This window comes from Bos mutus, chromosome 17, assembly GCF_027580195.1.
Source record: "Bos mutus isolate GX-2022 chromosome 17, NWIPB_WYAK_1.1, whole genome shotgun sequence".
NCBI lineage: Eukaryota > Metazoa > Chordata > Mammalia > Artiodactyla > Bovidae > Bos > Bos mutus.
In genome coordinates this window covers 65624384-65768562 of record NC_091633.1, presented here as the reverse complement: position 1 = coordinate 65768562, position 144179 = coordinate 65624384, and the positions used below count along the sequence as shown (strand labels likewise).

The following is a 144179-nucleotide window of genomic DNA, read 5'->3' as shown; positions in this document are numbered from 1 at the left end:
TTCACATATTGCTGAAGCCTGGCTTGGAGAATTTTGAGCATTACTTTACTAGCGTGTGAGATGAGTGCAATTTTGATCAGTTACAGATGCTTAAAATACGTGTTTGTTTTTGCAATGAAAAATAGCAAACTATCATCCCTTGTGGCGGTTTTTCCTTCATACCATAAAGAATGGAGAAATGCAAACTCATGTTTCTAACCTTTTTTCTTTCCCTGCTGCCTACTAAACCCACTGATTTTTCATATGCTTTTATTGATAGTAGTAAGGTTTTATTTTTTACAAAAGAATATTGCCCTGGTTAATTGAGATCAGTTTGGTTTCATTTGAAAGCCACCACATGCTGAGATTGATGCATCTTCTCAGATAGTCATATGCCAACACACATCCCTTTGGCACACATCTTGTTGCTGGCCCAGAACAGATATCAGCTGCTTCTGAAACCTTTGAGTTCGGGTGCTGATTTTGATTGCTGCATCATCAGGAAACACTAAGCATCCATGCTATGCCATTATCTTTTCTAGGTTTCAATCCTGAATCAAAGTGAGTCAGGAATGTCAAGGTGAAAGCCAAAAATATGGTCTATACTAACTGTACCCCCACTGAAAATGAATCGCCTCACTTTTACTGAGATAGATTTATCAGGTTGTGGATAGAGTCTAAACCCCTTTTCCTCCTCCCATCCTTCCTGCCTTGTCTTCCTATATCCTTTATATGACCTAAAATTCAAATAATCTATTAATCAGATACTCTCACTTACTTATCTACATATATATTCCTTTGAATAGAGTCAATCTCAGGTTATTTTTCAAATGGTAGATTTGTTCATGCCCTAAGGAAGGAGAAAGGTAACTAAAAGCTATAACCAGAAATATTATAAAAGAGCTTGTTTCCGTACTGACACGTCATATAATGTTACCAGGTACGCCTCTGAGTTTACAGAGACAGTGGAGGGGGTGGCATCATTCTACACCATTCTCTCTCTGCATCCCACCCTCTTCCATCTTTTTACGTAATGGGACCAAGAGAAAAGAAAAATAGATTATATGGCCTGATGAGAACCATCATGAAAAAGACAAACTTATACCAAAACGCAGCTTTTTCTAGGTAGGTGATAAATTAATCAGTCACGAGAAACCTTCCTCCTCCTCTTTTCTCCCTGTATGGTTTTTCATCCCTGAGCAGCAGGCTGTCACTTTGTCTTTGCTTCTTACTAAGTAGGCCTTAGGACTCTGTATGTGGTCGGTGATGTAGGAGACATCTGCCTTTAATTTTCCCTTCTGTAATGTGGCCAGGTGACTCTGGATTTCCACCACACTTCCCGTGTCCTAATTTCTCTTGCCAGGTGGAGACCCCTGCCAGTTTTGTGTCTGACCTAGGAGTTTATCCCAGGTTTTCCCTGAACATCCATTAAAGAAGTATCCAAAAGGAAATGGCAACCTTTTCTAGTAGAAGCTCTGCTGCATAGAATTTTTTAAACCAGGATGATAGATTTTAAGGAAGAGTGTGGATTTTCTTTTTCTGTTTTTTCTTTTTTACAAAGAACTTTTCTTTAAATTCTTTAAAAGTCATTGTTAAATAGGGCAGAATTGCATGAGTCACACAGGCAGGCAAGGAAAAAAGAGAATTGAAGGATGAATTCAGAAAGCTAAACATCGACTAGTTTTCCAAGAAGACAAACAGTAGAGGAAACTTGTCAAAGAGAAAACACAGCACACTTTCCCAGGGGTGAGGGCACATCTCCAGGCTGGCTGGGTCCCGGGGACCCTGGGTGCGGCAAGGGGATGGGGGATGCAGAGAGGCTGCAAAGACACAGGGAGCCCGGGGCCTCCAAGGGAAAAGAGCAGAGGTCACAGGGGCTTCTCTTTGGTGCCAGTGGAGCTAGAAGACACTGGGATTCTGGAGAAAATTCTGGAGGGGGCATGGGCAGGGGACTGTCATTTTGTATTATAATAAGTTTCTAAGACTATCTGGTTTCTAAAGTGACATTATGTGTTACTTCAAGAAAATAAAAATGAGCTTGAAGAACAACAACAAGAACTATATTAGTCACTAGTCTTTAGGAGACTTGTTCTTTACTTATGATCTGAAATATTTTATGGCATGGAATCTGAACATTCCAAAAGTACTTTAAAAGTTGTCTTAATTTTTTTTAATTGTCCGTAATTTTTTTAAATTTAAGGTTTATATGTAACATCTTTCCAATATGTACATTGCCTGGGAAGGAATTTATAGACTAGTAGAGGAAATAATGCAACAGAATACCTCTAATAAAGGTACCCAGTCTATGAAAGACTATTCTAAGAAAAGCGGAAGTACATGCAGTGCGCTTCAGTCCACAGGCTTTTGACTAAACCATGAGCATCTTACAACCAGGGACCGTGTCCAGTCATAGATCTTATTTTTTTGATATCTAGCATAACATCTGGGGTAAAATAAGCATTAAAGTTCTCGATTGAAAATTAAAATTGTTCTCTTTGTAACTGGGTACATACCTGTCTTTAGGTCAGAAATACAGACATCATCAGCTAATAGGACAAAAGTTGGCAAAATCAGTCTCTGGATGTTTGCGGTGCTTCAAGCTGAAACTGCCACATGTTCAGCGTTTTATTATCCCTACTGCGTCCTGGCATATCAGGACACTTTTTTAGAATGTTGTGATCTTTTCCTGCTTTTGTTGTTGTTCAGTTGCTACATCGTGGCAGACACTTTGAGACCCCATGGACTGTAGCACATCAGGCTCCTCTGTCTTCCACTGACTCCTGGAGTTTGCGCAAATTCATGTCCATTGAGTCAGTGATACTGTCTAACCGCCTCATCCTCTGCTGCCCTATTCTTTTGCCTTCGCTCTTTCCCAGCATCAGGGTCTTTTCCAAAGAGTTGGCTCTTCGCATCAGGTAGCCAAAGTATTGGAGTTTCAGTTTCAGCATCAGGTCTTCCATTGCGTATTCAGGGTTGATTTCCTTTAGGATTGACTGGTTTGATATACGTCTAAGAGACTCTCAAGAGTCTTCTCCACCAACACAGTTCAAAAGCATCAATTCTTTGGCACTCAGCCTTCTTTATGGTCCAACTCTCACATCCATACATGACTACTGGAAAAACCATAGCTTTGACTACACAGACTTTTTTCAGCAAAGTGATATCTCTGCTTTTTAATACACTAAGTTTGTCATAGCTTTTCTTCAGAGAGCAAGCATCTTTTAATTTCATGGTTGCAGTCACTGAACGCAGTGATTTTGGAAACCAAGAAAATAAAATCTGTCACTGCTTCCACTTTTCCCCCTTTTATTTGCCATGAAATGATGGGACTGAATGCCATGATCTTAATTTTTTAAATGTTGAGTTTTAAGCCAGCTTTTCCACTCTCCTATGTCACCCTCATCAAGAGGCTCTTTATTTCCTCTTCACTTTCTGCCATAGAGTGGTATCATCTACATATGTGAGGTTGTTGATATTTTCCCCAGCAATCTTGAGTCCAGTTTGTGATCCATCCAGCCTGGCATTTCACATGATGTACTCTGCATAGAGGTTAAATAAGCAGGTTGACAATATGCAGCCTTGTTGCACTCCTTTCTCAATTTTGAACTGTCAGTTGTTCCATGTCTGGTTCTAGCTGTTGCTTCTTGACCCACATAGTTTCTCAAGAGACTGGTATGGCGGTCTGGTACTCTCATCTCTTTCAGAATTTTCCACAGTTTGTTGTGATCCACACAGTCAAAGGCTTTAGCATAGTCAATGAAGCAGAAGTAGAGGTCTCTCTGGAATTTCATACTTTTACCAACAAATAACTTCTAATCATAAAAATTAATCCTCTGTATTGCTGGATATTGTATATCCAGCAAATGGAGGAGTAAATTTTAGCCCTTTTTGTCTTTCTAGGTTTTCTACATGAAAGTCACTCAGTTGCATCCGACTCTTTGCAACCCCATGGACTATATAGAATGGGATCATGACATTTCATACATTCTATCCATGGACAGGCCAGAATACTGGAGTGGGTAGCCTTTCTCTTCTCCAGGGGATCTTCCCAACTCAGGGATCAAATCCAGGTCTCCCGCATTGCAAGTGGATTCTTTAACACCTGAGCCACCAGGGAAGCCCAAGAATACTGGAGTGGGTAGCCTATCCCTTCTCCAGAGGATCTTCCCAACCAGGAATTGAACCAGGGTCTCCTGCATTGCAGGCAGATTCTTTACCCACTGAGCTACCAGGGAAGCCCATGTTTTCTATGTAAACTTGTTCTGTAGATCACTTTTGGTTGACTATAGAAGAAAGATATAAACCAGAAAAGATTTGTTCTGGTTACTGTTTCCTTGGTTCATTCAATAGATGTTTATTGAACACAGTTATACATCAAACCCATTTTCAACCTTTTTGTGTTAACATCTTAAGATTGTGCGGAAGATCCTATTCTTACATGCTGCAGTAAATGCCACCTTTCTTAGGTGCTGACTTGACATTGTGCCTGTGCCTCTTCTCGGGGCAAGTTGTACATGCTCTGCATCAAGTAACATAACTCGCGGTTGCATCTGATTAACATCACTGTGTACTACTGTGTAGGGGTCATGGTTTGAAGTTTAGCAGCACACCAGTGATGTGCTGCTTATTGGTTGGGAATTACCAGAGGCTTAACTTATAGAGAGACAGATTCTAAAGATAGCATATGGTGAAAACCTGCGAATAGGCAGAATTACCGCTAAAATTCCATTAATTGACACTTAAAGTTGCCAAATTAGGTGCCACGATGGATACCATCTCTTAATAAGAGAGTTTTCCATCTACTGTTAGGAGAGAGTTCTGTTCTTCACGGAACACCAGATGCTTATCAAGGTGACATTTTGTATGAAAAAAACCTATTTTTAAGCATCAGACCCAGACACTTTTGGCAAGATGTGCATACAACAAGATGTAACAAACAAGCAGAACAAAGCCAGCAGTGACATTATTTCTGGGGATTTGCTTATCAGGTAGATTGTAGGTGGGGTCACCTGTGCTATTCATGCTATTGTGTCTCTCCCTGTGAGTACGGTTGAGTTCTCAGTAGTTCATTGAGCCGAGACTCCCACCAAGCTGCACTGAAAAAACAAGTGGAAGGTCATCGTGTCTCTCCTTGGGAAGTTTACAGTGTAATCAGGAAATTAAGACATGCATGTGTGGGAAAAAAAGAAAAAACAAAGCGTTGGAAAGGATGGGGCAACACATTCTAATCTTAAATGTACTTTAGTTATTAACGGTAGAGTTAAAAGCCTCTTCCGGGATCTTTGAACACTTTTGAGAGATTTCTTTTTTAATAGAGCTAAAGAAACATGAAACTGCAGAGCCACTGATCACCGTGCCCGTTTGGTGAAAAACATCACGGGAAGGATGACCTAAAGGAGCAGGGATCTGCGTTCTCAGTGGGGAAAATACAGTGCTCAAGAAAGCCTGTAGATCTGCTTTGTTCTCTCGGCTTTATTATTGCTTCAGCTTCAAAAGAGATTAGGTACACGAGAAGCGTGTATTGTGAAGCTCAGAATGGTTGTAAGTTGTGAATAATAATTGCAACTGAAATGTGAATAGTCAATTATTTGAATTTATAAGGCAAGGTTGTGATAACTACTGGGCAGCTCAACTGGTGTTGGCAGGATATCGCCAAAAAATTTTAGCTTGGTATAATTATGGACTCCAGAAACTTGTGTACAGGAAATAGGGTAGAAGAATAGAGCCTACTTTTTTGCTTTTTGGCTGCGTGGGCTCTTCACTGCAGCGCTCGGACTTCTGTAATTGTAACATGTGTGCTTGGTTGCCCTGCAGCGTGTGGGATCCTAGTTCCCACACCAGGGACCACGTACCCCATGCTGGAAGGTGGACTCTTAACCACCGAACCATTAGGGAAGTCCCAGATGTGCCAAGCTCTGTGCTGTGTATTTTATGTAGTTTTTTTTTTTTTTTTTTGGTCATTCAGTTTTAGTAACAAGCCAAAAGATGGGCATTGGTATCCATATATTACACATAAGAAATAATTCCAGTAAGTGAGTACATAGGCTGAGCTCTACCCACTCCAGTATTCTTGCCTGGAAAATTCCATGGACAGAGGAGCCTGGCGGGCTACAGTCCATGGGGTTGCAAAGAGTCAGACACAACTGAGCAACTGAGCATGCACACAAATAGGAAAGCAGGCCTCTACTGCTGCTGCTGCTGCTAAGTCGCTTCAGTCATGTCCGACTCTGTGCGACCCCAGAGACGGCAGCCCACCAGGCTCCACCGTCCCTGGGATTCTCCAGGCAAGAACACGGGAGTGGGTTGCCATTTCCTTCTCCAATGCATGAAAGTGAAAAGTGAAAGTGAAGTCGCTCAGTCGTGTCCGACTCTTCGCGACCCCATGGACTGCAGCCCACCAGGCTCTTCTATCCATTGGATTCTCCAAACAAGAGTACTGGAGTGGGGTGCCATTTCCTTCTCGGAAGCAGGCCTCTGGCTGGCTCCAAATTCTTTCCTTTTCCCACTACAGTCATGATCCCTGGCAGGTGTATCATGCATCCTGTTTGCTTTCTCTACCTGTGTGTTGTTTGTGCTCACAGCTATGCTGTCAATAGAACTCATTTTACAGATTTTATAATAGGTAAAGTATATTAATGAAACTCATTCAAATATGTATTAACTTTTTTTGTCATGAAACCAAGAATATAAATAAAGGTTATACAAATGATTTTCTTTTCTTTAAAAAGATTCAATAGAAAAAGAACAATGTTATGTTATAGATCTCAGTGATTATAGTTGAGCTGTCAATGTGATGAAAAAGTTAATGAACTCAGGACTCATAACTTTTTGTAAGGCTTTCACAGTATTATTAATAATAGAAGTATTTTGTAGTTTTGTTATAGCTTTTAACTTTAGTAAAAACCATTCTAATTAGATCTCAATAATTTTTCTTTACTAATCTTTATTTTCTAAGTCTGAAGAAGGAACTCATTCTCCTTGCCATACCCAAACTTTATGGAAGCTAATTAGAGTTTTAGAGCTAAAACATAATTTGTTTTCATTAGTTTCAGGTAACTACACTTATTTTTTCCATTCCCCACAGTTTATCAGATTTGGCCTGACATATTGTGATCAGAATATTAACTTAGGCACTTTTAAAATGGCATCATAGCTTTATATTTGTCTTAGTGGTAAATGCTATTTACTAACTCATACTTTATTTCCCCATTACATGATATTGTTTTAATCTAGCAGGTAATGTAGGGTGATAAAAAATTTGAATGATGCACACAAAAGATGAAAGCAGAGGTATTTTTGTTATTCTATAACACTATTACTCTCTGTTTTAAGAGACAAATACGGGTTGGCCCAATGCTCTGCTTATAAAAGTATATATAATGATTTTTTTCCTGCAATACAGCAAGTGAAGGTTTACTGTAGTCCTGAAATGAATATCGTAAAAAAAAAAAAAAGGGAAAAAGCAGTACACATAAACACCTGACTTGGTTTATAAACACCTGACTTAAAAAGGTTATGTTCATAGAATGGCTGACTTCTTCTGTTCCTTCTTAGTAAGACTAATTTTTCACCTGACATGGTGATAGCACCACTTTTCAAAGGCTGTTCTTGGTGCTAGAAATTTCTCTTCTTTCTTCCTTCTAATCGCTGCCTTTGTCCTGTTCCCTCAGATCGAGCCTCCACTCCCATTCCATTTGATCCCACTGCTGCCACCATCCACTTGGCAACTGGAAATGGCAAAGCCAACTTCTTTCCCATCCATATAAATACCGTTACTCTATTTTGTTGTCATTGGCTTACTGGTTCAGCTGAGGGTAATTTTTCTATTTTTAAAATCATAGCATAATATTTAGTATGAATTTAGGATATCAACAGGTGTGAAGAGCATGCATTTGAACCATTGCAGTGAACACTTTGTCTTGGGTGGCCCTACACCCAATGCTTATACATGGCTCATAGCTTCATTGAGTTATGCAAGCCCCTCTGCCACGGCAAGGCAGTTAACTGTGAAGGGGAGGCCTGGCATGCTGCAGTCCATGGAGTCACAAAGAGTCAGACACGACTGGGTGGCTGAACAACAACAGAGACGTTTGGGGTTGTCACAAGTGTTGGGGGTAGGGGACCATATGTTTTTAGCTTCTAGCAAGTATAGGTCAAGAATGCTGCTAATCCTTCTGTTACACACAGGATAACCCCCACCCCCGCCCCTTTAACAAATGTCAATAGTACCAAAGTTGAGAAAACTTGCATTAGTTCTATTCAAGCATCAGCGCTGTGTCTTCCTCATAGCTCCCAGGGCTAAATTTAGACACCCCTCTTCTGAGCTCCCATAATACTTGCATAACATTTTTTTGGTCACATTCTGTTCCTATCTTTCATTTGTTGATCTTGCCAAAAAGACTGCATATTTCTTGAGGGAAGAGATTATGTATTATCAACATTAGTATCCCCAGTTTGTGGCAGAATGCCAGGTACATAGCTAGAGCTTCATAAATGAATAAACATATTTTTGAATAAGGCATCCTCGACTACTCCAGTGTCTTTCTGGCCCTTTCAGAAATCTAGTCTTGCTCGTTTTTATCTTCTTTTTCCTAAATCTACTCAGTACTTATCTTTTAAAATATTAACATGTCAGTCTTATCATCCATAAAAATGTAGATCTTTCCACAATTCAAGACATATAATACCAGCATTCCAGGATTTATTCATGAACTCTTAAAAAGTCAGGCATGCCATAACATCATGGCTGGTGCATACGGAGTAGCTATAGTCAACAATGTTTATTCTAGGGAGATGTCCCAAACAAATTCCTACTTGATTTTTGAAACAATTTGCTGTCATATCCCTGACCATGTATTCTTAGTGTTTAACCTGACTGGTCATGCTGGCGTCAGCAATCCCCTCTAGCATGTTCCCACATCCTTCAGCGTGGCATCTGCATCCACATCCTTCTCTCTTAGCATGGCCTCTTCATCTGCTGCACTTAGCTCATGCGCAGCCGTCTCTTCACTCCTGCTTCCCTTCTCACGTTCTTCAGGCTCAGTCAAGATACATCATGTGTTAGACGCCACGACTGAGTGATGTACACCTTCTCTGCACTCATAGCCCTTTGTGCCCGCCCCTGTATACTATGAATAGCAGAGCACCTCTGATATTTGTCTTTCTCACCAAGGTCAGAGTCTTTCAAGGCATGTCTGGTGCCTGATACATGTTATACATGTAATAAATATTGAATGTACAAGCAAATGGATGGGACAGAATACCTCTTTCAACCTGCAAAAATCGCACCAATCTGGTTAAACCTTTCTACTGGGAGGTGGAGATGAATCCATCCAAATGTTGAGAGCCTTCAGAGAAGATGTTACCGTGAGATAAAGTTTATATTCAGTGGCAGCTTTATCAAGTTGACTAGAGGGCTGTACCTCTGGATCACATTAACTCAACTCCTTGTTAAACTGATGTCTTTATTGACTGGTACTTTAATAATAAGCCCCTGACATGTATTGAGGATTTTTATAAAGAATGCATTTTTAGAGATATTTTCAGTTCCCTCTGAAGACAGAGGAGCTCCAAAAACCCGTGTGGTGACGATGATGGCACTGGCGGGCATCATTCTCATTTCTTTACCAAACAGACCAAATCCAGCAGCTCCTGTATTTGTGGAAACGGTTTTTTCCTTAGCAAAGCGAGGGGGAGGGAGAGGGATGGATTTAAACCTAGGAACAAACGGTTACTTTGAAGGTTGTGTAAATATTTTTTAAAATCTGTTTTACTGTTATATTAATAAATAAAATGTGACCCCAAATAAGGAGAGGTTGGGTTTTCTTAGATGAGATTAAGAATGACCATTGTTTGTTGTTGCTGACAACATTACAACGTCATACTTAGCAATTTTATTTTGTTCTTTCCTGTATCTACAGAATCTGTATGAAATCTTGGGGGCAGGCTTTATACCTAGAAGTAATTTGCCTACGTATTGAACTTTGTGGAGTATTCAGAAACTTTTACCCATCAACCCAAGCCTGAATTAGAGACGTTTGGACTATAATCAGACTGCAGTGAATTCACATCTGCCTCTGTCACTTTCCCTCATATTGGGGCTTCTCTGACAGCTCAGTTGGTAAAGAATCCTCCTGCAATGCAGGAGACCCCAGTTCAATTCTTGGGTCGGGAAGATCCACTGGAGAAGGGAAAGGCTACCCACTCCAGTATTCTGGCCTGGAGAATTCCATGGACTGGATGGGGTTGCAGAGTTGGACACAACTGAGCGACTTTCACTTTCTGTTACTTTCCAGCTGTGTGACTGAAGCCCTAACCTTTAAGCCTGTTCCCCACTCATTTTCAAAATTATGTTTGGCACACACGATAATAAGCTATTCTCATCATTATATTCATCACTGGAATCTCATTTCTTTATGCTGAGAAACTCGTTTTTAAAATGCAGTTTTCTTTTTTTTTTAGTTTTCTTTCTTAAAAGCACCTTCTTAACCACTAAGCAAGGTTCTGTGCAAAAGCAGCGGGAGATAGTGATCCTACAGCACAGGCCAAGAGGGGCTTTTGGGGGAAAGCAGGAAGAAAAGATGGAAGGGGACCCCCAGAGTCCTGCAGGAAGAGAAATCCAAAGCAGCAGTCAGGCCTGAGACAGTTCTCTCTTGACCCAAACTTTTGGTTCTCCTCCTCAGGATCCAAAAGCCATTTCCTCAACCCTTCATTTTCCTCTAGAAGATCCATGATTCTCATACTCTGGACTGGGCTATCCGCTGCACTGAGAGCAAGGACTCCTGGTAATAGGGCAGCAGTGCTTGAAAAGCAGAAGGCAAAAGATCTGGGTCAGCTCTGCCAGGGGCCAGGACACAGGCTTGTAAAATTAAAATGGAGTGAAGATGCACTTCTGCAGTCCTGTGTTTTGTCATGGAGGAGTTGGTCTGGTCTCAGGTTCCGTCTGAACAGCAGAAATCAGAAGAGAGCAAAGTAAGCCTCGAGGAAAACAATCTCTTAAAAACATATAGTGTTAGGCCTACTCTCTACAGGCTATCAGACCCCAGAGTGAAAACTTGTCAAGGTTTATATGTGTTGTCAGATATTTTGTGATGCCGCCAAAGATTATGAACAAACGAATCACCCTCACAGCGACTTGTATTTAATGAACACACGCTTCATTCCAGGCGTTGTATCACATGCTTCCATACAGCAGTCCCCAAGCTTCCTGGCACCAGTAATCAGTTTTGTGGAAGACAGTTTTTGCACGGACCCGGGCAGGTGAGGGTGGTGTGGGGTAGTTTGGGGGTTATTCTAGCATATTACGTTTATTGCACACCTTATTTCTATTATTATTACATCAGCTCCACCTCAGATCATCAGACACTAGATCCTGGAGGTTGGAGTCTACTGCTTTAATGGTTTCTCCCTCTTAATCTTCACAGCAACCTCGTGAGGAAGTTGAGTTATCTGTGCTTTTATATGTGAGGAAATAAGGTTCTTGGAGAAGCTAAAGAATTTAATCTGCACAAAGTTGCACCAGCTGCCATGCGGAGTCGAGGCGCTGGAAGTGAAAAGGGCAGTTGGATCCACAACAGGCTGTGCTGCCCCCTTCTTTAATCAGAAATCAGGTGACCATACTTGCCGCTCCAGGGTGGCTCTCCTACCTGAGTGTTCCCGCTGGGACAGGAGCCTGAACTGTGCTGAGCAGGATTCCCGTAAGGTCTTCTTTTAAGGCTATGGAGTGGTACCTTCACCTGTAGCCTGGGCTCTGCAGAAAGGTGGAGATAAGGGGGCATCTGTAAAACCACAGGTTTTTCAACCACAGCTACATTAGAAGTACAGAAATTGTATTGTATGCACCACACAGCCTGGAGGCTACTCCAGCATCTCCCAAAACTGATTCCCATAGACCTGCATTTGACCACAGGCCTTCTTTTTTATTCTCTGTTCCACAGAACCTGTCAACCACTACAGCAGAACTTTAAACCAGAAATAAGATGTTAGTTCGTTTCTAGATGTAACCTAAACATGATGCTGCAAGTCTTGAGACTTGTAGAACCTGAGCTCATCTCAGTCAGAATTCGATTTTGTAACAAGGTTTCCAGCACCCCCACCCTCCACCCCTGCAGCAGCTTGTGGGATCCTAGTTCACCAACCAGGGATTGAACTCTCACCCTTGCTAGTAAAAACGCAGTCTGAAGGACTGGACCACCAGGGAGTTCCTGACACACATTTTAATTTAAATGTTAACATACAGAAAAATACACGAAGTATACAGCTCCATGAATTACCACTCCCACTCAGCACTCTAGAGGCTGCCCTAACAAACTGGGTGAGTTAAGACAGAAGTGTGTTGTCTCACAGTTCCGGAGTCTAGAAGACTGAAGTCCAGCCTGTCAAGAGGGGTCGTTCTTCCCCTGAGAGCCACAGGGGAGTCCTCCCTTGCCTCTTCCTAGCTTCTGGCGGTCTGCGGCGTCTTCCGCATTCCTCGGCTGGCAGCGGCTTCCCATCTCCCTGCCTCCTGTCACAGCACTTGCCCTGTGGGCCTCTGTCTTCACCTGGGCTGCCTGTAAGGACACCAGTGACGTTGGAATCAGGGGCCCAGCCCGCTCCAGGACGACCTCATCTTGACTATAGTAATGACATCTGTACTGACCTTATTCCCAAATAAGGTCTTCTCTCTGAGGTACTAGGGATTAGGAATTCAACATATTTTTTGGTTGGGGGGGGAGGAGCAGTTTAACCCTAACATCCCCTACCATGTTCCACCCATCAATATGCCTTTCTCCTTCACATAGATAACAAAGTGTCATCAGTTCAGTTCAGTCGCTCAGTCGTTTCCGACTCTTTGCGACCCCATGAATCCCAGCACGCCAGGCCTCCCTGTCCATCACCATCTCCCGGAGTTCACTCAGACTCACGTCCATTGAGTCGATGATGCCATCCAGCCATCTCATCCTCTGTCGTCCCCTTTTCTTCCTGTCCCCAATCCCTCCCAGCATCAGAGTCTTTTCCAGTGAGTCAACTCTTGGCATGAGGTGGCCAAAGTACTGGAGTTTCAGCTTTAGCATCTAACATCCTATAAAATCAGTGGTATTAAATAAGGAGATTACTACATGTAGACATTGATTATATCCATTATACCCTGCCTGGACACATACATGAAACTTTGACTTTTTTGGCCCTGCTTCTAAGTACTGATTCTGATCCTTTTAACTGCTAATATCTAAGTCAACATGATGTTAACATGCAGTCTCTCCAGTTTTGCACCAAGAAGTTTCTTCTCAAAACTTCAGTCAACCTACTTGTATTTTAGTGCTGTTATTAATATCACTTCTACATCACCATATATCAACCTTTTTTCAAGTAGTTTTTTACAGAAAGCCTTCAAGAACCTTTTTTTAAAAAAATAAATATTGCTGAAAATACTATATTTTTAATTATGGTCCTACCATCATGATATTGGAGACCTCCTGGAGTGTTTTTTTTTTCCTTCCTTCTCTGGTATAATAGTATATGCTTAAAAGTATTCCTCCCATAAACTGAAATGATATATCATTGTATCTTCTTGGAGTTTTATCTTATCTATCTAGCAAGGGGATTTATATAGATTACTACAGGCATAAACTTTTAAAAGAGCACAAACTGGAAAATAAATATAAATTTTTTAAAAAGCTTTAAAAAAAACGAGGAATTTTTAAACAAGTATTTTTTCCTGAATCGTATCATTAAAATTTCATGGTTGTATATTTTTTCTAAATGATTCCAAAGACAATCCAGCTGGTTTGAATAAAGACAAGAAAGAAATGAACAAGCAACCTTACAAACTAGTGTTAATAGTATTACCCTTTGCAGCCAGATGGTTTCGGCCAGTAAGATGAGGCTCACAGGGTTTCTGTGACTCAGCCAAGATCATATAATCAGGGGCAGCTACTGAACAAAACCCAGAGCAAGCAGAAGACTGTTCTTTTTAGGTAGTGATGTTTGTAATTCTAATCTTAGGAAGAATGTTGTTGGTCTTTAGGTCAATAAAAAAGTAAAGGTGAAAGTATCAGTCGCTCAGTTGTGTCTGAACGTGACCCAGTGGACGGCAACCCTCCAGGCTCCTCTGTCCATGGAATTCTCCAGGCAAGAATATTGGAGTGGGTAGCCATTTACTTCTCCAGGAGATCTCGACCCTGGGATCAAACCCAGGTCTTCTACATTGTAGGCAGATTCTTTACCATCTGAGCCAAGGCACATTGACTATAAGAACGATCTATTTTGATGTGATGTAGAAGACAGGAATTCTAATGTCAAAACACAAAAGAGATACAGCAGGTCAAAATTCTTTTGGGCACCATGTAATTACTACCTGACTTTAAACTATGTCCAGAATTTTACTGGAAGATTCTCTATGCAGAAGGATGAAAACCACTTTAAGGGCTTCCATGGTAGCACAGTGGAGAAGAATCCACCTGCCAGTGCAGGAACACAGGTTTGATCCCTGGGCCAGGAAGATTCCACATCCCGCAGATCAACTTAACCCACGTGCCACAAGTACCGAGCCTGTGTGCTGCAACTACTGAAGCACACCTAGAGCCTGTGCCCCGCAGAGGCCGGAGGAACCCGTGCACCACAACGAAGGGTGGCCTGCGTCGTGCCGCAACTAGAAAAAGCCTGCACGAAGCACCAAAGACCCGACGAAACCGAAAGTGAAAACAAATACCATTATTTTAAAGAATTAAAAAGAAAACAGTTTTAAGGCCAAATTTTACTTCTACCAGCCTCCTCAGTTCTCATAACGCATCTTAAATAGCAAAGGCAATTTTTATTTTTTTTGGTCGCATTGCAAGGCACGCAGGATCTTAGTTACCTGACCAGGGATCGAAACGTGCCCCCTGCAGTAGGAGTGCGGATTCTTAACCACTGCACTGCCAAGGAAGTCCCGCAAAGGCAATTTTTAAAGTTTTTTAATTTGTGTTTTGTAAATATGATAGTCCAGTAACTAATATATCAAACTGGCTGCTTGTAGCTATTTGCATCCCAGAAATGATCTGGCATTATAAATGATTCTGCTTTAAAAAGATTAATGAATGAATGTGTAATAACTAATTTTTTCTTTCTTTTTCTAGCCAAGGACCCTTGTCATCAATTAGAGCAGTAATCAAGAGATGTAAGTTTATTTTTCCTGCTCTGTACTTTCCACTGAAATAATTTTAAATGATGATTTAGATTTCCAGCAAATGATTGTATTTGATGAATCTCACAAAGAATCTGACAAGAGTAGCTTCTCCTAAGGAGTAATAAACCATTTCAGACAAGCAGCTAGGTTTTCAAGATTATTTTCAACTTTCATTTATTTATAAACCAGTTCCTGAGAACAGTATTTTTCTTTTAGAGAACGCACCTGTTTTTAACAAATGTATTATCTAGTCAATTTTAATGATCTAATATAAATTGTAACTATTTTCCATAGGTAGAGACATCTGATGGGTTTCAAAAATATCAGATCCTGTACTTCTGTACTGATTTGCTCCTATGCTATCTTTATGTAACTCTATAAATGCTTATGGAGTTCAGCTTCCTCTTCCACATACATGATAGAAGTACTGTAACAGAACTCTTTCTAAAATGGTGCATTCATACTTCCTGACTTTACTTCTTGGTTAAAGCTTTAAAATTTGCTGTTGGTACAAGAGTTCAACATTCTTTTTAATAAAAGGCTTTGCAAACATCCCTTTTCCAAATAGAACATGGATGGTGTGTGCTCAGTCGCTCTGCTGCTGCTGCTGCTAAGTCGCTTCAGTCGTGTCCAACTCTGTGCGACTCCATAGACGGCAGCCCATTAGGCTCCTCTGTCCCTGGGATTCTCCAGGCAAGAATACTGGAGTGGGTTGCCATTTCCTTCGCCAATGAATTAAAGTAAAAAGTGAAAGTGAAGTCGCTCCGTCGTGTCCGACTCTTAGCGACCCCATGGACTGCAGCCTACCAGGCTCCTCCATCCATGGATTTTCTAGGCAAGAGTACTGGAGTGGGGTGCCATTGCCTCCTCCAGCTGAGTCGCTCAGTCTTGTCCAACTCTTTGAGATCCCATGGACTGTAGCCCGCCAGGCTTCTCTGTCCATGGGATTTCCCAGGCAAGAATACTGAAGTGGGTTGCCATTTCCTTCTCCAGGGGATCTTCCTGACCCAGGGATTGAACCCGCATCTTTTGCATCTCCTCCATTGGCAGGTGGATTCTTTACCACTGCACCACCTGAAATAACTTATTTTTTAAAAATAAAGATAAGAAAGGGATATTAAATGTTCTTTGCATTATTTGAGCTGAGGTCACCACCCTGAGGAGAAGTATCCTGTTTTTAAAAACATAACTTATAATATTTCGTATGAATTTAGGATACCCACAGGTGTGAAGAACATGCATTTGAACCATTGCAGTGAACACTTTGTCAGGTGACAACACAGAGAAGTATTCCACATTTCCCATATTTATTTTTTTGATGATGGTCATAAATTATAAAGGTGTGGGAATGCCACAGTGGATGTTGGTGGGAATTCATATGTGAAATGAAAAGTTTATAATAGCTGTACATGCCTTAGAGCCCTTGGGGAAAGTGAGGGAGATGGGGCAGGAAAGGAATCTAGAAAGAAAAGTAGGATTTTGAAATTAGGTAAGAGTTTCTTGCTAAAGATATAACTTGGGGTAGTTAAGGTTATATGTGTGTAAGCAAAACCCTGGAAGTAGCTCAATATTTAAGAAGGTAGTGTTGACAATCAATAGAAAAGGTGGGAGAAAAAAATGAAACAAAAAACCAAGAAATAGAGAAGGTGAAAAAGAAAGAATCTTGTGAAACATCGGTATTTGAGATCAAGCCGTGCCTTTAAGGTTCTGTAGAGCCAGAGAGATGTGACCTCCTCTCACAGGAGTCTCGTCTGCCCACTCCTGCCTTTGTTCTCTGACTTCTTACTTTGCCTCCCTGTTGGATTTCAAGACCTCTTTTGGGGGGGATTTGTAATCCATACCTGATTTCCTATAGATCCTCCAGGATGGATCTTGCTTACCCTGAGGCCTCTGTACCATGCAAGGCTTAGGAGAGATTAGCTAAGGAGGAGGGGGCCAAAAAAAGCTGAAAAAGAAGGATGCCTGTAATAGACAAACTCGGAGACAGCTGGATGTTAGTGGCCAAGGAAGGAGAGGTTTTCAAAAAGAGTGAGTGAAAACCGCAGACAGCTCTTACTGCTGTAGCAGGTGAGGTGACAGGCGGTGAGACTAGGGTGTGTGTGGTGGTCAAGAGGCCAGCAGTGAACTTTGAGTAGATAGGTTTGGGAGAATATTGAAGCTGGAAGCTGCGCTTCATTTCAACAGTGAATGGAGCATGTGAAGTGGGGGCAGCTGGATAGGCTCCTGTTTCATGAACTGGGTAGAAAGAGAAGGAGAAGGATGGCGGGTCAAGCAGAGAAATATGTGCACACGTATAGACTATTTAGAAAGAAGAAGCTTGGAGATGTTTGTAGGCCCCGGGGAAAGAGCCGGTGGGGAGACCACACTGTAGAGGAGAAGGGTGGAGAGGAAGAGATGAAGCAGGGCCCCAGAGGAGAGGGAAGGAGGGAGAAGATAAAGCACAGGGAAATGCCTGCTTAAAATGTCTTTTTTAAAAAATAATAACCCAGTTGTCCTTTGATGTAGCACTCACTTTGTACACACTGAAGAACTATGTGTTGGTTATATTTATTTTTGATGTTCAGGCGAGAAGGGCAAGCAGATCCTTGGGTGCTGCCGTATAAAATAGAATGCAAAATAACTGTGTCAATCCCTCTCCATTTCCATTTTTGTCCATTATATAAGAAAAAGGCGTAAGCAAAATTTGTCTTTGTTGTTGTTGTTCAGTCACTAAGTCATGTCTGACTCTTTGTAACCCCTGTGGATGGCAGCACGCCAAGATCCTCTGTCCTCCACTAACTCCCTGAGCTTGCTAATTCATGTCCATTGATTCGGTGATGCTATCTAACCATCTCATCCTCTGTTGCCCTCTTCTCCTTTTACCTTCAATCTTTCTCAGCATCAGGGTCTTTTCCAATGAGTCGACTCTTCACACCAGGTAGCCAAAGTATTGGAGCTTCAGCTTCAGCATCGGTCCTTCCAAAGAATATTCAGGGTTTATTTCCTTTAGGATTGACTGGTTTGATCTCCTTGCAGTTGAAGGGACTCTTCAGAGTCTTCTCCAGCAACATTTCAAAAGCAGTTCTTCAGCAATCAGCCTTCTTTATGGTTCAACTCTCTCATATCCATACATGACTACTGGAAAAACCATAGCTTTATCATACGAACCCTTGTCGGCAAAGTGATGTCTCTGCTTTTTAATATGCTGTCTAGGTTTGTCTTAGCTTTTCTTCCAAGGAACAAGTGTCTTTTATTTCATGGCTGGAATCACCGTCTGTAGCCCAAGAAAATAAAATCTGCCACTGCTTCCACTTTTTCCTCTTCTATTTGCCATGAAGTGATGAGATGGAATGCCATGATCTTAATTTTTTACATGCTAAATTTTAAGCCAGCTTTTTCACTCTCCTCATTCACCCTCATCAAGAGGCTCTTTAGTTCTTCTTCACTTTCTGCCATTAGGGTGGTATTATCTGCATATCTGAAGTTGTTGATATTTCTCCCAGAACTCATGATTCCAGCTTGTGATTGATTCATCCCGGCATTTCACATGATATACTCTGCATATAAGTTAAATAAGCATAGTGATAATATACGGCCTTGACGAACTCCTTTCTCCATTTTGAACCAGTCGTTCCATATTCAGTTCTATCTGTTGCTTCTTGACCTGCGTACAGCTTTCTCAGAAGGCAGGTAAAGTGGTCTGACCCTCCCATCACTTTAAGAACTTTCCACAGTTCGTTGTGATCCACACAGTCAAAGGCTTTAGCATAGTCAATGAAACAGAAGTAGGTGTTTTCTGGAACTCTCTTGCTTTCTCCATGATCCGATGACTGTTGACAGTTTGTTCTCTGGTTCCTCTGCCTCTTTGAAACACAGCTTGTACATCTGGAAGTTCTCAGTTCACATAATATTGAAGGCTAGCTTGAAGGATTTGGAGTATAACCTTGCTTGCATGTGAAATGAGCACAGTTGCACAGTAGTTTGAACATTCTTTGGCATTGCCTTTCTTTGGAGTTGGAATAAAACTGACCTTTTCCCACTCTTGTGGCCTCTGCTGAGTTTTCCAAATTTGCTGACATATTGAGTGCAGCACTTTAACAGCATCATCTTTTTGGATTTTAAGTAGCTCAGCTGGAATTCCATCACCTCCACTAGCTTTGTTCATAGTAATGCTTCCTAAGGCCCACTTGACTTGACACTTCAAGATATCCAGCCTAAGTGAGTGACCACACCATTGTGCCCACCCTGATTGTTAAGATCTGTCTTGTACAGTTCTGTGTATTCTTGCCACCTCTTCTTCATCTTTTCTGCTTCTCTTACTGTCTCTGTCCTTTATCATTCCCATCCTTGCATGAAGTGTTCCCTTGATATCTCCAATTTTCTTGAAGAGATCTCTAGTCTTTCCCATTCTGTTGTTTTCCTCTGTTTCTTTGCATTGTTCATTTAACACAGCTTTCTTATCTCTCCATGTTATTCTCTGGAACTCCACATTCAATTGGGTATATCTTTCCATTTATCTCTTTTTCAGTCCTGTGACCACTGCTGAATTTCCAAATTTGCTGGCATATTGAGTGTATCACTTTCACAACATCATCTTTTATGATGTTAAATAGCTCAGGGGAATTCCATCACCTCCACTAACTTTGTTCTTAGTGATGTTTCTGAAGGGCCTCTTGACTTCTTTGCACTCCAGGATGTCTGGCTCTAGGTGAGTGATCACACCATCATGGTTATCTGGGTCATTAGGATCTTTTTTGTATAGATCTTCTATGTATTCTTACCACCTCTTCTTAATATCTTCTGCTTCTTTTAGGTCCATACTGTTTCTTTCCTTTATTGTGCCCACCTTTGTATGAAATGTTCCCTTGGTATCTCTAATTTTCTTGAAGAGATCTCTAGTCTTTCCCATTCTATTGTTTTCCTCTATTTCTTTGCATTGATCACTGAGGAAGGCTTTCTTACCTCTCCTTGTGATTCTTTGGAACTTTGCATTCAGATGGGTATATCTTTCCTTTTCTCCTTTTCTTTTCACTTCTCTTCTTTTCTCAGCTATTTGTAAGGCCTCCTCAGACAACTGTTTTGACTTTTTGCATTTCTGTTTCCTGGGGATGGTCTTAATCACTGCCTCCTGTACAATGTCACGAACCTACATCCATAATTCTTCAGGCACTCTATCAGATCTAATCCCTTGACTATTTGTCACTTTTACTGTATAATCATAAAGAATTTGATTTAGGTCATACCTGAATGGTCCAGTGGTTTTCCCTACTTTCTTCAATTTAACTCTGAATTTGGCAATAAAGAGTTCGTGATCTGAGCCACAGTCAGCTCCCAGTCTTGTTTTGGCTGACTATATAGAGCTTCTCCATCTTCAACGGCAAACAATATAATCAGTCTGATTTCAACATTGACCATATGGTGATGTCCATGTGTAGAGCTGTCTCTTGTGTTGTTGGAAGAGGGTGTTTGCTATGACGACTGCAAAACTCTTTGCCAAAAGAGTTAGCCTTTGCCCTGCTTCATTTTGTACTCCAAGGCCAAACTTGCCTGTTAGTCCCAGTATCTCTTGACTTCCTACTTTTGCATTCCAGTCCCCTATGACAAAAAGGACATCTTTTTTGGTGTTAGTTCTAGGTCTTGTATAGGTCTTCATAGAACTGTTCAACTTCAGCTTCTTTGGCATTAATGGTTCTGGCATAGACTTGGATTGAATGGTTTGCCTTGGAAACTAACAGGGATCATTCTGTCATTTTTGCGATTGCACCCAAGTACTGCATTTCAGACCTTTTTGTTGACTGTAAGAGATACTCCATTTCTTTGAAGGGATTCTTGCCCACAATCAGTCAGTCAGTTCAGTCTCTAAGTCATGTCTGACTCTTTGTGACCCACATGGACTGCAGCACACCAGGCTTCCCTGTCCATCACCAACCCCTGGAGCTTGCTCATACTCATGTCCATCGAGTCGGTGATGCCATCCAACCATCTCATCCTCTGTCATTCCCTTTTCCTCCTGCCTTCATCTTTCTCAGCATCAAAGTCTTTTCCAATGAGTCAGTTCTTCGCATCAGGTGGCCAAAGTATTGAGCTTAAGCTTCAGCATCAGTCCTTCCAATAAATATTCAGGACTGATTTCCTTTAGGATGGACTGGTTTCATCTCCTTGCAGTCCAAGGGACCTTCAAAAGTCTTCTCCAACACCAACGTTCAAAAGCATCAATTCTTCAGTGCTCAGCTTTCTTTATGGTCCAATTCTCACATCCATACATGACTACTGGAAAAACTATAGCTTTGACTAGATGGACCTTTGTCAGCTAAATAAGGTCTCTGCTTTTTAATATGCTGTCTAGGTTGCTCATAGCTTTTCTTCCAAGAAGCAAGCATCTTTTAATTTCATGGCTGCAGTTACCATCTGCAGTGATTTTGGAGCCCAAAAAAGTAAAGTCTCTAACTGTTTCCATTGTTTCCCCATCTATTTGACATGAAGTGATGGGACCGGATGCCATGATCTTTGTTTTTTGAATGTTGAGTTTTTAGCCAGCTTTTTCACTCTCCTCGTTCACTTTCAGAAGAGGCTCTTCACTTCCTCTTCACTTTCTTCCATAAGGGTGGTGTCATCTGCATATCTAAGGTTATTGAAAGTTCTCCTGGCAATCTTGATTCCAGCTTGTGCTTCATCCAGCCTGGCATTTTGCATGATGTACTCTGCATATAAGTTAAATAAGCAGAGTGATGATATACAGCCTTGATGTACTCCTTTCCCAATTTAGAACCAGTCTGTTCAATGTCTGGTTCTAACTCTTGCTTTGACCTGCATATGGGTTTCTCAGGAGGCAGGTAAGGTAGTCTGGTATTCCCATCTCTTTAAGAATTTTCCACAGTTTGTTGTGATCCGTACAGTCAAAGGCTTTAGTGCAGTCAATGAATCAGAAGTAGATGCTTTTCTGGAACTTTCTTGTTTTTTCTATGATCCAACGGATGTTGAAAATTTGATCTCTGGTTCCTCTGCCTCTTTGAAACCCAGCTAGTACATCTGGAAGTTCTCAGTTTACATAATGCAGAAGCCTAGCTTGAAGGATTTTGAGTATAACCTTGCTTGCATGTGAAATGAGTGCAATTATACAGTAGTTTGAACATTCTTTGGCATTACCCTTGTTTGGGATTGAAATGAAAACTGATCTTTTCCAGTCATGTGGCTGAAAGATGAACTCCCCAGGCCGGTAGATGTCCAGTATGCTACTGGAGAAGAGTGGAGAAATAGCTCCAGAAAGAATGAAGAGGCTGAGTCAAAGTGAAAACAGCACCCAGTTTTGGATGTGACTGATGATGGAAGTAAAGTCTCATGTTGTAAAGAACAATATTGCATAGGGTCCTGGAATTTAGGTCCATCAATCAAGGGAAATTGGAAGTGGTCAAACAGGAGATGGCAAAGTGAGCATCGACCTTTTAGAAATCAGTGAACTAAAATGAATCGGAATGGGAAAATTTAATTCAGGTGACCATTGCATCTACTACTGTGGGCAACATCCGCTGTATCACAGAAAAAGCAAGAGAGTTCCAGAAAAACGTCTTCTGCTTTATTGACTGTGCCAAAGCCTTTAACTGTGTGGATCACAGCAAACTGTGGAAAATTCTTTAAGAGCTGGGAATACAAGACCCCACCCTACCTGCCTCCTGAGAAATCTGTATGCAGGTCAAGAAGCAACAGTTAGAACCAGACATGAAACAATGGTTGGATGGCATCACCAGTTGGATGGCATCACCGACTCGACGGACATGAATTTGAGCAAGCTCCGGGAGTTGGTGATGGACAGGGAAGCCTGCGTGCTGCAGTCCATGGGGTCACAGAGTCAGATATGACTGAGCAACTGAACTGAACTGGAACAACGGACTGGTTCTAAATTGGGAAAGGAGTACGTCAAGGCTATATATTGTCACCCTGCTTATTTAACTTATGTGCAGAGTACATATGAGCGACTGAACGGAACTTGTCCCTTGCCTTTCGTGTCTCTTATTTTCTCAACTATTTTTGAGGCCTCTTCAAACAATCACTTTGCCTTCTTGCATTTCTGTTCTTTGGGATGGTTTTGGTCACTGCTTCCTGAACAATGTTAGGAACCTCATCCATAGTTCTTGAGGCACTCTGGCTACCAGATTTAATCCCTTGATTAGATTCATCACCTCCACTGTGATCTAAGTTCATACCTGAATAGCCTAGTGGTTTTTCCTACTTTCTTAAATTTAAGCCTGAATTTTGCAATGAGGAGCTCATGATCTGAGCCACGGTCACTTCCAAGTCTTATTTTTGCTGACTGTATAGTGTTTCTCCATCTTTGGCTGCAAAGAACATAGTCAGTCTGATTTTAGTATTGTGTCATTGGGGAAAGGTTTTGCTATGACCAGTGTGTTCTCTTGACAAAACTCTGTGAGCCTTTGCCCTGCTTCATTTTGTACTTCAAGCCCAATCTTACCTGTTATTCTGGGGATCTCTTGACTCCCTACATTTGCATTCCAATCCCCTATGATGAAAGGATGGTTTTTTTTTTGGTGTTATTTCTAGAAGGTGTCATAGGTCTTCATAGAACTAGTCAACTTCAGCTTCTTCAATATCAGTGGTTGAGGTATAGACTTGGATTACTGTGATATAGAATAGTTTGCCTTGGAAACAAACTGAGATCATTCTACCGTTTTTGAGATTGCACACACGTACTGCATTTTGCATCTTGTTGACTATGAGGGCTACTCTATTTCTTCCAAGGGATTCTTGCCCACAGTAGTGTATGTAATGGTCATCTGAATGAAATTCACCCATTCCCATCCATTTTAGTTCACAGATTCCTAAGATGTCATCTCCTGCTTGACCACATCCAATTTACCTTGATTCGTGGACCTAACATTCCAGATTCCTATGCAATATTGTTCTTAACAGCATCAGACTTTACTTTTACCACCAGCCACAACTGAGTGTCATTTCTGCTCTGGCCCAGCTGCTTCATTCTTACTGGAGCTATTAGTAATTGCCCTCTGCTCTTCCCTAGTAGCGTATTGGAGGCCTTCTGACCTCTGGAGCTCATCCCGGTGTCGTATCTTTTTGCCTTTTCATACTGTCTGTGGGATTCTCCAAGCAAGAATACTGGGGTGGTTTGCCATTCCCTCCTCTACTGGGTCATGTTTTGTCGGAACTCTCCACTAGACCGATCTGCACGGCATGGCTCATAGCTGCATTGAGTTACGTACGCCCCTTCGCAATGATAAGGGAGTGATCTGTGTAGGGTATCCTTAAAACAACCCTAATAAAGTAGGTATTATTTTCTTCATTTTATACGCTGAGCAAATCAAAGTCATCCGGATCATGCGTGCTTTCTTTCCTACAGTAGCTTGCCGTTCCCTCCTCCGGTGGACCGCATTTTGTCAGAACTCTTCGCTGTGACTCGTCCGTGTTGGTAGGCCCTGCATGGTAGCATGGCTCCTAGCTTCACTGTGTTATACAAGCCCCTTAGCTATGTCAAGGCTGTGATCCATGAAGTGGAAATTTTGTCTTACCCAACCCAATAAAATGTTTGCTTTCCTATCCCAGACATAGTCATCTATTCTTGACAAGGAAAAGACCTTATCATATTTTGAAAGCAATATTCCTTAACTGATTGTATTTTAAATTCTTTCATAATGATTCTGGATCCAGTCAAGTCTTGAGATTCTTCTTTTTGTGTTCATTCTTGTGAACACTAAATATTTTGGGCAGAGTTCTTGAACATGTTCTATGTGGATACATGTGGAAATTCATGCTTTTCCTTTCATTAACTTTTTAAGAGGAAGTTATTCTTTGAAATTCACAGATATAGCTAATATTCATTGCTTACTATGAGTCAGCAACTGTATATTTACATTATAAAATAACGGCCAGCATGGTAGGTGTTAACCCCATTTTACAGATGGGGATACTGAGTCTAGGAGATTAAATGAGATGGGTCAGAGATGTGAACCTAGACTTCCTGACTTCAAGGCCCTTTTGAGCTTTCTACTCCAAGGGCATTCCTGTTACCATGTCAAATGCCTCTAGTTTATACTCTGTCTGAGGCAAATGTAGTTAGTATTTTTATTGTGATTTTTATTGGTAAGGTAGTACTATAGCAAAGATGCTTGTAATATATAATCCTATGTGTTTATTTCTCCTGCCTATCATTTAGTTGATAATTTTGAATTATTTAGAATGAGGGCTAGCATCCAGCTCTCCTGGCTCCACAAGGAGTTTAACTGGTCATTCTCCTCATCTGTGAGGTTGGAGAAGGATGGTCATTAAGGATCCATCCAGATTTATGACCCTGTTGGAATTTAGGAGAGTTCTTTATTAGCACTAATATTGCAAATCCAGATCTCTGTCTTTTATAAACAACTGGATATGAATTTTCCTTTGTACTGAGAATTCAGCCATATGAACTGAAAACTTTGTGAATAATTCTATGAAACAATAGACATTTCACTAAGAAAATCTTGCCTTTGTTCTGTGGTCTTAATCCAAAATGCACGGAAGACTGGCAGTTTGTGGCAGAGGTTGAAAGGAGCATGTTGTTCTGTGTGGGCCATGGTGGCAAATTTGATTCTCCTGGCAACAACCAGATCAAATCTGTTTAATCTGGTGAAATGAGAATGAGATTAAGCAGACAGCTGAGATTAGCAGGAAGATTGTGAGGCACTACGTGAAGTATTTCTAGCTGTTAAACTTGTTCACTGACAAAAAGTGCCAGTCATCCTATAAGGGTCAGGAGAGAAGAGAGATTTCAAAGATGAGGGAGTGTGAGGGGAAAAGTTCAGAGCAGGAGAGGGGAAAGGAGTGATTCTGTAAGACTGTGGGGGAGGCCTGTAAGTACGATTAGGGGGCCTTCAGTCCTGCCATCCTGCTCCATCAGTGTGGGAGTTCCAGTCTGCTTGCCAGGGGTGGGGGCCCGTTCCTAACAACCGCTGGTGTGAAGGGGCAGAGTCAAGTGAAAAGCCACCAATTTGAAAGATGTAAATTGACTACTGAATTACCTTTTACATATTATTCATACTTGAAAATTGATCCCTGTTGAAGTAGCAAATTGATTTTGTAAAATGATTCTTTTTTTTTTTTTGCTAAAAACTGTAGGAAGATTCCCTACCCCCACCCCCCACCCCCGTGGTTATGTGTGTGGATATCCTGCCTGCAACATAATTCTTTAGTCTCTGAAACTATGGTTCATCAACTTTTCCTTTTTCTCGAAATGCAGAGGGGGAGAAACATTGGCATGGCAAGACAGTTTTGCTGCTGAATTCCTTTTAGAGCTTAGGCAACTGGGTTCACTCTTTTTTCTCCCTTTCTTCTTCTGTAACCCCTTCTTTTTTTCCTTTAGCATTCATGAATAGTACACAGCAAAAATGCCCGTGGAAGAGGTATGTTTGTGATGATAAATAACATGATGTCTTTTAAAAGTGCTGTGTCTGCTGATTCTGGCTTTAGTGATCGTGGTGATGTGATTGTAGCTTACTTGGTGAGCCTCTGACTTAATGAAACCATTCTTACAAATCAGACCTGCTGCTCAGAGCTTCAGCCTCTCTGTACTCTTTTTCCAGTAGAGAAAATATACCTCAGCTTGGTTTAACTCTTGATAGACGTGTACCAGTCAGTCACACCGGTTGATGATAGGAGGTCAGAACATCCTCCAACCTGAGATCCAAGGGTTTTGGTTTCAGGTGTTAGTTTTGCTTTGCTAACCCCATGCAGGATCTGCTGTCACAGCGCTAGCCCCAGCCTAAATTTCATTCCCTCTCCCATCTCTACCCCTGCCTTCCCAGCTTGGGCAGCCTCCTGGATCAGAGAGAACCAGAACTTAACAGGAGGAAGAAAGATTCATACCTTCAACCTGTTCAAATCGAAAGAACTAAAAAAGTAGAATATCAGAAAGACATGGGAAGTAGAAATAGTTGATATCTGAAACAAATCCCCCTTTGTCCACAAATTTTTTACCATATACTATTTGATTTTTTTGAAGGTATCTTTTAAATGTGCTTCTTAAAATAGGAATACTGTTCTCTGTTACACATGCGTGTGTAATAGTGACCCCATGTGTGACACATTTTCCAAGTCATTTGGTTAATACAGAATTTAATTTTAAAATAAAATTTGGAAAAATGTAATCCATCTAGTTTTTGGAGTTTGAGGTTTAAGGGAAAAGTTAGTGCTGCATGTACAATAATAGTCTCTAAACATGTTTATAAAAGTGATTTGAACACTTTTTGCATGTATTATCTCTTAAGTAACAAAACAACTTAACCTCATAAAACTCAAGAAAAATTAGAAAATAGTTGGAAATTTGACCACTTCCACTTCTTTACAATAGACTTATAAACAAATATCACAAAAGCATAATCATATGGATTAGAATAGATATTTAAAATTTTTTTCTGCCCATCGTTATTTCCTGTCATCATAATGTTCTTACCAGGCAGTTTCTACTTAATAGCTGTCTGCTTTGTTCATTCTTCAAATTATTTTCAGAACCACAGAACGTGCTTTGGAATGTTTTTGAAATCTGTATTTTCTTATGCAACTCAAATATATAACTATGATTAACTTTATGCCATATGAGAAGGTTGTTTTGATTTGCTTTTCTACTTATGGGTGATAAAATTCATAATTCTATCTAATGTCAAGTATTAGCTAACTTTTTCCAAAATTGTATCCTGTAAAAGTTTAAACATTTATTCAATGTATGAATTTTGTACTATATCAGAGTATTGTTTCTTTTGTAGCTTCTCGGACTTCTATTCAGAGTGAGCTTCATCGAGATAGGAGGTATGGTTATATTTATAATAGAGGACATATATTCTGCTAATTATGAAGTAAAAGTATCATCAGTTAACAAATTGCATATTTTTCTCATAAACAGTATATTACAGTGTTCTACCTCATCAATACATTTTCTAAATTAATCTACAAGTTTGAATGATGGTTTCTGTTGAGAAAAGAAGCAGTACAAGCCTGAAAATGTTCTCTTGACAGTAATCATTTACTGAAGTCAGTTTCAAAATGTTTATTAAGCAATTGCTCTATGGAAAGCATTGCTGTAAATGCTTCAAAGATATGCTTTGTACCTCATAGTTACTTAGTAAATATCACATGGATGAATGAACTGATGACAGGATGGAAAACTGAATAAAGGAAAGATAAAGAAAGGAAAAGACAGGTAAGCTAGATGGATAGCAAGTGAATAAAAATGGCTAGATGACTGGTGAGGTGGGGGAGCAGGGAGGAGTGAGTCACTGTACAGATAGAAGGAAGGACCAGTAGATGGACCGATGGGAGGATGGATGGAAGGGCGGACAGGTAGACGAGGAGAAAGGTAGATTTATGGTCCCTGCTTTCAAATGTCTTAAAGTATAGTGTATAGTAATGAACGGGGACTTTAACCAAGTTCGAATCCTGACTTCGCTGTCTCACCCTGTGACCTCGGGCAAGCTCCCTAACCTTTCTTAGTTTATGTATCCCCACCTTTAAAATACGTCAGAGGGTTGGCATGAGGGCTAATACACGTATAGTGGTTAACGTTTATTAACTAGTAGCTCACTATCTATTTAGATAAAAGCCATATAAACATTGGAACACTGGAATAACTCTTTTGGATTACACAGAGGGAAGTCAAAGTTAATTGTGCTAGAAGGCAATGGCACCCCACTCCGGTACTCTTGCCTGGAAAATTCCATGGACGGAGGAGCCTGTGAGGCTGCAGTCCATGGGGTCGCTAAGAGTCGGACACGACTGAGCGACTTCACTTTCACTTTCCACTTTCATGCATTGGAGAAGGAAATGGCAACCCTCTCCAGTGTTCTTGCCTGGAGAATCCCAGGGACGGAGAAGCCTGGTAGGCTGCAGTCCATGGGGTCGCACAGAGTCGGACATGACTGAAGTGACTTAGCAGCAGCAGCAGCAGCAGCACACTTAGCATTATATCTAAGAGGACTAAAGGCTAAATGCAATTTGTGAAACAATTTTTCTAACTCTTAATACATGCTCATTACAGAAAGTATTGGAAAACTGAGAAAAATATAAAGAATAAAACACAGCTTATTCACTCTCCTATGTAAAGACGGCAACAATTAATAATTTTGAATAGTACATTCCAGATTATGAAAATAGGTAGCTAGATTCTGTACATACACCTCAGAACCTGGCTTTTCTTAATAATTAGATCTGGTAATTATAGTTCCCTTTGTCAGTGCAATTTCTTCCGATATATGACTTTTGTGATTAAATATTATTTGTGAGGTGATCATATACTTTAATCATTTTTCTCATTGAAATATGTTCTTATTTCAGTTATTTGTCCTAATAAATAATTCTTATTATTTAAATTTTTAAAAGCTGTAAGCAGAGGTTCTTAAGGAATACAGTTCAAACAACATCAATGGGCAGGTTCTACTGTTTCACAAGCTAGCATGAGAATGTGTGTGCGTGTACAGTTTTGGTAATGGCAGTGCATTTTATTTTTATTTTCCATAGAGTACCAGAGAAAGGCAGAGCAGGTCACCATCACACCTATTTGTTAGATGAGAAAAGTGAGGCTCAAGAGAGGTTGATGAGTTTGCTCAGAGTCAGGCAATTGGTATTTGCTACGAAATCAGGTTGAAGGTTAAATGAGATCAGAGAATCAGCTTAAGAGAATAATGAAAGAAGCCACACCTAAATCACTGTGGCTCCTCAGGACGGAAGATTAATCATCAGATTCATATGCAGACTGACCAGGAACACAGGAACACACGTCAGGGTCTAGAAGTGAACGTGCCAACTCTAAACACTTAAAGATAACTGACTGAGGGAGAGGTCCAGTGAGGAGGAAGACGCTGTTCTTCTAATTATATAGTATTGTTTCAGAGTATGTACTTTGGAATAACAGGAAACGAAACATTTCCATTTGACCAATGCATTTTTCTACCTTACGATGCACCTATGTTTGTACCATAGGCCAGATAGCAGAACCCTGGGAGAACGAGCTTGTGTGGGTCTTGGATCTGAATTCTGATCAGCCAAGGCAGAGTGAAGTGTGCTCGAGGTGTATCTCTAACTCTCTGAGGCCAGTGTCTTGGAGGATGGCTGTCATTTGCTCCTTCGAAGCCTGTCTGGGTATGCTGCTAGAGACAGCCCAGGCCAGACAGGTCATTTCTGTGACTGGCAGGCTTTATGTCACTTTCTTGGCTGATAGTTATTTTCATAAATCTTTGAACACTTGCAAATAGACAAAACCTCACTGAGGCTTCTGTCTGTTTCCAGGCGCCCAGAGATCACCATTGTGGCAGCTGAGCCGCTGAGGCCCACCTCGTGGTTTCCAGGAGCCCACCCACCAGGACTGGCATTTCCCCAGCTTCTGCAGCGGGCCCTTGGAGGCCCAGTGAGCTGGTTCCTGCTGAGGTGAGTAAATATCGCATTACCTCTTTGCATTTTATTTTTAAATGAAGTTCAAAGATAAGAACCTTGGCTATCGCCTACAGCTGTTTAAAATCTTCATTCTTCATTTTGCAGCTCCCACCATCTTATGAACAAGTCATAAAAGAAATCAACCAAGTTCAAGTTAACACTACAAATAATAATAATGCTGCTGCCACTCCACGGCACACTATTACTTCAGCAACTCAGACTGACTTTTCAGAAGAAATAGACAACCATCTGCCTCAAAGTAATGCAAGTAATTTGTCTTCCTTCCTTCCGACCTAGTTCTCAGGAAGTAATCAGTAGACTCCAGCCTTTAAAATAGTTTGCAATTTGTGCATAATTCATTGAGCTCGATTTCCAGTTGGTATGTGATCACTGTGTGCTTGCTTTATTTGGCCTTGCCGTGATTATTATAATAGATCATTCTCACAAGCTGCAGCCCCAATCTCTAGGGTTCATCCTAGTTCATATCACAAAAACATCATCCTTTTAACTCATGCTGATGCCCTTTATTTCCATTGAGAAAGCCGTTATATTTAGCAACTTAAACTTAGTAGGATGCTAAAAGTTGTCCTTTTAGGCTTTTTAAAAGCCCTTGTAGGGATTTCCCTGGTGATCCAGTGGTTAAGTCTTTGCATTCCAATGCAGGGGTTGTGGAGTTTGATCCCTGGTTGGGAAATTAAGATCCTGCATTTGTGTGTGTGTGTGTGTGTGTGTGTGTAGACGCTCAGTCATTCAGTCATGTCTGACTTTTTGTAACTCCATGAGTTACAGGCTCCTCTGTTCATGGAATTTTCCAGCCAAGAATATTGGAGTGGGTAACCATATCCTACTCCAGGGAATCTTTCCAACCCAGGGATCAAACCCGAGTCTTTTGCATCTCCTGCATTGGCAGGTGGATTCTTAACCACTGCACCGTCTAGGAGCCCAAGATCCTACATGCCACATGGCAGAAAGAAAGAGGGGGGCATTGTATTAGGATAACAGATAAGAGTAAGTTACCTTGGAAAAGTAAAGCAAGAATTGTTAAAATTTTGACAAGAGAGATGGTTTATTGATACATCTACTGAGAATCAGGAATTTAATGATGTTTTAAAATATTATATAATGAATATTTCTTAAATGAATAAATGCAGCCCGAAGAACCCTCCTGCAGGAAGCTGAATATAAACATTTCCCCCATGATTTTAGAATTACTTTTTACTAATGAAGGAAACCAAAATCTCTTGTTATTCTATATGTATATTTTTTAAATCTGTGTGTCTTTTTCCTTTGAAATAGTCACATTGCAGCTTCTGTTCATTTTGGTCTTGTCAGCCCTACAGGCACCTCTGAAACCCCTCCAGCCATCCCCCGCCATCTCAGCCAGGCACCCTCCAACAATCGAGGGGCCTCTAATCGTCTTTGATATTTCTGAAGAACAGAATTGTCCACAAAACTCCAGTGCTCCAAGATGTCCAGTGCCAAAACCAAGATCAAAAAGCAACCTCAGACCAGTGGCCAGAGATTCTCACGTTAAAGAGCAGAATTCCCGGAGCAGTCCGGTGGCCGCGCAGGAGGAGGCAGCCCCGAGCCGGCCCCCGTCCCTGTGGGAAGGTGCCAGCTGCCCTGAGGGCCAGGCCGCGATGAACACGATGAGCGCAGAGCAGAGCCGCAGCACTGTCATTTCCAGGATCAAAGCGCTTGAGGGCCAGACAAGTACAGAAAGCTCGGGACTGCCCAAGAAGCCGGAAATTGTGCCCCGCACAATCCCGCCCAGACCTGCTGTTTCCTCAGGGAAACCCTCTGTGGCTCCCAAACCTGCAGCCAGTAGAGCCTCTGGAGAATGGGACTCCTGGACCGCAAGCAGACTCAGGGGGGCCCCCTCCCCACACTCTCCGCCGAAGGAAGCAAGGAGCAGCCCCGTCACCAAGCCCGAATTGCCAAAGAAACCAAATCCTGGCCTTATCCGGAGCATTAACCTTGAGAGTCTGGGTGGAGGGCCCATGGCTGAGAGCCCCAATGGTGGGAAGAAAGCCCCGACTCCTGCTCCTCGGCCTTTACTGCCCAAGAAATCAGTGTCCTCAGAAACCTCCCCCTGCTCTGTGGCTTTGCTGAAACCGGTCACTGTGCCTCCCCGACTCTCGGTGGCGTCACAAGCCAAAGCCTTCAGGTCACTGGGAGAGGGACCCCCAGCCAGCCCCCCGGTTCCTGCTCAGCAGAGCAAGCCTCCGGGTGACATCGACCTCATCAGCTTCGATGATGATGTGTTACCCCCGCCATCTGGGAAGCTGGCTGAGGACTCGGTTGGTCCAGACATGGTTCTGGGTGAGTAAAACCCACAAGTAGAGAGGAATCTAAGCTTCTCCGAGGGTTGTCTTGAAAAGGCACCTGCTGTTTTCATTTCCAGCACGTGAGTTCTTGAGGTGTGGACACGCACACGTGTGCACATGCATGCGTGTGTGTGTAGAGACAGGGAGGAAGAGTAAGGAAACAAGGAGCTAGGTGGGAGAAAGAATCAGAGCGAAGGGAAAATCTGAGGTGGGGAGATAGAGAAAAAGAGAGAGATGCATGGGTTTTTTAAAATATTTATTTGGCGGTGCCGGATCTTAGTTGTGGCACGTGGGATCTTTAGTTGCAGCATGTGAGATCTAGTTCCCTTACTAGGGATCGAATCAGGACCCCCTGCATTGGGAGCTCGGAGTCTTAGACCACCAGGGAAGTCCCACATGTGCTGATTACTGTCATCAAGGCAGGAATAAGCTGACTGGGACTAGGGACTTAACTAGATGAGAGGCTGGCTCCTTCCTCAGGCAAGTGGAGATTGGAGCATGAGGGGGATGTAGGGGAAACTTCTCAGAGATGGAAAGTCATGCCCCAGAAGGGCTCCTCAGATTGACTGAGCCCTGAGGGAGTGCCGGGAGAGGGGCCAGCCCTGCAGAGGACTTTGGCAAGAGCAGTCATCCCAGCCATATGTTGTAAAATGTTGTTGCATAATCTTCACAGAACACCTTCCCTTGGGAATGCTAAAGTTTTGTAAATAAAATACAACAGTTGTAAGTTTCCTGCCAAAATTAGGACAAATAGATTTCCCAAGAGGCAGAGAGTCTTTTTTTTTTTTTTCCTCACACTGTTCAGATGGAGAGTGTGATGGTAAAGCTTATCTTTGATTTGCCAAACCAAGCTGCTCTACTTGTCATCAGTAAGATTCCATTTACTACTGTTTACTTATTTGGGTAGAGTTTATGAACATATAAGCATAATACTATTTTCAAAAGGTTAGCTGTTATTGTCTAAATGTTTAAGATGCATCAAAATGATATAAACTCTGTAATGCAAAACCAAATTCTGCAGAGCACAGATGTATTTCAGGTGATAACAACCATATATTTATTAAATATTTACCACCCACACAATGTAGGAACTGACTGTAACGTGCCTCTTGTCCATAAGAAGTGAAAAGAAAAACAGTAGAATATATTGAGTTTCTGCTGTGTTCCAAACCCTCTGCTAGATCCCAGACATACATTATTGAATTTAATCCTCACAGTAACCCTCGGCAAGGCATCATGGTTCATTGACATATGAAGAATATCAGACTGAGTGAGATAAACACCTAACTTAATCAGTATCATAAAACTAATAATTTTCCAAAGCAGGATTCAAGCTGCATCTTTTTATTTTAAGTCTAGCTTATTTTTTACTCTATCATGTTGCACCTCAACATTCTCATGAATCCTTAAACCAGGCAACACATTAAAAACTTTTCAAGTCTTCATTATAGCATTTTTTATTTAAACCTTTTTGGCGTTAACAGGGTTCCAAGTAGGACAGAGAGAGTTAGATCCAATACCAGGAAGCCGTGAAGGGGTGGGAACAGTACAAGCCAAAGTAACACCACCTTCTGAAGCTGCTAGAGTCTGTGCTGATGGCACCGTGGTTAATAATTGCTGAGAATTTAGTCTGTGTCATCAAGCAGATAATTACAGTCATCTTCAAAAAGGAAGGTCAACAGTATCCATCAACATGAACATCATGTTGAGCTTCCTACTCAGCCTTTTCTGTTTCTTTATTTCTGTACAACGTTTAATTATTGAGGCACCTTTCAGTAAAAGGTGTAATTTGCTTGCCCTACCCGACTGCTTTAACCATTGCTCTTGCTTGTGGAGTTATCCTGAACTGAGCACTGTCTTCTTTTTATTTTTATTTATTTACTTATATGGCATGCCGGAGCTCAGTTCCCCAAATGGGGCTTGGGTCTGCGCCCCCAGCACTGGGAGTGCCGAGGCTTAACCACTGGGCCGCCAGGGAAGTCCCTCTGTCTTCCTTTTAAGCCTGCTCCCCTTCCTGTACTCTGCTCCTGTCCTAGCTTCTCCGTCACACTGCAGCCTTCCTAAAGAGCCCCGTAGGTCATGCTTGAGCCTCCCTACCTGTCATGCACAGTGGCTAGTTGTTTGAATTTAGAGTCAGGCAGGCTGGGGTCCACCACTTAATTGCTGTGGGACCTGAGGCAATTTACTTAACCCCATAGTGCCTTGGTTTCCTCATCTATAAAACATCATAATACTCCTCGTGGAGGCATTGCGAGTATTAAATATGATTATGCAGGAAAGCTCTATCACATTGTCTGAAACACAGTGTGTGCTCATTAGTGGTGGTTATTAGTCTTACTTCTTGCCCTTCACATCCAATAAGTTGCCAAGTCCTGCTGGTTTTACCTTATGATAGTTCTTTCTCTCATCTCCATCCCTCCTGCTACTGGCCCAGGTTTCTAATCTTCAGGTCCAGATAACTGCTGCTGCTACGTCGCTTCAGTCGTGTCTGACTCTGTGCGACCCCATAGACGGCAGCTCACCAGGCTCCCCCGTCCCTGGGATTCTCCAGGCAAGAACATGAAGTGGGTTGCCATTTCCTTCTCCAATGCATGAAAGTGAAAAGTGAAAGTGAAATCGCTCAGTCGTGTCCGACTCTTAGCGACCCCATGGACTGCAGCCCACCAGGCTCCTCCGTCCATGGGATTTTCCAGGCAAGAGTACTGGAGTGGGGTGCCATTGCCCTCTCCGCCAGATAACTGCAGTGACCTGCTAATCGAGCTTCTGCTTCTGCTTGCAAACCACCGTCAACCATACCATGCTTACGCGAGGGGTGTTTCTAGAGCACACATTGGACCTTGTTGCTTCCTTGCTTGTTGGCCTCCAGAGGCATTCAAGATTATCTCTGAATTCTTCAAAATGTAGGGGGATTTTTGTTTAATGACTGGGGCTTTGTGACTCTTTTAGAGAGGGAAACTATTTTTTGTTTGCACTGGGTCTTCGTTGCTGCATGCAGACTTTCTCTGGTTGTGGCGAGTGGGAGCTGCTCTTTGGAGCTTCTGATGGCGGTGGTTTCTCTCCTTGCGGAGCACAGGCTCAAGAGTTGCGGTGCACTGGCTTAGTTGCCATGTGGGCTCTTCCGGGACCAAGGATCAAACTGGTTTCCCCTGCATTGCAAGGCAGATTTTTAACCACTGGACCCCCAGGGAAGCCCTACACATTTTTTAGCCTGAAGTAGAATTGACCTACAACATTATGTTGGTTCCATGTGCATAGCCTGGTGATTCAGTATTTCAAAATGATCACCATAAGTCTAGTTACCATCTGCCAGCATACAGTTATTACAATATTACTGACTGTATTCCCTATGCTGTAAGGCTTTGTGACTTTTTGATGGTATATTAATAATATTGTCTTTGTAAGTAAAGGATTATGGTCTCTTTGTGAAAACTTGCCTAATCATTCTGGCATTAGCCAGAAACTGGGGGAGGAACCCCAGAGAAAGGCAAGAAACTCACAAATAGGCCTTTCCTTCTTTTTCTCTCCCCTCAAAAAGAAAGAAAATCCAATAAAGTAGTTTTCATAAAATGAAGTTACCATATTAATCTCAGGAAATAGAGATCAGAAAATACTGAAGCTATGAAAACATTGTAAGGATTAGAAAATTATTAAGGGGAAACTCATAAAACAGGCGTTTAATATTGGATTCATTTCTTGGCTAGAATGCCTTCCAGGTTAATGTAATAGAGCTGAGAAGCATTAGCAGTTCCTCTTCACACCTTTACAAATCATACCCAGTTGTCAAAAAAGCAGAATGCTTCTGCTCTCAGCCCCATTACACAGACCAGAATAATAGTTTAGCAGCCAATTTCTGCTATTAACAGAACTCAAGGGGAAAAAATGACAGAAAAGCAAGCCAAGGATGGTGAAACCAATTATGACGACAAGCATATTATTAGAGACAGGTAATGGGCGGAAAACTACATTACCATCATGTTTTTCTCGACCCGGTAGTGAAGCCCATGCGGGTATGGGTGTAAAGGGGCCTGCTTGTTGGGCAGCGGGTGTAGAGTAACTGGCATTGGTGCGAGGGGCTGGAAGGAGGGCTGAGTAAACACTGCAAGTAACAGTAGAGAAAGATGCCGTGGGCTTTCCTTGGACTTGCTTAGGAGATGCTTTTGCAGACAGTTTTGATTTTTTCTGTAGAAGCAAGAGGAAACAGTCTTTGATAGAGAAAATTATGACCCTGAGGTTCTTAACCCTTTCTGGATCACAGAACACAGAATCTGATTAGCCTTTGAATCTTTTACTACTTTGAAAATACTGTTTTGACATATATGCACAATTGGAGGTACAATTTCCAGAGCCTCAAGGGCCTATTCTTCACCCCAGATCAAGGACTTCTACTGTGAAATACTGGAAATAATCCTTAGTGGACCGCTTACATAAATTCTGATGCGTCCATACAATGGACTATTGTGCAGTAACGAAAAAAGAGGCAGACACCTGGTATGCCTACTACGGACCTACTGTGGACCAATCTCCAAGGTATTATTAGGCGAAAAATATAAAGTATCGATTGTACTCATGGTATTTTAGCTATTGTTGCTGTTAAAACACATACTTACTTGCAAATATCCTGTGTCTTTGGAAGCCACCTAAAAAATGCTAACAAAGCTTGTCTTTTATGAGGGAAGTGGGTAGTCAGGGGAGGTTGGGGGAACCTGGCCTTTAAATAGCTGGGCGTAAGCAGAATTAGGATGAAAGAAACTACGAGAGATATCGCTTGTCTTTGCCCCAGAGGAAAAATGGCCTCCTGCACTGATCCTCAGCCTGTGGGTCATGACAGGCTGAGGATTTAAAAAAAAAAAATTTTTTTAAATAGTAAAAACAATGTTTCTAAACAACTATATTATTCAAGATTACAAATAAAAGCTAGTTATTATGAACTAAATATGTCTAAATTAGGCAAATTCAAAAATACCTGTCTGCATTCTTTCTTATTAAATAGAATCACTGAGGAGTAAAAGCCCCATAAAAAAGAGAGTTTTTGTTTTTCTGGTTACTTTATGGAAAATTTTAGGGCTGTTATTGCCTTGAAAAAGTTACTAAAGGGACAAATATTTTCATATTTTTTCCTTTTATTTCTAAGTGATTTTTGTTTCGATTTATTTGGCATAGGTGTTATTTCAGCTTAATTTTGTAACTTTTTCATGTGATTAAATTTATTGGATTTCTTTTCAGTTACAAAGTAACAGTTGCTGTAACGAATCAAACAATGTAAACATTTAGTAAAATAAAAAGTTAATCTCTCTCCAATCCACTCAAACCCCCAGAGTAGCCAGTGTGAACCATGTTGTATGCAGCTTTTGGTGCCTTTGAATGTTCCAAACCAAAGCTTACAAACATGTACACATATATAAACTTTTTCCTGCTTTTTACAGAAATTTTTACCGAACTGTACCCATTACTCAGCAGCTTGCTTTTTTCATTTAGTCCTGAGGTTTAAGGTCTTCTCTCTGGGCCGGTAGATCTAAGTCTGACCCTTGTTTCCTTACACCCGCCTGATATTCCCTGGGATGGGCACAACATAGTCGAGTCAACGTTTCCTCTAGTGATGGACATTTCAGGTTGTTTTGTTTTATTTATTTATTAATTTGCTGCTACAAAAAAATGCCATAGTAGACAGTTTCCTGCCTGGCACTGCCAGGAGTTCCCAAACATGAGGTGCCACTCTTGCTTTCTAGGTCACCTACTTAGATTGCTGTTGGAGAAAAATAGCCCCCTCATGAAAAGACATAAAAAGTAAACACATGGTGTATCTAGAGAGAGACTCACACAGCATCATCAAGATGAAACCAGGCCTGTGGCTCCACCTTCTCACTGCAGTGGTGCTGTGTGCCCTCCCCACCTATCTGCACGCCTCTCTGGATGGCAGCCCGGGCAGCGCGGACAGAGAGGCAGATGCCCAGCTCGCTGACTCAGGCAGTCAGCTGGGGGCGGTCACTCAGCAGACCCGCTCCTGCCAAACAGCACAGTGCTGGGACTTCTTGTTTCTCTGTATTGAGAAGGAATTTTTTTTCCAGAGACATATATAGTAGAATAATTACCCGTGATCTGAGTGCCAGTTATTAAAGAGTAGCTTTAAAATAAAGAGTAGTTTTAAATTAAAATAAATTAAATTAAAAATAAGGACCAAGAAGAGAGAAAGTGAATGTCTAGGATATTTTGAATACTTTGTATTTAAGTTTAAACCCAGCAAGTGTAAAAAAATGACTACACCCTTTAATGTGATCGGTGAGACCTGCAGGATTTGGGACGGGGTTCCCTGAGGCCAGTCCTCCAAGAGCAGGCACATTTGGGAGCCCCTGTGCCCAGCCCACCGAGGGCACTTGAGTGGCTTCTTTCTCCTTCCCTGCCCACCTTACTCATGCTCTCACTCCCGGAATGTGAAAAAGAGCGTAGGTGGTCTCCCGGCCCAGAATTTCAGATGAATTGGGGAACGATTGAAGTGATACCACACTCAAGATGTTCCTCTCCCTCCACATTCACCCCCTAAACTCGCCAACTAAACACCTATCCTAATGACCAACAGCTTACAAGGCCCCAGAGCAGCTGTTAGAGCAGATATGCTACTTGACTGGGAGAGCACCAAGAGCGGCTGTCAGTCTCAATCCTTTTCTTGAGTTTTGGTCCTTTTCCCAGGAGGAAACAGCTCTGAGAGGATGGGCCGTCACAGCCACAGTTGCAGGGTGGGGATGCTGAAGTCTGTGCCACAGCCACAGGAGGGGACAGAAGGTCACTGCTTGGCGGCCAGCAGGTTCCAACTAGGGCCACGGAGGCAGAGCAGGGGCAACAGCAGGGGAGAGAGATGAGCAGGGAGGAAAGCTGTGCACACGGGAAAGACATGATATTCCTGTGTTGGAATAAAATGTGTGCCAGATTACATGGGGTCTGCAGATTCTTCCATTTAGTCCAGCAGTACTCAGATGAGACGTCCAGGGAGTTCCGGTTCAGGTAATATTTGCAATAATGGGCTTTCATATCAGGGTACCTACCCCTTTTTATCCTTGAGCACTGCTATTTCCCAAAGACCAGATGTGTATTATTCAACTTGGAAGAACTGTTAGAATATGTAAAATCCAGTTGTTGGAAAGAGGGCCCTGGAGCCCTCCACTCCGCACACCCCCTTGCTCTGCCATTTCACATACAGCCTGCTTCCCTTCGGCCCACACCTGAAGGCCCCCTTGCTTGGTGTTTCCCTTCATCAGTAGCACGTCTCACCTGGTGATATACCACATGGGTCACTTTTCTGTTATATTTATTGTTTGTTGTCTCCATCTGCTGCCCAAGTGTAAGCATCATGAAGGCAGAGTTCTTTGCTCTGTTCACTGACATATTCCCAGTACCTAGAACAGCATTTGTTACGTAGCATGCACTCAATCAATACTGAATGAAAAAAAGTAAAAGAGCGAGTTACAAATGTTACCTACCCCCAGGTTCTTGGGTTCCTTAATCAATAGAAATTGACTAGAGGCCAGACAAGAAATTTAGGCAAGGCTTTATCGGGGCCCCTCCTGTAGCAGTGGGGAGCAAGAACAAGCAACAGCTTCCCTTGCTCTTTGGCTCCCCAATGGGGGCCAAGCTGCTTTCTGATATGGAGTGAGTCATGGGTACAGCTGGAGGGGTATATATGTGTGTCTTGGTCCCTCAGCCATGTCCAAACTCTTTGCAATCTCATGGACTGTAGCTTGCCAGGCTCCTCTGTCCGTGGAATTCTCCAGGCAAGGATACTGGAGTGGGTAGCCATTCCCTTCTCCAGGGGATCTTCCTGACCCAGGAACTGAAGCCTGATCTCCTGCATTGGCAGGCAGATTCTTTATCTTCTGAGCTGGAGGGGTAGCATAGATGTTTTCCCACCCCTTAGGCGGTATTGTGTGCAGGGGGCTTGTGCCATACCCTGCTTTTGCTTGGGGTTCTTCAGAAGTGGCAGTTGGGTTCTTTGGTCTCTTAGTCTCTTTTGTCCAGAATCTGCAGCGACTGCAAATGCGTGCAGTTATTTTAGTCTCGTGTGGTTTCTTAGTTGCTTGAGGAGGGGTGTGTCCAGGTGCAGGCACTGCAGCAGAGTCCCAGGTCCCAGCCTGTCTCACAAAGAAATAGACACAAAACGATTCTCCTTTTGTTTTTCAAAATACCTGCATAATCAGGATCTTCCTGGCGGTCCGTGATTAGGACTCAGTGCTTCCACTGCCGTGGCCCAGCTTCAATCCCTGGTCGGGGAAGATCCTACAAGCCATGTGCTGCAGCCCAGAAACTCCAAAACAACAGAAATATCTAAAATGCGATATAGGAAAAAATCTGTAGACAGATACACCAAATTTTAGATAATAATGATTACTAGAGGGATGGGATTACAGGAGATTTTCTATCATATATTTCTCAATGTTTCCCATTTTTACAATAATTATTACTTTTGAAATGAAAAATAATGCTATAACAAAATAAGGGATTAAAGAATTTGGTTAGAGCTAAAAGAGCTTTGTTTATTTTCTGGGGTTATATTGTAAGAGCCTTTTCTGAAAGTTTGACATTGTTTTGACCATGTTGACTTGGGTTTTTGAACAAAGACAAGACTTGCCTCACTAATGTGCTACTAATAGGTTTCCATAGAGGGGTCATCTAATTTTTTTTCCCCAGTAGCCTAATAGTAATTGTGTTATCTAGCATGCCACCTGGGGGTCTTATGTAGGTGGTAGATAAAGTAGGATTGCACTTGACTGTCCTGTCTCCCATCTCTCACTGTTAGTAGCACATGGTAGGCAGATGTGAGAACAAGTGACTAGTGAGTGGGTGCAGCTCTGGTGGCAGGTCTGAGAGTGGGGTGTCCTGAGAGCTGGGTGGAAGGGAAGGCGAGTGTCAGGGAGCTGAAAGGGCTTCTTATCCTGAGCTCAGCTTTTCATCTATCCTGAAAAGAGTTGGTCAGCACAAGGTGCTTTATTGAACAGCGGCTTGTAACAGGCCGACCACGAATGGTTGGAGTGCATTGTTTCACAGGGAGCATCTTCCCACAGGTGAGATCCAGAGGACAGGTGCCAAATACAACATATATTCATTCTGTCTCTTGCGGAATAAAGGCAGAAGCAGCCTCATGAGGTCCCATGTGCTGTGCAGAGTATGCATATGCATCATACAACATTTGATTTTATTTTTGCTTATCTATTTATTTTTAGATTTCTCATCTTTTAAAAAGTTTATGGTCATCTTTCCAAGCTACTAAAAAGAACATTTGCATTAAAGAAAAAAAGATTGTTTCTTTCAGTAAAAAGGTTTGGTGGGAGAATTCCCTGTTGGTACAGCGATTAGGGCTCCATGCTGTCACTGCTGAGGGCCCAGATTCAGTCCCTGGTCTGGGAGTTAAGGTCCCACAAGCCACGCAGTGTGGCCAGAGAAAAAGGGGAAAAGAAGTTTGGTGGTTATGCTTTTGTTTAAAATACTCTCGCTAAGCACATACTGCCCATTTTTAAATGAATGAGTTAAGACGGAGGAATGCTCACCCATATATCCTTGCCCCGAAATTAAATATTTGAAGGGAGATGTCTTACCTTACTTCCAGGATAAAACGCTTTCCATTTCATGTTAGTGAGGTGTGGTTTTACCTGACTATTCAATCTAAGACGGCAGAGCCCCCCTGGAGGCCCTGGCGGCCCTCGGGGGAGGTTTTCTAGCACAGGCACCGGAGTGGAGGATCCAGGAGGCTTCACAGTGCGGGGAAATGGGCTCCTTGTTTGAGTTGCCCCTCATTTTCAGGGAGACACTTATAAAATGATTACACTCCCGTGAAAGATAGCTTCTACATAATTGAAGATTGTCCTGGCTCTCTCTCATCAGAGAGGAAGAAAAGCCGTATAAATTATTTACCGAGCTCCAAGTTGTTTCCTTTCATGAGCCCTGATTTTGTTTTTGTCTCTGCAAACTGAGATTTTGTTTATCCATGAATAGTTTTCCCTAGGGCATGAGAAATATGACTGTTTAATTATGAATGAGGTTTTTTGTTTGAGTCCATATTAACTAAAACGTGCAAAATCAACTGTTTTTCATTAGATCCCTTTCAGCTCCCCACCAGAACAGAACCAACAAAGGAACAAGCAATTCAACCAGCACCCACCAGGAAGCCCACTGTGATTCGAATTCCAGCCAAACCGGGAAAATGTAAGCACTTCTCTGCCTCATTTATTTTTCACTCCAGGAGCTGGGGAGAAATATATGCTAATTTATCAATGTTTGCTTCTGAAATTATGTGTAATCGGCCATTTATTATTATTACTCATAGCTGAGAACATATAAAAGCAAGTTGTTTTTTCATAATTCTCTAGACAATTAGTACAGTTAATTTAGATTTTACTTCTCTTTAACATCCTTTTAGGCAGAGAGATTAGAATAATCTTAAACTCAGAATAAATGTAATATCCTATGTTAGTGCCAGTAGTAAAGATAGAGTGGAGAAGTAGTTGAAACTGATAGCAAATACAATTGTATATGTCTGTTAGGAGTATATTATTCCAGTCAGCATAATCTAAATATAGCTATGTGTGAATTGTCTGAAAGGAAATAACCAAAAGTTATAAAAAAGTAGCTATGTATAAAAAGACTTTTTAATTAGTATAACATTACATGTTTTATAAACTTCCTTACTTGATTTTTTCTGGGGGGCTGCCTTCTCGGGCTCTTAGTTCCTCAACCAGGGATCAAACCCAGGGTCTTGGCTTTGGAAGTGCAGAGCCCTAACCACTTTCACATTCTTACATGAAATTTTGGATGAGTTTTAATAAGTACTGCAAACAAAAACAAATCTGATATTATTATAAGAGAGAATCCTAGAGGGCCAAGAGAAAAAGTGTGTGAGATGTCTGTACACAGATGACAGACAGTGGGTTCCAGGTAATCACACACTTCCTCTGTGAGCCTCTTTCATTTCATTTCCTCTAACGCTTTTGCATAGCCCAGAGGCATCCTTGCCTCTGTCTAAGGAGACCCTGCCACTGCGTTCCTGCCAACAGCGGAGCAAGTATACCAGTCCTTCACCTGCAGCATCGCAGGGTTACGCTGTAGGCAGGCCCTGCAATGCCATGAAACCCCTTTAGCTTAGGGGTTTGACCTCTCTCTCTGTAAAATACTACCTAGAAGAATCATATTGGTTTCAGTCTCTTGATGGTTTTGTTAACGAATGGCTCCAACCCAAGTAGTGAGAAGATTGAACAAAGTTGCTATGGAAAATGAGGAAGAGAGAAAGTTAACGGTACCAAAATCTAGTGGTTTTTCACTTCGTTCAGTTCGGTCGCTCAGTCATGTCCTACTCTTTGCGACCTCGTGGACGTCAGCATGCCAGGCCTCCCTGTCCATCCCCAACTCCCTAAGTTTACTCAAACTCATGTCCATTGCGTCAGTGATGCCATCCAACCATCTCATCCTCTGTCGTCCCCTTCTCTTCCCACCTTCTATCTTTCCCAGCATCAGGCTCTTTTCCAATGAGTCAGTTCTTCGCATTAGGTGGCCAAAGTATTGGAGTTTCAGCTTTGGCATCAGTCCTTCCAATGAATATTCAGGACTGATCTCCTTTCAGATGGACTGGTTGGATCTCCTTGCAGTCCAAGGGACTCTCAAGAGTCTCCTCCAACACCACAGTTCAAAAGCATAAATTCTTCAATGCTCAGCTTTATTTATAGTCAAACTCTCACATCCTTGACTAGATGGACCTTTGTTGGCAAAGTAATGTCTCTGCTTTTTAATATGCTGTCTAGGTTGGCCATAACTTTTCTTCCAAGAAGCAAAGGTCTTTTAATTTCATGGCTGCAGTCACCATTTGCAGTGATATTAGAGCCCCCCAAAAATAAAGTCTGTCACTATTTCCATTGTTTCCCCAACTATTTGCCATGAAGTGAGGGGACCAGATGCCATGATCTTAGTTTTCTGAATGTTGAGCTTTAAGCCAACTTTTTCACTCTCCACTTTCACTTTCATCAAGAGGCTCTTTAGTTCTTCTTTGCTTTCTGCCATAAGGGTGGTGTCATCTGCATATCTGAGGTTATTGATATTTCTCCCAGCAATCTTGATTCCAGCTTGTGCTTCATCCAGCCCTTCATTTCTCATGATGTACTCTGCATGTAAGTTAAATAAGCAGAGTGACAATATACAGCCTTGACGTACTCCTTTCCTGATTTGGAACCAGTCTGTTGTTCCATGTCCAGTTCTAACTGTTGCTTCTTGACCTGCATACAGATTTCTCAGGAGGCAGGTCAGGTGGTCTGGTATTCCCATCTCTTTCAGAATTTTCCACAGTTTGTTTGTTGATCCACACAGTCAAAGGCTTTGGCATAGTCAATAAAGCAAAAGTAGATGTTTTTCTGGAACTCTTTTTGCTTTTTGATGATCCAGCAGATGTTAGCCATTTGAACTCTGGTTCTTCTGCCTTTTCTAAATCCAGCTTGAACGTCTGGAAGTCCATGATTCATGTACTGTTGAAGATTCGTAGGAAGTTATATAGTAGTTTTAGACTAAAGAACTGGTAATGTGTTTCTTTTGACAGCATGATATAACCCACGGATATAGCCCACGTGACAGCTCATTGGATTGTCTGCTTGCTTGCTGTTACCTTATTATAAAGTGTTTGGGATTTTAATAAGCCTTGTGAGATATAATGATAATAAATATTGTCCAAAGTTCATGTGGCTTCAAGGAATACAACTTGTACATTGAAATGTATTCTCCTGTTGTGTCAGGGTCCCCAAAACCCCATGTTTGGTGATTTGCTAGGAGGACTCACAGAACTTAGCATACTGTGATTTACCAGAAGGCAAAATCTGCAGAGGGAAAAGGTGCATGGGGCAAAGTCTGGAAGAAACCAGGCACAAGCCTCTGGGAGTCCTCTCCTAGTTGGGTTGCACAGGATGTTCCTCAGTCTCCTCAGTTGTGAAATGTCAATCAAGGAAGCTCATTAGAGACTCAGTACCCAGGGGTTTTGTTGGGGGCTGTTTACATGGGCACCTGTAGAAATTCTGTTATGTACCAAAATTCCAGATTCTCAAAGGGAAGCAGGTGGTCAGCGTAAACCGTATTATTTTGTTTTATCTGTTCTGGAAATAGTGGGAACCTTCCCCAAATCCAACTTTCTAGGCCATCAAGGGCCACGCTTATAACTCAGTCCTGAGGTGTTTATTCTTTTCTATATACTGATAAATTGGATTAGCAGTCCTGAAATCCTGAAAAAGACATATTGAAGGAGCACCTTTATTTATTCTCCTGACAAAGCTCCAGGAGCTATTAGAAAGCTGAGTTCTGTACTGCTGTATGTAAGAGAACGGAAGGGCTAGTTTCTAGAGAATTATTTCTATTTGTATAAAAAACTAGTTCCCCAGGGACTTTCCTGGTGGCCCAGGGGTTAAGACCCTGTGCCACCACTTCAAGGGACACTGATCTGATCCCTGATAGGGAACTAAGATCTTATATGCCACAAGGCATAGCCAAAAAAAAAACAGTCCCCTCAAATTTTATTACTACAATTAGTAAGCAATGCATATATGCCGTGGAGGAAAAAAAAATAAGACTTGGTGTCTGAAAAACTTTGAATGGATAAGAAAAGAAACAAACAGCTTTGTGGTGCAAAATTCCTTCCTCTGAACCTGTCAGCTTCTTCCCCTGGAGACCTGTTTCTTCTGACTAAGATGTCCTTTCCCCAGATATCTGCATAGCTTCCTTCTTCACTGTTCTTTCAGGTCATTGCTCAAATGGCACTTTTCTCATTGAGGCCTCCGCTGACCACGTTATTTGAAATCGAAAATCTCCACCTCCCCACGTACCAAGAAGCAAAGGTCTTTTAATTTCATGGCTGCAGTCACCATTTGCAGTGATATTAGAGCCCCCCAAAAATAAAGTCTGTCACTATTTCCATTGTTTCCCCAACTATTTGCCATGAAGTGAGGGGACCAGATGCCATGATCTTAGTTTTCTGAATGTTGAGCTTTAAGCCAACTTTTTTTTCCTCTCCACTTTCACTTTCATCAAGAGGCTCTTTAGTTCTTCTTTGCTTTCTGCCATAAGGGTGGTGTCATCTGCATATCTGAGGTTATTGATATTTCTCCCAGCAATCTTGATTCCAGCTTGTGCTTCATCCAGCCCTTCATTTCTCATGATGTACTCTGCATGTAAGTTAAATAAGCAGAGTGACAATATACAGCCTTGACGTACTCCTTTCCTGATTTGGAACCAGTCTGTTGTTCCATGTCCAGTTCTAACTGTTGCTTCTTGACCTGCATACAGATTTCTCAGGAGGCAGGTCAGGTGGTCTGGTATTCCCATCTCTTTCAGAATTTTCCACAGTTTGTTTGTTGATCCACACAGTCAAAGGCTTTGGCATAGTCAATAAAACAAAAGTAGATGTTTTTCTGGAACTCTTTTGCTTTTTTGATGATCCAGCAGATGTTAGCCATTTGAACTCTGGTTCTTCTGCCTTTTCTAAATCCAGCTTGAACGTCTGGAAGTCCATGATTCATGTACTGTTGAAGATTCGTAGGAAGTTATATAGTAGTTTTAGACTAAAGAACTGGTAATGTGTTTCTTTTGACAGCATGATATAACCCACGGATATAGCCCACGTGACAGCTCATTGGATTGTCTGCTTGCTTGCTGTTACCTTATTATAAAGTGTTTGGGATTTTAATAAGCCTTGTGAGATATAATGATAATAAATATTGTCCAAAGTTCATGTGGCTTCAAGGAATACAACTTGTACATTGAAATGTATTCTCCTGTTGTGTCAGGGTCCCCAAAACCCCCATGTTTGGTGATTTGCTAGGAGGACTCACAGAACTTAGCATACTGTGATTTACCAGAAGGCAAAATCTGCAGAGGGAAAAGGTGCATGGGGCAAAGTCTGGAAGAAACCAGGCACAAGCCTCTGGGAGTCCTCTCCTAGTTGGGTTGCACAGGATGTTCCTCAGTCTCCTCAGTTGTGAAATGTCAATCAAGGAAGCTCATTAGAGACTCAGTACCCAGGGGTTTTGTTGGGGGCTGTTTACATGGGCACCTGTAGAAATTCTGTTATGTACCAAAATTCCAGATTCTCAAAGGGAAGCAGGTGGTCAGCGTAAACCGTATTATTTTGTTTTATCTGTTCTGGAAATAGTGGGAACCTTCCCCAAATCCAACTTTCTAGGCCATCAAGGGCCACGCTTATAACTCAGTCCTGAGGTGTTTATTCTTTTCTATATACTGATAAATTGGATTAGCAGTCCTGAAATCCTGAAAAAGACATATTGAAGGAGCACCTTTATTTATTCTCCTGACAAAGCTCCAGGAGCTATTAGAAAGCTGAGTTCTGTACTGCTGTATGTAAGAGAACGGAAGGGCTAGTTTCTAGAGAATTATTTCTATTTGTATAAAAAACTAGTTCCCCAGGGACTTTCCTGGTGGCCCAGGGGTTAAGACCCTGTGCCACCACTTCAAGGGACACTGATCTGATCCCTGATAGGGAACTAAGATCTTATATGCCACAAGGCATAGCCAAAAAAAAAAACAGTCCCCTCAAATTTTATTACTACAATTAGTAAGCAATGCATATATGCCGTGGAGGAAAAAAAAATAAGACTTGGTGTCTGAAAAACTTTGAATGGATAAGAAAAGAAACAAACAGCTTTGTGGTGCAAAATTCCTTCCTCTGAACCTGTCAGCTTCTTCCCCTGGAGACCTGTTTCTTCTGACTAAGATGTCCTTTCCCCAGATATCTGCATAGCTTCCTTCTTCACTGTTCTTTCAGGTCATTGCTCAAATGGCACTTTTCTCATTGAGGCCTCCGCTGACCACGTTATTTGAAATCGAAAATCTCCACCTCCCCCACGTACCCACATCAGATAATTACTACGTCCCTTACTTCCAGTAAGCTATCTCCTCTCTACTTTCTGTTCAGTTTAGTTCAGTTCAGTCACTCAGCTGTGTCCGATTCTTCGCGACCCCATGAATCGCAGCACGCCAGGCCTCCCTGTCCATCACCAACTCCCAGAGTTCACTCAGACTCACATCCATCGAGTTGGTGATGCCATCCAGCCATCTCATCCTCTGTCGTCCCCTTCTCCTCCTGCCCCCAATCCCTCCCAGCATCAGAGTCTTTTCCAATGAGTCAACTCTTCACATGAGGTGGCCAAAGTACTGGAGTTTCAGCTTTAGCATCATTCCTTCCAAAGAAATCCCAGGGCTGATCTCCTTCAGAATGGACTGGTTGGATCTCCTTGCAGTCCAAGGGACTCTCAAGAGTCTTCTCCAACACCACAGTTCATGTTCTTACTACTTTGTACCCTTTGGTTTTTTGTCACGACAATATATCCTAAGTGATTTATTATTTCTGTGTAAGAATAAGGAAACTACAACACAGAGAGAGTCTTCAAGATGACAACTGAGTTGGACAGTCTCTGTACGGCAGCCCTGCCTCTCACCAAGAAGGCTTGCCTGTCTCTGTATCATCGATTTCCTAGTAGCTGGCCTAGGTACTTTCCTCCTTTGTGAGTGTTTCCCTGTCTGTGAATAAAACAGGAACTCATACTCTTGTTGGAAGTTTTTCATGTGAAATGGAAGCAGACAGTGTTCATTTGAATGAGAAAGATTCCCATCTCCTTTAAATGCCTTAACCAGTAAAAGGTGGCTTCAGCCTCCTTTAGTGTGTTACCATCATCCTCTCTCCAAGTATTTTGCACACAGCTTTTACTTAGCTATCACAAATTAAGCCTGGTCATCTTTGTTTTCTTCTTTTTATACTAAGTTGGTACACTATCTCTGGGTTAAGGATATAATTTGGATGTAAAGATATTGCTTATGGAAATGAGAGCAATTAAGCCCATTAATCTGGAGCTGATGAATTGGAAAGCACATTTAATTATTTGGATCGGGGGAGGGTTGGACACACCACCTATTAGGAAGCAGCAAGGCTTATTACAATGAGAATAGACTTTTGGGTTCAAAGCTGTGGTCTGACTGTTACTAGCATCAAGACCTGGATGTTTTTGTTGTTCAGTTGCTATGTCCATCTCTTTGCTACCTCATGGATTGCAGCACGCCGGACTTTCCTGTCCTTCACCATCGCCCGCAGTTTGCTCTAGCTCTTGTCCATTGAGCCAATGATGCCATACAACTATCTCATCCTCTGTCATCCCCTTTTCCTATTGCCTTCCATCTTTCCCAACATCAGGGTCTTTTCCAATGAGTTAACTCTTTGCATCAGGTGGCCAAATATTGGAGCTTCAGCATCAGTACTTCCATTGAATATTCAAGTTTGGTTTCCTTTAGGATTGACTGGTTTGATCTCCTTGCTGTCCAAAGGACTCTCAAGAGTCTTCTCCAGCACCACAATTCAAAAGCATCAATTCTTCGGTGCTCAGTCTTCTTTATGGTCCAACTCTCACATCCATATATGACTACTGGAAAAACCATAGCTTTGACTATACAGACCTTTGTCAGCAAAGTGATGCTTCTGCTTTTTAATACACTGTCTAGCTTTGTCATAGCTTTTCTTCCAAGGAGCAGCTGTCTTTTAATTTCATGGCTGCAGTCACCATCCATAGTGATTTTGGATTCCAAGAAAATAAAATCTGTCATTGTTTCCATTTTTTCCCCATCTATTTGCCATGAAGTAATGGGACCAGAAGCCGTGATGTTAGTGTTTTGAATGTTGAGTTTTAAACCAGTTTTTTCACTCTCCTTTTCCCCTTTCATCAAGAGGCTCTTTAGCTTCTCTTTACTTTCTGCCCTTAGGGTGATACTATCTCTATATCTGAGGTTGTTGATATTTCTCCTGGTAATCTTGATTCCAGCTTGTGATTCATCTAGCCCAGCATTTCACAGGATGTACCCTGCATATAAGTTAAATAAGCAGGGTGACAATATACAGCTTTGACGTACTCCTTTCCCAATTTGGAACCAGTCCGTCGTTACATGTCCGGTTCTAACTGTTGCTTCTTGTCCTGCATACAGGTTTCACAGGTGGTCTGGTATTCCCATCTCTTTAAGAATTTTCCACAGTTTGTTGTGATCCACATAGTCAAAGGCTTTAGCATAATCGATGAAACAGAAGTAGATTTTTTCTGGAATTTCCTTGCTCTTTTCTATGATCCAGTGGATATTGGAAATTCAGCTTGTACATGTGGAAGTTCTCTGTTCATGTACTGTTGAAGCAAGACCTGGGTAGTTCATTTGTTTTCTTCTCAGCTTCAGTCTCTTCATCTGTCAAATGGACGCAATGCTATCTAGCATAGTGCTGTCTAATATGGTAGCCAATAACCACATGTGGCTACTGAGAACTTACAGTGTGGTCCATGCAACTGCAGGACTGAACTGTTTATTTAATTTTAATTAAGATTGAAGTTCAAACTGCCATAGTGGCTACTAGCTAGCAGATCTAGCACTTAGATAGATGTTGGTTAGAGAGATGCATATGGATAAAGTGCCTTAACCTAATGCCTGGTCCATAGAAGGTTCCAACAAATGCTGGCTCACTGTTGTAATTGTTTAGTGTCATTTTTACTCTTGATGAAACATTGGGTAAAACTGACTGATGGCTGCTAACCCATCGATTTTCTGAGATTTGTCAGGAAATCTTTCTCATTGCTTAGCTGTCTATTCTTTTTGTGTATGGACATTTTCTTAAGGAAGCGAGCTGCAGTCTTTCCATCCTGTGAAACCCTCGAAGACTAGAAATTACTGATTAATTATTGTTATTTTTCCAGGTTTACATGAAGAGGATCCACAGAGCCCACCTCCTCTCCCTACTGAAAAACCTATCGGAAACACCTTCAGCACAGTATCTGGAAAGCTTGGTAATGCTGACAGAACTAGAAACTTGGTAAGTGGTCATTATAGGTTGTCCTAAGCTACACACTGATTTTAAGTACTCAGCTGATGTCTAAATTATTTTACTGTTGGTCAGATAAAACCTTTATTACAAACCATTTTCTAAGCTCCATGTACTTATTTAATATTTTAAAAATTCATATAGGATAAAAGACTTAGGCTCATCATAAAATAATTTGCCCTATACCAGTATATTGTCTTTTAAAATTTTTATTATTTTTTACATTTTTGGTTGTACTGGCTCTTTGTTGTGAAAACAGATTTAATTCAGTGATCAGATTATATTTGAAATACTGGATGAATCACATCATTTTAAGGTAATCATGAGCATTTGTTCATCTGAAATTTAGGAGAAAGTTATTTTTTAATTTTAAAAATAGCGCTTTAGCATGTGCTTGTTAACAGATGGTGGTCAAAAGGTTAAATATATACACATTTTTTAAAAAATTACAACTTCAATACCATTATTCCATACTTTTTGAAATTCCTAGGTTATCTTTATAGTTTGTTCCAAAAGAAACCAGTTCTTAAAGTCTTTGAGCCAAATTTTCAGTTCAAATTTCATGATAGTTTTACATTGTGAATTAACTCTGCTTATTATACATGCAAACTGATCTAATCATCTAGTGAAGAGAAATTTCTTTGATGGATCCATTAAATTGAATTAGCCAATATCAAGTTAATGAGAGTTTCCTGTAGGCTGGATTAAAATTTAGTGATCACTTGCATTTCAAAGTACTTGGTAATAAATTTTTATTAAAACTGGGCCAAGAAAACCCAAAAGAGGATGCTAGAGCTCCTGCCATAGAGTTGTTGAATGAGGGAAATCCCATACTTCCATGGAGAAAAAGTTACTTGAGAAGGTTACTGAAGGGTAGTAGAATGGAGCGAGACGATGACGAGTGGATATACTTAGCATTCACTGAGTCGTGGGCCTTATCAACCATAACGCTCTATTAAAATGTTAAGTATTACTCCATTTGGTGTTAAGCAATCCACAGAGCAACTCCAACATAGAAAAAAAAAGAAGAAAGAAAAGGAAGTCAGAATAAACTAAACCATCTGGAGAGGAAACTTTATTCATAACTGTTTATACCTCACGTGACTAGCATGACAGAAATCCCGCCCTGCAGTGTTTACAGAGGGTGGGGAGGGGGAGCTCCGAGCCCCCTGTGCTGTGCGGTAAAGAATGCGTACATAATAGACACGCTGGGTCTGAAGGAAGAAGAAAGAGAAAGAGATCACAGGTTAAATGATTTGGCTGAAGTCACGCACATAGATTTCCAGGGCCAGAAATTTATGACTGAGAAATTCCTTTTGTTTTAAGAATGACATACTGAGTGAATTTTAGACCAGAGGCCAGAAAGCCTTCAGGTGTGGGGAAAGATCTCTGGAAAGAATGTGTCACCAGTGTGATGACCCACGTGGAGAGGGTCTTTGACAGGTAAGTCTCCTGATGAGGCGCAGAACAAAGACCCTCTACTGCTTCTCCTGCCTTAAGAGCCAGGGAATTTTCCAACTCATGACAAGATGGCTGTCCTTGCAAAATCTCAGTCCTCACTTAAACGATAAGGGACTCCAGGGTGAGAAACATCAGGAGGCAGTGGCGCCATTCTGTCACAGGAGCACACTCCTCTGTGGAAACCCAGGGTCTGCCAGCCAGCGCAGGAAGAGAGCTGGGGGATGTGGCCCAGAGGGTCAAGGTGTCTCAGCTGCAGCCCAGGAGCTCTCTGATGAGTTCAGGACGGGAGAAGTGGTATCAGTGCCTGGAGAAAGAAGAGAAGGCACATCTGCAGAGGCTGCTCAGTGATTCTAGCACCCAAGAATGCGGTTTTGGAAGAAATGTCTTTTGAATATACAGCAAGAAAGGGGGGAGGGGGCTGGAATTATTTTTAAGTTGAACATAAGAAACCATCCCAAGGAAGATGAACAAAAAGATGGCATCTGCGGGGCAGTCCAAACAGAAACACCAACTTCGCCCAGAACTAAAATGCTTGCCCAAACACATCAAAAGTCAAAGTTCAGGGATGTCAGAGCTAGAGGAAAACTGCACAATGCCAGTACAGAGAAGCTCCCTGCATGTGTGGAATACTGAAGAACAGGAAATCCCTAATCAGTAATCTTCCAAAGACTGTCAGCAGAAGCTGTGCACAAACCCGGACTTGACCGGACGCTGAGACCGTGGCCCCTGCGGGAACCAAGCCCCTCCTCTCAGTACACGAAGTCTGTGCACTGCAGCAGTGCCTTCTGGAATGTGCCGAACAGCCCTGGAAGATTCGAGTATGCTCCCTTTTTTTCTGATTTATTTCTCAATTCAAAATTGAGAAATTAGAGAGATATTTAAGATCTCCCGTAAAGATATATAAACCACCCAGAGAAAACTGCAGCTAATATTTGGTAGAAGATTAGGATTGTGTGGTATGTCTTTATTAAAGTACATCATCTATAATTTTCTATGTCAAATTTATACATCTTTTTTTAATCTGCCCTTAATTATTAAGTAATTTTGAAGAAAAGATATAAGAGTTCCTACCTATCAGCTAGAGTGTTTTTCTCTTTGTTTCAGTTTTAAAGGTGGCCAAGGAAGTAAATGAGTTTTTCAGGTATCATAGCAAGATTTGTTGGGAAGCATATAGGCAGTGTATTTATAAGGCATGGATGATGGTTTGTAATATTGCAGGGTTTATGAGCTGGTGACTTGCCTCACTACATTAACTGAACTCATTAGTGAAACCAAGTTTTAAGGGCAAGCTTAATTTGTTTTTTAAAATGGGATTATAAAACATTGAAACATATTCAGATGATCGCAGCTATTAGCAATTAATCATTTGGCATTTAAGGAAAAGATGTAAATATTCAGTGTGAATTACAAATCACAGAAGTGAGTTTTAACTCATTTGTAAGATGAGAAGGGGGAAAAGAGGCCAAATTAGCCCAAAGATTATCAATCTGTAGCTATATCTCCTTTACAGGAAAAAAAAAAGGAATGTAATTTTGAAGACCTAGCATTCCCCTCCCCTCAGGTGGTATTGGAAAAATATTATGTCCTGGATGTCAGTGGTCAGGGCTTAGAAAGTAGGAAAGTTGAAAAAAGAGACTCAATTAGAATTAGAAGAATTTAGTGAGGACTTTTCCCTTAAAATAAAGAATAGAAGTCTTGGCATTAAGAGCCTTTAACTTCTCATTCAACAGATGATCTGAAAAAGTTTTCCATGTTTTATATTCATTATCCAGTCCCTGGGCAATAACATGTTCAGAAAACTTATTTAATTAGCACAGTTTGAACCCCTTCTAGAGGAGTCTTCCTGTTGATCTCCACACTTCCAACTTCTCTCATCTACTTTCAGGCCAAACATTCCAACTCTCCCGCTCTTGTTTTTCACACCACCTCCCTTTGCTCTTTCCTCCAAAAATCTTCTCAGCACATCAACCCCTTCGCTCTAGTTGTATAGTTCAGTTCACTTCATTTCAGTTGCTCAGTCGTGTCCGACTCTTTGTGACCCTGTGGACTGCAGCACACCAGGCTTCACTGTCCATCACCAACTGCTGGTGATGCCATCCAACCATATCATCCTCTGTCATCCCCGTCTCCTCCTGCCTTCAACCTTTCCCAGCATCGGGATCTTTTCAAATGAGTCAGTTCTTCGCATCAGGAGGCCAAAGTATTGAAGTTTCAGCTTTAGCATCAGTTTTTCCAATAAATATTCAGGACTGATTTCCTTTAGGATGGACTGGTTGGATCTCCTTGCAGGCCAAGGGATTCTCAAAAATCTCCTCCAACACCACAATTCAAAAGCATCAATTCTTCAGTGCTCAGCTTTCTTTATACTCCAACTCTCACATCTATACATGACTACTGGAAAAACCATAGTCTTGACTAGATGGATCTTTGTTGGTAAAGTAATGTCTCTTCTTTTTAATATGCGGTCTAGGTTGACCATAACTTTTCTTCCAAGGAGCAAAGGTCTTTTAATTTCATGGCTGCAGTCACCATTTGCAGTGATATTACAGCCCCCCAAAATAAAATCTGTCACTGTTTCCATTGTTTCCCCACCTATTTGCCATGAAGTGAGGGGACCAGATGCCATGATCTTAGTTTTCTGAATGTTGAGCTTTAAGCCAACTTTTTCACTCTCCACTTTCACTTTCATCAAGAGGCTCTTTAGTTCTTCTTTGCTTTCTGCCATAAGGGTGGTGTCATCTGCATATCTGAGGTTATTGATATTTCTCCCAGAAATCTTGATTCCAGCTTGTGCTTTATCCAGCCCTGCATTTCTCATGATATGCTCTGCACATAAGTTAAATAAGCAGAGTGACAATATACAGCCTTGACGTACTCCTTTCCCGATTTAGAACCAGCTGTTGTTCCATGTCCAGTTCTAACTGTCGCTTCCTGACCTGCATACAGATTTCTCAGGAGGCAGGTCAGGTGGTCTGGTATTCCCATCTCTTTCAGAATTTTCCACAGTTTGTTTGTTGATCCACACAGTCAAAGGCTTTGGCATAGTCAATAAAACAGAAGGAGATGTTTTTCTGGAACTCTTGCTTTTTCGATGATCCAACGGATGTTGGCAATTTGATCTCTGGTTCCTCTGCCTTTTCTAAATCGAGCTTGAACATGTGGAAGTTCACGGTTCATGTACTATTAAAGCCTGGCTTGGAGAATTTTGAGCATTACTTTACTAGCGTGTGAGATGAGTGCAATTGTGCGGTAGTTTGAGCATTCTTTGGCATTGCCTTTCTTTGGGATTGGAATGAAAACTGACCTTTTCCAGTCCCATGGCCACTGCTGAGTTTTCCAAATTTGCTGGCATATTGAGTGCAGCACTTTCACAGCATCATCTTTGAGGATTTGAAATAGCTCAACTGGAATTCTATCACCTCACTAGCTTTGTTCTTCTTGATGCTTCCTAAGGCCTACTTGACTTCACATTCCAGGATGTCTGGCTCTAGGTGAGTGATCACACCATCGTGGTTATCTGGGTTGTAAAGATCTTTTTGTATAGTTCTTCTGTGTATTCTTGCCACCTCTTCTTAATATCTTCTGCTTCCTTTAGGTCCATACCATTTCTGTTCTTTATTGTGCTCATCTTTGCATGAAATATTCCCTTGGTATCTCTAATTTTCTTGAAGAAGATCTCTAGTCTTTCCCATTCTGTTGTTTTCCTCTATTTCTTTGCATTGATCACTGAGGAAGGCTTTCTTACCTTTCCTTGCTATTCTTTGGAACTCTGCATTCAGATGCTTATATCTTTCCTTTTCTCCTTTGCCTTTTGCTTCTCTTCTTTTCACAGCTATTTGCAAGGCCTCCTCAGACAACCATTTTGCCTTTTGCACTTCTTTTTCTTGGGGATGGTCTTGATCCCTGTCTCCTGTACAATGTCACGAACGTCAGTCCATAGTTCTTTACGCACTCTGTCTATCAGATCTAGGCCCTTGAATCTATTTGTCACTTCCACTGTATAATCGTAAGAGATTTGATTTAGGCCATACCTGAATGGTCTAGTGGTTTTCCCTACTTTCTTCAATTTAAGTCTGAATTTGGCAATAAGGAGTTCATGATCTGAGCCACAGTCAGCTCCCAGTCTTGCTTTTGCTGACTGTATAGAGCTTATTCATCTTTGGCTGCAAAGAATATAATCAGTCTGATTTCATTGTTGACCATCTGGTGATGTCCATGTGTAGAGTCTTCTCTTGTGATGTTGGAAGAGGGTGTTTGCTATGACCAGTACATTCTCTTGGCAGAACTCTATTAGCCTTTGCCCTGCTTCATTCTGTACTCCAAGGCCAAATTTGCCTGTTACTCCAGCTATTTCTTGATTTTCTACTTTGCATTCCAGTCCCCTATAATGAAAAGGACATCATTTTGGGTGTTAGTTCTAGAAGGTCTTGTAAGTCTTCATAGAACCATTCAACTTCAGCTTCTTCAGCATTATTGGTTGGGGCATAGGCTTGTATTACCGTGATATTGAATGGTTTGTCTTGGAAATGAACAGAGATCATTCTGTCGTTTTTGAGATTGCATCCAAGTACTGCATTTCAGACTCTTCTGTTGACTATGAGGGCTACTCCACTTCTAAGGGATTCCTGTGGTATAAGCTCTCTGCTTTCTCAAGCCTTGTCTGTTCCTACTCACATGCTCTCCTTTCAGGCCACTCCTTAAGTTTCTGTTATGTTCCCACTTCCTTCCAGTTCAAAACACATCACACAATGTGGAAACCAGCCAGTATAAGAGATTTGGCTTTTCTAGGTAAAACAAACTAATCACCACCCCACTTACTGTGTGTTTAAACTAGGAGCACTGCATATCTTAAGTATTGTCATGGGATAAATAAATGCCATATTTAAAAAGAATTCCCTGCAGTGCCTGCTTAAGTTGGTGCTGTGTAAGCTGCCACGAGTTAAGCATCTTCCTTACCTCCTTAGAACGTGCTGGCTGTGTCATCACCAGTGCCGTCGGGTGGGCCGTGGTCCACAGCAGCAGACCCCGGCCTCTTCCTCTCTCTCCTCAGTTGCATTGTGACAGGGACAGTGAGGACCGAGACGAGAAGACTCTTTTAATCTCCTTTCTGTAACTCAGCTACATTTCCACTTACAGATCTAGCCAAAAATTTGTCCATAATTCCTCCTGACAAGCTCTTGTTTCAGATTAACCTTAACTAAAAAGCATTCTCTGATTCTTTCAGGAATCTGACATTGCTGGTCAATCAGGAGGTTCTGGGCGAGGACCCCCAAGGTTGCCACCCAGGTAGGTAAGCGTGGGAAAACCTCTAAAAAGCCAGTTAAAGAAAATCTAATGACTCCAAGACCAGACCTTTTTCCCCATGTTGTTGGCCTTCTATCTTTTTTTAGAAATAAGTCACAAAGTTCCCCAGGCCACTAGCCCACAGTCTACTTCTGACAGCAGGTTGTAGGCATCTCTGTTTCTTGTTTAGCATAATCTAACCATTCACAGAGCACACACATGAATCTCTGTTGTTGTTGTTCAGTTGCTAAGTTGTGTCCAACTCTTTTTGACCCCATGGACTGCAGCATGCCAGGCCTCCCTGTCCTCCACCATCTCCTGGAGTTTGCTCAAACTCACATCCATTGAGCTGGTATTGCTATCCTATTTTCAGAATTAGCTTTCTTTGTTTTAATCTAAATTAGAGTTTTAATAATGATTCCTAGGACATGAACATTAGAGTTTGTTTTTCCCTTCCTAATAATCTAGAAGACCCCATCACATCTACATGATATCTTATTATAAGCTTTTCATCTCAGGCTTTGGTAGAAAGTGCTTAGTTTTCTGAAACAGTCATGGTGTGTTTAAGAGCAAATGGGGCCTTAGAGAGCTCATGATAGTAAATGCTTGTTTGTCTTGAACTAATGAATCTCTAGTGCAAGATAAGAGGAAGCTGGAACATCATGGCATTTCTTCTAATAATATAATGTTTAATGCAGCAGTCATTTGCTGAAAAATAGCATACCCTGCATGTTTCAGTAAATGGTGTTACATTAGCAGAAAGCTGCGTGCGTGCGTGTGTGTGTGTGTGTGTGTGTGTAAGAAAGGACAAAGCAGAACTACTATCAATCAAACACTGACTCACAGCTGCCACATTGAATTTCAGGCCTGTAAATGGAAAAGTCATACCAGCTCGACAGCCTCCTCCCAAGGGGGCCCCTGAGAGACCACCTCCCCCTAAACTTCCAGCAACCAGAACATCAAATAAAAAGCTGCCTTTTAATCGGTCTTCTTCTGACATGGATCTTCAGAAAAAACCAAGTAACTTGGCACCTGGACTCTCAAAAGCCAAGAGTCAAGTCTTTAAAAATCAAGATCCAGTACTGCCCCCGCGCCCCAAACCAGGACACCCTCTCTACAGGAAGTACATGGTAAATGTAACTTTTAAAAATGGTTTTGGTCCAGAGGTTTGTCCTAAAGTATATATAAGACCCCTGTTCCTTAGAAAAAGTTGGTGAGACAAATGTGTAATTGCCCCGTGATGCTAGAGTGCTTTCGACAAGTAGGCTGTGATAAACCTAAGTCTTTAAAGCACAGTTTAGGAAAAACTGTGGAAAAGGAAGCAGGGCAGACAGGGATTGCAATGTGCTATCTGGCTTGACCAAACAGAAACTCTGAAAAACCTGACTCAGTAGATTATACTGATGGGAGTATCTGACAGATATTATATTCACATCTCAGTATAGTTTGTATCTTAATACTCTGTGTGCCTTGCCCACAGAGTAAAATTTGAAGTGAAGTGGAAAGAAAGTTCTTATTAAAATGGTTTTTCCCTCATTTTCCACTTTTAAAAATCTGATTATCATGGTCCATTTAAGAGTTACCAGTTAGAAGTTTTCATCAATAATCAAGATAGTTGAGATATTAATTTTGTTCTCTCTGAATGTTTTTCTTCTCCTGTGACCTTAAGCCTTTGTCTTCGGAATTGACGTGTTCTCTCTACTTTGGTCAGGTTAACCTGATGAAATCTAGAGCAAATTAAAATGATAAGAAGCAGGAATGTTGGCACTTTCTAAACAATTGTACAACAGTAGCTCTTAACAAGAACAGCATTTATTCATTTCCTGTTGTTCTACAGTTCCATCATTGAGCTGGAAATTGTTCTCATTTTAAACCATTTAAGATTTTTTTCTCTCTTCTTAAGGGAATGATATAGACAGAAAAGAAGGAGGTAGGATATTCATATATATTCATATTTATTTAAACTGATAACATTTTAATTGGGATAGGGTTACTTAATAAAAGCAGCAGCTGATGTGTTGAGTACTCATGAGTCAGGCATTGTTTGAAGCACTGCCTAGATCTGATAGATAGAGTGCCTGATGAACTATGGAATGAGGTTCATGACATTGTACAGGAGACAGGGATCAAGACCATCCCCATGGAAAAGAAATGCAAAAAAGCAAAATGGCTGTCTGGGGAGGCCTTACAAATAGCTGTGAAAAGAAGAAAAGTGAAAAGCAAAGGAGAAAAGGAAAGATATAAACATCTGAATGCAGAGTTCCAAAGAATAGCAAGAAGAGATAAGAAAGCCTTCTTCAGTGATCAATGCAAAGAAATAGAGGAAAACAACAGAATGGGAAAGACTAGAGATCTCTTCAAGAAAATCAGAGATACCAAAGGAACATTTCATGCAAAGATGGGCTCAATAAAGGACAGAAATGGTATGGACCTAACAGAAGCAGAGGATATTAAGAAGAGATGGCAAGAATACACAGAAGAACTGTACAAAAAAGATCTTCACGACCCAGATAATCACGATGGTGTGATCACTGACCTAGAGCCAGACATCCTGGAATGTGAAGTCAAGTGGGCCTTAGAAAGCATCACTACGAACAAAGCTAGTGGAGGTGATGGAATTCCAGTGGAGCTATTTCAAATCCTGAAAGATGATGCTGTGAAAGTGCTGCACTCCATATGCCAGCAAATTTGGAAAACTCAGCAGTGGCCACAGGACTGGAAAAGGTCAGTTTTCATTCCAATCCCAAAGAAAGGCAATGCCAAAGAATGCTCAAACTACTGCACAATTGCACTCATCTCACATGCTAGTAAAGTAATGCTCAAAATTCTCCAAGCCAGGCTTCCAGCAATATGTGAACCATGAACTTGCTGATGTTCAAGCTGGTTTTAGAAAAGGCAGAGGAACCAGAGATCAAATTGCCAACATCCGCTGGATCATGGAAAAAGCGAGAGTTCCAGAAAAACATCTCCTTCTGCTTTATTGACTATGCCAAAGCCTTTGACTGTGTGGATCACAGTAAACTGTGGAAAATTCTTCAAGAGATGGGAATACCAGACCACCTGATCTTCCTCTTGAGAAATTTGTATGCAGGTCAGGAAACAACAGTTAAAACTGGACATGGAACAACAGACTGGTTCCAAATAGGAAAAGGAGTACGTCAAGGCTGTATATTGTCACCCAGTTTATTTAACTTACATGCAGAGTACATCATGAGAAACGCTGGACTGGAAGAAACACAAGCTGGAATCAAGATTGCCGGGAGAAATATCAATAACCTCAGATATGCAGATGACACCACCCTTATGGCAGAAAGTGAAGAGGAACTAAAAAGCCTGTTGATGAAAGTGAAAGAGGAGAGTGAAAAAGTTGGCTTAAAGCTCAACATTCAGAAAACGAAGATCATGGCATCCGGTCCCATCACTTCATGGGAAATACATGGGGAAACAGTGGAAACAGTGTCAGATTTTATTTTTCTGGGCTCCAAAAGCACTGCAGATGGTGACTGCAGTCATGAAATTAAAAGACGCTTACTCCTTGGAAGGAAAATTATGACCAACCTAGATAGCATATTCAAAAGCAGAGACATTACTTTGCCAACAAAGGTTCATCTAGTCAAGGCTATGGTTTTTCCTGTGGTCATGTATGGATGTGAGAGTTGGACTGTGAAGAAGGCTGAGCGCTGAAGAATTGATGCTTTTGAACTGTGGTGTTGGAGAAGACTCTTGGGAGTCCCTTGGACTGCAAGGAGATCCAACCAGTCCATTCTGAAGGAGATCAGCCCTGGGATTTCTTTGGAAGGACTGATGCTAAAGCTGAAACTCCAGTACTTTGGCCACCTCATGCGAAGAGTTGACTCATTGGAAAAGACTGATGCTGGGAGGGATTGGGGGCAAGAGGAGAAGAGGACAACAGAGGATGAGATGGCTGGATGGCATCACTGACTCGATGGACGTGAGTCTGAGTGAACTCCGGGAGTTGGTGATGGACAGGGAGGCTTGGCGTGCTGCAATTCATGGGGTCGCAAAGAGTCGGACACGACTGAGCGACTGATCTGATCTGATTTATTCCTCACATCAACCCTGTGAAGTGGATACTATTATTATGTCTGTTATGCAAATGAAGAAAATAGTACTCAGAGAGATTAAATGGCCTGTCCGGAATCACAAAGCCAGTGATGGTGGAGCCACGGTTTGAACCCAGATTGACTGGTCTAAGCCCATGCTCTTTAGCGTTAAGCCACACTAAGGAAACAGTGTTACAGGGCTTCCCTGGTGTCCAGTGTTAGGACTCCACACTTCGCCTGCATGGGCGTGGCTTCAATCCCTGGTTGGGGAACTAAGCTCTCACAAAGCCCAGCCGGTGTGGCCAAAAAAAGAGAAAGAAAATCATGTTACTAATTGTAAAGTCTGTACTCACATTGGCTGTTCCATGTTAAGAGCCTCACTGGGGGTATCAAATTTTGCTTATCGGTCTTAGCATAGCTATATAATGTCAAGAAAGCATTTGAATAACTTAAAAGTGAAGTGAGAGTGAAAGTCTCTCAGTTGTGTCCAACTCTTTGCGACCCCATGGACTATATAGTCCATGAAATTCTCCAGGCCAGAAAAGTAAAGAAATTAATAAATCAAAATGATGATATATTAGAGTAGTATGTCTCTTTACAAAGTAACTCCTCAAACCCCCCATCTGTCCTGTGGCTGCCCCACCATTAAATTGCCCCCCAGGGTCTCTGCACCCTGGCGCTCTGACAGCTGCTGCGCGCCGCCCCACCCTCCCTGCTCCTGGGGCCGCGCCCGTGCGCTGCGTGTCTTTGCTCCCTTTCCTTGCTGTACGTGAGCTTGTGTGATCACATCTCCTGGGCTGACACGTGCTCATCAGCTGGAATTTACCAAGGCAGGGAGCAGAGTCCTCTGGCCAGAACAGCCGACAGACGTAAAAGCCATTCTAGGATCAGACAAGGCTGAGTGACCAGGAATGACTGAGGTCAGGCAGTGAAATGGGTTTAAATAGACACTTGCGCCAGAGAGACTGCAGGGAGAGAGATTAAAGGCAGGTAGAAGCAGCCTGTCCAGTCCCCCGTCAGCCCCTGAACTGCAGGCCGAGGCCAGTGCCGAGCATTCACCCTCCTGGTGCTCTGGGAAGCTGGTGGAGCAGGCCTTCTCGGTTGTGACTGAAGGGGCACCTTAGGCTGCCCTCAGCCCCCGAGTCCTGTGTGCTCAGCCCCAGGCCCCCGAGGACTCTGCGTGTCCTGAGAAGCGGCAGCCCTGCCAACGATCCTGAGCTTGCGGAAGCTGAGGGAAGAGTTTACCTGCTGGAAGTTACGCTGCAGGCGCGTGTGCCAAATCCCCACCTGATCGGCCTCTTAGGACGCAGTTATTTGATTATGAATAATCCTTTATATTGGTTTATGTTCAAGCTGTCTGTGCCTCATGGAATTGCCAATGAAGATGTCATCCCGCAAAACCCTGGAGAACTTTCTTGTAAGGTAAAGTAGAGCTCCTTCTTTACTGACAAGTTTTTTAAAAAATTTGCTGGCCTCTGCTACTGTTTTACACATTATTAAATGCTTTAGGCTCCAAAGATTAAAATGTGGAAAAAGTAATAATGTTTTATTAAATAATAATTGCTTCAGAGAGTGGTATTGTACCTTACAGCGTGGGGACGTCCTGGTGATACTGAAGCAGGCAGAAGGTAATTACTTGGAGTGCCAGAAGGGAGACGATGCCGGCAGAGTTCACCTGTCTCAGATGAAGATCATCACGCCGCTTGATGAACATCTTAGCAGCAGACCAAATGTGAGGAATTGATACCGTACCATCCTCATATCACACATGGCAGCACATTTCATAGAACTATTAATTATAGCTCATCCTCAGGTTTTTATTAGCACGTTTATTTTAACCAGAGTAAAAATTACAGTAGCGTTTTATTCCATTTTAAGAATAAATTACTTCTAAGAGACTTGCCGCTGCCAGACTAATCACTTTGATACAGAGTGACTACCGGGTGGCTTGCCTTCCTCGTATCATGCTGACTTACAGCATCCAAGACACGTAGTCATTAATTTTCAACTGTGAGAGCTATTTACTTTTGAAATAATGTAAATACATTTACCAAAGTACTAGAGATTGGTTTTCTAGCAGAATGGATAATTATTTTAAGGAGGGCCCTATAAAGGCTGACATTAAAACACTTCCCAGTAAGATTTAAGGTGAGTATAGACCTTGTTTCTCTGATCATAGGTCATAAAATAATGAAATGAAATGTTACAACACTCTGAATTCACTATTTAGGCCTAACAAATCTGTGGAGCCTAGGAGAATACAATGATTATTGAAGGTCATTTGTTGAGCAAGAAAAATGCCATTGAACAATTTACAGAGGCATATTTTTTAAAGAGCTGCTTAGGGTACCCAGTTAAATTTTCACTGTCTTAGGTAATGTGGCGAACATGAAGAATGAGACCTATCAGTCATTAGGCCAAGTTAAAGTCTTTGGTTTGCCATCATCCTAGTTTGCATAATCTCATCCAGTTCTTCTTGGAGGGCAGTCTGTCATTTGAGGTTTGCCAAGAAACTAAAGATTCGAGTTTCAGAGAGCAGAGAAGATATGTGTTATGCTGGCCACAGCTGGAATGGTAACATTTCTGACTTCAGCCTCGTGGGGAAAGCTCTTCTGTCGCTCACTTTCTCTTTGTTTCAGGAAGCATTACCCATCTGTGACCACTGTTCTGCCTCTCTTTTGAACACGTTGGTGGGTAGCCATGGGGATTGTACTGCCGGAAAGCTTTCCTTGATGACAAACAGAAGCTGAAAAAATTACAGCTTATTCTTTATAAACACTCACGGTTTTGTCCCTTGGAACATTACCTTCCTCATGCTTGTGCCATAGACTTGCAGAAAGGTGACCACCAGTGACCCACAGCTGGTGAAACCCAAGTGGGGCCTCTCTCAGGCTCTGGGTCATGGCTAACATTACCCTTTTCAGAAAAGTAAAACCTACTTGAAAGCCTAGTGTGAAGGTAAATATCCCTAAAACTGTGTTAGGCTCTCCCCTGCCTTAGTCAACAGAAGACATTGCACTTTATGAGTTAAGGCCGGGCTGTCCGAGCAGGGAGGCAGGGATTGTCACCTCGCATGGCTCCCACAGCTGCGGGTCTCACTTCCCCTCCCACCACCGGAGGCAGTGATCTGACCTCTCTGAACCTCATTTTTTAAATGTGTGAAATAGATATGAGAATCCTCAGAGTTGATTATAGAATCGATTTATCATTATGATTCCATTTATATGAAAGTTCAGAATGAGTAAATCCAGAAGGTAGATTTGTGGTTGCCCAAGGCTGGGGGAAGGTGAGGGGGAGTGATGGCCAATGGGTGGGAGGCTTCTGGAGGGATCATAAATGTGTCCTAAAGTTAGATTGTGGTGATGGTCACACAATGCTGTGAATATGCTAAAATTAGGTACACTTTAAATGCTTGAATTTTATGGCAAGTGCCTTATATCTCAAAGATCCTTAAAAAATTAAATGAGCTAATTAATTTAGGTAATTTAGCACCTGTAAGGTGCTTAGTATAGTGAATAGTGCATAGTGGGCAAACAGCGTATATTAACTATTCTCATTACTCATTAGGATTAGCTATTATAGTCATACTAGGAAGAACTTTGAAATATGTTAGATTTTCCTCCCAGATACCCCCTCTAATGGTGTGTTCCTGCCCCTGAGTTGTTCCTGCCCCTGTGGCCAGCCCCGTTCGCCTGCCCTCTCGCCCTTCACCTGCCAGGCCAAGGTGATGAGCAGCATCAAGGGGACAGCCGTGCACAGGAGGCGGGGAGGGGGAGCAGGAGGCACAGGCTGCCTGTGGTCCCTCCTCCACCCGTTCGGCTGGTGTGTAGGCCTCGGTCCATCTGCAGGTCCATGTTTATGTTTGGTGTGGGGTAGGCCTCTGCCTTCACTTTTTCCAGATATAAAGCCATCTAGCCTAACACCATTTATTGGAGCAGTCATCCCTTTGTCTACAGACGTAAATCAGAAAAAAATGAAAACCACACATATACTAAATTGGATAAATAGTAATTTTTAAAGCCCCTCCAGGCTTCACATATCTCATAGTTCCTTTCCACAATCCCTGAAATTCCCATTATGCCCATTTATTTAAGAAAAAGCACTAAGCAGCCTCTAAGAAAATGTCGGTGTTGCTTTGGTAAACTAACACACCAAGCTGCCTTAGCCCTTCCTGTATTACGCTCAGCTGACGTGAGAGAAGGCAGCGTGCCTCCACAGCTGCCTTACAGTTGATTCAGAAAAGAGCTGCGCAAAGGAGCTGCAGGGCGGACGTGGAGGGAGTGGGCCATGACCCCTGAGGTCTGAACATCATGGTCAGGAGAGGGGCAGTCCCTGATGGGCAGGGGCCATTAAAGGAAGGAAGAGACGAGAAAGGCACCAAAAAATCACTTTCATTTAAGAATCAAAGCAATTAAGTTATAATTCCAAATAATATCCGTCAGTCAGACTGGATGGTGATGATGATGTGGATAACAACTGCTTGTCATTAAGAAACAGGCACTCTTCAAATGTGGCTTCTCCTCTGGCCAGTCTAAGCAGCTGGTTAGATGGGTAGAGAATATTGAATTCTCTTTGCTAATTTACTTAGAATTACTATTGAATAAACCATTCAGATTAAATAGAAAATCCAGGCCAGGCATGGGAGGTAGCATTGGCTTTCAAATTAGAGAAGGCATTCAGTTAAGTGGTAATAAATGAAATGGATTTTACTTTTTGTGAATTATACTTTTGTAAAAGTCATTAGCTCTTTTCATTATTAAAGGCAAGAGTGTAAATTGCAGAACTTCCTTCTTTTTCCATCTTAATGAAGAGAATACTTTTAAGGTCTTGTTCTTAAGGTTTAGTCCTGATCATAGTTTATGGAAAAAGCGATCCCTGAAAGGTGAAGTGGTAAAAATGACTACCTCAGGGTAGAGTAGATGCTGCTTTAAAACACAAAAACAACCGACAAAAGCTTAAGTTTAATTTCCTTTTGTTTACTCTCTCAGTTTAAGAAAAATGCTGGCTGCTGCTGCTGCTAAGTCGTTTCAGTCGTGTCCGACTCTGCGTGGGGGCTATCATAATTGAGATAATTCTCCTCCAGCAGGGACTCATACCTTTTCCACTTGGTCATGATTCTCTTGTTTGGCTCAACTGTGTGGTTTGCATCTTGTACTCATAATTGTGTCAAGAGGACCCCAATGAGGAAAAAAATAATGGTCTCTGAGTGAATAATGAACCCAGTGTTCATCATGCACACCGCACTCACTGCTCTGCTTCTCCCTCAGGACCCAAGCTGCCCTCAGAAGCCTGTTGACAGTGCTGCCCCTCATGCCATCGTTCTTCATGATTTCCCAGCAGGTGAGGACACAGATGATACAGTGGTAGAACCTTCGGATCCAAGATCGGGCATCCTCCCAAGGTTAACCTCTCAAGGACGTCTGTCCTCACTTTCTGTACCCATGGAGCCCTGGACTGGACAGGCCATCTTATCCATCACCCCACCTTCAGGAAGAGTTGACTGCACCCAGCCATGCCAGAAGGCTTACCTGCACACCCTTGCTTTTGATACTCCCTGTGAGAGAGAGAGGAGAGAGTGTTCCCCTTACACAGGAACAAATAGCAGCTTGCCTACCAGTTGGAAGCTGTTTAACTCTTTCCCAACATAATGAAATTAATTCAGCTTTAATAAGTGAAGTTCTTTTCTGCTAAGGGTTGTAAAACCAACGCACATAGCTCAGCTATTGCTGATGAAGTGAAAACACACATTTTTGTAATCAATTTTAAAGTACCTTTTATATCCAAGGATTCAAATAAAATAAATTCCAGATTTATTTATAACCTTTTTTTTGTCCACTTGGTAGACTGATTTTTATTTCAGTGTGAGTAAATTTATATGCTGAAGAGCAGTAGGACTCCCTTAGTATTTTGAGATTGAAATGATTTTTTAGCATGGTTGAGAATCATATGAATATTATACCGTGTCTATAAATTGTTTCGTGTTTCATTGTTAAAATATGTATTCAGCAGACGTTTATATTGGCACAGAAGAATCTCTGGCAAGTGCAATGTTTTGTGTGTGTGTGTGCTTAAACAAGCATTCCCTATCACTCAGTGCCTGGTAAATATATCTCATTTGATCTTAAAAGGGGAAACTCATAATAGCAATATCCAGAAAAAAAAATATTTTTAAAGTCAATTCAATTAGTATAATCTGTTCTCAGAATCGGTAGAACATACCGCCTTGGTGGACAGAAGTAAATGCCACTCTGTGCTCTGCTTTATTCAGCTCTGCAACCAGGGTAACTGATCATGCATCATTATAATTTTACCATACAGAACAAGCTGATGATCTGAGCCTCACTTCTGGAGAGATTGTTTATCTTCTGGAAAAAATAGATACAGATTGGTACAGAGGGAAATGTAGAAACCAGACTGGTGTATTTCCAGCCAACTACGTCAAAGTGATTGTAAGTAGATCGTGCATGTTGAAATTGGTCACATATTCAGTGGAGTCTATGTAATTCACAGTTTGAAAAAAATAACCAGATGCCTAGATTCTTGGCTTCTGGTTCTGTCTCTTCCATTAATTCGTTTAGTATTTGAAAAATTCAGAAATAAAGGTTTGTTCAACTAGGTAGTAGTTAATTATTAACATATTATGGAGCATTAGAACTTAATGCTTAAATGCTATCTGAAATCCTAAGGTAAAAAGCTACTGCAGGTCCACTGGTGAATCAGCTATTCTTGGAGGGTTGATAAGCACATGAGGGTATATGTTAATTCTCTGAAACATTCAGCAAACAAGAATTAACGATACTGGATTGTCGTATAGGAATGTTTGTTCTCCAAGGTTATGGTACCACTTCTCTTTTTCTTTGGAGTGCATTTCATTATTGATTTCTTTCATTCTTTCCATCCCCATTCATTTCTGTCTTTAAAAAAAAAAAAAATATATATATATATATATATAAGATTTCCCTGATGGTCCAGTGGTTAAGAATCCACCTTGAAGTGCAGGGAACAGAGGTTCAATCCTTGGTCTGGAAAGATCTCACATGCCTTGGGGCAGCTAAGCCAGTGCACCGAACTACCAAGGCCAAGCTCGAGAGCCTATGTGCCCCAACTGCTGCAGCCCACGTGCTGGAGCCAGTGCCCCACAGCAGGAGAAGCCAGCGCTCCACAGCAGGAGAAGCCAGCACAGTGAGGAGTCCGTGCACTGCAGCTGGAGAGTAGCTCCCACTCACTGCAGCTAGAGAGAGCCCACACAGCACAAAGACCCAGTACAGCCATAAACAAATAGATTAAAAGATTCTTCTTTAAAAAAAAAATAGATTTGGCAGTACTAAAGTACTTTCATTGGAGGGAATGGTTTTTCACTTAATAGTTTCAAATCTGACTGAGAAATACTATATTAAAGTGTCATAATTTTACACACCCTCACAGCCTACCTGGTGAAAGCAGACCCCTGTGGTAGAGCCCTGAGTGTTAAGCCCGGGTGGCTGAGAAACACAGAGATGAACTAAGACTGCCACGCGAGCATTTACATCAGTGGGAAGAGAATGACTCACCTGCTGATATGACTTACTGATACTGAAAGATATCAATAAAGCTAGCTTAAATAGTTGAACATGAGCCGCTTATTTGAGGCGGGGAAGCAAATGATTTTCCATCAGAAACTTAGCAAACAGACATAACAGATAACCTATGTTTTTCAAGTATAAATGAGATTGAGTCTCTTGAATTACAAAATGTGGGTCTTCCAAGTAGTCTGATGTATAAATACCCTGATTCTCTGGAGAAACCCAACCACATTCTCTACATTAACATTAAGAATAATGTTGGTTTAGCGCTCTTCCCCATTTTTCTTCTGCCCAGTGTGGCAGTGCTTGAAAAAGCACAGTTACCACACTGAAATCAGCCACACTGCATTTGCCACATTATTGGTGTGTTATTTCTAAGCCTGCAAGTTTAAAAAATTGTTTTAAAACTTCAAACTTTTGGAATTCATCAAGAAGGGCACTGCTTTATTTAATGTAAATCTCAAAGCTTTAAGTAGTTTTCCGACTTAGTGCATTATGGTCAAATATTTCATCACAACTTAGCTCTGCTGAGCCTTGTAGATGAGGTATTATATAACGTGCTCACCCCTAGATGCTCCCTGAGTGCTAAGTCCTCTCTTCCTTCCCTACTTACAGTGAAGGGGAAAAAATGGCCCAGAGTTATGAAAAGGGAGAGCTTCACAAGTTTGATTAAAAGGTTTTATTTGGGGTCATGGAAGTATTGCAGAGTTCTACCAACACTTTGGCTAGGCGTCTAGATAGTACCTATGCCTAGTTTCTGTGCTAAGCCCTCCTCACCTGATGTTTTCAACTTAGGGGATGTGAGCTGGAGAGCCCCAGTTAGGTGGGAATGGCATAATGTGCTTATTCCAGCAAATAAGAGGAAGATGGGTTGTCTATACAAGAAGGGCCACATCACAAGTTATGGAGTTTTTTCAAAACCCAAATTCTGGATTTCGTACCTTTTTAGCATCTATGGTATGTTTTGTCAATTTAATACCTAGCTAAACTGGTTAACCTCAGCTGTAAATTTCCTAATTACTTAGCCTTAAATTTATCTTATGAAATAATACAATTGTTGCCTTGATTTTTGTCTTTACTAGATTGATGTTCCAGGAGGAAATGGGAAACAGGAATCCATCTCATCTCATTGTGTTAAGTAAGTTTTACTTGTGTTCTTTTGCACAAAATACAAAGGATGTGAGCATTTATATCATAAAGAATTAACAAGCTTAAACACTTCAGATGCATGATTATTCAGATTCTCAGTATGTCTTTTTTAATTATGAGGAAAACGACTTGTTTAAAAATCCTGATGAAATTGCAGCATGCTGATAGTGGCAACCCTCTGTGCCAATGTAGGGCGTATAGACAGCCACGGTCTGTCCTGGTGCTTCCCACAGCCGAACCTTGTCTGAAGAGACAGGTTTCATCATCCACTGCATTTTATGTTGGCCTTCTGGTATTTATCTACCAAACTGATTTCTAGAAAGTTCAAATATTTTTGTCATAGTGTTAAGGAACCATTGACCAAAACCACCTGCGTTGACCAGGCATGATGATAACCACTTGAACAAGTTGTCTCACAATAGGAGGTCCCAATAAGAAGCATGAAAACTAACCAGGAAAATTTGGGAGAGGCCAAAAAAAGGAGGAGATGCCTGCCCATAATATGTCTTATAAAACTAACTGGAAGAATTTGGGAGGGGCCAAAAGGAGGGGAGATGCCAGCCTATAATATGTCCTACCAACGTCCCAGAATCCTTCCTGCTGAAATTCTTCTTGGCTGATCAATGCACACGCCACCAGGAAGGACCCTGAGTCAGAGACAACCAGGAGGCTCACCCCATTACAGTAAAACCTGGGACTGCCAGTCGTGTGGCAGAGCAGTCCTTCTGGGTTCCCTTACCCTGCTGCTCTCCACCCGGGCGCCCCTTCCCAACAAAGCTTCTTGCTTTGTCAGCCCATGTGTCTCCTCAGACAGTTCATTTCTGAGTGTTCGACAAGAGCCCACTCTCTCCTCCAACAATAGAAAGTATTTAAACCTAATAGAAATATGAAGTCTACAGATCTGCCAGGTATGTTGTATTGTTTTGTTTTTGAAAGTATCTAGAAGAAAGTAAATCCCATGGATGGAGGACCCTGGTGGGCCGCAGTCCATGGGGTTGCTAAGAGTCAGACACGACTGAGCGACTTCACTTTCACTTCTCACTTTTATGCACTGGAGAAGGAAATGGCAACCCACTCCAGTGTTCTTGCCTGGAGAATCCCAGGGACAGGGGAGCCTGGTGGGCTGCCGTCTATGGGGTCGCTCAGAGTCGGACACGACTGAAGCGACGTAGCAGCAGCAGAAGAAAGTAAAGGAGGAGTTAATTTGGAGGAGGCTTCTTTTATGTTTGAAGACCTTTCTGTGAATTTATGTATCCTTTTCTGCATCATTGTAACTCCTTTGTGATTTAAAACATTGCCACAATGCAACTTTATATTCCAGTTAAATGAGCAAATTAATAGAATGCAGTACCTCCTGAAGACTGTAAACCTGTCTTTGAATAGGTCAGACATAAGAAGATATGCTCTCTGAGGACTTCAGAAAATAAATGCAAAGGTTATCACAAATAAGAAAGCTTCTGAGGCCACAATAGTTTAATTCTGTTTCAGGTTCAGCTTTTCTCCTGTTTTTAAGCAGTGTTCACTGTGTCAGCAGGTTGAATTTGAAGTGGGCTTTCATAGCCGTTGATCCACTGACCTGACTTAAATCAGACTTTGATTGCAGCCAGTACCAACCTTTTCTTTTCAGGCAATTGCCTCTCCTTTGTCATTGCCTTTGAAACTTCCTTTCTGAAGCCTCAAGTCGAAGGTTTGGTATACAGTCATGTCTTCGAGGGATGCAATTTCATCTCTGTTTTTATCTTATTATCAGTCAGAATTGCAGATCATTTAAGGATTGTTCCAATTCTCAGAAATGAAGCCTTTTTAAAGGAGATACAAAAATCACTTTAAAACAACAGTATTAGGTATAAGATTAAATGTTATAAGATAATGTGCCGAGTGTGTTTTCTTTGAACCTCCTAGTTTTGAAGACCATTCATCTATATACAGAACTCACTGATTCAGCATGTCTTAAGCATCTACCCTGCCCAGCTGATGCCCATTGCATTTCTGCCATGAAAGTTTGATGTCTTGCCCTGAGATCCTCAGGATTAATACTTCTAAACTCAGTGTGTTTATGACTGAGAGGGTTCAGACTCGGCCCTGGATTACTGTGGCCCAGGGATACAAAAACATGGAGACTGGGGGGATTCTGTCCTGAAAAGGTGATCAAAAGGTGTGACAACCTAAACCAACCGCCAGCTGCTTATCTGGCATTCTGCATGTGCTAGAAACCTTGACTTTAGCCTTTCTGAGTGAAACAGGCTCGAATCTACAAAGTAAGGACTGTCATTTAGAAATGTAGCTTATTCTTTTTCATGGAAATTTTAAATTATGCCTAGTATATCTTGTTTCAAAGTAAATACAAAATAAATATTCACTGAAGGATTAAATGAGGGTTTCCAGGCATTTTGAAAGTTAGTAGTGCCTAGTTTAACCCACAAATGTGATCTTCTTTCTTCAGAGGCCCAAGGTGTGTTGCTCGATTTGAGTATATTGGAGACCAGAAGGACGAGTTAAGTTTCTCAGAGGGAGAAATTATTATTCTTAAAGAGTATGTGAATGATGAGTGGGCGAGAGGAGAACTTGGAGACAGATCTGGAATCTTCCCCCTTAACTTTGTGGAACTCATTGAGGATCATCCCACTTCTGGTACAAATGTTTTAAGTGAGTATTGAGAATATGGCTTTTTATTGTGTACTATCCTAATTCAAATAAACCAGGTAATAGGTTAATACTTAAGTTGAATAATAATCCATATTGCCATATTTTTTAGGGTAGAAGGAAAAATGATTTTTAAATGGTATTTGTCATGTTGGGGATAGTCATTATTGGGGCAGTCTCTCAAAGAGCTGGCATTTGCATTTTAGATGATTAGCAGTAGCTTCATGTTTTTTTTACTAAAGTTGCTCAGTCATGTCCAACTCTTTGCAACCCCATGGGCTACACAGTCTGTGGACTTCTCCAGGCCAGAATACTGGAGTGGGTAGCCTTTCCCTTCTCCAGGGGATCTTCCCGACCCAAGAATTGAACCGGGTCTTCTTCATTGCAGGTGGGTTCTTTACCAACTGAGCTATCAGGGAAGCCGTTCATATTAGCTATCAGGGAAGCTTCATGTTAGAGATGGCAAAAAAAAGAATCATCAACTTTTAAACAGAAATGGCCTGTAGAGTATAACTAATGCGTTTCCTCTTTCAGTCTACAGTAAAGAAAACAAACCCAGAGAATGTAGTTTGTACTGGCCTGGCAAAGCTAGTAGCCAGTAGGTGAAGAGACTGATCTGGAATCCCAGACTTTTTACTTTCCTCTGAAAGATTTTCCCCAATGCTGTGTGGTCTTTACATCTCAAGTTTTGATTTTTCTTTTAAAATATAGGCACAAAGGTACCACCAAAGACCAAAAAAGAAGATTCTGGTGCAAATTCTCAGGTAGGCTGCTTGAATAGATAACTGTGGTGAAAGCCAAGTTTTATCTCTGGGAGGACTATTAAAATCATAATTATCAAAAGCAGTGTTTAATTTTTTAATTCGTGTAGCAGATATTTGAGGTAAATAGGTGATCAATGCCTTTCTTGCTCACAGAGCTCATCATACAAATGAATTAGAAAAACATACAAACACTGATAAAAATTAACGAGGAAAGAGACATTATTGGAATATTCATGAAAGAGATAGTATAAGTGGCTGATAGTAAAAAAGGTTTGTTTTGGGGTTTTTTTGGCCGCGCACCTTGGTTCCCTGTCCAGGTCTCAAACCCATGCTCCCTGTGTTGGGAGCACAGAGTTTTAACCACTGGACCATCGGGAAGTCCCTAAGAAAGTCATTTAACCTTACAGTAATCAAAGAAAGGCCTTGTAAGGAGACAGTAAAATACCATTTAACATATCTAGTTAACCAAAGATTCAGTACAACAACAGCAAACAAGTAATTACAGGTAAGTGATTGTTAAAAGAGGAAAAGTACAGATTATTGTTATTGTTTTTATCTCTCACCCTAAAGATGAAAAATGAGACAAGGTTTTAGTCACAAAGATGGTCATAGTGGCGTTATTATAATGTGAAAAAACTGGAAATAACCTGAATATAGCCATTATTGGGAAAATGTTCTGAGGCCATGAAAAACTAGATTTGTAAAGTAAATGTCATGGGAGGAAAACATATAGTGAAACTGAATATACAGCATAAAAAGACTAGCAGGAAATGTATTTAAGTTGTTAACATTCAGTTTCCTTAGGTGGTTAACATTATAGATCAGATCAGTCGCTCAGTCGTGTCCGATTCTTCTCTACCCCATGAATCGCAGCACGCCAGGCCTCCCTGTCCATCACCAACTCCCGGAGTTCACTGAGACTCACGTCCATTGAGTCGGTGATGCCATCTAGCCGTCTCATCCTCTGCCGTCCCCTTCTCCTCCTGCCCCCAATCCCTCCCAGCATCAGAGTCTTTTCCAATGAGTCAACTCTTCGCATGAGGTGGCCAAAGTACTGGAGTTTGGGTATATTTCCCATTCTTCATACATTTCTGAACTTGCCAAATGTTCAGGAACATTTGCATTATTTTATAGTGGGAGAGAGAAAAAATGTAGTAAAATTTTTAGTGTTTAGCATGACTTCCAAAGTTCAAACTGGACAGGAGTGTGAGTGACTTCCATCGTTTTTTGTGACAGGTTTTAGGAGACGAGCCTGACAGGGTCGTTGTTTGTCACAATGTCAGGGGTCACTGGGCTGTGTGTCTCAGTTCTTTCATCCCCCCACTGATCGTTAAACAGGAAAGAAAGTGACCACAGTTCTTCGAAAGGAAACGTCCTCATGGTGGCCACTGTTGCCCAGGAGTGACAAGGACTCTTCTGTAGAGTTGGTTTCTCAAGTGCGGGAACAAGAGGAGAGGGTTAGGCTTTTTGTTTGCTTAGTCGTTGTTTCTCTTTGAAGCCATCAACTGCTGAGCACTTAAGGTGTGCCAGGCCCTGTGCTGAGCAGTCTACATGCAACACCTCGTTTGACCCCACGTGAGCCCTAAGATGAAGCTAAGGCTTAGCGTAGTGAAACGCCTTGCCCTGTGTTAACTGGGAGTGACAGAACTGGTCTGGAACCCAGGCCCATCTGGCTCTAAGCTTTTGATCTTAGTGTAATCTTTGCCTCCCTGCTTGAGCTTCTTGAACACAGGGCTCCCATCCGAGTTCGCAGAGACTCCTTGTCACAGAGCAGAACCCTCTTATGATGTGTTTGCAGCAAAAAGCATTCTTGTTGGAGCATGAACCATCACGCCAGGTGGTTACCCTGCCAGCCTTGAAGCGAACTGTGACTTGAAAAATTAGAAGTGTGGACTGATGGAGACTTGGGCCATGGGGTCCGATAACCTCTCAGCCAGGTGGTGTGCTCACTGTTCAGTCATGTGCACACTCGTGTCCAACTGTTTGCAACTCCATGGGCTGTAGCCCACCAAGCTCCTCTGTCCATGGAATTTTCTAGGCAAGAATACTGAAGTGAGTTGCCATTTCCTCCTCCAGGGATCTTCTTGATCCAGGGATGGAACCTATATCTCCTGCATTGCAGGCAGATCCTTTGTTGCTGAGTCACCAGGTAAAGACCTGGGAATTAACAGACTGCCCATTCTGATCCTTCCTAATTTAGGTAAAGAGCTTCACTGAAAATTATATGCTTGGAAATTCCCTGGAAGTCCAGTGGTTAGGATTCTGGGCTTCCAATACCAAGAGCCTGGGTTCAATCCCTGGTCTGGGAATTAAAATCCCACAAGCTTGTAAAGCAATTATCCTTCAATAAAAAATAAATTAATAAAAAAATCCCACAAGCTGCACTGTGTGGCCAAAAAAAAAGAAAAAAGGAAAATTATATGTTTGCCAGAATGTTTTCATAGTGTCATAAATACTATATACAAATATGATAAGCTGTTATCTAATTTTTTAATGTAACTAATGTCATAGATCATGAGCTTCCCAGTTGGTGCTAGTGGTAAAGAGCCCACCTGCCAATGCAGAAGACATTGCAGGAGACATAGGTTCAGTCCCTGGGTTGGGAAGATCCCCTGAAGGAGGGCCTGGCAACCCACTCCAGTATTCTTACCTGGAGAATCCCATGTACAGAGGAGCCTGGCAGGCTACAGTCCATGGAGTTGCAGAGAGTCGGACATGTCTGAAGTGACTTAGCACACACAATGTCATAGACTGTAATTAGAAAGAAACTTTTACTTAAGCATTATATATCCCTTAAAAGCAAAAGTCACAAATTTTATCACATGTCATTTAGAATTTTAAGAAAAAGTTACTGGGAGCTTTAATTTCTGAAACTCACTAGTGACGTTAGGTATTGAGTGATTTAAAGTGGCCCTCAGACTTTGAAATGTTATGACCCCTTAGTTTTTTTGCCACCACTTTTTAAGCTTTGTGAAAATTAATCTGAAATAAAATTTCACGTTTCTTACCAAACTGATTTGTAACAGGAGAACAATCTTTGTGGAGAATGGTGCGAAGCTCTGCACAGTTTCATGGCAGAGACCAGTGAAGACTTAGCCTTCAAGAGGGGAGACCGGATCCTGATCCTGGAGCGAGTGGACTCCGACTGGTACAAAGGCAGACTGCGGGGCCGAGAGGGCATCTTCCCTGCCGTCTTTGTGCGGCCCTGCTCAGGTACCACTGCTGCCCGGGAGGCTCTTACCCTCCAAGGGGACCCCCAAGACCTTTGAAATGATACTGATTTCTTGTTCCTCTGGCCGTGCTCAATTTCAGTTGTTTGCCTGTTTCTGAAAGTTAATTCATAAGGTTATGCAAACTTTCTGCATATAATTTGTTGAAGTTATGGGGGAAAAAGAGATAAAGATACCTTTAATCAATAATGGCTAGTTTTATCTCCTGAATATATTTTCTGTAATTTTTTTTCTGCTAAGAGAACATCCTTCATCTTTTTGCAAGTTAAAATAAATTCAAAATTAATTGAAAATATTATGTCCTGGAAGTGACGAGGGGATTTCTTAAAATGTTTGATTTGTGTTTTAGTCAATGACTTTCTATGTATTTGAATTTTTGGTGTCTTCATAGCTGAGGCAAAAGGTGTGGCTGCTTTATCACTGAAGGGGAGGAAGGCCAAAGCCTTGTATGATTTCCATGGGGAGAATGAAGATGAGCTTTCCTTCAAGGTCAGAATGTGTATCTCTTTTGTAACTGCATTAAGCAGCTGTAAATTTTGAAATGTTTTCAGGGTGAACACTTGCATGGAGTATTGATCACTGATCAAGAATGAACAGATCTCAGACCCTCATTCTTAAGGATGAGATTAGAAAAGTGATTAGGGCAAATGTATATTATCAGCAGATCATTTAAGTACTTTAAAGTCTTATTGATATTGCTAGACCCACAGTTGCCTAACAAATTCCTTATTCCTCAGCCTTATGACATGCGATCTCACTAATGCTGGAGGTTTCACTGGAAGCCCTAGTAAAGGACAGTCCTCAGACTTCCCTGGTGGTCTCCAAGTTAAGATTCTGTGCTTCCACTCCAGGGAACACATGCTTGATCCCTGGTTCAGGAATTAAGATCCCATGATGCCACGTGGCTCAGCCAAAGTAAAGAAGGGATGATCCTCTGCAGGGCCCTTGCAGCCTGCTGCTGTCGCGTCATGAAACCAGTGGGGAAGCCAGGTGGCCCCTACTACAGCTGGCCTCTGCAGCAGTGCCTCACAAGGCTCTGGAGTCTTATCCACAGAGATACTGAATAGACTTTGGGTAGTGAACCCAAAAGATTAAGGTACTTTGAGGAGGGTTTTTTAAGAAGCCTAAAGCCTAACCTTAATCTTAAACAGAATACTTGCATGATCCTGTTTCCACATCCACAGGTGGATTGTGCTCAGAGGAGCGTACCCAGGGCAGTACTGTGGTATTGGGCCAGATGCTGTCAGAAGAGTTGTCAGGCAGTGGGAAATTCTCCATCATTGGAGGTACTCAGAGGGAATTAGAGTATCCAGGAGTGACTGGACAAGATGAGACTTAAGACAGTGGGTACCCACATAAGGTTTACACCTGTATACAACAAAATGAGGAAAACAGCGATGGCTGGGGATGTGGAGGCTTTAGGGGAGTCATGGAGAAAGGTGGCATGCTGAGATATGTCAGTATAAGGTTGCTAACTTTTCTGTTTTGTGATGGAGTTTACTTTCTTCTGAGAATTTCTTTTTCATATTAAAATGTCATTTCCATTATAAAATATTACTAGTAAATGATACATATTTCTTACACAAAATTATAATTGGTAACCCTATATGTTTCTTTCTCTTTTTAATTTCTTGGTCCATAAAATCCAAATGTTTAGAAACTGTTGCCCTAGTCCTTTTCAATCTTGAGAGTCAATGGCTCAAAATTAATTCCTTTTATCCTCAAGTATAATGTTACTGTGAGTGAACCCTCTGGATTCAGACTTCAGTTTTGGCCTTCATTTAGGTTATGTCAGTATAATCATCCAGAAAATAGGTTGTCTTCAGGCATTTTTACAAATGCCTGACTGTAAGCGAGATAGTTCTAGAGTCTTTTAGTTAAGGGATGCCGTACCATTTTAAGTATTGTTGATCATTAATATTTTATTCAATATCCACAGAATATTAGTAAATAAAACTTTTTAAAAATTGTCCTAGCTCTCAGAAAACAGATGTGGCATATATGTATATATGAATCAGAGCTAAGAAAAACAGTTTTACAATACAGTATACTAACGCATATATATGGAATTTAGAAAGATGGTAACAATAACCCTGTATACGAGATAGCAAAAGAGACACTGATGTACAGAATAGTCTTTTGGACTCTGTGGGAGAGGGAGAGGGTGGGATGATTTGGGAGAATGGCATTGAAATACGTATAATATCATATATGGAATGAGTCGCCAGTCCAGGTTCGAGGCACGATACTGGATGCTTGGGGCTGGTGCACTGGGACGACCCAGAGGGAGGGTATGGGGAGGGAGGAGGGAGGAGGGTTCAGGATGGGGAACACATGTATACCTCTGGCGGATTCATTTCGAAATCTGGCAAAACCAATACAATATTGTAAAGTTTAAAAATAAAATAAAATTAAAAAAAAATAAGCACACACACAAAAAAAGGAAAATAGTTTTAGTCAAGGATTATAATTTAGGAACCAGAAGGAACTTATAACAGAAACTTTAAATGCCAAAATTTTTACATATTTTAGCAGAGTAAACTAAATTAATGACATTAGATTGTCAACATTTTCCATTAAGAATGGCCTTAAATCAAACCAGTTTTCCAAAGGGCAGTGTCCTAGGGCTACAAATAAATCCATTTAACCTGATAAAAGATATCCTTAAAAGTAGCCAGGGTATTCTTGGACCATTACAGAATCTTAAACTCAGGTTCCAGGAAATGGCTAGAAACCGTAAAGAACAAAATAGTTTCAGGAGATAATTTCAAAACTTATGTCTTCATCTGTTGAGATAGTATAATTCATACAGGAGTAAGACACCTAGCCCTTTGACTAGCCCAGGGAAGACAATCGCGTGCTGAGTCAGGGACAGGGAGGATGCAGTGTGATATTAAGGCCGTGGAGGAGTGGACTGCACCAAACGGTAGAGGAGAATGCCATTATGTGGAAGAACAGATGTAGAGCACAAAATGCTCAGGAGGCTGAGAAAAGGCCATTTTAGTAAAAACCTGTCTAAGTAGAAAGGTAGACTGTATAATGTGGTGACCGCATGCCTAATGGTTAACATTAGGTTATCCATTATGATTCCTGGATAGGCCCTGGAATCACTCTAGATATGAATCCTCTTCCTACCACTCACCGACACGCAGCACTGAGCAAGTCACGTAATCCCTAGGAGTTTCAGTTTCCTTTTCTATAAAATAAGGAAATCTATAAAAATATTTCTCAAAAATGGGGAAACAATAGTACCACTTCTAGGACTGCAGTATTGTTTAAATGAGTTAATTTTCACTATTCTTAGTTTGATAACAAATAAAAATAAAATAAATGAGTGAGTTCCCATAAAGCACACAGAAAAGGACGAGGCACACATACAGTGAGCATACAGCCCCTCTCGCCAGCAAGTCTTTGCGCGTCGCCCGGGATGAGGCCTCCCCAGACTGCCGATGCGGTGGCAGCTCACACTTTCTGCCCGCCTCTGCTGGCTGTTATTCGTCTCCCACCTCTGGAATAAGGTCTTTCTTCATTGCTGTATCCATAGAGCCCAGAAGTGTCTGACACGTAGTGGGTGTCTGATAAATAATTGTTATTTGGGGAAAAAATTTCTCTATATATACTATGGTAGCTGGTATTTTTATTTATTAAATAATAATTTTAGATTAGGAGTGGTGAATTTGAGGGGCACAAAATACAACCTGGAAATGCAACAAAGTCGACAGTGACAGAGGAATGGGGTTTGAGGAAAAGAAGCAGCTTAACATGTGTACACTCAGCAGAAACTTAATAATTAGTTTCAATTCCTGTTTTTCTACAGGCTGGAGACATAATAACAGAGCTGGAATCTGTCGATGATGACTGGATGAGTGGAGAACTGATGGGAAAATCTGGAATATTTCCCAAAACGTACATTCAGTTTTTACAAGTTAGCTAAAGGTGATGCTTGACTGTGCTCCTTGGCACAGAAACTCACTTGAACTCTCACTTTGACTATCAGATATGTTTTTGCACTATTTTTTTAAGCGGAAAGAAATATTGATGCTGTATACGGTATACTAGAATTTTCTGAAAGCAGAAAACATCTTGATTTTGTAGTTAGCTTTCACTCACATTAGAAACGTGCGCATGGAACCCATGTGCACATTTCCACCAAGGAGGACATCAAGCAGGAGCAAGGCAGGCAGCCCCTCCCCCGGCAGAGCGTCTGGAGACAGGGCTGCACTGGGACACTTACAAGCGAACACTGCACTTGGACGTCTGTGTTCATCAGCACAAGTAAAGTATCCGTGCTTCTTCAATTTTCACTTCAGTTTTAAAAGAGGACATTTGTTATTCTACATGCTGTAACTCTCAGGCGATGGTTGGTAACCTAAATTTCATTTTTGACATTCAAATTAATTCTGACAGCTTGAGAGCATTATCCTTATGACCAGGGCAAAGCCTTGTTTCAGAAGGGAGTAGTTCATTGACCAGTGGAGCCTTGGTGAGCACGTGGTGAATCAGCTCACAGTCACCAAATGCTCCTGTGTTGCCAGATGTTTTCCCTTTGTCCCAGAGTCTGAAAGTGGTTAAAATTTGATGCATAAGAACCAAAACCACCCTGAAAAGCCTTGCTAATAGAACTAACTCTTTCACATACCTGCAGTACTTCTTTCTTTCCTCTGTGTATACTTTATGTTAACAGGGTTATTATAAAGCACATTTTCTGATTCTGTAATCATTCTTTTGACAATTACTGGTACTCAAAGAAAAATTCATTTTCTTTGTGTTACCCCAGTAATACATAAAAGCTGTGTCTTGTTACAGTGGTACATTATGAATCACATATATATATCTCAGAATACAGAGCAACTGTTAAGATGGAAAACAATGCCAAACCCGCAGCTCATTCTTCCAAATATAACCAGAGCTAAAAATAATTTGAGAATCTGAAGGCTAATACTTTCGGGGTTGTTTTTTTCCCCCCAGCTCATCCCTGCAGTTTTTAGAGTAAAAAAAAAAACCACTTTCCTGCTACCCATTGTTATGCACTCCAGGCTTAAGATGAAAGTCTTAAAGCTAAAAAGTGGTTCATTGTGAAACTGAATCAATTACAGCTTATCGGCTGAAGCCAAATATATCGGTTGAAGACAATCTTTCAAACAGATCAATGGAATAGAATTTCATTGGAAATGTAAAACACTTTCCCAACAATGTTCATAACTTTCTTCTGTTTTTGAGAAGAGTTTCATATGCTGGGCCACTTTTTTGCTTTTGTTTTTGTTTCCATTGTCCAAAAAGTTAGGCAGTTAAGTGATGAAACCATTATGTGAACACCATTTGGGGTTCTGTACCGGAGGAGAGACTTACCTTGTCTTTGACTAAAGTTCATTTTCCAGTATATGGTTACAGTTGATTTCAGGCTATGGGAGCTGTTTCTTTTTTTTTTTTTTTAACATGTTTTGGGTATAGAAGATGGAATAAAGAAAACTGGTCAAATATCACTCAAGAGTAATTTCATAAGAAATGGATGGCTTAAAGCATTGTCTCAACTAAATTCCTATTTGCAGCAAGCTTGTATAACAGCAGGAAGGTGAGACTCGGGGGGACTGGGATAGGGCATGAGGTATATTTCTTTGCCTGTGTAATCTTAACATCTTACATCAAAAATCATGAAAACTTAGCTTTATTGGAGAAAAATATTCCTCTTAAATTTTGGCCTCTGTCAGCAGAATGATAAGTGCAATAGGTGTGTATCTACTTGACACTATAATAAACTGAACTGAACTTTCAGAGTGCATTTCTCTTACATACTAGACTGAGGTTTTTGAGAATGGAGATGATATCTTATCTTTTTATCTCTAGCCGTTTGCACCATATAGGCTCAATAGAGGCTTGTTGGTTGGTTGGCTGGCTGGAGGGATAGGGATAACTTTCATGTAATAGTGATACTATTTTGGAGCCACTATGATCCAAGTATCTTTCCTCTTTAATTTACTGACAGAAAACTTCATTGAAACAAAACTTGCAGTTATATGTCTTCCACTCCATCATGCTACATTTTTTGTCATTTATTACCTACTCAGCTGATGAGACGTAAAAAGGTAGCATGGTTTAAGTTTTCACAGGTACTTTCTTATTCTGTGTATTGATTGAACATGACTTTTATACTCAGTGAATCTCATAGTGGAGAAATAGAAATGTATTCTTGCTCTTTTCAGGAATTTAGGTTGAAAACCTAATATTGTTCATCCAAGCCACTGCAAACTAGGATCTCCAAATCCTTTTTCTTTGGTGGGTTAAACTAGAGAAGTCATTTAATATGTTATTCTTACCCTTTTGAACACTAAAAGACCACAGATTTCTTTATAAGATGCTCTAGCTTATATGACTGAGGGGGTGGTTAATGTCATTTGTGCTCATGGGAATCACAGGTTTTTAACAGTCTGAAATATTCATTATGAAAAAGATCAGTACATTTATCAGAATTTGTTAGAACTGGCATTTGAAAAAAAATTTATTTTTCTACAGGGTTGTTATGCATCAATACTCTTAACAATAATTGTTTAGTTTTTGTTCAGCTTCTTAAGCTTAGATAAATATGCCCAGAGAAATACTGATGATATAGGCTAATTACAAAGAGATATTTGGTATTAATATAATCATTAGTGGTATATTCCTTTTAATTAATATCAAATGTAACTGGACAATATGATTCATAATTCAGTGCTATTTGAATGTCATTAATTGAATCCTTAGCAGTGAATTTTTTCAGAACTTAATAGGGAATAATTTTCTAACCTACTCCTTTATATTTCACTGTAATTATGGGGTAGAGGGGAAATAGAAAGCCTAATTCAGACCACCACCACCATCTAGGGGCCTTTTACCTAATTGCAGTCTCATCCTGTTAAACCACAGAAGTCTGCAGGTCAGAGCTCAACCTGCAGAGGTTAAATGATTTGCCTAAGGTCATACAGGTATGGCAGAGCCTAAAGCAAAACCTATCTACTGAGTCCTGATTCAGAATTTTTTATATTTGTTATGCTAAAGTGATACATTTCTTTTTAGTAGTTAAACAAGTAGAATTGGTTTATTATACAAGACTATAACTTCTTGAATATAATACTTATGACTAGAATAAGTTACAGAGTAAAACCTTGAATTTCTTTCTTTGAAGAAGAAATAAAGATTTGTGCTGGGCTTCTCAATTTTTATGTAGGCTATTTATATTGATGTTACCTAAAAACTCAAACATGGACTGATCCATTAATGGGGACTCCTTTTTCTGTGTAACAGGAAGTATTTGAATGCCTGGAACGTCAGATCTTGAAAAGATCTGCGTCTGTAGGGCTGTGCTCTTGGCAATAGCAGAGCAGTCTTAAACTGAGATTTTTATATACGTGGAGCACAAAACGTTGTTTTAGTATTTTGGACTCTAATAGATCAACTTGATTGCTTATAACTTATAAACTCAATTGCTTATAAACGTATAATAAGTTTATATTTGAGTCTGGGCCACAATCTGGATTTATTTTTAAGGAATCCTAATTGTATGTATACCATGGATTATTTATCTTCAAATACTACAAATTAGGCAATAACTCAATTAAATTTTTTTCAGGAGAATAATTCAGATTCATTATTCAGGAAGGAGAATTACCCACTGGTTTTCTGTCCTCTTTTTTAAAACTTAATGTATGTATGGGCTGTGCTGTCTTTGTTGTTGCCCACAGGCTTTGTCCAGTTGCAGCAAGCAGGGGCCACTCTTCGCTGAGGTGCATGGGCTTCTCACTGCAGTGGCTTCTCTTGTTGTGGACTACAGACTGCAGGCGCACAGGCTCAGCAGTGGTGGCTCCTGGGCTCCGAGTGCGGGCTCAGCAGTGGTGGCTCCCGGGCTCAGAGTTGTGGCTCCCGGGCTCTGAGTGCGGGCTCAGCAGTGGTGGCTCCCGGGCTCTGAGTGTGGGCTCAGCAGCGGTGCCTCCTGGGCTCTGAGTGCGGGCTCAGCAGTTGTGGTGCAGGGGCCTAGTTGCCCCAAGGCATGTGGGTTCTTCCTTGGACCAGGGATCAAACCTGTGTCTCCTGCATTGGCAGGTGGATTCTTCCTCACTGAAGCACCAGGGAAGCCTCTGTCTCTCTTTTTTTTAGCAGGAATTGACTGACAAGCTTAATGTATTGGAAGTCCTAGCCACAGCAATCAGAAATAAATAAATAAAAATAAATTTTAAAAAGACATAAAAGAAACCCAAATTAGAAAGGAAAAAAGTAAACCTGTCTGCAGATGACACGATTTTATATATGAAAAATCATTAAAAGACAACCAAAAATGTGTTAGGACTAATACATGAAATTGGTTAAGTTGCAGGATACAAAATTAATATTACAGAAACCTGTTGTATTTCAATAGATGAATAATGAACTATCAGAGAAATTAAGAAAACAATCCTGTTTGCAGTTGCATCAAGAGGAATAAAATACCTAGGAAAAAATCTAACCAAAGAGGTAAAAGACTTATAGTATGGAAACTATAAGACATTGATGGCAGAAAATGACAACACAAATTGAAATATATACCATGCTCACAGATTGGAAGAACTCATATTGTTAAAATGACCATACAATCCAAGACAATCTGCAGATTCAGCACAATCCCTATCAAAATACCAAAGGCATCTTTCACAGAGCTAGAAAAAAATAATTCTAAAATTTGTATGTAAACACAAAATACTCTAATCAAAACAATCTGGAGAAAGAAGAACAAAGCTAGAGCTTTAACACTCCCCAATTTCAAACTACTTTCAAAGCTACAGTCATCAAAACAGTATGGAATTGGCACAAAAACAGACACATAGGTCAATGGAACAGAATAGACAGCCCAGAAATAAACCCACACTTAAGTGGGCGATTAAGTCAAAGTAAGCAACAATACAATGGGGAAAAGAAAACGTCTTCAATAAATAGTGTCAGGAAACCTGGACTACATTCTCACTCCGTACACAAAAATAAATTCAAAAGGGATTAAAGACCTAAATGTGAGACCTGACACCATAGAACTTCTCTTAGAAGAAAACAGAGATGGTACGCTCTTTGATGTTGGTCTTAGCAGTATTTTTTTGGATGCATCTCCTCAAGCGAGGGAAATAAAAGCCAAAATAAATGGGACAACATCAATCTAAAAAGCTTTTGCACAGCAAAGGAAACCATGAACAAAACAAAAAGGCAGCCTACTGAATGGGAAAATAATCCAAAATATCTGGTCCTTACCAGAGACAGTAAGGACCTAACAGAAGCAGAAGAGAATAAGAAGAGGTGGCAAGAATACACAGAACTATATAAAAAAGGTCTTAATGACTGGATAACCTGGCTTATCCCAGGCTAGTGGTCACTAATCTAGAGCCAGACATTATGGAGTGTGAAGTCAAGTGGGCCTGAGGAAGGGTTACTATGAACAAAGCTAGTGGAGGTGATGGAACTCCAGCTGAGCTATTTCAAATCCTAAATGATGATGCTGTGAAAGTGCTGCACTCAATATGCCAGCAAATTTGGAAAACTCCGCTGATGCCACAGGACTGGGCAAGTTCAGTTTTCATTCCAGTCCCAAAGAAGGGCATTGCCAAAGAATGTTCAAACTACCAGACAATTGCACTCATATTCCATGCTAGTAAGGTTATGCTCAAAGTCCTTCAAGCAAGGCTTCAACAGTACATGTACCGAGAACTTTCAGATGTACAAGCTGGATTTAGAAAAGGCAGAGGAACCAGAGATCAAACTGCCAACATTCGTTGGCTCATAGAGCAAGGGAATTCCAAAAAAAATATACTGCTTCATTGACTGCACTAAAGCTTTTAACTGTGTGGATCACAACAAGCTATGGAAAATCCTTAAAGAGACGGGAATATCCCTGTCTCCTGAGAAACGTGTATGCATGTCAAGAAGCAACAGTTAGAACCTCACATGGAACAGCAGACTTGTGCAAATTGGGAAAGGAGTACAACAAGGTTGTATATTGTCACTGTTTTACATCATGCAAAATGCCAGGCTGGATGAATCACAAACTGGAATCAGAATTGCCAGGAGGAATATCAACTTCAGATATGAGGGTGATGCCACTCTAATGGCAGAAAGCAAAGGGGAACTAAAGAACCTCTTGATGAGGGTGAAAGAGGAGAGTGAAAAAGCTGGCTTGAAATTTAACATTAAGAAAACTAAGATCATGGTATCTGATCACATCACTTCATAGCAAATAGAAGGACAGAAAGTAGAAGCAGTGACAGATTTTCTTTTCTTGGGCTCTGAAATCACTGTCAACGGTGACTGCAGCCATGAAACTTGAAGACACTTGCTTCTTGGAAGGAAAACTATGACAAACCTAGACAGTGTATTAAGAAGCAGACACACCCCTTTGCCAACAAACGTCTGTACAGTCAAAGCTATGTTTTTATCAGTAGTTGTGTACAGATGTGAGAGTTGGACCATAAAAAAGGCTGAACACTGATGAATTGATGGTTTCAAATTCTAGTTCTGGAGAAGACTCCTGAAAGTCCTGTGGACTTCCAAAGAGATAAAACCAATCAATCCTAAAGGAAGTCAACCCTGAATATTCATTGGAAGGACAGATGCTAAACCTGAAGCTCCAATACTTTGGCCACCTGATGTGAAGAGCTAGCTTATTGGAAAAGACCCTGATGCTGGGAAAGATTGAAAGCGAAAGGAGAAAAGGGCGGCAGAGGATGAGATGATTAGATAGCATCACTGACTCAATGGACATGAACTTGAGCAAACTCCAGGAGATAGTGGAGGACAGGGAAGCCTGGCATGTGACCATGGGGTTGCAAAGAGTTGGACATGACTTAGCTACTGATCAACAACAGCATTCAAAATATATACAGAACTCATACAACACATCAAACAAATAAGCCAACTTTTAAATGGGCAGAGGATCTGAATAGACATTTTCCCAAAGAAGACATACAGATGGCCAACAGACACATGCAAAGATGCTCAGCATCACTAATTGTTCAATTCAGTTCAGTTCAGTCGCTCAGTCGTGTCCAACTCTTTGCAACTGCATGGACTGCAGCACGCCAGGCCTCCCTGTCCATCACCAACTCCCGGAGTTTACCCAAACTCATGTCCATCAAGTCGTGATGCCATCTAGCTATCTCATCCTCTGTCATCCCCTTCTCCTCCTGCCCTCAATCTTTTCCAGCATCAGGGTCTTTTCAAATGAGTCAGCTCTTCATATCAGGTGGCCAAAGTATTGGAGTTTCAGCTTCAACATCAGTCCTTCCAATGAACACACAGGACCAATCTCCTTTAGGATGGACTGGGTGGATTTCCTTGCAGTCCAAGGGACTCTCAAGAGTCTTCTCCAACACCACAGTTCAAAAGCATCAATTCTTCTGCACTCAACTTTCTTTATAGTCCAACTGGACTGGAAAAACAATACTAGAAAAACAATAGCCTTGACTAGACGGGGCCTTTGTTGGCAAAGCAATGTCTCTGCTTTTTAATATGCTGTCTAGGTTGGTCGTAACTTTCCTTCCAAGGAGTAAGCGTCTTTTAATTTCATGGCTGCAGTCACCATCTGCAGTGATTTTGGAGACCCAAAAAATAAAGTCTGCCACTGTTTCCCCATCTATTTGCCATGAAGTGATGGGACCGGATGCCATGATCTTAGTTTTCTGAATGTTGAACTTTGAGCCAACTTTTTCACTCTCCTCTTTCACTTTCATCAAGAGGCTCTTTAGTTCTTCTTCACTGTCTGCCATGAGAGTGGTTTCATCTGCATATCTGAGGTTATTGATATTTCTCCCATCAATCTTGATTCCAGCTTGTGCTTCATCCAGCCCAGTGTTTCTGATGAAACACTGTTAGGGAGATGCGTATCAAACTGTTAGGGAAATGCATATCAAAACCACACCTCACGCCTGTCAGAATGGCTTTTATCAAAAAGACAAATAGGTTTTGGGAATGTGGAGAAAAGGAAACCCTCATTCATTGCTGGTAGGATTGTCAGTAGGTTCAGCTACTATGAAAACAGTATGAAGTTTCCTGAAAACTTTTGAAAACAGAACTGCTGTATAATCTAGGTATTTACGAATTTGAAAAGATATATGCACCAGTGTTCATTGCAGCATTTTTACAATAGAGGACTGATAAAGAAGATGTGGGGGGTGTGTGTGTGTATACAGTGGAGTATTAGACATTATATATATATAGTGGAATATTAGACATTAAAAAATCTTGCTATTTGTGGCAACATGGTTGGATCTAGAGGATATTATGCTAAGTGAAATAAGTCAGAAGGAGAGAAACATATGGTTTTACTTTTAAGTGGAATATAAGAAACAAACCACAGAGACTTACAGACACAAATTAGTTTTCTGTGGTTTCCCAGGAGGGGTGGAGCAGAATAGGTGAAGGAGATTAAAGGGTACAAACCTTCAGTTATAAAGTAGATAAACCAATGTAATATACAGCATAAGGAATATGGTCACTATTGTAATAACTTTGGGGGGATAGTAACTTATTGTGGTGATTTCATAATATATGCAATTATCAAATCACTATGTAATACCCCTGGCTGTAATATTAAATATTTCCATTGTAAAAACCATGTGATCAGCCAGTTTTAATCAAGATTGTGTTATTCTGGGTACATTTGTACGTTTGCAGTTGGGAGCTACTGCTGATGGCACCAGGCACAGGACACCATGTCTGTATTAATTTTCCTGTTTATGACAAGCCCAGTGGCAAGTCAGACTGTTAGCTGCAACTGCCACTTGATCCCAGGTGGTTCAGTGGGTAAACAATCTGCTTGCAATGCAGAAGATGTGGGTTCGACCCCTGGGTTGGAAAGATCCCCTGGAAAAGGAAATGGCAACCGACTCCAGTATTTTTGCCTGGTAAATCCCATGGACAGAGAAGCCTGGCAGGCTACAGTCCATGGGGTCACAAAGAGTCAGACATGACTTAGCAACTGAGCAGGCCTGCAAGCCACTTGATCCAGATAGAAATTTTGGATCAAGGGTGAGCGAGTGAAAGTCGCTCAGTCATGTCCGACTCTTTGCAACCCCATGGACTGTCCATGGAATTCTCCAGGCCAGAATGCTGGAGTGGGTAGCCTTTCCCTTCTCCAGGGGATTGTCCCAACCCAGGGATCAAACTCAAGTCTCCCACATTGCAGGTGGATTCTTTACCAGCTGAACCACCAGGGAAGCCCAAGAACACAGGCCTGCAGCATGCCAGGCCTCCCTGTCCATCACGAACTCCCGGAGTTCACTCAAACTCATGTCCATCGAGTCAGTGATGCCATCCAGCCATCTCATCTTCTGTTGTCTCCTTCTCCTACTGCCCCCAATTCTTCCCAGCATCAGAGTCTTTTCCAATGAGTCAACCCTTCCCATGAGGTGGCCAAAGTACTGGAGTTTCAGCTTTAGCATCATTCCTTCCAAAGAAATCCCAGGGCTGATCTCCTTGCAGTCCAAGGGACTCTCAAGAGTATTCTCCAACAAAGTAAACTTTCCAAACTCTCCAACAAGTTCAAAAGCATCAATTCTTTGGCGCTCAGCTTTCTTCACAGTACAACTCTCACATCCATACATGACTACTGGAAAAACCATAGCCTTGACTAGATGGACCTTTGTTGGCAAAGTAAAGTCTCTGCTTTTCAATACGCTATCTAGGTTGGTCATAACTTTTCTTCCAAGGAGTAAGCGTCTTTTAATTTCATGGCTGCAGTCACCATCTGCAGTGATTTTGGAGCCCCAAAAAATAAAGTCTGACACTGTTTCCCCATCTATTTCCCATGAAGTGATGGGACCAGATGCCATGATCTTAGTTTTCTGAATGTTGAGCTTTAAGCCAACTTTTTCACTCTCCACTTTCACTTTCATCAAAAGGCTTTTGAGTTCCTCTTCACTTTCTGCCATATGGGTGGTGTCATCTGCATATCTGAGGTTATTGGTATTTCTCCCGGCAATCTTGATTCCAGCTTGTGCTTCATCCAGCCCAGCGTTTCTCATAATGTACTCTGCACGTAAGTTAAGTAAGCAGGGTGACAAAACACAGCCTTGCCGTACCCCTTTTCCTATTTGAAACCAGTCTGTTGTTCCATGTCCAGTTCTAACTGTTGCTTCCTGACCTGCATATAGGTTTCTCAAGAGGCTGGTCAGGTGGTCTGGTATTCCCATCTCTCTAAGAATTTTCCACAGTTTATTGTGATCCACACAGTCAAAGGCTTTGGCATAGTCAATAAAGCAGAAATAGATGTTTTTCTGGAACTCTCTTGCTTTTTCGATAATCCAGCGGACATTGGCAATTTGATCTCTGGTTCCTCTGCCTTTTGTAAAACCAGCTTGAACATCTGGAAGTTCGCAGTTCACGTATTGTTGAAGCCTGGCTTGGAGAATTTTGAGCATTACTTTACTAGCGTGTGAGACGAGTGCAATTGTGCAGTAGTTTGAGCATTCTTTGGCATTGCCTTTCTTTGGGATTGGAATGAAAACTGACCTTTTCCAGTCCTGTGGCCACTGCCGAGTTTTCCAAATTCGCTGGCATGTTGAGTGCAGCACTTTGACAGCATCTTTCAAGATTTGAAATAACTCAACTGGAATTCCATCACCTCCACTAGCTTTGTTCGTAGTGATGCTTTCTAAGGCCCAATTAACTTCACATTCCAGGATGTCTGGCTCTAGGTCAGTGATCACACCATCGTGATTATCTGGGTCGTGACACTTTTTTTGTACCGTTCTTCTGTGTATTCTTGCGACTTCTTCTTAGTATCTTCTGCTTGTTAGGTCCATACCATTTCTGTCCCTTTATCAAGCCCATCTTTGCATGAAATGTTCCCTTGGTATCTCTAATTTTCTTGAAGAGATCTTTAGTCTTTCCCATTCTGTTGTTTTCCTCTATTTCTTAGCATTGATTGCTGAGGAAGGCTTTCTTATCTCTTCTTGCTATTCTTTGGAACTCTGCATTCTTTGGATCAAGGGTAGTGGTTCTCAATTGTAGGAAATTTTGTCCCATAGGACATTTGACAGTGTCTTAAAACATTTGTCACAAATTGGGGAAAGATGCTCCTGGCATCTAGTGGGTAGAGGCCAGCAGTACTGCTAAACATCCCACATGGCACAGGACAGTCCCTCACAACTATGAATTATCCAGCCTGAAATATCAGTAGGCCCACAGTTGAGAAATGATGATCTCTGGACCATAGTACATTAATTACTCCCCTTCCCTCCCTCGTTTTCTTCCCAGGTGCCAAGGTTGTCTTCCCTCCACTGCCACAAAATCTGTACCTATAATTTCGTATTTTCTCCAGGTATCCCTACTTTCACCCAGACTTTGATTATCACCCCTGAGGCAACCAAGATGAGATGATCCTTTTAGGGGCATTGCCATAGTCTGTGACCCAGTCAGGTATGTAGAACTGGAGGAGAGTAGTCAGAAAGCTTTTTAATGCTCGGCTATGCTAAGCTATCCATGGAGAGCAGGCAGCTAATAAATATCACATTTGCCAGGTGGCCTTTGCGACAGAAAGTGCCCCGTAGACTGTAAGTGGTCCAGAAACCTAAGCATGTCATACATATGGCATTTTGGTTTCAAGTGCTGCAGCTGTGCGGCCCGTCAGCTGGTTGGACTGAGACAGCAACACTGTAACCTAAAAATGCCTCAGTAGAGCTGAGGCACCAGCAGCTGCCCAGAAAGGTGACCAAAGGACCGGTGTAGTCTGTCAGTAGTCAGCCTGCGTGATATAGCCCCAACCACATCAAGACAAACCGACCAATCTGGCAGGAGTCATGAGCCTGTCATGCACGAGGAAGATCTATTGTGTGCACAGCCCATGACAGTGGACATGGAGCCATGTGTGAGGGCAGTCTGAGTGTTGGTGCTACTGGGTCATGTCAGAGAACTGGCCTTTTGCACATCTACCTGAGTAGGGCTTCCCTGGTGGCTCAGCTGGTAAAGAATCACTAAAGATTCATTGATGTTCAGCATTTTTTAGCAATAAAGTATTTTTAAATTAATGTAGGGTTTTTTTTTTAAAGACAGTGCTATTGTACCCTTAATAGATGATATAACTTTTACATGCACTGGGAAACCAAAAAATTCCTGAGACTCACTCTGTTGTATTATTCACTTTTTTGAGGTGGTCTTGAACCAAACTCACAGTATCTCCAAGGTATGCCTATGCTGCATACCTGAGACTATTCTGTCAGACTACTACCAAGAAGTATTTTATAAAATTATATGACTTTGAATAAACAAGAAATTATTTGGCTTTAGCCAAAACCAGAAAGTGACTTGCAAGGAATAGAAAATTATCATCAGACTTGCATTAGCAATGCTTTATGCCAGAAGAAAATAGAAGTAATATAATTAAGATGCTCAAAAAGTAAGCTGAGGATTTTAGATCCAATACAAGTGACTTTCAGGTATAAAGCAAATGATAAACTATATTCAACATACAAGAACTCAGAAAATGCACTTCCTGAGCAATCAACCAAAAAAGAACCTTCAACAAAAAAACGATAGAGCAGCCAGCTTAAGGACTGGAAGTGGGCACTACGAACATACCCCTGTAGCACTGAGACTACCCAAGGGCTGAGGGAAAAGCTCTGGCCAAGTGCGCAAGCAGTGTTTACACAGCACTCAGATGTAGTGGGCCATGTGCTAGGAACGTTTGAAACTGCTCAGTAAGTTTGTGGTGGTGGTATTTTGAGGCTTATGCATGCCATGTGGGATAACGGTGGGATAGTCCCTCAGCCAGTGTGCCACTGAGGACCTCCTTGCCTTTCCCAACTGTGACAAGCCATTCTCTTTCCTTGGCCCATGGCCCCGTCTCCATCCTTAGAGAGGATGCAGCAACACTGGGCCGTCCTTGCACTGTTACCACCACTTCTGCCTCAAACTTCTGCATTTAAGAACTTGTATAATTAGGCTCAGTCCAATAATCTAGCATACTCCCCTGGCAGTCTTTTCTGCTCTCAAGTTAATGGTGCTGCTCAACTGTCCACATTAAAGCAAAAGCCAGTTTCAAATCAAGAATTAGTTTTGCTATTTCAGTCATGCCCTGACATAAAGGTCTTCAGTAACTCATTTTTGAAGATTCAAAATGTATATCCCTGGTTACAAAACTGTTCTAGGTACAATCAAGTAGAGAAAGGCCATTTGTTAATATCTACATATCACATATATGATACTAAGCGGGAAACTTACAATCACCCCTTATAGTCTTTTTTATTATATGGATGTTAACCACCTTCATGGTGACCTATGGGAAGCTAACTTCAACACATCATCAGACCAAACCATTTTTTAAAAACCATTATTTTTGGAAGTGTTTTCACATGAACCCTTGAGAACCATGCCAAGCCCTACTCAAGAGATGTAGCAAACTGGAGCTTTGCTGGGCGTATCCTACTAGTCCAGCATGAACCAGCAAGTCACCACTTCTCCATTCCCGGTCCCCACCTTGAATGATCACTCCATAGACTCAACTCCCAACTTCTACCTTGGAAAGGAAGCACCTGTCACTTCAGACCCAAACCTACAACTGGTTTCTACTAAAAACATGTGCTTCTTCAGTAAGGGAATGCCATTCACTCCTTTATTCAAATAATACCGAACTTCAATTCAAGGCACTGGAAAGTGTAGCAGTGAGCCAGACTCCACCCTCCTCCCCCCAAAAAAGCTGTCCACATGGAATTTTCCTAGTAACCACAAGTTAAAACTATAGAAAAGTAACAGGGAAAGGACTGAAGGACAGGGGTTTTAAATAGGATGAATGTATCAGCAGGATCTACTGATTAACAGGTAAAAGCACACGTTTGGGGGCCACTTAGAAAGTGAGGAATCTGAAATGCAGTACTTTGGTGCAATTTCAAAAGCAACAGAATGATCTTTGTTTCCAAGGCAAACCATTCGATGTCACAGTAATTCAAGTCTATGCGCCAACCAATAATGCTGACGAAGCTGAAGTTGAATGGTTCTATGCCTACCCCACCTTCTAGAACTAACATTGAAAACCTATCCTTTTCATCATAGGGGACTAGAATGCAAAAGAAGGAAGTCAAGAGATAACCTGGAGTGACAGGCAAGTTTGGCCTCAGAGTACAAAATGAAGCAGGGCAAGGGCTAACTCTCTTGGCAAAGAGTTTTGCCAAGAGAATGCATGCATAGTCATAGCAAACATCCTCTTCCAACAACACAAGAGATGACTCTACACATGGACATCACCAGATGGTCAATACTGAAATCAGATTGATTATATTCTTTGCAGTCAAAGATGGAGATGCTCTATAGTCAGAGCAAAACCAGGAACTGACTGACTCAGATCATGAATTCCTTAACTGCAAAATTCAGACTTAAATTGAAGAAAGTAGGGAAAACCACTAAACCCGTCAGGTATGACCTAAATCAAATCCCTTAGATAATACAGTGCAAGTGACAAATATTTTCAAGGGATTAGGTTCAACAGTCTTCCTAAGTGAACAATGCAAAGAAACAGAGGAAAACAATATAAGACTAGAGATCTCTTCAAGAAAATCAGATACCAAGGGAACATTTCATGCAAAGAGGAGCACAATAAAGGACAGAAATGGTATGGACCTGACAGAAGCAGAAGTTATTAACAAGGTGGCAAGAATACACAGAACTATACAAAAATCTGAATGACCCAGATAACCACGATGGTGTGATCACTCACATAGAGCCAGACATCCTGGAGTGAGAAGAAATCAAGTGGGCCTTAGGAAGCATCACAAGGAACAAAACTAGTGGAGGCAATGGAATTCCAGCTGAGCTATTTAAAATCCTAAACGATGATGCTGTGAAAGTGCTGCACTCAATATGCCAACAAATATGAAAATCTCAGCAGTGGCCACAGGACTGGAAAAGGTCAGTTTTCATTCCAATCCCAAAGAAAGGCAATGCCAAAGAATGCTCAAACTACCACACAATTGCACTCATCTCACACGCTAGCAAAGTAATGCTCAAAATTCTCCAAGCCAGGCTTCAACAGTACGTGAACCGTAAACTTCAAGATGTTCAAGCTGGATTTAGAAAAAGAGGAACCAGGGCGATCAAACTGCCAACATCCATTGGATCATAGAAAAAGCAAGACAATTCCAGAAAAACATCACAATTTCTGCTTCACTGACCATGCTAAAGCCTGTGACTGTATGGATCGCAACAAACTGGAAAACTCTTCCAAGAGATGGGAATACCAGACCACCTTACCTATCTCCTAGGAAACCTGTATGCAGGTCAAGTTAGAAACAGACATGAAACAGCAAACTGGTTCCAAAATGGGAAAGGAGTACATCAAGGCTGTATATCATCACTCTGCTTACTTAACTTCTATGCAGAGTACATCATGTGACATCCCAGGCTGGATGAAGCACAAGCTGGAATCAACATTCCCGGGACAATTATCAATACCCTCAGAAATGTAAATGACACCACCCTAATGGCAAAAAGCAAAGAGGAACTAAAGAGCCTCTGATGAAAGTTAAAGAGAAGAGTGGAGAAGAGTGAAAATACTAGCTTAAAACTCAACATTCAAAAAACAAAAAAAGATCGTGGCAACTGGTCCCATCACTTCATGGCAAACAGATGGGGAAACAATGGAAAAAATCAAAGACTTTACTTTCTTGGGCTCCAAAATCACTGTAGATGGTGACTGCAGCCACGAAATTCAGACACTTGCTCCTTGGAACAAAAGCTATGACAAACCTAGACAGCATATTAAAAAGCAAAGACATTACTTTACCAACAAAAGGTCCATATAGTCAAAGCTATGGTTTTTCCCGTAGTTATGTATGGATTTGAGAGATGGACCATGAAGAAGGCTGACACTGAAGAATTGATGCTTTTAAACTGGTGTTACAGAAGACTCTTTAAGAGTCCCTTGGACTGGAAGGAGATCAAACCAGTCAATCCCAAAGGAAATGAATCCGGAATATTCATTAGGACTGATGCTGAAGCTCCAATACTTTGGCCACCTGATGTTAAGAGCCAGTTCATAAGACCCTGATGCTAGTCAAGACTGAAGGCAGGAGGGGATGACAGAGATGGTTGGATGGCATCACCAACTCAATGGACATGAATTTGAGCAAGCTCCAGGAGATGGTGAAAAACAGAGAAGCCTGGTGTACTGCAGTCTGTGGAGTTGCAAAAGAGTCGGATAAGACTGAGAGACTGAACACAACCAATTCCAAGCACAGGCTGGTAATGACTTCCTCCAAAGTGACAGAAATGGAGGCAGTAAGAAATGGTTAGATTCCAGATAGTTTCTTCTTTATTAAAAACTTGTATCCTTGGCACTGAAAGCAGAGGCCTAACCACTGGACTGCCAGATTCCTTTTGAATGAACTGTGAATCATCAAAGATGACCAGAGGACGTACTTCTGTCTAAAACAGGATGGGGGGACTGCCCTGGTATTTCAGTGGTTAAGAATCCTCTGTGCAATGCAGGCAACCTGGGTTCGATCCTGGTTGGGGAACTAAGATCCCACATGCCGTGGAGCAACTAAGTCCATGCATCTCAATTACTGAGCCTGTATGCCATAGACCTGATGCAGCCAAGTAAGTATTTTACTTAGAAAATAAATTGTAAAAAGTAAAATAGGATGGGTGAAGTTGTTCAGGAATCTAATTTTAGACATGTTAATGCCTATTGACATTAAATTGGGAGTTGGAGGGACAAACCTGGAGTTCAAAAAAGGTACAGACTAGAAGTAAAATTCTGAGTCAGTTTATTTAAAACCAAGAAATTGAGTAAGACTGTTTTTAGAAAGAATATTGGTAAACATAAAAGGCCTAGGGCCCTCCAACACTGAGGCCTGAGACAAACTAGCAAATAGTAAGTAGCTAGCAACATGGGAGGCAAACTTTTTTGAGGTCCAATTCCAGAATACAGTTAAGAAACACAGGAGAAAATCAACTGTCAATTATCACTGTTACAGAAGTAAAATGAAAGCTAAGGATGAACCACTGGCTTAACAATGACATCTGTTAATTCTAACAGCAACAGCTTCCGTTAAGAGTGGGGTGTAAAAAAAAAGTGTGAAAGAGAAAAAAGCCCAACTGCAACAGATTCAAGCAAGGAAAGTAAAATTACGTGCAAGAAACATGGCTAACTCTTTCGAGCTTTGCTATGAGCTTGAATAGGGATCTGGAAAAGCAGAGGACTTGCTTGTATGCTGAGACTGGCAGAGGAATAACGAAAAAGGTGAGAACTGATGGAGCCAAGAACAGAGGGTAGAATCTGATGCTTCTGTGTCTGACTCTGCAACCCCACGGACTGCAGCACACCAAGCATCTCTGTCCTTCACTATCTTCCAGAGTTTGCAGATTCCTGTCCATTGAGTCAGTGACGGTATCTATCTCATCCGCTGCCACCCCATCTCCTTTTGCCCTCAGTCTTTCCCAACATGAGGCAGGGTGGAAATAACAGGAAATTCTGAGGTTCTTACTCTCAAGAAGCAAGGCCATCAGCTGAACTGAGAATGAAAAATTAGAGATTTGAGCGGAGAAGGTATAGAACAGAATGGGCGAGTGACCAGGAAACACTGGATGGCAGACAAATGCCCACTCAATAGGAGACCGATAACCTGCTTCTCTACTTGTCTAGCCAACTTCAGCTTGACCATTACGATTTTCAGGGGGGAATTTACCTCTAGAGAACAGAAGACAGCATTTATATTTTAAAAAGACAAACCCACAAAAACCTAAACGGCAATAAGCTCTTTCCATTGTGTGGTTTAGGACAGTGGTTCACAAAGTATGGTTCCTTGTCACCAGTGTCACCTGAAAATTTGCAAACCTGCAGACTTCATCCTAGATCTACAACATCAGAAATTCTGGGAGCAAGGCCCTGCAATGTTTTAATAAGCCTTTCAGAGATTTGAGAACCACCTTGGCTTCCCTGGTGGTTCAGATGGAAAAGACTCTGCCTCCAGTGCAGGAGACCTGGGCTCAGTCCCTGGGTTGGGATTATCCCTAAAGGCTATGGCAACCCACTCCAGTATTCTTGCCAAAGAGTCAGATACGACTGACTGACTTTTGCTTTCAAAACTTCAACCATGTAAAGAAAGGGTTTCCTTTTATTCACCATCTATAATACTTCCAGACCATTCCTGCTTAAAATAGATGTTACCCTTTCTTGGCTACTTAGTAACTAAATAAAATTATACACAAAAGATAAGAAAACTTCACCACAAATCAGAACATCTTAAACAAGCTGTCAGGTTATTTAAAAAGAATGATCAGGGAAAAAATACCACAAATAAGATCTTTTATTTGTCACCATTAAGAGTCTGCATTTTAAACCGATTCTTGGACTGGTGGCTCGTATCCATCAGCTCGTTCAACTTTAGCACCTGTCTCATCCCCAGTAGCTTTTCCAGAACTACTACCTTCACCATGTAGCTCCATGAGTTTTCCCACTAAAAAGAAGGAAAAAACTGTTAGTTACAGCCTACCATATCTTAAAACATATTATCAGTACTCTATAATACTATACAGGGAAGACAGGAGGAAAAAAAGCAACATCTGGCCTCAAAAAAACAATAACAACACTTTTCTACACACACAAAAAAACAACTTTTTCTACACAAACTACTTTTCTACACAATTTTCTTTCAGAAATCCTGTGACTTCACTTACATTCAAATTTGGGCTTCTTCAGCATTTTTACTTTTCTAACGAAGACATCATGGAGTGGATAAATAGATTGGCAAGCCTTTTCTATGTCTTTTCCAATGCTATCTGGAATCCTGCAAACCAGTAATGATAAGTTAGAATAAACCTACACTTCATTTAATCCACAATTATCTTCATTCTGTTATTGCCCCTTCATAAGTGATGGTTAAATAATTTAAATTATACAGCTACTTAGTAGCAAAATCAGCACTTGAGCCTTCTGAATCCAAGCGTTATACCTTTTCCAAACACAGGTCTAAGCAACTGCATGGGAACATCAGAAAAATGTTAAGTTTTATCATCAGACATCATATGGGACCGAAACATTTGTCATCATTTATTCCCATACTTAATTACGAAAGGTTTGTCAACTCAGTGTATTTTCTAAGTTAAAGATGAGTCCTGAGATTCCAGTCTCACTAAATGCCCAAATGAGAAACCAAGTACCATTTACTGAACACTTAGCATGCTTTCATTTCAAGAGATGCAGCTAGTTTCAGAGGATTTAAACAAAGTTTTGACAGCACCTTGTCTCACATGCTTTTCCTTATCTGACGGTTGTATGGTAAGGAAAACACTTACAATTTATTGACCACCTCTTTCAAGTCATTTGTCTGCACCTCTCGGGTCATGATTTCCATCATCTTCTTGCGGATCTGGCGCACCTGCTGGTGCTGGGCGTAAGAGGTCTTCCGAATCTGATTGTTGCGCTTTTTAGTAAAACCCACACAGAACAGACGAAGCAAGTAACCATCGGTAGTCTTGACATCAACGTGAGCTTCAATCATGGTCTAGTGAAAAAAATGACACTGTCAGTTATACAAGACTTAAAGTTATCCATTTTTATCCCTCAAATTCCAATTTTAAAAAAGTGGAAGGTCAAGTATTCATTTTACAATATCAAGTATAATATAAATATGTATTAAATCAAATATAAATTAAATGTAAATATTTAATTTACAGAGTTAATGTCCTTGAAGTGAGCTTACCAACAGGTATCTTGAATTCTTACTATCCTCCATATCTAATTTAAACAACGAGTCCTCTTGGCTGTCTTCCCCCCTCTCTTTCCTCCAGGTAGCTTCTCTAGCCTCACTGTCACTATCTGCAAAGAACCGCCTTTTACATACACATGCTAGCCTTTAACAATCTGCTCCTCCCCCAATCCATTTTTTAACTCTGCAAGGAAACAAAAAAATGGGTTCTAAGAGACTCTACTGACGTCTAATGTAATAACATGAAACACACATATATTTTAAAATGTCCTTTATGTTCCAAACCAAAGCCACAATAAGGATTAAATATTCCATTTCATGGCTAAAACATAATTTTTAAAAATCCATAGTAAACACTACCTAAATTCAGAAGATTTGCCCTGTTTGCATTTTCTAAATTTTATGCCTTAAAAAACGAATATAATGCAATCATAGTGAAAAACCTTAAAATACTTCCAGAAATACAACTATAAAACCCTAGGGGAATGTCAGAAATGTAACGGTATAATCATTATGTCATTTGGGACCGAAACATTTTGTCATCATTCATTCCCACATAAAACATTCCCAAATGGTATCTCAACCAATGTCATTATTTCCTGTAGTTAAAACTAACTTGTAGCAATGTTTTCTGTTAACAAGTTCTGTACAAAGCATGTTTACATGGATCTTTTATTTTATCCTGATTCCATGAGCTAATGTTCTTACCTACATTTTAGATTTTTAAAAAACCAAGGCTTAGCAAGCAGTAAGTTACTTTTTATACCAATAAAAGTCTGTCTAGTCAAAGCTATGGTTTTTCCAGTAGTCATGTATGGATGTGCAAGCGAGACCACAAAGGCGGCTGAATACCAAAGAATTGATGCTTTTGAACTTGTGGTGTTGGAGAAGACTCTTATAAGTCCCTTGGACTGCAAGGAGATCCAACCAGTCCATCCTAAAGGAAATCAATCCTGAATATTCATTGGAAGGACTGATGTTGAAGCTGAAACTCCAATACTTTGGCCACCTGATGTGAAGAACTGACTCATTGGAAAAGAAGGGGACAGCAGAGGATGAGATGGTTGGATGGCATCATTGACTCGATGGACAGGAGTTTGAGCAAGCTCCAGGAGTTGGTGATGGACAGGGAAGCCTGGCGTGCTGCAGTCCACCGGGTCATAAAGAGTTGGACAGAACTGAGCCACTGGAATGCACTGAACTAAAAAGTTACTTTTCAGAGACTATAACTGGGAAAAGGAAACAAAATTCCAATCTGACTCCAGAGGCTCTGCCTCTCTTACTGTATAGTACAATAGATAAAACTAACCCAATAGCCCCTTTCATGATAAAACTCACAAGATTCTGAAGTTCAAAGGTGTTGTGAGGACAGGCAAAGCCTAAACTGCAAACCTGTGCTAATTCATGCAGCAAAAAAAATTTTGATGATAATCCAATATTAAATCCTGAACTCAGTTCAAGGGCTTCCTGGGTGGCTTACTGGTAAAGAATCCACCTGCAATGCAGGAAACACAAGTTGGATCTCTGGTTGGGAGGATCCCCTGGAGAAAGAAATGGCTCCCATTTCAATGTTCTTGCCTGGGAAATCCCATGGACAGGAGCTTTTCCACCTACAGTCCATGGGGTCACACAAACAGTTTGGGGACAACTGAGTAACTAAACACCACCACCACTGCTGTTGCTCAAGTTCAAAAGTCCACACTCAATAGCAAGAAAATATCACAGACTTGCAAAGAAATCTAAACCTCAACTGCACAGCATGCTCCTGCCCGACATGAAATCATGACATCTTTGGTCATGCACACTGCAGCACCATGCATTTTCTCCTCACCTGCCACTTTTTGACCATGGAGCACATTTTGTCACGGGTAAGATCCATACCATGAAAATTAGTCAGGCAGTTTTTGCCCTGAACATCCTCAGTAATTAGCTTGAATTTTCTAAACGCTACTTCATCATTCTGCAGATCAGCAAGACTCACTTCAAAAACACGACCTTTGAGGCCATCAGACGCGATTTCTATAAAACAAGAATCAATTGTTAATGTTAGGAACAACATAAACAAAGCCAAGCCAGCTAAGTTAATGTTCAAGCACTAAGAAAATTATAAAGACCTTTTGTTAACCAAATCCATATGGTCACCAATGACTTATTGACAGTGCTTTTGGAAGCTCAAAACTAACCATGCACGTTTTACTGGTAATTCTTAAAGTACCATCTTGCTTCCACAAGCACCATAGGACAAACAGTCCCCAGTGGGGCCAAAGTCGCAATCCAAAGCTGACATTTCTTTAAATATCCCACCAAAGAACGGATAGTAGACCAAGATACACGCATGTCTCAATGGAATAAAAACACAAACGGAGAATAAGATACTCACTGGTTCCTTGAGTTCTCGTGACCAATGTTTTCCCAATATTCCTTATGTTGAACATAGCTGGTGCTTTCACATCATACCAATCTTTTTTAGAAAATGGGTCAACCCTGGATTTAAAAACATGCTTAAGTTTTAAAATCACGTAATTGTTTTGAACTTTCCTCATTCTAATTACTTTAAACAGCTAACTAAATTCCTCTCAGCGAGCTAAGGGACGCACACGTAAATCTAGCTCTTCTCACCAGGTCCTGGTGCAGACCTGACATTCCAGTCAATTAATTATGCCACGAACATATACCCTCTGCCCACATCATGGGTCCTTCCACCATACCAACACTGCCTCCGGACAAGCAATGTCGCTTCACTTTTACTGTTTCGTGAAGACACACCCTGGTAACCCGCACACTTTAGGACCTCGTGCTAGCTTACAGGAAACTTCCAGCTTCCACCCGGCCCAAGCAGCGGAGAGACGCGGGGTCCTGAATGAACCACAGAAGTGTCTTTGACATCTCCAGTATTATCCGTGGGATTTACGAACCCATGACCCCACAACTCCTGTCCGACTCGCGACAGAAATCTGACTCAAAAGGGCGTGCATTAGGCCCAGAAGGCCAGGGGGGAAAACAGTCACCCCGCCTCAAAGCAGCACCGGCCTCCGCCGGGCCGCGGTTCGCAGTTTACCAACCCCGCACGGCCATCGCAATCCAACTAGAATCCTCGCCATCCGGCTTACTCTGCGGCTCACAGACCGCTCGCCGACTCCGGTAGGGGTCCCCCAAAGCGGAGGCCGCGACAGTTGCCACTTACACTTTCTTCTTGGCTCCCTTTTTACCTCCTTTCGTAAGGCGCTTATTCTTGCCGACCGCCATGGTGCCGCTCAGAGAGCCAAAAGGGCGGAAACGCAATTCGCGCGAGAACTTAGGCGTGCGGGGCGGGACGCGCTGTCTACGTGACCTTCGACATTACGCTCTTCCGGCCTCAAGAATATCGCGACAACAGAGAGAGGCAAGCGTCCGACTGTGCCTGCGACAGCGCCCTCATGTGTGTGGAGGCTGTGCAGAATGCCGCGGCCGTTAGTTGAGAGGCTGAGCTCCGGAAGTGCCGGCGCTGGTAATCTGAGGTGCGGGTCCTGGTAATGATGGTTCCCGAGGCTCTGAAGTCCGGAAGTAGGTTTCCTTGGAAGCGGACGCCCACTCAGCGTCGTTCAAAGCTAAACTCACCGTGTCACTTTCAAGCCTGTTTCTTCTTAAACCCCAAGCCTGTGGGATTCGGGATTAGACAGCAGGTCCTACGTTCTTATGCTAGTTTCAGTAATAATATTTAGCCTTGTGGCTTGTCTGTACTTCCTTGTATTTGAGATGGAGGCGATAGTGTGATCTACCTCGTAGGATTAAGATTAAATAAGTGTAACATTGAAGATACTGGTTATGTTTTGCTTGTTGTTGAAAGCTGCTGGTTGGTTAGTGGAATACGTTCGCCTTGTGAGCATCCATCAAGCTGTACACTAACTAGTGTACTTTTCTGTAAATTTCTAATACATTGATAAAAAGGTGTTTTGGGGGCGATGGGTTATTTTTGGGGGGGGAGGGGAGTTGTTTGTTTCTGTTTCAGTGGAGTGACTTCTCATTGTTTTCCTGAGGGACTATGGTTGCACTGTTTCCAGATACTTTGATTTTTCGGGAAAAGTTTATTTCAGTTGCAGGGAAATTCCTCCTGGCTAGATGTGGTCTACTAGCTTCAAATGTGTAATGAGTCCCTGAAAACTGGCCCATGTAGGCTTGGTACTCAGCCAGTGGTATGCTGAGTTCCCCTCTGGCAAAAATCTCTGCTACCAAGCGAGAAACCTGGCTGGAGTCACATCACTCCCACAAGCCTTCAAGTCCTTTAATCCCTTTCAGCCCTTCTGAAAGCCTACATCCTTTACCTCCTGTGACCCTTACTTTCTAAAACAGTCTTCCTAAATCTCCAATCCTAGCCAGCTTAGTTCACAACAGTATGAATATACCTAACACTACTGAACTGTACACTTAAATATGGTTAAAATGATAACTTTTACATTGTGTTTTTATCACAGTTATTTTTTTTAAAGTCCTTGTGGGTGTGTTAAGTCGATTCAGTCGTGTCCGACTCTTTGGGACCCTGTAGATTGTAGCCCACTAGGCTCCTCTGTCCATGGGATTCTTCAGGCAAGAATAATGAAATGGGTTGCTATGCCCTCCTCCAGGGGCTTTTCCCCACCCAGGGATCAAACCCACATCTCTTAAGTCTCCTGCATTGGCAAGTGGGTTCTTTATTGTTAGGGCCAGAAATGTCCTTAGCTGAACCTACAAAACCTCTTTTATCTTGACTTACCTCTGTTTTCATTCTCACGCCTTAGTCTTTAGTGGATATCCCAGGTCTGGACATTTAGAACTTTTTAAATTTCCTTGTAGTAAGGTGTCTCTTGCCTCCATTCCTTTTCCCTCATCAAATACCTGTGCATTTTCAAGGCATGTGAACGTTCTCAGTCACTTAGTCGTGTCCAGCTCTTTGTGACTCCATGCACTGTAGCCTGCCAGGATACTCTCTCTATGGCAAGAATGCTGCAGTGGGTTGCCATTTCCTTCCCCAGGGGATCTTTCCAACCCAGGGACCCGCTTCTCCTTCGTGGCAGGTAGATTCTTTACCCCTGAGCCACCAGGGAAGCCTCATTTTCGAGCAGCTCAGGTTCATTTCTTCTTTCACTAAGAGATTAATTCCCCAGACAACAAGTCTTCCCTCACATCTGTTCCCAGAAGAACTAACACTACTTAACTTGTTAGTAACTACTGGTAAACGTGTCCCTTTCTTACTGTAAGCAGGAGGGCATGCAGTGCAGTCGTTTTCTTATTTGTGGCCATTTTTTAGCACATAGTGGGCCCTCATAATATTTGTTGGATGAATAAATAATAATAGACAACATTGGTGATGGTCCCAGTCTTTTGAACTTTGAGGATCGATCTAGATTTTCAAAATAATTTGGGGAATCAACATAACAACAATTTAAAAGTTTTCACCAATCTATGAAACAAAACCAAAAACAACTGCCTTTTTCTATCAGCCTCATTTCACTTGAAAATTATATTTTGACCCTCCAAATAAAAAGAAAACCCTCTAAAAATTCATAAAGAACCCATATTCTAAATTAGCTTTATGAAAAACTCTACAGACCTTATTTTTCTTGTCTCATCACAGATTCAAGACTACTAGTGATCAGTGGAAATCAGTGATTCCTTTCAAATATGGTACTGAGTCTAATAAACCATTAATTCTATATTTGACAGTTGCCTTGACTAAGTTTACTTCATAGGTGGCACTTTGCTGGTTTAAAAATTTCCCAATGGAAAATTTTATCAACCCCCAAGTCAGAATAAAAATTGAACTTGCTTTCTTCCTAGACTGATTCCTCTTTCTGCCCAAGAGTGCAAGAGTCACAGGAGAGTCATTAATGAAGTCAGCTGCGTCTAGTTTATTCTGGAGACACCAGCACCTGAGGGATTTGTCAGAGGTACAAATTTCAGTCCTCAACTTTGCCTTGTAATGAAAGCTTTTTAAAAATTGTATTTCTCTAACACTGTTGTCTTTTATGGTGCAATCATCAGTTTTAAATAAAATATATCCATTAAAAGATAGCATGAGAGGTGTCAATCAGTTTATTAGGTCTCAACTGTATAGGAATTTCAAAATTCATATGGAATAAAATGGAACAAAAGCTGTCACTATAGCAGACCTAGTAAAGTCTCAACTAGTATGGATATAAGAATTGGGCCATAAAGAAGGCTGAGCACTGAAGAATTGATATTTTTGAATTCTGGTGCTGGAGAAGACTCTTGAGAGTCCTTTGGACTGCAAGGAGTTCAAATCAGTCAATCCTAAAGGAAATAAATCCTGAATTTTCATTGTAAGGACTGGTGCTGAAGCTCCAATACTTTGGCCACCAGAAGCAAAGAGCCGACTCATTGGAAAAGAGACCCTTGTGCTGGGAAAGATTGAGGGCAGGAGGAGAAGAAGGCAACAGAAGATGAGATGGTTGGATGGCATCACCGACTCAATAGATATGAGTTTGAGCAAACTGGGAGATAGTGAAGGACAGAAGACTGTTGGGCTGGAGTCCACGAGTTTGCAAAGAGTTGAACACGACTTAGCGGCTGAACCGCAACAGTAAGGTATCACTGCTGCTTTTCTCTCTTCCCGTCTGTGACTAATCTGTTAAATCCATCAGTGATTTTGATTAAAGTTTGATTGCTATGTTCTTTATTTCTGAAATAAAAAGTGCTTTTTTCAGTTTATGTCATTTATTTTAAAGATTTATTTATTTCTTTTATTTTTCGGCTGTGGTGGGTCTTTGTTGCTGCCCCCGGACTTTCTCTGGTTGTGGTTAGTGGGGTCTCTTCTTCCTTAGGGTGCGCAGGCTTCTCTTTAGGTGGCTTCTCTTGTTGCAGAGCACAGGCCCTAGGCACGGGCTCGGTAGTTGTGGTACACAGGATAAGTTGCTCTGCGGCATGTGGGATCTTCCCATGCCAGAGATCACACTGGTGTCCCTTGCATTGCAAGGCAGATTCTTAACCTCTGGAGCACCAGGGAAGCCCTATGTCACTTCTTTAAACTATTTTTTATTGGGGTTACATTGCTTTATAACATTGTGCTTCATGTGTTTAATTTATATAATTTTGTTGTTCCTTATTCTTTCGGACATCTTGAATGTCAGGTTTAAACCCAGTGAACGTAATTGTGATTGGCATCTGAAGGGTGGTGGGAGTCTTGTAAGACTGAGCCGTTAGCCTCTCCAATTGTTCAGGTCAGTCTCTCAGTCGTGTCCGACTCTTTGCGACCCCATGAATCGCAGCACGCCAGGCCTCCCTGTCCATCACCAACTCCCGGAGTTCACTCAGACTCATGTCCATCGAGTCAGTGATGCCATCCAGCCATCTCATCCTCTGTCGTCCCCTTCTCTTCCTGCCCCCAATCCCTCCCGGCTTCAGAGTCTTTTCCAATGAGTCAACTCTTCGCATGAGGTGGCCAAAGTACTGGAGTTTTAGCTTCAGCATCATTCCTTCCAAAGAAATCCCAGGGCTGATCTCCTTCAGAATGGACTGGTTGGATCTCCTTGCAGTCCAAGGGACTCGCAAGAGTCTTCTCCAACACCACAGTTCAAAAGCATCAATTCTTCGGCGCTCAGCCTTCTTCACAGTCCAACTCTCACATCCATACATGACCACAGGAAAAACCATAGCCTTGACTAGATGGACCTTTGTTGGCAAAGTAAGGTCTCTGCTTTTCAATATGCTATCTAGGTTGGTCATAACTTTCCTTCAAGGAGTAAGCGTCTTTTAATTTCATGGCTACAGTCACCATCTGCAGTGATTTTGGAGCCCCCAAAAATAGTCTGACACTGTTTCCACTGTTTCCCCATCTATTTCCCATGAGGTGATGGGACCGGATGCCATGATCTTCGTTTTCTGAATGTTGAGCTTTAAGCCAACTTTTTCACTCTCCTCTTTCACTTTCATCAAGAGGCTTTTTAGTTCCTCTTCACTTTCTGCCGTAAGGGTGGTGTCATCTGCATATCTGAGATTATTGATATTTCTCCCAGCAATCTTGATTCCAGTTTGTGTTTCTTCCAGTCCAGCATTTCTCATGATGTACTCTGCATAGAAGTTAAATAAGCAGGGTGACAATATACAGCCTTGACATACTCCTTTTCCTATTTGGAACCAGTCTGTTGTTCCATGTCCAGTTCTAACTGATGCTTCCTGACCTGCATATAGGTTTCTCAAGAGGCAGGTCAGGTGGTCTGGTATTCCCATCTCTAAGAATTTTCCACAGTTTATTGTGGTCCACACAGTCAAAGGCTTTGGCATAGTCAATAAAGCAGAAATAGATGTTTTTCTGGAACTCTCTTGCTTTTTTGATGATCCAGCGGATGTTGGCAGTTTGGTCTCTGGTTCCCCTGCCTTTTCTAAAACCAGCTTGAACATCAGGAAGTTCACGGTTCATGTATTGCTGAAGCCTGGCTTGGAGAATTTTGAGCATTACTTTCCAATTGTGAATCAAGTTAAATTTAGGATAACCAGCTGGTGGCCAAGAGTTTTTTGTTGGTGTGGGAACATCTCCCCCGACCATCTCCAGAATTGTTGTAACATCATTTTCTCCCAGTCTGTAAACACCCCTATCTCATTTCCTTTTCTTTTCAGCTACAGCTCATGGTTGTTTCATGTGAACAACATACTTTTTCACCAAAACTCTGTACTTCCTCGAAGCCTTAGCCTTCTCTGACCCTGCCCAGAAAACCCTAAACCTACTTCAGTGTGCAATTTACCCTTCATGGTAGTATTTGCCCCCATTTTTCCAACCTGCCTTTATCTATGACCATGCGTTGTCCCCTCTCACACTAACTCTGGGCTTGATAGTGTGACTTGCTTTCATCAAGGGACATTAGCAAGTTGGGCAGTGACTTAAAAGATGCTTGCACACATGGGCTCACTCTCTCTGCTCTTCAGAACACTGAGCTCACTTCCTGAAGAAGCCTGATCTAGCCTGCTGGAGAGGAGCCATGATTTGAAGGGGAAATAACAAGGCCCAGCTGAGGTCTCTCCAGAACAACCTGGCTACCAACCATTAGGTATTTTTTAAAAAGGCCATCCTAGACCATGTAGTCCAAGTGAGCTCGCCCAGAACAGAAGACCCACCTAGCTGACTCGTAGAATCGTGAGAAATAATAAATGTTTGTTGTTTTAAGTGTTGGAAGAGTTTGGGTTGCAACAGAAAGTACTGTGCATTTTTCCGTACCCTTACAATGACCCTACCCTCATGGTGTGGTTAGAGAAAACTGCACATTTCAGACTAGAACTATGAGAAATCAATGATCTCAGTTGAGTCTTGGGCCCCCGACAACCCTTTTCCCTGTCAACAACCCTTCCCCTTCCTCTCAATGTGTGACTATTACAGTCGCTCACAATGCTGTTCCTGTCCCCAACTCAGCCTACCCCCTGTCATATTGAGAAAATGACCTCATTGCCTGCTTCAGATAAGGTGGGGCTTGCAGGCCCAGTAAGGACCTGATGTTTTCCTGTGTTTTGGGTGAGAAACCATCGGAGGCCTGTGAGTAGCAGAGTGACACTGGCTGCTGTGTGGAGAGCGCTGTGTGGCAAGCAGGAGTAGAAACAAGGAGCTGTTCGAGGAGACGACAGGAGCTCTGCGCAGGGAGACAGAGGAGGCAGTGCGCGGGGTGGAGAGCTGTGGTGGCAGGACTCTGTTCAAGGAGACTGAAACGCAGGCGGCATCCTCTGGACTTAAGTGAGTACAGTTGTCCTGGGTAGAAGGATGAAGTGAAAATTCTGGTTATGCTTTGAAGATGAGAGCCTAAAGAATATGGTGATTAATTGATGTGGGAAGAAAAAGAGGAAATCAGCGATAATCACATTTCACTGTAATGATTTTTTTTTTTTAATTGGTGCTTTCTAACCACTCCAGAATTCTTGCCTGGAGAATTCCATGAAGTGAGAAGCCTGGCAAGCCATGTTGTCGCAAAGAGTCAGACATGGCTGAGCAACTAACACTTTCACTACCTCATTCCCTCCTGGGAAGAAGGCAGAGACTGTCCTAAATATCTCTCTTTGTATATTAGTCTTGAATGAATGGATGAATGATTCAATCGATGAATCCTGATTAATATTTTTACTTTATATCAGACTACGCATTTTCTTTTGAAACTTAGCTTTTCTCTTTCTTTTCCTATTTACAAAGTGAAAATGGAGTAATGTGTTCTCATTGTAGAGGTGTTCCAAATGGAATTATGAAAATGCACTCTATTTTCTCCCAAAGCACAGTGATCAGAACAGGACAGGTCAACAAACTATGATCAGTTGGCAAAGAGAATGAAATCAATCCTGTGGCTGAACACCCTGTTCAGGTGAGGGTGTTTTTCCATGGTAGAGCGTTGTCTCTTGAGGAAGTAGTGTGCTAATTTGCATTCTGGCTTAAGCTCCTTATCTTGTTGCCAACTGGCACCTTTCATTGCCCTGTGACAGAAGACCAGCTGAATTCCCGAGTGCTGCAGAATATTTTATTGGTCATGTCAAACACATTAAGGCCTGGAAAATTTCTTAAGGTAACCAGATGCTCTTCAGAGTTACATAGAGGAGACAAACAAGAAAACAAGGAAAGGAGTCACTCCTTGTTTTCTTATTTGAAAACAAGAAAAGACAGTTTTAACAAGTTTAAAGGCCTCAGGGTATAACTGGAAGAACATGGATTTTGAAGCCAGACCTGGTCTCAAACCATTGCTTTGTCACATGGTACGGACTTTGTATTAGAGTCTGTTTTCTCACTGATTAAGTGGGAACAATACCTGCATCCTGTGGTTACTGAAAAGTTTAAATGACACAGTATACATTGGAAGCCTAGCACAGGCACATAGTAGACACTCAGTACCTGTTAACTCTCCTTTTCTCTCTCTCTCCAAAATGAATGTCAGAGTTACTGTCTTTTTCTCAGCTGCGCACTCACTGAGCCCTTCCCTGTCCTTAACCTTATTAAAGGTCAAGTGTTGCTCTCCTCGGAGCGCACTCAGCCATGTGGTTTCTTGGGAACAGATGGGAAGAAGGAGCTTGTCCAGGGAGGGAAGCAAGAGAATTAGGAAGGAAAGCTGACATTACGTCTGCACATGGTGATGCAGCGTCGTTACAGAGCTGCAGCCGTACAATCAAATTGGATTCCTTATTACCATTGCTGTCACAAAAACAGCACACGTCCTTGGCACACTCACTTTTTTTCTGATACCCGTGCGGCCATTATTGCTGGTTTTAAGTGGGGATTGAAGCCAGTTCCCTTACACTGTAAGAGTATAACTTGTTGCTGTTGTTCAGTCACTTAGTCGTGTCTGACTCTGCAACCCCATGGACTGCAGCACATCAGGCTTCCCTGTCCTTCACCATCTCCTAGATCTCTAGTCTTTCCCATTCTATTGTTTTCCTCTATTTCTTTGCATTGATCACTGAGGAAGGCTTTCTTATCTCTCCTTGCTACTCTTTGGAACTCTGCATTCAAATGGGTATATTTTTCCCTTTCTCCCTTGTCTTTAGCTTCTCTTCTTTTCTCAGCTATTTGTAAGGCCTCCTCAGATGGACATTTTACCTTTTTGCATTTCTTTTTCTTGGGGATGGTTTTGATCATTGCCTCCTGTACAGTTATGAATCTCTGTCCATAGTTCATCAGGCACTCTATCAGATCTAATCCCTTGAATCTATTTCTCACTTCCACTGTATAATCATAAGGGATTTGATTTAGGTCATACCTGAATGGCCTAATGGTGTTCTCTGCTTTCTTCAGTTTAAGTCTGAATTTTGCAATAAGAAGTTCATGATCTGAGCCACAGTCAGCTCCAGGTCTTGTTTTTGCTGACTGTATAGAGCTTCTCTAGCTTCGACTGAAAAGAATATAATCATCTGATTTCAGTGTTGACCATGTCCATGGTGATGATGTCCATGTGTAGAGTCTTCTCTTGTGTTGTTGGAAGAGGGTGTTTGCTATGACCATGCGTTCTCTTGGCAAAACTCTTTGCCAAGAGAGTTAGCCTTTACCCTGCTTCATTCTGTACTCCAAGGCCAAATTTGCCTGTTACTCCAGGTATCTCTTGACTTCCTACTTTTGCATTCTAGTCCCCTATGATGAAAAGGACATCTCTTTTTGGTGTTAGTTCTAGAAGGTCTTATAGGTCTTATTGAAACCATTCAACTTCAATTACTTCAGCATTACTGGTTGGGGCATAGACTTGGATTACTCTGATATTGAATGGTTTGCCTTGGAAACAAATGAAGAACATTCTGTCGTTTTTGAGATTGCACCCAAGTACTGCATTTCAGACTCTTTTGTTGACTATGAGGGCTACTCCATTTTCTTCTAAGGGATTCTTGCCCACAGTAGTAGATATAACAGTATATCTACTATAAGCAGTGGAACTTTTCTTCTGGATAACATTTCACAAAGTGACAATCTAAGGTAGAATCTAGTGTTGTCACAACTTGGCCTCATGTATATCTGAGTTCAGTCTCACTTTATCACTTAAAAGTTTGACTTCAGAGAAGTTTTTAATCTTTCTGAGCTTGTCTTCACCTTACTCTGTTAGTCGGAAGGTGAGTTCAAAACTGCCAAGTCGCACAACTCCAGGGAGTGCCACTCACATAGGTTGTACAAGGTGTTAAGCGAAAACTTGACTCAGAAACTATAATGAGACTTCGCTGATAGGCATAAGCAATGTAGAAGTTATTTGTTGCTCATGCGGCAGTCCCATTGTATACAGTCCAGGGCCGATGCACAGGCTCTGTGGTTTTAGTGTTAGTCACTCAGCCACATCTGATTCTTTGCGACTCCGAGGACTGTAGCCCACCAAGCTCCTCTGTCCGTAGAAGTGTCCCAGCAAGAACACCGCAGTGGGTAGCCATTCCCTTCTTAATCTTATTATTCCGCCATCCATAATGTGGTGCTTTCATCCACATGGCCCAAGGTGAAAGTTAACATGTAGTTCAGCAGGGAGAGGAAAAAGCAAACAGGAAGGCATATTTCTTTCCTTGCAGAATACCATCTACAAGTCCTTTTTTATTTTTTGGCCACGCTGTGCCGCTTGCAGGATCTTAGTTCCATGCAGACCCTCAGCAGTGAGAGCGCAGAGTCCTAACCACTGGGTCACCTGGGAATTTCCCCCATCTGCAAGTTCTGTGTATCTGCTCTGCATATCACTGTGATGTGCTTACCTGTAAGAGAGGCTGGGAAATGGAGGCCTTATCTGTATAGTCATGTGCCTACCAAAAATCCTGTTATTTTTCAAAGAAGAGAAGGATGGATATTTAGGAACAATTAGTCTCTGTCTGCCTTACTTGAATTTATTTTTGAAAATTAAATGCATGGAAAGTAACTGACACAAAGTAGATTTTCAAAAAACATTCTTTTTTCCCATTTCCCTCATTCTTTCACCCTGAAAGGGAAATTATTTCCAACAGCATTTATTAGCAATACATTTACAAACATAAATAAGAATACTATTTTTTTTTGCTTAACTGACTAATTAACTAATAACTCTATTTAAATATGCAGCACTATAATGAATGCATGAAAGGTGTTGAAGAAATAAAACGCTTGGGAACAGGGAGCACCAGAAAGAGCCTTGAAAGGGCTGATTTTGATCAGAAACTTGGTTCATAAGAACTGAGTAAGATAATGAAAGTGGTGGTAAGCAAATTTAGGTGAGCAGTTCAGGGTCCCAACACAGGGTCCGAATGACTGAGAGTCATTTTGAACTGTCACTTAGGGGATAAACCAGTGGTAGAGGGAAAAGAGGCTCTGGAAGAAATTTAGTCTGGGCTTAGGTGGAAATATTTTGTTAGTGTTTTTGGGTGTTTGTTTTAAATTTATTTTATTGAGGTGTATTGATTTGCAATGTGTTGATTTCTGCTGTACACAAAGTGGTTGAGTTATACATATGTCTATGTATTCTTTTTCCATATTATTTTCCATTATGGTTTATTGATAAACAGTATATATAGTAGGACCTTGTTGTTTATCCAATTCTGCATGTAATAGTTAGCATTTACTAATCCTGTGCTCTCAGTCCATCACCCCCACGCCCCTCCCCCTTGGCAACCACAACTTTGTGCCCTGTCTGTGAGTCTCTTTCTGTGTCATACATAGGTTCGTTTGTGTCATACTTTAGTCCCCACATATAAGTGATACCACATGGTATTTGTCTTTCTCTTTCTGCCTTACTTTGCTTAGTATGATAATCTCTAGGTCCATCTCTATTTCTGCAGTTGGCATTATTTCATTCTTTTCATGATGCATACTCTGTTATATGTATGTACCACATCTTCTTTATCCATTATGCTGTCAACGGGCATCTAGGTTGTTTCTGTGCCTTGGCTATTGTGAATAGCGCTGCTTTGGACAAGGGTTGCATGTATCTTTCTGAATTAGAGTTTTGTCCTGGTATATGCCCAGGAGTGGGATTGCTGGATCACATGGTAATTATATTTTAATTTTTTGAGGAATCTCCATACTGTTCTGCATAGTGGCTGCATCAACTTATATTCCTACCGACAGTGCAGGAGGGTTCTCTTTTCCACACCCACTCCAGCATTTGTTATTTGTTGATTTTTTAATGATGGCCATTCTGACAAGTATGAGGTGATTAGGTGGAAATATTTTCAGCCAGCAGGAGAGAATAGGTCTGTTTCTAACCTCTAAAGAGTCAGAGAAAGGTGCTTTTGACAAGAGTAAACAAAGAATGATTTTAAAGGAAATACATTCACTCACAGACTCATGTATTGATTCATTTATTAGTGATATTCAAAATTTATTCATTTTGAATGATGATTCATTCAAAAACAGGGCTCTGCCCTCAAGAGTCTTATGGTCTAGCATGCTAAGGAGATTGAGCAATGTGGTCTGATAAACTTACACATGGCCTCATCTGTACATGGATTCTACTCAGTGACACCTTCAAATAGTGTAGTGAACAATATATGTACCGCCATAAAGTCTGTGTATAGTCAATGCAAATTATGAAGACTGCAGAAACATTATGCCTCTTGTTCAAACTTTTAATCAGAGCAAATATCCACATACACACTTCTTACCCTCAACTCCTGTATTGCAAATACATGGATATTCATTTAACTAGGATCTCTACGATGATGTTCATCGTAACAAGATTTTTACTTGTAAATCAGATATTTATTCATTCAATAGTATTGTTGAGATACATAGCATGACCTTTATCCTTTCCATATGACCTTTATTTTGAGAGCTTCTCAAGTACTGTGATAAGTGTAATTTGCAATTAACCGACTTGGCTTCAGTCCCAGCTTTCCCACCAAAAGTCACTTAATCCTTCTGAGATTTAGGTCCCTGCAAAATGGAGATAATAATGCCTGCCTAGTCTACCTTACAGAATTATTGCTGTGCTCTCAGTAAAATTAAAAATGCAGAGAAATAGTGAGTTTTTTTAATTGCTATAATTTCAGACCTTGAGCATATATCAGCATCCAGAATGATATTTAAACTGCCACCTAATTTTTCTGGGCAACTTGAGAGATGAGTTCAGACTGAATTTCTCTTTTTCTCTGCTAACCTACCACACAACTTGATGTTTTCTATTCCTCTTCCTGTTTCTGCATTTGTCCCTCTCAATAATTGCTAAAATGAGAATTGGTTTAAGTAATTTAAACTGCTGGTAGTTACACTGAAAATACAGAGAAAACAGGTAGAAGCTTTTGTTATTTTGTTGCAGTGAGAAAGAAAATCAGGAGCAGTCCTTATCTCACTTAGTCTCTTACAGCTTTCATGACCACAGTGTAAGACAGGATTATTAATGAGGAAAAAAAGGCTACATGCTTTAGTGAGTTCCCCCAAATCACACAGCTATAAATGTAGAGCTGGGATTCAAAACCAAGTTTGATAACAGAGATTAACTTTTTCCCTCTAACAAATTCCCACGTGATGCTGGGAATTACGTATCCTGATCTTGCTCCGCATTTTAAGAACCACTGGGCCAGACTACTGTATTCATCATCTAGTATCAATAATACTGTATTGAACATTGGGTTAAAAAACCAGCATATACTAGCTGGGAACAACTAAGATTACCCCACTTGAAACATATACAGTCCATTTTGTGTGTTTTTGCACTAAAAAAATAGAGGAACAAAAAACACATGAGACATATAGGAAACAAAAATGACAAATGTAAATGCAGTCCAGTAACCTGACATGTGAGTGGATGAACCGATCCAATCAAAACGCAGACACTGTCAAACTGGACTTTTAAAAGGGATTCAACTATATATTGTCTACAGAAGAAGCTATTATAAAACTAGACACTTTATATTCAAAAATACAAATAAATAGAAAGTAAAGGAAAAGAAAAGGATATGTAATGCAAACATCAAAAGAAACTAAAATGACTAATGTGACAAAATAGACAAAGTCTATTAAAATGTTATTGGAGATGAAGAGGGATATTTCATAATGATAAAAGGGTCAGTCTATCAGGAAGCCATGACAGTTATAAACATACATGCATCCAGCAATAGATCATCAAAAATACATAAAGCAAAAACTGACAAATGAAGGGAAAAGTAGTTCTACGATAATAATTGGAGACTTCTCCATTTTCAAAAATGAACAATTAGATAGAAGACCAATAAAGAAATTGATGACTTGAACAATGCTATAAGCCAGTTAGGCCTAATAGATACAGAGAGAGCACTCCACCCAACAGCAGCAGAATTCAGTCCTCTCAAATACACATGGAAGATTCTCCAGGATAGACCATATGCTGAGCCATAAGGTAAACTTCAATACATTTAAGAGGATAGAAATAATACAAAATATGTTCTCAAACAAAGTGTCGAGAAAAATCAGTCTAAGAAAAGAAATGGAAATTTTTATTTGAGCATGATTTGAGGATCATAACCTAGAAAGAGTATCTCAGAAAGCTCTGAGGACTGTTCTGCCCATCAGAAGTCAATACACAGTTATAGAGGAATTGTTCTGAGACAGAGGGCTATACATCAAAAGATGTATTACTGACATTTTACATAATCCAGATCTGAGTGTGGCCCCATATCAAGAAAGAATGTTATCTTTAAGGAGTTGTCTTAAGAGAATGTTGCTCTTAGTGTTTGAGTGGGAATTTCTGCCAGTGGGGAAGGGTTGGTTGATTCAAATACGGATACACAATGTACAGTAGGGGGAAAGAGGAGAAAAAAGGAAAAGAAAATTTTATTTAAATTTTTTTTGTCTTGCCATAAAATGTGAATTTTGTTTCACAAAAGAATGAAATTAGAAATAAGTAACAAAAAGAATCTGGGGAAATTCATAAGTAAATTAAACAACAGACTCCTAAGTACCCAAAGGGTCAAAGAAGAAAGCCAAAGTGAAATTAGAAAATACTTTGAGATGAATGAAAATGAAGCAGCATACCAAAACTTATGGGATATAGCTAAAGCAGCACTTAGAATGTAATTTGTAGCCTAAAATGCCTGAATTAAAAGAAAGCTCTTTAATCTATAACTTAACCTTCTATCTTAAAACACTGGAAAAGCAGGAGCAAATTAAATCTTAGGCTAACAAGGAAGAAAATAATGAAGCTTAGAGAGGAAATTAATGAAGTAGAGAATAGAAAAACAATAGAAAAAATAAATGGAAACAAAAGGTTGTTCTTTGACTAGATCAACAAAACTGGCAAATCTTTAGCTAGACTGGCCAAGAAAAAAATTTTTAAAGACTCAAATTACTAGAATCAGAAATGAAATAGGGGATATTCTTGCTGGACTTACAGAAATAAAAAGGATTATAAATGAATACTATGAACAACTATATGCCAATAAATAAATTAGATAACAGGAGAAATGCAGAGATTATTATAAAGACACTACCAAAACTAACTCAAGAAGAAATAGGTAATCTTAAGAGACATATAATAAGCATATTGAATTGGTAATAAAAAGTACCTGAAACTGCAATTCAGACTGAGACTTGAACCCACAATCTTTTAATTGAGATCACACACTTGTTCTCAGGACTTAATGAAGCTCAGTTTCTTGATGTCTTATCTCAGAATTCAACGAGAGACAAAGTGGATTTATTTAGAGAGAAACACACCCACAGAATATGGGCCATCTCAGAAGGCGAGAGGCCCTGTCTTGGTGTGGTTAATTTTTATGGGCTGAGTAATTTCATGGGCTAATGAGTGGGAGAGTGATTCTATCTCAGGGGCCACCACCCACTTTTTGACGTTTTATGGTTAGCTTCAGAACTGTCGTGGCGCTGGTGGCTGTGTCATTTAGATGCTAATGTAAATGAGTATAATGCAATGAGTGTATAATGAGGCTCAAGTTTCACTAGAAGTGGAATCTTCTGTCATCTTGGACCTAGATGGTTCTGACCAGTTTTTGTCATATCCTATGATGGCACCCCACTCCAGTACTCTTGCTGGAAAATCCCACGGACGGAGGAGCCTGGTGGGCTGCAGTCCATGGGGTCACAAAGAGTCAGACACGACTGAGCGACTTCCCTTTCACTTTTCACCTTCACGCATTGGAGAAGGAAATGTCAATCCACTCCAGTGTTCTTGCCTGGAGAATCCCAGGGACGGGGGAGCCTGGTGGGCTGCCGTCTATGGGGGTCACACAAAGTTGGACACGACTGAAGCGACTTAGCAGCAGCAGCATGACTATGTCATTCTTTTAAAGGTTGTGCCCTGCCCCCTTTCCCTCTGTTTATACCCACAAAGAAAAGCCATACCCCAGGTGGCTTCACTGATGAATTCTACCAAACATTTAAAGAAGAATTAGTACCAGTTCATCACAAACACTTGCAAAACATAGAAGTTGAGGGAGCACTTGCAGGCTCACTCTATAGGGCTCATTCGATACTATCGTGTCCAGTATTACCATGATTTAAAAGACTTGACAGAGCTATTCTAAAACTAAACAAGCTATTACAAAAAGAAAACTAAAACCCAGTATCTCTTATGAATGAAATCCTCAACAAAATACTAGAATTGAATCCAATAACATATAAAAAGAATTATATACCATGACCAAATGGGATATATTTCAGGAATGTGAGATTGGCTTAATTCTCAAAATCAATAAATGTAATATACCATATCAATAAAATTAAAAGGAAAAATCAAAACAAAAAAAAACAACCTATGCACTGGGAGAAAAAACTCGCAGTGTTCATAGTAGCACTACTTAAAATAGCCAAGAGACGGAAGCAACCTAAGTGTCCATTAACAGATGAGTCGATAAAGAACGTGGTACATATATTCAATGGCATATCACTGAGCCATAGAAAAGAATGAAATACCACTTACAGCAACATGGATGTACCTAGAGATTACTGTACTAAGCCAATAAGACAGAGAATGACAAACATGATATCACATACCTGCGGAATAAAAAATAGTAAAAATGAACTTATTTACGAAATAGAAGCAGACTCACAGGCGTAGAAAACAAACATGGTTACCAAAGGGAAAGAGGTTGTTGTTCAGTCGCTCAGTCATGTCCAACTCTGAGACCCCATGGACTGCAGCATACCAGGCTTCCCTGTCCTTCACCATCTCCTGGAGTTGGTGACGGCATCCAACCCTCTCATCCTCTGTCGTCCCCTTCTCCTCCTGCCCTTAATCTTTCCCAGCATCAGGGTCTTCTCTGATGAATCGGCTCTTCGCATCAGGTGGCCAAAGTATTGGAGCCTCAGCTTCATCATCAGTCCTTCCAATGAATATTCACGATTGAGTTTCTTGAAGGAGGGGAGAGGGATAAATTGGGAGTAGGGGGTTAGCATGTACACTACGATATATACGATATATAATATACAAGCATTTACTGTATAGCACAAGGAAGTACAATATATTCAATATCCTGTAGAAAAAACTATAATAGAAAAGCATTTTTAAAAGAATGTAGATATCTACATATATGTTTATAACTGAATCACTTTGCTGTACACCTGAAACTAACATTGTAAATCAACTTTGTGTGCATGCATGCTAAGTAACATCAGTCTTGTCTGACTCTTTGCAATCCCATGGACCATAGCCTACGAGACTTCTCTGTCCATGGGATTTTCCAGGCAAGCATCCTGGAGTGGATCATCTATACTTGTTTTTTAAAAAAGCAAAAACCACATGATCATCTCAGTAGAAGCAGAAAAAGCATTAACAAAAGCCAACATTCTTTCGTGATAGAAACACTTAGCAAACTAGTAAATAAAAAGAAACTTCCTCAACCTATTAAAAAGCACCTATGAAAAGCCTACAGCCAACAATACACTTAATGGTGAAAGACTATGATTTTCCTCTAAAATCAGAAATAAAACAAGGATATCCACTCTTGCTACTTCTAGTCAACATTATGCTAGAGGTTCTAACAGAGGAATTAAGCAATAAAAAGAAAGGAATTCAGATTGGAAAGGAAGAAGTAAAACCATATGCACAGATGACATGATCTTGTATGTAAAGAATCAAAAAAAAAAAGAAAAGCACCCCCCCAAAAAACCAAAAATATAGACTATAAACTAGTACAATAAAATTGCAGGATGAAGGATTGATATACAAAATTCAAATGTATTTTTATACATTAACAATGAATTGTCAGAAAATGAAATTAAGATACAATTCTATTTATAATAACATCAAAAAGAATAAAATACTTAGGGGTAAATTAAATTGAAATAAACCCATGTGTTTATGGTCAGCCTATTTTTAAAATGAGTACCAAGACCATTCAATGGGAAAAGAATAGTCTTTTCAGCAAATGATGCTGGGACAACTGAATAGCCATATGTGAAAGAATGAAGTTGGATCCTTATCTCACACTGTGTACAAAAATTAACTCAAAATGGATCAAAGACCTAAATTTAATAGCTAAATTTATTAAGCATTAGAAAAAATAGAGGTAAATCTTCTTGACTTCAAGTTTGACGATTGATTCTTAGATACGACACTAAAAGCACGAGCAAAAAAGAAAAATAGATAAGTTGGACCTCATCAAAATTAAATTTTTTTCTGCTTCAAATGAAACTGTTAATAAAGTGAAAAGATGATCCACAAGACAAGAGAAAACATTTACAAATCACATATTTGCTAAGAGTATTGTATCTGGAATATATAGAAAACTCTATCAACTCAATAATGAAAGACTGATAACCCAATTAAAAATGGGCAAAGGATCTGTGAAGACAGTTCTCCAAAGAAGACATACAAACGACCAACAAGAACATGCAAAACTAAATGACGTCAATAGTCATTAGAGATGACTAATAGTCATTAGACTAGTATATCCATATGGTATATATGGATATAATAGTATATCCATATCCATTTTACCATATGGATATACCATAATCTAAGGTATATCCATATGGTAAAAAAAAAAAGAATGGTGCATGCTACAACATAGAGGAATTTTGTAAATATTATGCTGAATGAAAGAATCCAGACACAAAATGCCAAATATTTTATGATTCATTTATTGAAATAACCAGAGTTGGCAAAGTCCTAAAAACATAAAACAGATTACGGATTCCCTAAGATTGGGAATGGGGGGAGGGAGAAACAAGAAGTAATTGTTTAATGGGTACAGAATTTCTCTTCGGGATGATGACGATATTCAGGAACTAGATAGTGGTGATGGTTGCACAAACTGTGAATACACTAAATGTAACTAATGGTAAATTATTTTTTTGTATATAGTTCACCACAAGGATAATGATAAAAACAAAGCACTTTTCCTACCATTGTTTAAGAAATAAAACTTTTTAAATATAAAAAAGCAAACTGACTCCAACAACAAAAATAAACATTTTATTGTTTAAAAAACATTGTGAATTATTAGTTGATTTAAGAAAGAAATGGAAAATTGTATTCGAGCCAGTTTGAGGACTATCGCCCGTGAACAACCTCTCAGAAAGCTCTGAGAAATGTGCTACTCATTAGAGGTGCAAACCCAGTGATGCAGGTTATTTTGGACAGAAGGCTGTACATTTAATGATGTATTATTGGCAGTTTACACAATCCAGCTCTGCAGGTACAAAGTGGTCGGTCATTGTGACCCCTTACAAGATCGAGAAGGGATGAATGCTCTTATTTGAGGAGTCACATTGTTGATGCCAGGAGAATGTTGCTCTTTATGGTTGAGCAGGTATTTCTGCTCCTGGGAGGCCGTGGTTGATGCATGATGCAGACACAATGCACAGTAGAGGGGAGGGAGGAGGCCAAAGGGCAAAGACAGTGTTTTATGCTTAAATTTTTCCTGTCGCGCATAAAATAAAACATGAATTTAATTTCACAAAACAAAAGCAAGTTGGGCTCTTTTCCTTCATATAGTTATACTCAATACCAAAATAATATGGCTCCAAGTTTCTTTGGTAGGTTGTGGGGAGCTAAGGTCATTTATTGAGCAATGAAGTGACACAATCAGAACTCTAGGAAATCCATCTGGCATACAAATTTGGTAGGCTGGAGGGGGAGTGGAGGCACAGGCCTCTTGCAGTGGTCTCAGCCCCTAGGCGCCCTAAACTGGGCATTTTTCTTTCTATTCCTAGAAAGAAACATATGAAATCCTGTGTTTACCCTTTTGTTTTCTTTTACACCCACTGCACTTACAATTAGACTTCTATTATAGCAGGAGAGAGCAGACCAGAATATAGATAGTGGTATCCTTCTAGATGGGGCTTCCCAGGGGGCTCAGTGGTAAAGAACCCACCTGCCAATGCCCGAGACACAGGAGACGTGGGCTCGATCCCATCAGGAATATCCCGTGGAGGTAGGCAGGCAACCCACTCCAGTATTCTTGCCTGAAGAATCCCATGGACGGAGGAGCCTGGCGGGCTGTAGTCCACGGGGTCGCAAAGAGTCGGACACAACTGAAGCAACTGAACACTACCACGATCCTTCTAGATAACAGGCAAATTGAAAGCTTCCCAAAGGAAACATCAGACCAGGAAGTATCAGGCAACCTAAGATTTCTTTTGTTAAACAGGAAGTTTACAGTGTTTGCTTTCTTAGTCTATAGCCAACCAGCCTAAGATAAGCAGCAGCTGCCATGTACTGATGATTAGCTAAAGGAATCATACATGTCATCTAGTTAGCTCACGTAATCCTTTTTGACAAACGTGAGTATTATTTAGTCCCATCTTATGGATGAATAAACTGGGATTCAGAGAGAACAAGAAACTTGTCCTTTAAGGTACAGTGAGTTGGACTTCACAAGACTGTATTCTCAGGAAGGAAAAAAAAAAAGTTAAAATTGGGAAGCATGATGTGTTTGCTGCTCTAATGATGTGTCTATCCCACCTGAGTTTATCACAGTATTCTTTCAGAAGGGCCAGAGTAAATGTGCCTGCTTTCTGGAAATTTTAATGTATTTATTTTAATCAGTCCTTCGAGAACTCGCAAAAGACTTCTTTATGTACATCTCTTCCAAGGATGTTAAGCTTTTGCGTTATTGACTCAGAAGGATAAAGTCACAGGGCAAGGTCATCCTGCTGACATTAGGGGTGCGGGTCCCCCCTGAGGAGCGGGTCTTTACTGCACTCAGTGTCAGAGAAGAGGTGAGAAATAGGAAACCATAGCCTAGAGGGCCAGGAGGGGGAACTTCAGGTATTTGGCTGGGAGTTACTCTGTTGTTTTCTTGAGAATTCATTTCAGGGTCCTTCTGGAAGGGAAAAAGAGGATATCCTCTGCAACTGGGAGGCAGCCAGGCCTAGCCACCAAAGCTGTAGATGAATGGGTCTTATCTTAACAAAAGATCTTCCAGGCTCATTTCATTCTTGTTCACTTTCCTCTTGTCATCCCTCAGCCTCTGGTAAAATCTTATTTAAATTAACTAGGCCACATAAAGTTAAGAGAAGAGCTTTGTCTTCCTTAAGCCAGAGGCTAAGAGGGAGAATGAAACTGGGGACTCAGTCACCCTGCCGGCCACTTCTCACCATTGCCCACCGTGATCTCCTTCCCACCATTGTCTGTTATGGAGGACCAGAGGTGTGATTTGTGTTAAGGGACTCAGGGGTTCCTTATCCACTGACCTTAGATCAATGCTTGTCAAACTGCCAGTCAGATCCTTTAGTAGGTCATGGAATCAATTTAGTGAGTGTCAATCAGCACTTGCTTTTAAATGAAATGGAGTAGGACTAGCATGGACTTAGAAAGTTTAACTATTGTTTTATGAGTTTTTGTTTCAGTTTTAGAAAATATTAAGTGATGTGTGGGTGTTGGGTCACCGTATCAAATGTATTTCTTACTGTGCATTATGATCAGAAAAGTTTGAATACCACTGCTGTAAGTATCTAGTGAAATCAATTAGAGTTACCAAGGGAAAAATGAGGCTTTATATATTCTTAATTCAGTTTTATTGGCGTGTAGTTGATTAGTTTTGCTGTACAGCAGAGTGAATCAGTTACATATGTACACATACTCGCTCTATTTTAGATTATTTTCCCATACAGCTCACTAGAGAGTACTGAATAGAGTTCCTTGTGCCATACAGTAAGTTCTTATTAGTCATCTATTTTATAAATAGTAGAGTATATATGTCAATATATATATATATATATATATGTCAATCCCAATTTATGCCTTCCCACATCTCCCCCTTGGTAACTATAAGTTTGTATTCTACATATGTGACTATTTCTGTTTTATAAATAAGTTCTCATTTGTACCATCATCTTATATTCCACATATAAGCAATATAATGTATCATTTGTCTTTCTCTGTCTAATGTCACTCAGTATGACAATCTTTGGGTCCATCCATATTACTGCAAATGACATTATTTTGTTCTTTTTTTATGGCTGAGTAATATTCCATTGTACATATATGTAGCACATCTTTATCCCTTCCTCTGTTGATGGACAAGGTCCATATATTTCATTGTATTTTTTTTTTCACTTTAGAATTTCAAAGATTCTCCCGTTTAACACATGTAAAAAGTAACCTCCCCAAATAAAAACTCTTTTGGGTGCTTTCAGGCATTTTTGCTCTAATTAATAGTTCAAGCTCTGTCAGTACCTTTGTCTGACCTGTCAGGAATGGAGACACAAATCTGCTAGTGAGTTTAGGTGCCTGGAAATAGTGATCTTTGGCAGGACCTGAACTTGTTTACTTCTTTTAAGAATGAAAGGTATAGGCCCTCCCCTGTTGTGTCCGTGGCACAGTTAACCCAGGCCTGCTGATGGACAGGCACACTGTAACCCATAACCTGCAATTGCTACTCGTCACCCCTCAACCTGTAGTCTTCATTGTGATGCTAGATAAATGTCATCGCATAATTGAACTGTCTGTCTTTCTGGAATCAAGACAGGTCACACAGTCTCCTCTCACAACCCCCACTCCCTTGAGTTCAACAGTAAGTACTTATCCCATTAATTCTAAACCTTAATCATACTGACTTAACCTGTGATTAAACTGGTTCACATGTGCATGGCATGGGTAGTGTGAATTTATTTCTCTCCCAGACATTTTCATCACTTTATAAGTTTGATTTACAAGCTAAGTATTCAGGTATCTGTTTCCTTCTAGGTCATCACAGAAGGACAGTAGTACCTCAGTTCTGGTTCATGGCATGGGAGAAGGAAAAAAGCTCTTTACCAAAACAGATGAGCAAAAAGATTATGCAGTATCTCCGTTGTGATATCAGTCGATAATTATGACATTATAACTTACAATTTAAGGGGAAACTGAGGAAGTCTCAACAAAAGCAAAATCTTAGTGTAAATAGTTGACTGACACTTAATACACCTCAGATGACCAGTCTAAACTAATTATAATTCTATTTTCTTTTCAGCAGTTGGTTCCAAATTAGGAGTGTGACCGCTTGTGCCAGGGTTCTTAGAAGCACTTCCTCATCCCTAAGAGTGGTCTTCTTTCTCTGGATACTGGCGTGTTTGGATTGTGATGCCAAGGTTTTTTGCTGTCATCTGTCTCTTGCCCAAGGAGGAAGCTGTTCTCTGAAGGATGAAGCTCTGTCTGAAGGATGAGAAAGTAAAGATTGGAGGAGCCTTGGATCCTTCATGACCTTGTTGTGCAACAGCATCTATCAACCTTGCCCTCCCTATGAACTTCCTTGTTATATGATATAATAAATTTCCCAATTGTTTCAGTATTAGTCACAGTGTGAATGGGTTTTATTATTAGCTGCTAAAACATTCTGTTCACCAAGTGCCACTTGGTAACACTGATTTTCCACAAATGCTGGTAAAATGCTCACTTCAACTCCTCCCACATTCTCCAGCATAGTTAGAGAACGCTCTGGAGAATATACATGGGTCCAGATTTTTTAGAAACTCTCCAGGTACGCAGACCTCAGTCTTGTCAGGGTTAGTCTATGTCAAAAACTTCTATTCTCTTCCTTTCAGCCAAGTACTCCACTGACCTTCATTGCAGACTCAAGCCAGGTTTGAGAATGTAATTCTTTCTTAACTGAAAGCATATAAGAGTTACCAGGAGTCAAGATGCCATGAGCTATTTGTCCCTGTATCTATTATTGAGGTGCCCAAAAAGTTTGTTTGGGTTTTTCTGTAAACTGTAACAAACTCGAATGAACTTTTTGACCAACCCAATATTTAAAGTCTGCTTAAGTTCCAGACTCTTTTTGACTAGTCTGCTGGACTGGGTTTCCGACTTCATGCTGTCTTTCTTGCCTGTGTTATTGGCACGTGTTGAAGAGACTGCTTCCATCTTTCCCTTCACCCAATCCTGTTATTTAAATCTCACCTGACCACCTGAATTCCTTATTCATTCCTTCTGTGTCTTGCAGCATCTTCATGTTTCTTTAAAGAACAATAAAATGTATTTACAAGAAGGAAATAAATAGCCCAAAGTACATTGGAGAAGTCTTTGGGCAAGAGTGACTACAATAGTGTTTCATAGTTTCTTACACCCACTATTTTTTTCTTGCCTTAAGGAGAATTTATAAGCTGTTACCTTTGAATGCTCTATATTAACTGTTGTAAAAGTTTCACATGTATATTGAGTATAGTTTTTTATTACCAAAGATTCCAAAGAAAGAGGAGAAATTAACCAGAAAGGTTTATTTCAAAAGCAGCTTTTGTTAATTATTGTAAAATATCGTTAGCGATAGTTCAGCATATAAAGTTAGTAACTTCTTTAATATAGTCATTTGTCGTTTATAAACACCAACCCATTAACCTGAGTAATCAACTCTGTTTCTGCTTCAATTCCACTTAGTAGGTTTAGGGTTAACCACAGATTTTTCTCTGGCTTGTGTGTGTGTGTAAGGACAGGGAGGCCTGGCATGCTGCAATTCATGGGGTTGCAAAGAGTTGGACACGACTGAGCGACTGAACTGAACTGTGTGTGTAAAATAACTTATTGCAATCTGCTTTATGTGCATTTACACATATGAAAAAGAAGTTAAATATATTAGAGTCTTTATTCTCATATATTAGCTATGTGATGTTTAATTTCCTACCCATCAAAATATCTTTTAATTAATTATCGATTAGCTTCTCTTGTTCTTCTTATAATACACTCTTGAATTACTTTTCTACCTGCTATATAATTCTATGAAACTTTTATTATGTGTTAGGAAAACATTATGCTGGATCCAGATCTCCAAAGGCCTTTTAAAAATGTAATTTATCATTGCTTTTTATTAAAAAATTTTGTACTTCAAAGGACACTATCAAGAAAGTAAAAAGACAACCCAAAAATAGGAGGAAATATTTGTAAATCATATATCTGATAAAGAATTTGTATCCAGGATATATAAAGAGCTCTAACATTTAACAATAAAAAGACAAACCAACTTAAAAATGGACAAAGGGTTCATATTGACATTTCTCTAAGGAAGATAAACAAATGACACAACATTATAGATCAACTGTACTCCAAGGAAAAAATTGTTTTAATGTGTGAGAGCACTAGAAAAAAAATGACCATAAGCATGTGAAAACACATTCAGCATTAGTCATTAGGGAAACACAAATCAAAACCTCAATGAGATATGACTTCACACCCACTGGGATGGATGGTTATAATAAAAAGACAGACAATAATAAGCATTGGTGAAGATTTAGAGAAATCAGAGTCCTAATATATTATGGTACAGCAACAAATATATATATATATATAATATATTTATATGTATATAAAATGGTACAGCCAATGAGAAATCAGATTGGCAGTTCCTTAAATGGTTAAACAGAGTTATTATATGAGCTAGAAATTCCATGCCTAGGTGTATACCCAAGAGAACTGAGAGCATTCATTCACACAAAATTTGAATACAAGTGTTCATAGTAACATTACTCATAATAGCCAAGCAGTGGAAACCACCTAAATGCCTGTCAACTAATGAAATGATAAACAAAATGGTATTCTATACAATGAAATATTACTGGGTCATGTTATGGACTAAATACTTTGTCTCCTGCCCACCCAAAGTCATGTGTGAAGCTCTTACCCCAGTGTTATGATTTTAGGAGGTGGGGCCTTTGGGAGGTAATTAGGTTTAGATGAGGTCTTGAGAATGTAGCCCTCATGATGGGATTAATGCCCTTTCAAGGAAACAGACACTAGCGCATCCTCTTTTTAGTAAAGGTGACTGCTAGCCAAGCAGAGGGTTCTCTCTAAGACCCAGATCCTCCAGTACCTTGCTCTTGGACTTCACATTCTCCAGCGCCGAAAAAAATAAGTGTCTGCTGTTTAAGCCACTCAGTCTATGGTATTCTGTTAAAGCACCCGAAGTGACTAAGACAGGCTATGAAATGAACTGATATATGGGACACATACATGAACCTGGAAAGCATTTTGTTAAGTGAAAGAACCAGACACAAAAGGCAACCAGTTGTATGATTCTATTTATATGGCATTTCCAGAATAGGCAAATTCATAGAGTTGACAAATAGTTTAGTGGTTGCCAGGGGTTGTGGTGAGACAGAGGAATGAGGAGTGACTGCTAATGGATATGGGGCTTTTTAATAGGGTGGTAAAATGTTCTCAAGTGGGCTTACCAGGTAGCTCAGCTGGTAAAGAATCCACTTGCAATGCAAGCAGATTAACTGAGACTCCAGTTCAATTCCTGGGTTGGGAAGTTCCCCTGAAGAAGGGATAGGTTACCCACCCCAGTATTTTGGGGCTTCCCTGGTGCTCTGATGGAGAAGGCAATGGCAACCCACTCCAGTACTCTTGCCTGGAAAATCCCATGGACGGAGGAGCCTGGTAGGCTACAGTCCATGAGGTCTTAAAGAGTCAGACATGACTGAGCGCTTTCACTTTCACTTTTTACTTTCATTCATTGGAGAAGGAAATGGCAACCCACTCCAGTATTCTTGCCTGGAGAATCCCAGGGATAGAGGAGCCTGATGGGCTGCCGTCTATGGGGTTGCACAGACTCAGACATGACTGAAGCAACTTAGCAGCTGGTGCTCTGATGGTAAAGAATCTGCTCACAATGTGGGAAACCTGGGTTTGATCCCTGGGTTGGGAAGACCCCCTGGAAGAGAGCATGGCAACCTAATCCAGTATTCTTGCCTGGAGAATCCACATGGACAGGCTATAGTCCATAGGGTTGGCAACCTAATCCAGTATTCTTGCCTGGAGAATCCACATGGACAGGCTATAGTCCATAGGGTTGCAAAGAATCTGACATGACTAAGCATAGCACAAGTAGGTGATGGTGATGGTACATAACTCTGAATATACTACTGAATTTACTGAAGTGTATGATATGTGAATTACATCTCAATAGAAAAGCAATTTAGTTTTCTGTCTAAATAGAAATAGGTTCTGTTACTGTAACAAAACTTTAATTCTAGAAGTCTATTTAGGCTCATCGTAAGAAATATATAGAAAAATATAAATAATCAACAATGATGAATCATATCCAAATTCACATTTTACTCTTTCAAATATTTTCCTCGTGATTTACACACACATTTGTTTTTCCTGAAGTACTGCTCTCTGCACTGAAATAACAACTACCTCTAGAGATCTCTCCAAATGTCCTTGAGGAGGTTAAGGGTACAATTAAGGTAATAACATATCTGTTGTCACTTTTGGGGGGTGGAGTCAGAATTAGCTCTCATGTTTAATCTGCTCCAGCCAATTTGTTTTCAAACTGTTTAAAGAGATTTCGAAAAGGAACATAGTCACTGAAAGTTTATTCATAATAATGAAAATTGGAAACAACCTAGTAATCCGTTAAAGGGGCAATAGAAAACCATGTAGTATTTCAAGATTCCTTGTTAGGTGAAAAAAGACAATGGCTTGAATTGTATGTATTGGATGTAATGCAATTGCATTTCTCTAAGTTAATATTTATATTTTTTTAACAATCTGAGTACATAATAGGTGCTCATGAAATATTTAAGTTAGGTTAGAATTAATATATAAGTTAAAATGCACATTTAAAATCTAGAGGTTTGTGTAAAAAACTATCAGAGATTTCTTCTAAGAGTGGTTAGGTTGACTTTCATTTCAAAAAATTTTACATTTCTAAAATATTTGAGTTTCCCACAAAGATTATACATTTTATAATTTAAAAGATTAATTTAAAAATCTTTTAAGTTTAAATTTAAAATTAAAAAATTAATCTTTAAAACAGTAATGATTTTAGGGCAATGAAAATACTCTACATGATACTATAATGATAGATATGTTATTATACTTCTGTCCAAACTTACAGACTGTTCAAAACCAAGATTGACCCCTCAGGTAAACTGTAGACTCTAGGTGATTACAATGTGTCAATGTAGGTTCATCTGTAGTAAAAAATATATCATCTACTGAGTGGCACTGATAATAGGAGAGGCTATGCAGGTATGGGGTAAAGGGCATATGGGAAATCTCTGTATCTTCCTCTCAATTTTACTACAAACCTAAAACTGCTTAAATTTTTTTTTTCTTAAAAAAGATGAATTAAAATGGGGAAACAGTGGAAACAGTGACAGACTTTATTTTGGGGGGCTCCAAAATCACTGCAGATAGTGACTGCAGCCATGAAATTAAAAGACGCTTGCTCCTTGGAAGGAAAGTTATGACCAACCTAGACAGCATATTAAAAAGCAGAGATGTTACTTTGCCAACAAAGGTCCATCTAGTCAAAGTTATGGTTTTTCCAGTAGTCATGTATGAATGTAAGGGTTAGACTATAAAGAAAGCTGAGCACCAAAGAATTGATGCTTTTGAACAGTGGTGTTGGAGAAGACTCTTGAGAGTCCCTTGGATTGCCAGGAGATCAACCAGTCCATCCTAAAGGAAATCAGTCCTGAATATTCACTGGAAGGACTGATGCTGAAGTTGAAACTCCAATACTTTGGCCACCTGGTGGGAAGAACTGACTCATTGAAAAGACCCTGATGCTGGGGAAGATTGAAGGTGGGAGGAGAAGGAGATGACAGAGGATGAGATGGTTGGATGGCATCACTGACTCAATGGAAATGGGTTTGAGTAAACTCCGGGAGTTGGTGATAGGGAGGCCTGGTGTGCTGCAGTCCATGGGGTTGCAAAGAGTTGGACATGACTGAGTGACTGAGCTGAAGTGAACTGAAGCACCCAGATGCATACTTAATTTGCCTGTGCTTCTCTTCTCTACAATTTCTTACAATTTAAAATTGAAATTATCAGAGAAGAGACTGGGAACTGTAGGAAATCCATAGAATCAGAAGCTTTGAAAGCTGAAAGAAACCTTGATCCAACCACTTCCTTTCACAGACCAGTAACCAGGATGTAGAGGAATTGATGACTGATGTAAGGTCATACCATAGAGGCAGTACTATACACAGCCTGGATCTTCTGATCTTAATAAGATGGTTCTTTCTGTTGAAAGGAAAGAAACAAATTTGAAACCTCTTTTTCTCCACTAGCTCATTTGGTAAAGAATCCACCTGCAATGCAGGAGACCCAGTTCAATTCCTGGGTCGGGAAGATCCGCTGGAGAAGGGATAGGCTACCCACTCCAGTATTCTTGAGCTTCCCCAGTGGCTCAGCTGGTAAAGAATCCAGCTGCAATGAGGGAGACCTGGGTTCGATCCCTGGGTTGGGACGATCCCCTGGAGAAGGGAAAGGCTACCTACTCCAGTATTCTGGCCTGGAGAATTCCATAGACTGTAAGTAGCAAAGAGTCGGACATGACTAAGCAACTTTCACTTTCACTTTCTCCACTAGTCAAAAACATATATGATTTTACTTTGATGGGAGTTCTGAATCAGGTCAGCGATTTTTAACTCGAAATACACTTCCTTAGTTTATAGTAGACAACTGTACTATGCTACTAAAAATAGCCATTCAAAAGATGCTTATTTCATATTTTGCAAAACTAGTACTACACATCTACAACATTAAGAAATGTCATTTTATTCATATTTATTTTTAGGTGGTTTTTACTCTATAAAAGGAAAAGGAATTATTGAGAAACTGGAGGTAAGATTTATAACACTAAATATGTTTTTTATACTAAAGATTCTTAAAATGTAATGTGCTATGTCTCAATTCTTAACTGTGCCATTTTAAATTTGTGTATTTACTTTGTACACTAAAACTCTTTATTTAGAAAGCAGAAGAGTAGAAGAAAATCTCTAAGTAGGGACTATATCTAATATTAATTTTATTTTAGCTGGATTAGAAAAATAATATTTTTAATCTTAAATAATAGTAAGTTTAAGTAACTCAAAGAAATAGAAAGTAGAACAGACATGAATTCCTAATCAGTTCCTGCAAAGCTTGGTTATTCAAAGATTGAAAAGGCCTGGAAGACCCAACACAGATATAATAGTTTATGGTCATCTTCTATTAATTAAATAAAGAATGTTTGTCAACTTTTATAAGAGAAATCTTAGGCTTAATGAGATATTGCATTTACTCAAAATACTACTTTAACCCCCTTACCCTCAGGAGACACCATAAAAGTGACAGTGACACCATAAGAGTGACTTTCGTACATTGGTTGAAATCTGGAAAAATTTGTTTTAGCATCCTCCTCCTCCTCTAATAGGGACTTAAATTATAATATATAGGAAGTAACTTTTAAAAATATGTATTAGAGACAAATTAAACATCATAGATAAGTCTTGCCCTTGGGTTTAAAGGATTAAGTAGAAAATCAATGGCTTTGTAAAGCAAACAAAGAGAAACTTGAGTTTCAATTGATGACAAGATCAGCGTGAACCTTTGGCACAAAACCATCATGAGATCTTGGGCTGCATTTGTAGAAAGATGGTGTTCACAACTGAAACAGGCAGCCTCTAGGAGAGCCGCAGCACCTCCTGCCCCTGATGCTCAATGTCTGTGTGTGACTCTGGGCTGCACCCTGGTGACTGAATTCTAGCAAATGAATATGGCAGAAGTGATGGAATACTCCCTCTGAGATTATTTTATAAAGAAGGGCAAGGAACTGGTCAGTTTTGTTGATTTAATATCTCACATGCCTAGAGAACTGTCTGATACATTTCAAATAACCAATAAACATCTTTGAATAAAAAAATAATAAGAAAGAAAGGGTGGCCCCTCTCTCTTTCCCCCCTCCTCTCTCAGTCTCTCTCTCTCCCCTTCCCTACAGTCACTTGCTCTGGGGTGAGTGAACGGTCATGACGCATCATGATGTAAGCAGTTCTTTGGAGAGCCCCACATGATGTAATGAGAAATTGAGGCTCTCTATTCAGTATCCTGTGAGAAAGTTAAACCTGCCAACTACATGAGTGAGTTTAAAAGAGATCCTTCGGTTGAGTCTCTCTTTCTTTTTTTCCTTTAGTTGACTCTTAAGATGACTATAGCACTGGTCAATGACTTTTACTTCACGAGAGACCCTGAGCCAGAATCATTCAGCTAAACCCTTTCTGAATTCCTGACCTGTGAGGTCATATTTCTTGCTGTTTTAGTTCAGTCACTCAGTCGTGTCCGACTCTTTGTGACCCCATGAATCGCAGCACGCCAGGCCTCCTTGTCCATCACCAACTCCTGGAGTTCACTCAGACTCATGTCCATCGAGTCAGTGATGCCATCCAGCCATCTTATCCTCTGTCGTCCCCTCTTCCTCCTGCCCCCAATCCCTACCAGCATGAGAGTCTTTTCCAATGAGTCAACTCTTCACATAAGGTGGCCAAAGTACTGGAGTTTCAGCTTTAGCATCATTCCTTCCAAAGAACACCCAGGACTAATCTTCTATAGAATGGACTGGTTGGATCTCCTTGCAGTCCAAGGGACTCTCAAGAGTCTACTCCAACACCACAATTCAAAAGCATCAATTCTTCGGTGCTCAGCTTTCTTTACAATCCAACTCTCACGTCCATACATGACTACCGGAAAAACCATAGCCTTGACTAGATGGACCTTTGTTGGCAAAGTAATGCCTCAGCTTTTGAATATGCTATCTAGGTTGGTCATAACTTTCCTTCCAAGGAGTATGTGTCTTTTAATTTCATGGCTGCAATCACCATCTGCAGTGATTTTGGAGCCCAGAAAAATAAAGTCTGACACTGTTTCTACTGTTTCCCCATCTATTTGCCATGAAAGACTAGAGAACTCTTCAAGAAAATCAGAGATACCAAGGGAACATTTCATGCAAAGATGGGCTCGATAAAGGACAGAAATGGTATGGACCAAACAGAAGCAGAAGATATTAAGAAGAGGTGGCAAGTATACACAGAAGGACCATACAAAAAAGATCTTCAAGACCAAGATAAGCACAATGTTGTGATCACTCACATAGAGCCAGACATCCTGGAATGTGAAGTCAAGTGGGCCTTAGAAAGCATCACTACGAACAAAGCTAGTGGAGGTGATGGAATTCCAGTCAAATCCTGAAAGATGATGCTGTGAAAGTGCTGCACTCAATATGCCAGCAAATTGGAAAATTCAGCAGTGGCCACAGGACTGGAAAAGGTCAGTTTTCATTCCAATCCCAAAGAAAGGCAATGCCAAAGAATGCTCAAACTACCGCACAATTGCACTCATCGTGCTAGTAAAGTAATGCTCAAAATTCTTCAAGCCAGGCTTCAGCAATACGTGAATTGTGAACTTCCAGATGTTCAAGCTGGTTTTAGAAAAGGCAGAGGAACCAGAGATCAAATTGCCAATATCTGCTGGATCATGGAAAAAGCAAGAGAGTTCCAGAAAAACATCTATTTCTGCTTTATTGACTATGCCAAAGCCTTTGACTGTGTGGATCCCAATAAACTGTGGAAAATTCTGAAAGAGATGGGAATACCAGACTGCTTGACCTGCCTCTTGAGAAACCTATATGCAGGTCAGGAAGCAACAGTTAGAACTGGACATGGAACAACAGATTGGTTCCAAATAGGAATAGGAGTATGTCAAGGCTGTATATTGTCACCCTGCTTATTTAACTTATATGCAGAGTACATCATGAGAAATGCTGGGCTGGAAGAAGCACAAGCTGGAATCAAGATTGCCGGGAGAGATCTCAATAACCTCAGATATGCAGATGACACCACCCTTATGGCAGAAAGTGAAGAGGAACTAAAAAGCCTCTTGATGAAGGTGAAAGAGGAGAGTGAAAAAGTTGGCTTAAAGCTCAACATTCAGAAAACGAAGATCATGGCATCTGGTCCCATTACTTCTTGCTGTTTAAACCTGTTCAATTTGGGGGTAACTGGTTGTGTGGGGATAGGTAACCACTACAAGGACAATGGCGTACTAGTAACGTGGAACTCAGTACCCACACCATGTCCAGAATATCACTTTTTTTCAGTTCTGGGTGTTACCTTTAGGTACTCTGGAGCTTATCCAAGGAAGGATGATAAGGATTGTGAAGGAGCTAAAAACTGTTTCATACAAGGAATCATGGTGTGAACTCCAGTCATTAGGGTAGAATAAACATAAATTTAGGGAGGAATGCTATCTGAGGTATCCTAAGATCCTGTGCAGAGCTACTGGAAGGAACTTAAGAGCTAGAAGAGATCCATCCCTTTGTTTTATAGATCAGATGGTGTGATGAGCTCTGAGTGATTATGATTCTGTCCTAACCTCACATGGCTGGTTACTGGCTGACCTGAGAATAAAAGTCCCTTGTGCTTTTTGTACTTCCAGGGATTAATGAATAGAGGGTTTAGGAAGGCCAACTTTAACTACTTGTGAAAAAGAGTTTTTTGGCAATTAGAGCTCTTCAGAATGGCAATGGGCTGCTATGTAGTGTAGTGGGCTCTCTGATACTGGAAATTGTTAAAATAAATGGCCAAGGTGCCTGCTTAATTAGACATTAAGTCAAATTGGATTATTTTCAATCAGTGCTAACATGTGATTCTATATTAATTTTAAGGTTAAAAAGAATGTAAAACAAGCCAGTATTTACCATGACAGTAAAATCAGAATTCTAGAATCTTAAAAGCAAAGCAAAATTCACTTTATAGAAATAAACAATACATATCCATTAAAGAACACTAGAATAAAATTCAGGCATGGTAGTCATTGTCAAGAGTGATGCTCTGAAAAGAAAAAATTTTATTTTCAAGAAATAAAAATAGGAGAAAAGAGTGTACATTTTTAGATTTGGACTATCTTGTCAAAATGAAAATGGACACCACTGTGAAATAGACCCTATGAAGTGCAGTGGAGGACATATTCTCATCCTATTTACATCATAATGAACAGTTTTTGGAGTTACCAGCGTAGGACAGTGGGTAATCATTGTGGAAATTCTATAATTTTCTTTAGAGATAATTAAAAATCAGGAGATGGATAGGCTAAGAGATAATTCCTACAATTAAAGTGCTATAGAGTCAATACCAGCACTTACTTCAACACCCACAGTGAGACAACAAAGACTCAAGCAGCTTAACTAGCGCAAAGATTGCAAGTTGCACTTAACAATTATATAAGAAGTGCTGTTTTTAAAGAACAATTGTGAATGTTTCTTTCATTTACCAGATCCTCAGGAATAAAAAAAGTCACATTCTAATTCAAGTTATTTTTTGATAACTAATGAAATGTTTTTTAGAAATAAATTCAAAAGATTTCTAAACTCAGATGTGCATATTCATGATAGAATGTGACCTTCCTCATCTCAGTAATGGCAACTAAATTCCTCCTGTAGTTCACTTTAGAATTAGCTTCAGCTCTTTTTTTTTTTTTTTTTGTATTGCACATCTAAAACCTATCAGCTCTATCTTCAAAATAAATTCAGAATCTGACTACTTCTTACCATTTCCACTGTTGGTCAAAGCCATCATCATATCTTGCCTGGATTCTTCTACCTACCTGGCTTTCGTACTTTGGCTTTTAGCCCTGCCTCGGAGAAGGCAATGGCACCCCACTCCAGTACTCTTGACTGGAAAATTCCATGGACAGAGGAGCCTGGTAGGCTGCAGTCCATGCTAAGGGTCAGACACGACTGAGAGACTTCACTTTCACTTTTCCCTTTCATGCATTGGAGAAGGAAATGGCAACCCACTCCAGTGTTCTTCCCTGGAGAATCCCAGGGACGGGGGAGCCTGGTGGGCTGCTGTCTATGGGGTCACGCAGAGTTGGACACGACTAAAGTGACTTAGCAGCTTAGCAGCCAGCCTATTCTGAATTCTACAGCCAGAGGGACTCTTGTCACAACATGTGGCTTTCAAGATCTCAGTTCCCTGAGTAGGGAATGAACTTGAGCCATACAGTGAAAGCAGTAAATCCTAACTACTAGACCACCAGGGAACTCCCCAGAAGGACTGTTTAAAAATAGATGCCAGGGCTTTCCTGGTGGCTCAGTGGTAGAGTCCGCCTGCCAGTGCAGGAGACACAGGTTCAATCCCTAATTCGGGAAGATACCACATGTTCTGAGCCTGCACCCTAGAGCCCACGTGCAGCAACTATTGAAGCCTAGGCCCCCTAGAGTCATTGCTCCCCAAAAAGAGTAGCCACCGCGATGAGAAATCTCCAAACCACGACCAGAGAAAAGCCTGCCCAGCAATGCAGACTCAGCACAGCCAAAAATAAGTAAATAAATGCCAACTTCTCATCACAAAGAAAAAGTTTTTTCTATTTCTTCCGTTTTGTATCTTTCAGATGATGAAATAAGTTCACTAAACTTATTGTGATAATTTCATAATGAATATAAGTCAAATCATTATGCCGTACACCTTAAACTTATACAAGTGCTATATGTCAATTATATCTCAGTAAAACTGGAAGAAAAAAAAGTTTAAATAAAAACTAAAAGAAATTGAAGTAATGATTTTTTTCATTCATGTGCTCAACAGCAACAACAAAGATGCCCACCATATCCATCCTCCAATGGCTTTCCATCACACTCCTCACAGTGGCCTACGAGGCCATACATGATCTGGCCCCTTGTTTTTCTGATCTCATCTACAACAGTCTTCATTCATTCCACTCCAGGGCACTGACCTTGTTTTCCCACAAACATACTGGACATACTCCCATCTCAGGGCTTTATCCTTGCTGTTGTCTCTGCCTAAAATGCTGTTCTCCCAGATAATCTCAGCTCTCATGTCTTTATCACCTAACTTTGCTCAAATACCACTTTTTCAGTAAGGTCTTCCTTTAGTTCAGTTAAGTTGCTCAGTCGTATCCGACTCTTTGCGACCCCATGAATCGCAGCACGCCAGGCCTCCCTGTCCATCACCAACTCCCGGAGTTCACTCAGACTCATGTCCATCGAGTCAGTGATGCCATCCAGCCATCTCATCCTCTGTCGTCCCCTCTTCCTCCTGCCCCCAATCCCTCCCAGCATCAGAGTCTTTTCCAATGAGTCAACTCTTCACATGAGGTGGCCAAAGTACTGGAGTTTCAGCTTTAGCATCTTTCCTTCCAAAGAACACCCAGGGATGATCTCCTTTAGAATGGACTGGCTGGATCTCCTTGCAGTCCAAGGGACTCTCAAGAGTCTTCTCCAGCACCACAGTTCAAAAGCATCAATTCTTTGGCTCTCAGCCTTCTTCACAGTCCAACTCTCACATCCATACATGACTACTGGAAAAACCATAGCCTTGACTAGATGGACCTTTGTCGGCCAAGTAATGTCTCTGCTTTTCAATATGCTATCTAGGTTGGTCATAACTTTCCTTCCAAGGAGTAAGCGTCTTTTAATTTCATGGCTGCAATCACCATCTGCAGTGATTTTGGAGCCTCCCAAAATAAAGTCTGACACTGTTTCCACTGTTTCCCCATCTATTTCCCATGAACTGATGGGACTAGATGCCATGATCTTCGTTTTCTGAATGTTGAGTTTTAAGCCAGCTTTTCAACTTTTTTCACTCTCCTCTTTCATTTTCATCAAGAGGCTTTTTAGTTCCTCTTCACTTTCTGCCACAAGGGTGGTGTCATCTGCATATCTGAGGTCATTGAGATTTCTCCCGGCAATCTTAATTCCAGCTTGTGCTTCTTCCAGCCCAGCATTTCTCATGATGTACTCTGCATAGAAGTTAAATAAGCAGGGTAACAATATACAGCCTTGACATACTTCTTTTCCTATTTGGAACCAGTCTGTTGTTCCATGTCCAGTTTTAACTGTTGCTTCCTGACCTGCATACAAATTTCTCAAGAGGCAGGTCAGGTGGTCTGGTATTGCCATCTCTTTCAGAATTTTCTACAGTTTATTGTGATCCACACAGTCAAAGGCTTTGGCATAGTCAATAAAGCAGAAATAGATGTTTTTCTGGGACTCTCTTGCTTTTTTGATGATCCAGCGGATGTTGGCAGTTTGGTCTCTGGTTCCCCTGCCTTTTCTAAAACCAGCTTGAACATCAGGAAGTTCACGGTTCACATATTGTTGAAGCCTGGCTTGGAGAATTTTGAGCATTACTTTACTAGCATGTGAGATGAGTGCAATTGTGCAGTAGTTTGAGTATTCTTTGGCATTGCCTTTCTTTGGGATTAGAATGAAAACTGACCTTTTCCAGTCCTGTGGCCACTGCTGAGTTTTCCCAATTTGCTGGCATATTGAGTGCAGCACTTTCACAGCATCATCTTTCAGGATTTGGAATAGCTCAACTGAAATTCTATCACCTCCACTAGCTTTGTTCGTAGTGATGCTTTCTAAGGCCCACTTGACTTCCCATTCCAGGATGTCTGGCTCTAGGTGAGTGATCACACCATCGTGATTATCTTGGTCTTGAAGATCTTTTTTGTACAGTCCTTCTGTGTATTCTTGCCACCTCTTCTTAATATCTTCTGCTTCTGTTAGGTCCATACCATTTCTGTCCTTTATCGAGCCCCTCTTTGCATGAAATGCTCCCTTGGTATCTCTAATTTTCTTGAAGAGATCTCTAGTCTTTCCCGTCTTCCTTAATTATGCCATTTCATGCTGTTTAAAACTGCAATTGTGGGCTTCCCTGGTGTCCAGTGGTTAAGAACTTGCCTTGCAATTCAGGGGACACGGGTTCAACCCCTGGTCCAGGGAGATCGCACATGCCATGGAGCAACTAAGCCCGTGAGCTGCCACTGCTGAAGACTGCGTGCCTTGGACCTTGTGCTCTGCAAAAAGAGAATGTACGTCCAGAGAACAGACCCTGCTCGCTGCAAATAGAGAGAGCCCATGGCTCAAAGACCTAGCACAGTGCACCCCCCCAAAAAAAAACAGTAAAAACCTCAGTTGTCATGACACACACATTTCCTGTCTACTGTATTTTCCTCTACGTTCCCTCTTGCCTTACTATATTATGCCATATAGTGTACCTATACTTTTTATCATCAGCCCCCCGCACTAGAATATAAGCTCCCATGGTCAGAAATTTTTCTCTGTTTTATCTGCTGTACCCAGTACAGTGTTTTACTGCTTCTAATGTACCGAATACAGTGCGTCACACGCAGTAAGTACTAATAAAATTTTGTTTAATTAAGTGCTTAATTAGCAAGACCTCACTTTTTTTTTTTTTAATTTAATTTATTTATTTGGCTGCTCTGGGTCTTAGTTGTAGCATGTGGGATCTAGCTCCCTGACCAGGGATCGAACCTGGGCCCCCTGCACTGGGAGCTCAGAGTCTTAGCCACTGGACCACCAGGAAGTCCCTTTTTTTTTTTTTTTTTTAAATTTGAGACCTCACTTTTTATAGTAAGAACTTTTATATGGATAGTACTGAGGCTACTCATAACTAGAGCAAATGACTTAGCTTTAGTTTTAGATTAACAATTGATTACAATTGTAGTACATTTTATTTTTGTAATTAATTAATTAGTTTTACTTGGAGGATAATTACTTTACAATATTGTGATGGTTTTTGCCATGCATTGACATGAATCAGCACAGGTGCACATGTGTCCCCCCATCCTGAACCCCCTCCCACCTCCCTCCTCACCCCATCCCTCTGGGTTGGCCCAGAGCACCGGTTTTGAGTGCCCTGTTTCATGCATGGAACTTGCACTGGTCATCTGTTTCACATATGGTAATATACATGTTTCAGTGCTATTCTCTCAAATCATCCCACCCTCGCCTTCTCCCACAGAGTCCCAAGGTCTGTTCTTTACTTCTCTGTCTCTTGCTGCCTTGCATATAGGATCATCGTTATCTTACAATTGTAGTGTATTTTAGAAAAAAATATATATAATTAGCAATTTTCAGGTAGAGGGTTAATTGCAGTTTTAATGAGCACTGAGAACCTCTGGGCATAGGTAAAAGTAGATATTTGCCTGAGGCAGTGGGTCCAGAAGAAAATTAGAATCTTCTTAACTGCAGTTTATATTTAGCCAAACTAGAAACATATTTGTGTTTTATAAACCTGTGTAAAAATTCCTTTACCTGACCTCAGCAATATTCAGAGATTGAAAATAAACCAAAATCCAAAACAGGGACATCAAAATATCACTGTACTTTACCAGCTAGTTTCAAAACCAAAGGTAAGGAAATTCACTTAAGATTACCAAATTGATTTACCAAAATCCAAAACAGGGACATCAAAATATCACTGTACTTTACCAGCTAGTCTCAAAACCAAAGGTAAGCAAATTCACTTAAGATTACCAAATTGATTTAATTATTTAATAAATAATTTATGAACACTGTATTTTAAGAAGGGTAAATTGTATTTGAGATTGGTCAACTAGTGGCCATATTAGATCTTCTGGTTTTTAATATACTTTAAATATATTATCTAATTAAATATGTATTATATTTGAATTGCTTATAGAGTTAGCAAAAACATTGAGAAAATATTCCTAATTTTTTATATTTATAATATTACCAAGTAAATTGACGTCAGGGGCCAAGAAAATTCACACAGTGCAAAAGCATGTTGCATTATGCTTATTTGAAAGGAAATTGCTCTCTGTTTTCTACATAGCACCAGTATTATTTTATGTGACTTCCTTTTGAATAGAATATTCCATGAGTATAGAAGAGATGAGGGTTGTTTTTTCTAAATGTTTTTATTTGAAGCAAATAATTGCACTGAGAGAGATGAAGTTTTATAAACACTTTGAATTTGATTAGATCTGAAATCAAAGTTGGTAATAAAATAGAAGCACCTTTGCATTAAATGCAGTTAAATAATTTTTATTAAAATGCCTATTTTGTTTATTTGGAACACTGTATGAACCTCATATATGCATAGTTTTAAGTAATCGTGATACACTTGTGGGCCCACCGCCTGGGTGAGGAAAGAGCATTGCCGGCACCAGCCCTCTGTGTGCCACTGCCCACCCGTCTCCTGCTTTCTCCTCAGAGACAACTATCCTTTTGATTTTGTCTCCACCATTCCTTTGCTTTCCCCAAAGCCCCATCATTTGTATATCTATCCCT

General features: G+C 40.8%; 2 protein-coding genes and 2 non-coding genes across 5 annotated transcripts; 1 reads left to right on the top strand and 3 right to left on the bottom strand.

The window, feature by feature from the left end:
- The first annotated feature begins 30631 nt into the window (after positions 1-30631).
- SH3D19 (SH3 domain containing 19) lies at positions 30632-83649 on the top strand. 2 transcript variants are annotated; one of them, XM_005902369.3, is made up of 16 exons: positions 30632-30785; positions 31859-32848; positions 42934-43041; positions 51597-51712; positions 58407-58468; positions 59331-59595; positions 63883-63951; positions 64121-64261; positions 67797-67869; positions 68848-68978; positions 71174-71229; positions 73684-73886; positions 74595-74647; positions 77674-77860; positions 78269-78366; positions 81695-83649. In XM_005902369.3, exons 2-16 carry the CDS (start codon positions 32167-32169, stop codon positions 81809-81811), a joined length of 2361 nt encoding a protein of 786 aa, XP_005902431.1. In that variant the 5' UTR covers positions 30632-30785; positions 31859-32166; the 3' UTR covers positions 81812-83649. The 2 variants fall into 2 exon arrangements, with proteins under 2 accessions (XP_005902431.1, XP_070242750.1); XM_070386649.1 differs by having other exon boundaries at positions 30636-30794.
- Positions 83650-100142: 16493 nt separating this feature from the next.
- RPS3A (ribosomal protein S3A) lies at positions 100143-104898 on the bottom strand. The gene is made up of 6 exons (XM_005902368.3): positions 104746-104898; positions 103942-104045; positions 103393-103580; positions 101149-101357; positions 100531-100640; positions 100143-100310 (listed from the first exon to the last, which is right to left on the bottom strand). Exons 1-6 carry the CDS (start codon positions 104805-104807, stop codon positions 100189-100191), a joined length of 795 nt encoding a protein of 264 aa, XP_005902430.1. The 5' UTR covers positions 104808-104898; the 3' UTR covers positions 100143-100188.
- On the bottom strand, positions 100840-100908 carry LOC138991568 (small nucleolar RNA SNORD73). Its single transcript, XR_011467538.1, has one exon. It is a non-coding gene; the product is annotated as a small nucleolar RNA SNORD73 (small nucleolar RNA).
- Positions 102046-102112, bottom strand: LOC138991567 (small nucleolar RNA SNORD73). The gene has a single exon (XR_011467537.1). It is a non-coding gene; the product is annotated as a small nucleolar RNA SNORD73 (small nucleolar RNA).
- Positions 104899-144179: the final 39281 nt, after the last annotated feature.

Excerpts from the sequence above, each read along its gene's own strand:
- SH3D19 (XM_005902369.3), top strand. The coding sequence starts at position 32,167 with ATGAACACGATGAGCGCAGAGCAGAGCCGCAGCACTGTCATTTCCAGG. Across the intron at positions 43,042-51,596 it reads TCCAGCCAAACCGGGAAAAT|GTTTACATGAAGAGGATCCA; the intron begins GTAAGCACTTCT and ends TTATTTTTCCAG. Across the intron at positions 58,469-59,330 it reads CCCCCAAGGTTGCCACCCAG|GCCTGTAAATGGAAAAGTCA; the intron begins GTAGGTAAGCGT and ends ATTGAATTTCAG.
- RPS3A (XM_005902368.3), bottom strand. The coding sequence starts at position 104,807 with ATGGCGGTCGGCAAGAATAAGCGCCTTACGAAAGGAGGTAAAAAGGGA. Across the intron at positions 104,046-104,745 it reads AAGGGAGCCAAGAAGAAAGT|GGTTGACCCATTTTCTAAAA; the intron begins GTAAGTGGCAAC and ends TTTTAAATCCAG. Across the intron at positions 100,311-100,530 it reads GAAGAAGCCCAAATTTGAAT|TGGGAAAACTCATGGAGCTA; the intron begins GTAAGTGAAGTC and ends CCTTCTTTTTAG.